At 42.7% G+C, this 113030-nt stretch overlaps 2 protein-coding genes and 3 long non-coding RNA genes across 10 annotated transcripts in view; 1 reads left to right on the top strand and 4 right to left on the bottom strand.

Moving 5' to 3' along the window:
• LOC124148367 (vang-like protein 2) overlaps nucleotides 1-2465 on the top strand; it is a 49882-nt gene extending 47417 nt beyond the window's left edge. Inside the window, exons 4-5 of one of the 2 annotated variants that reach the window (XR_007221806.1) lie at nucleotides 1-1882; nucleotides 1917-2465. The exon at nucleotides 1-1882 is cut by the window's left edge and continues 2935 nt beyond it. The gene's annotated coding sequence lies outside the window, so the exon portion shown is untranslated. Of the gene's footprint in view, nucleotides 1883-1916 lie in introns of those variants that run through there. The other variant, XM_046519427.2, reaches the window with a different exon arrangement.
• Nucleotides 2466-5235: 2770 nt separating this feature from the next.
• LOC124148368 lies at nucleotides 5236-7987 on the bottom strand. The gene is made up of 2 exons (XR_006862956.2): nucleotides 6356-7987; nucleotides 5236-6315 (listed from the first exon to the last, which is right to left on the bottom strand). It is a non-coding gene; the product is annotated as an uncharacterized LOC124148368 (long non-coding RNA).
• Nucleotides 7988-8170: 183 nt separating this feature from the next.
• On the bottom strand, nucleotides 8171-11724 carry LOC125381498. The gene is made up of 2 exons (XR_007221807.1): nucleotides 11407-11724; nucleotides 8171-11293 (listed from the first exon to the last, which is right to left on the bottom strand). It is a non-coding gene; the product is annotated as an uncharacterized LOC125381498 (long non-coding RNA).
• A 32-nt stretch (nucleotides 11725-11756) lies between these two features.
• LOC124148369 (dixin-like) lies at nucleotides 11757-105206 on the bottom strand. Of its 5 annotated transcripts, none has more exons than XM_046519428.2 (19): nucleotides 104641-105201; nucleotides 63143-63272; nucleotides 54462-54587; nucleotides 53366-53505; nucleotides 48322-48416; nucleotides 46785-46826; nucleotides 37054-37277; nucleotides 36355-36494; nucleotides 35117-35197; nucleotides 34352-34456; nucleotides 32999-33103; nucleotides 31297-31350; nucleotides 31009-31155; nucleotides 24494-24598; nucleotides 20028-20207; nucleotides 18962-19040; nucleotides 17121-17229; nucleotides 15502-15610; nucleotides 11757-14789 (listed from the first exon to the last, which is right to left on the bottom strand). In XM_046519428.2, the coding sequence occupies exons 1-19, from the start codon at nucleotides 104941-104943 to the stop codon at nucleotides 14706-14708; spliced, it is 2358 nt and encodes a 785-aa protein (XP_046375384.2). In that variant the 5' UTR covers nucleotides 104944-105201; the 3' UTR covers nucleotides 11757-14705. The 5 variants fall into 5 exon arrangements, with proteins under 5 accessions (XP_046375384.2, XP_046375386.1, XP_046375385.1 ...); XM_046519430.2 differs by lacking the exon at nucleotides 104641-105201 and adding an exon at nucleotides 66406-66917 and having other exon boundaries at nucleotides 18947-19040; XM_046519429.2 differs by lacking the exon at nucleotides 104641-105201 and adding an exon at nucleotides 65249-66917 and having other exon boundaries at nucleotides 18947-19040.
• LOC125381499 lies at nucleotides 26559-29912 on the bottom strand. Its single transcript, XR_007221808.1, has 9 exons — nucleotides 29835-29912; nucleotides 29519-29756; nucleotides 29112-29487; nucleotides 28702-28920; nucleotides 28323-28510; nucleotides 27979-28291; nucleotides 27705-27798; nucleotides 27572-27665; nucleotides 26559-27532 (listed from the first exon to the last, which is right to left on the bottom strand). It is a non-coding gene; the product is annotated as an uncharacterized LOC125381499 (long non-coding RNA).
• Nucleotides 105207-113030: the final 7824 nt, after the last annotated feature.

Raw genomic sequence — 113030 nt, forward strand, 5'->3', positions numbered from 1 at the left:
AAGGTGAACTTGTCTTCTTTAAAAAAATCAAAACTTTTTTCTTTTCTGATTTTTCTATTCAGTATATGGGAGGAAATCAATTGTCTGTACAGCAATCAAATAATTCGACCACCTGTGTATGATTGTATTGGCTGATTGTCTCGGATGTTTCAACCAATCAGAACTCAACAGGGATGTTTCAACCAATCGGAAATCAGCAGTATGCACACTTGAAATAGTGCTGTTTTATTTACATTATTTTGTAATGATTGAAACATTGAATCGTACAGCTTCTGATTGGCTGAGTTTGTAAATGCCATGAATATGCGAATATGCTGTTGTACAGTGTAGTAGCAAGACTGTTTATATACTTAGTAGAGTAGTTGTTCAGACATTAGTACCGTGTTCGACCAATGAGTGCCTGTCCCAGGTGACGAGGAAACGGTTGGCTTCTTGTACTGGCAGGGATGCATGTTCAGTTGTAGGCAGGGTGTTTATTTACACCTGTTTTTTATTTCTTTTGCGGATCCTCTGACCTAAATATTGACAAAATTGGGGGGGGGGGGGGGGATTTTTTCATTCAAAAATAATTAATTTATCACTGCTGGGCTAAATGAATTTTATATAGGAATTATGAAAATGTATTCCTCGAATTTTGCATTGCAGTAATGAGATGTCTTTGTCACCAAAACTTGGTACGCTGCAGAAGGAATAATTTATGTTACAATGCAGTGTTGATAGTTATGAGTATTAACTCCAGCCTTGTCCACGTCCCTTATGTCAGAATTCTTTTTTTTCCTTCCCCCCTTCCGAAATGAATTATTTGGGGGAAAATTTGTAAACCCAAAAATAAAAAAAGGCCTAACTTTCAAAATGGTAGTTTTACAACTAGTAATGCTTCGTGTTTCTCAATCAGAAGTTCACACAAATGTGTACTGATTATTTGGCAAATACCTTCAGCAGGAATCTTGCCTTCATCACTGTATGGGGGCGGTGGGGTAGCCTAGTGGTTAAAGCTTTCGCTCGTCACGCCGAAGACCCGGGTTCGAATCCCGACATGGGTACAATGCGTGAAGCCCATTTCTGGTGTCCCCCGCCGTGATATTGCTGTAATATTGCTAAAAGCGGCTTAAGACCAAAACTCACTCACTCACTCATCACTGTATGTTCCATGTAAAGATTGACTGGACCTGTTGGCATAAAGTGATGCTGCTGAATGGGACAAGGGTCAGGCACTTATTAGGTTGAATACGGTATCAGGAGCATAGTCATATCAACTTTTATTTATATTTTGTACAATTTTGCAACTATTTTCTACACTGATAATTTATTTTGCCTTTACAGCTTCAACACTACTGTTGCCCTGAATGTTGATTATCTGTAAATAAGCCCATATGCTTACAGAATAATTTGCCTTGCAGGAAGGGTTGAAATACGAAGGGAAATATGAAAATGAAAGATCTGTGTCGAAAACTTTAGAACGATGTATAGGTAGTCTAGACCTAGAAACTTGTTTCAGTATTTTCACATTTTGAGATGAACTTCATAAAATTTGTTGGAAGAATCTCTGTTTACAAGATGTAACTTAATTTACAAGATTTTGGAGACCCTCGTTGTTTGGTTGCTGTTATTTCTCCTTCAGTTCAGCTGTATTTCATGACAAGCCCTGCTGGAGCGAGGCCGAGTGCATCATCTCAAACACCCTCAGGAATCTAGGGAATGAGAAATTCAAAATGGTAAATGGGAAGAATTCCCAAAACAATATTATCATTGCCAATGTTTTCAATTTAGAACTCTGAAACATTGGATCCAGTAAATTTGGATCTGCAAAAAAAAAAAGTTTTAAAAGAACAAAACCCGCCATCTTTGAATGTCCTTCCCAAGGCTTGTCTGGCCCCAGCAGGTGCTTGTCCTGGAACCTTGTCAGGCTCCAGCAGGTGCTTGTCCTGGAACCTTGTCAGGCTCCAGCAGGTGCTTGTCCTGGAACCTTGTCAGGCTCCAGCAGGTGCTTGTCCTGGAACCTTGTCAGACTCCAGCAGGTGCTTGTCCTGGAACCTTGTCGGGCTCCAGCAGGTGCTTGTCCTGGAACCTTGTCGGGCTCCAGCAGGTGCTTGTCCTGGAACCTTGTCAGACTCCAGCAGGTGCTTGTCCTGGAACCTTGTCAGACTCCAGCAGGTGCTTGTCCTGGAACCTTGTCAGACTCCAGCAGGTGCTTGTCCTGGAACCTTGTCGGGCTCCAGCAGGTGCTTGTCCTGGAACCTTGTCGGACTCCAGCAGGTGCTTGTCCTGGAACCTTGTCAGACTCCAACAGGTGCTTGTCCTGGAACCTTGTCAGGCTCCAACAGGTGCTTGTCGGATGTGATGCTCCTCCTCCAGTATTTTGTATTGCCCATCGCCATCATTTGTACAAGCTTCATCCTCAGTTCATCTTTTATAGTCAAAGTTTTGTACATAAGTTTATGGCCAATAAATACTTCACAAACATACATCTTTGTCATCTCCTCTTTGGAGTGAGTTTGAATGCAGCAATCCGCTATATTCCATCTGTATCAAGGAGGCGTAGGTAATGAGTTGTGGACATGCAACTCGTAATATGCCCAGGATGTGGCGTTTGACGTCTACACCTCTGAACAGTTTTTTGACCCAGTCGTCAGAGTTCGCTGTGTAGAGCTGTGCTCCTGAATATACCGCAATCCAGATCATGGGTTCAAATCCCGGATGTCCCAGATTATTGTTCTGGGTTTGACAGCACCATTTGAAAGGCTGATTCCTGAACATATGGTAAAATGGTAGTGAAATGTTTCAGGCTGTGGACTCCCGGTATGAGACAAGACTAATTTCTTATGAGGTGAGGTGAAATTGGGTTTAACGCTGTGTCCAAGATTACTGCACTTATATAGCGACGTGCATGCACGTGTGTGTGTGTGTGTGTGTGTGTGTGAGGCTGTGTGTGGCTGCTTGTACTAGTCCGGACTGATGCCGATTTATAGTGCTAGCCCACTGAGATACCATGCCACAGTTTAACATGAATCCCCCACTCAGACACAGTATACTGACTCCGAGCCGACCAGTCCTTCTTTTAGCCCCTTAATGCTGAGCCCCAGACAGGGTAACAACAAGTACCATCTTTTAACGTCTTTTGGTATGACGCGGCCGGGGATTGAACCCCGGACCTTCCGCTCTCCGGGCGGACACTCTACCACTAGACCACGGAGGCGGTCAAAATTTCTTATGACAAATGGACAAAAATGCACATTGCAATATTTCCACAGATCAAGGATTTGAAAAACAGGCTTAGAAAATACTTTTTTGACCATCTTGTTCTCACTAATTTTGAAGCCTTTTGCAACCTGCGGCATGGTAACACAGTGGGATAGCACCACAAAACTGGCATTACACTTACTGAAAAAAGTAACTGCTTCATATAAAGTTCAATAAAATAATATTCAGAAAGTAAAAAATGCATCTTTCAAAACATTCATGAACACATCTCAACTCTAATTAAGGTCGTGATTCAAAATTTACACTGTGGACAGTTTGTTGGTGCTGTGGGTATGCTGCAAACAGGAATGGGACAAAACAGTTGTCAGATATCATCATGGTCATCGAAAAACACTATCCAGCAGGGACTCATGACTCGGCCCTGACTTGTAATCCACAAGCGACATCAGGTCAACAAGACAACCATATTCGATTGGTGCTTCTACGAAATCGATACCAAACTGCCACATTAACAGCTTGGACAATTCCTGGGTAGCAATTAAAGGTGAGGTGAGGTGAAATTGGGTTTAACGTCGGATCCAAGAATATTGCACTTACATAGCGACGTGTGTGTGTGTGTGTGTGTGTGGCTGCTTGTACTAGTCCGGACTGATGCCGATTTATAGTGCTAGCTCACTGAGATACCATGCCGCAGTTTAACATGAATACCCCATTCAGACACAGTATACTGACTCCGAGCCGACCAGTCCTTGTTTTAGCCCCTTAATGCCGAGCGCTAGACAGGGTAACAACAAGTACCATCTTTTAACATCTTTTGGTATGACGCGGCCGGGGATCAAACCCTGGACCTTCCGCTGTCCGGGCGGATGCTCTATCACTAGACCACGGAGGCAGTCAGCAATTAAAGGCAAAACCATATGAAACCGATTGAGGGAGCACAACATCTGGCCCCAACATCCAGCGATATGCCCAGTCTCATCAGATAACCTGACAGGGACAGGTTTCATCTGGACAGTTCTGATGTTGTGCAAAGGTCTACAGGCATCCAGAACATTTTGGTGACACTTGCATTACTCAACATTGTCAGTTTGGGGCTGGAAGTGAATTGTTATAGGGATATGATTATTATTAGCAATTTGAATGGTGTACACAACCGGGACAACATTCAAGATCATGTTACCCTCTGTGTAAATGCAGTGCGTTGATGCGGGAAAATGCCCCCCACACATTCCACACTATGAGGCAGCATTACATTGTTGTATGACATGCCCTCTCCTATAGAACATGTCTGGGATTAGATGGAACAACTCCTACGACAGGACCAGAACCAGTTGGTAAAGCTAGCTCCATGGGTGAAGAACATCCTCCAGGCTGATTTCAATCTCTAACAAGAGGGGTGGTCGGGTAGCCTAGTGGTTAAAGCGTTCGCTCGTCACGCCAAAGACCCGGGTTCGATTCCCGACATGGGTACAATGTGCGAAGCTGATTTCTGGTGTCCCCTGCCGTGATATTGCTGGAATATTGCTAAAAGCAGCGTAAAGCCATACTCACTCATTCACTTAATCATCGTCTTCAATGCACTGCCGCCACTGCCTCACAAAACTGATACTGATATTGTTGCTCGTTTTGTCAATGAATTTATGATAAAACATTGATCAGACGAATGACCAAATATTATGTTGTTATTTTCAATAGCACAACACTTACACCATTTCATATGAAGCACGGTTACACTCTTCTGCTAGTATATGAAAGTATCTTGAAAGTGATGTTAAACCCAATTTCACCTCAACCAACAGAGTGTGTGAGGTTTTACGCCACATTTATCAATATTCCAGCAATATCACAGAGGGGGACACCAGAAATGTACACATTGTACCCATGTCGGGAATCAAACCCGGGTCTTCGGCGTGACGGGCGAACGCATTAACCACTAGGCTACCCGACCGCCCCCCCCTCAACCAAGAGACCCCGACAAGAGTCGTCCATTCACACAAGCAGCCTCGACCGCAAAAAAGACCAAAACACATGGCATACTTTGCAATTTGTATTTATTTTGACATTTTGCCACGGCCGACTGAAGCGGCAGATAATCACATAATGCTTCATGCGTAGTGAAGACTGTAGACACACAGACATGGGATATATGGACATAAATAGGCAGTTTGTACACGAGTGAACAGCTAATTGCATTACAGCGCACATTGAGAGGGTCATACACAGTGGTGGACACACAGGCAGTGACTCGGACACTTGAAACGGGTGGGCTGATCTCGGCAGTGACCGCTAGCATCAAAACATGGGCGTTAAGGGCAAAATATTCTTGAGTCAACCTTGCAGAATGAACATATATTTGTATGAAAACTGAAAAAAATATGACAATATCTGAATGAAAATTGAAACAATTTTTGCATGAAATTGATTGTCCAATAATTGCGTTTAAAAAACATGAAATGTTCTTTCAAAAAACAAGACTCCAATAACATTTCAGAAAAAACATGAAATTTGAATTCAATTAACAAGAACTTTGAGAAAAACATGATCTTTGCAACAATACAAATCAAATCAATTTGTCATATTTTTCTTCCAAATAAGTACAGGAAGCAGGTAGGGCCCAGTGATTGAGCAGACATTGGGAACACTGCCAGCAACACCGGGGAGAGCGGTACAAACATAATGCTGAATGTTCTCATGACAATACACAACACTTTACACTTAGATATACTCCTTGTATCTCTTACTTGGAGGCAGTTTTAGCCATTACTTGAGCTCTATATTCCCCACCATAAGCCTTTATTCTCTACCTATGCTTCATATTCCCCACCATAAGCCTTTATTCTCTACCTATGCTTCATATTCCCCACCATAAGCCTTTATTTTCTACCATAAGCTTCATATTCCCCACCATAAGCCTTTATTCTCTACCATAAGCTTCATATTCCCCACCGATACCTCATATTCCCCACCATAAGCCTTTATTCTCTACCAAAAGCTTCATATTCCCCACCGATACCTCGTATTCCCCACCGATACCTCATATTCCCCACCGATACCTCATATTCCCCACCATAAGCCTTTATTCTCTACCAAAAGCTTCATATTCCCCACCGATACCTCGTATTCCCCACCGATACCTCATATTCCCCACCGATACCTCATATTCCCAACCATAAGCCTTTATTCTCTACCATAAGCTTCATATTCCCCACCGATACCTCATATTCCCCACCGATACCTCATATTCCCCACTATAAGCTTTATTCTCTACCATAAGCTTCATATTTCCCACCGATACCTCATATTCCCCACAAGCCTTTATTCTCTACCAAAAGCTTCATATTCCCCACTGATACCTCGTATTCCCCACTATAAGCCTTTATTCTCTACCTATGCCTCATATTCCCCACCGATAAGCCCTATTCCCCACTATAAGCCTTTATTCTCTACCTATGCTTCATATTCCCCACGATAAGCCCTATTCCCCGCTATAAGCCTTTATTCTCTACCTATGCCTCATATTCCCCACGATAAGCCCTATTCCCCACTGTAAGCCTTTATTCTCTACCAAAAGCTTCATGTTCCCCACTATAAGCCTTAATCTCTACCTGTGATCAGCCTCTTTTCTCTATTTACGCTTCAATTCTTCACCACAATATGCCATTATTCCACACAATAAGCCACTCTTATCAAGGACGTCTCCAAATTTTCAGATCTCCACAGATTCACAGAAAGTTATCGTAAATATATCACCTTGACTAGATGTATACGTTTGAAGAGGACACTTTCTGCCAACAGTTTCTACTAAAACATCGTCAGAACTCTCATCTCGGAAAGAATCTACAAATAAATTATGAAGTCTATAAAACTAGAAAAAAAGTAAAAGATAAAAAAATCTACTCATCTGTATACACACATCTTGACCGTGGGTGGTAACCATGGCAACGAACAAAATCCTAGTGACTAAGACGTACAACAAAATATGCTGAGTCTGCAACTTGATGTAAATTAAATGAAGCATGTACGAAATGATACACATGGCCGATATAGACCAGCTCGGGACGGAGACACAATAAACAGAAGTCAAACCTATGACCTCGCAATGTGACAAAATAGTCATGTACATGATACGACTCTATAACAAAATGATAAGGTAACAAATCCTCATGGCGGAATGTGTGATGCGAAAAGATTCTTTAAATCCTTGTCTCAGTGTCTGTAATACTAATGGACGACCTTAACTGCTGAAATATTGGGGAAATTCGACTAGATTCATTTAGAAATTTGTCTGACAGCAAAAATATGGAATCGTAGAAATATTGCAGTAAATTTCCTATGTGACGTTGTCAATCTCTAAGATGAACATATAGAGGACTGAGATCTGCTGAGATACCCGTTTAACAAGTACCTTCTTGGAATGGTCTAAGACTACTGGGAGAGAATCGGTGCGACACAGGAATTAATACAGATTCAAAATAGCTGGCTCATTTCATATATATATATAGATATGATGAAGATTGTATATAAGCGGTATTCCATAACTAGAAAAACAGGTTGTTACACTAATAGAAAACAGCTGGCTCATTGCTCATTGTATATATATCATGAAGATTGTATATAAGTGTTATTCCATTCCTAGGACAAATCTGGTACATGTTTGTAGTAGTTAGTGAGTTGGGTTTAACACCGCTTTTAACAGTATTCCAGTTATATCAGCTTAAAATGGGAGGAAAGCCCGAAGTGATGCAGGTCTCAGACGTTTATCACTTTGGTGAAACCCACGAGCACGGGTACGGTGCTGATAAACCTAGAAACATAATCTGGGCGAACCGGGATCTGAACCCACAATCATAGGTTTCTGGCGTGCCCAAGGGAAGCTACTGTGCAGAGAGAATCGCTGCGCCTTAGACGACTGGGCCACCCGTGACTGTAGGATCAAGATCAGACATGCTATGTTCTTTTTTTTGGGGTGGGGGGGGTGGGGAGAGGAAATAGTTTGAACATTTTTTTTTTCATTTTTTTTTTTAAGATCCTGAAATGACATGATGCCACATCCACCCACCCTCATCTCTTGCTCTCTGCTTCATGTGATGTGCAGTCAGTCTCCCCCCGCTTCCCGAGGCAAGAGAGTTAACTGACTTAAAAAAATGAGTCTCCCCATGCTCTCAGCAAGGCTACCATCTTGCCTGAACGAAAATGTGGTGATTGTCGTGCTGCAATGATGCTATACCCAATAGCCGGTCACTGTCGATGCACTTCGAAAGTCTGATCTTCATCTCTCAACCACCACAGCTGAATCTATTTTTAGCCGATAGCCCTGCTGAGATGTTAACAGTGTCATAACTGTAAAATGGTAGTATTTGTTTTACCAATTTGAAAAAACAAGTCATCTAATCTTGTTCCCTCTGTAGTAAAAGGAAAGTTACTGAACACACAAAACTTCAGATGTTTAATCCTCAGATATCAGCCCGACAAGCATGAATTCCTCAGGGAGTACTGAGCTTGAACCAGCCGTGAGGATGTGGGGAGGACTCAGTGAGTGAGTGAGTTTGGTTTAACGCCGCTTTTAGCAATATTCCAGCAATATCACGGCGGGGGATCTAGAAATGGGCTTCACACATTGTACCCATGTCGGGATTCGAACCCGGGTCGTCGGTGTGGCGAGCGAACGCTTTAACCACTAGGCTACCCGACCGCCCCTGGGGGGGACTCAGACACGTACACGTTGCTCAACGACTAGTGGATGCTATTTTTGTACATTATTAGCATAAACCCAGGAATACCTCTTTACAATGATGAATGTGGGGTTAGTGGATATTCAGATGATTTAAATGATAACTCCTCAGTTATAGGTAACACAGTCCTAAAAACAAGTCAAAATTAGATCAAATTTCCGATTGTCGCCCCGTTGACTTTGGTTTAATCAGTTTGTGGAGCAGTTGCTTCAAGCTTAGTTCTAAAAGTGAGGGTGGACAGGAAGAAGGTGGTTGGGTTGACTTGGGGGTTGGGTTGACTTCTGCCGAAGCTAGGCGACAAAACTGTGGCAAAAGCATCACTATCGACATCGCTGCATTTGAAAGACACGCAACACCGCATTTCAAAACCAAAGTACAAATGTCAAGTGAAAAAGCTACCAATTACTGCTATAGACTATTACAATCACTGAGCATATATTCAAAATTGCCAGCAGCCCAAGGGAGGTAACTCCTCACAGACTTGCACGATCGACATCCTAATACTGATACTCTACCACTGAGACAACACTTAGTGTAACTCAACCCTTTCAAAGCCAGAGGTGTGTGTGGGTTCGAGTCTCGGCACAGACACACCACTGCAGTGAGAGGTTGAGAGCATGTCAAGGACTATGAAGGCACAAACACATGGTATAATGGTGTCAGATACCGGTACGAGTGAAGGAATATTGAGAAATAGTTTTTTTTTAAATACACATTAATCGTACTTAGCTCCATTCAACAATGCAACCCTAGCACAGGGACAAATCGGACACACCATAAAGATAATGTTTCTTCCCTTGTGAGGATTAATTAGTTGTCATGTGAGTGTTGAATAAATAGACGTAAGAGCCCAGAGTGTGATGAATTGACTGTACGGGATAGAGTTCAGGCAGTTGTTGCTCTGGGATATCTTTGTGAAATGGATACTTTGTGATGATTGTGGCTTAGATAAGAAGCTATCAGTTGCACAAAGTTAGGAGTTGCACAATGTTAACAGCTGCACAAAAGTTAACAGTTGCACAAAAGTTAACAGTTGCATAATGTTAACAGTTGCACAAAGTTAACAGTTGCACAAAAGTTAACAGTTGCACAAAGTTAACAGTTGCACAAAGTTAACAGTGGCACAAAGTTGAGTTGCACAAAAGTTAACAGTTGCACAAAGTTAACAGTTGCATAATGTTAACAGTTGCAAAAGTTAACAGTTTCACAAAAGTTAACAGTTGCATAATGTTAACAGTTGCACAAAGTTGAGTTGCACAAAGTTAACAGTTGCACAAAAGTTAACAGTTGCACAAAGTTAACAGTTGCACAAAAGTTAACAGATGCACAAAAGTTAACAGTTGCACAATGTTAACAGTTGCTAATGTTAACAATTGCACAATTTTAACAGTTGCACAAAGTTAACAGTTGCACAATTTTAACAGTTGCACAAAGTTAACAGTTGCACAATTTTAACAGTTGCACAAAGTTAACTGTTGCACAGTCCAGATCCACATCCACTTCTCAGCACATGAGTTGTGGTAGAATGTTTCTCTTGTATCATCAGAGAAAAAATATTCAGCATTTGTTATAGAAATAGAATAAAGGAATGATCAGCACAGATGCAAGACAAGAAACCTGGAATGAGAATGATTGCAAGGGTTATCTCCCTTTCATGAATTAACATGAACAGTGTCTTCCATTTTGATCACGGAGGAAACTGACGAAAATACAAAATGAAATGTTCACAAGGGTTATCTCCCTTCTCAAATATTTGAATTCAAATGAGCTGTATCCTCCACACTTATCATGGAGCAAACAGACGACAATACCCCCTAAAAAGATGAATATTTTGACAAAAGTCAGTTTGATTTCAATAAGCCTTCAAATTAAACAAAATATCAGTCAACTTCTTCAATTATTGCACATATAGTGTTGGGTCTCAGCACTGACATGACACAAACACTCGACCACTCAGAGCCCAGGTCCCGTTCTACAGACTCATCTTAGCGCTAAGGTGAACGTAACTCCCATATTTGAACCTAGTGCTGGGTTTCAGCACTGACATGACACAAACACTCGACCACTCAGAGCCCGGGTACCGTTCTACAGACCCATCTTAGCGCTAAGGTGAACGTAACTCCAATATTTGAACCTAGTGTTGGGTCTCAGCACTGACATGACACAAACACTCGACCACTCAGACCCCGGGTACCGTTCTACAGACCCATCTTAGCGCTAAGGTGAACGTAACTCCAATATTTGAACCTAGCGCTGGGTCTCAGCACTGACATGACACAAACACTCGACCACTCAGAGCCCGGGTCCCGTTCTACAGACCCATCTTAGCGCTAAGGTGATCGTAACTCCAATATTTGAACCTAGTGCTGGGTCTCAGCACTGACATGACACAAACACTCGACCACTCAGAGCCCAGGTCCCGTTCTACAGACCCATCTTAGCGCTAAGGTGATCGTAACTCCCATATTTGAACCTAGGCCTACGGTAGTCGCAGCATTAAGATCGCATGGTGGAACAGAACCCTGGACTAGGGGACAGGGGAACACCATCACTTTCACATCCTAGAACGTCACAATCTTATGGTTTATACTTAACATGAACTGAAAATAATGAAAATCATAACAGGACATAATGACATATTCATCTTTGTGTGGCTTAATGTTTCCACCATGTGAGTGAGTGAGTTGGGTTTATGCCGCTTTTAACAGTATTACAGTTATGTCGCGGCGAGTCAGCTTGATGTGGGAGGAAAGCCCCAAGTGATGCAGGTCTCAGATGTTTACCACTTCGGTGAAACCCACGAGCACGGGTATGGTGCTGACAAACCTAGAAACAGAATCAGAGCGAACCGGGATTCGAACCCACAATCATGGGTTTCTGGCGTTCCCAAGGGACGCAACTCTGCACAGCGAATCACGGCGCCTTAGACGACTGGGCCACCCGTGCTCCGTCCACCATGTAATGTTTCTACTTGCTCACATTTGGCAGAAAACTGATAATACCTGAAAACACCTGTAAATATGAAAAATGGCCTACGTGTCAGGTAAGGATATCATAAAAGGCCAGAACAATTTCATATCTTGTTTTAAAGATCTTCTTTGTCAATTCAAAATAAAGGTTTAACAATTATACAAACAAAAATCAAACATCATTTTTTTTTTCAATCTCATAAAATTAAAGTTCAGTTTCTGTGAAACATAAATAAACCGGCCTCAAAGCCTTTAAGAAATCACTTGAAACAGTGTCAAACAGGATTAGTTCATATCTGGACAAAATTGGTCCGCCAGGTTATGAGACCCACGTATATATTGTAAATAGGGCTGTCACTGGGTGTAGCAGGTGCCCCTTGGTTCCCATGACAACTGATGGCTGCGTACAGGATACAGGGAAACCAGCGCAGCTGGGGTGATGGTGACAACAGCAACGTGGGCATTCTTAAAACAATGGATATTTGGCATTTGAGGCAGTGGGAGGTTCGATCTCAGGCAATGATGACACAGTCGGGCCCGAGTGATGGTGAGGATCTGAGAAATGTCCACAAGTTAGCATAGGATAACTTCAGTAGACGTGGTCCAAACTCACTGGATATTTGTAATGAAACATTGTCATAGAGATTGTGAATAGTCTTGAAAGGTAGTACTGGTAAAACAGGTTCAGAAAATCATTACTTGTTGAAGGTGTCTTGAGTGAGTGAGTTGGGTTTTACTGCCGCTTTTAACAGTATTCCAGTTATATCATGGCGTGTCAGCTTAATGTGGGAGGAAAACCCCAAGTGATGCAGGTCTCAGATGTTTACCACTTCGGTGAAACCCATGAGCACAGGTATGGTGCTGACAAACCTAGAAACATAATCGGGGCGAACCGGGATTGGAACCCACAATCATGGGGATGCAACTCTGCACAGCGAATCGCGGCACCTTAGACGACTGGGCCACCCGTGCCCCCTGAAGGTGTTTTTAGAAATTGGTATGAAAGGTTGCCGAGATGGTGTTTGGTAAACATCTCTAGTTCTCACTGGAGAGAGTGAGTGATTATTGTACTGTTTTACGCAGCATCAGCAGTTCACAATGGAAGCAGTTCTGTAACATACAACTGTTATTGGTTGGTTGGTTTGTTGTTTAACGCCGCACTCAGCAATATTCCAGCTATATGACAGCTTGACACAATGTTTGACACATCGTGTGACACCAAGGCTTTCATGACAGCCAGCTTGACACAATGTGTTACACCCAGCCTTTCAAGACAGTTGGCTTGACACAATATTTGACACAATGTGTTACACCCGGTCTTTCCTGACAGCTGGTTTGACACAATATTTGACACAATGTGTTACACCCGGCCTTTCATGACAGCTGGCTTGACACATTGTGTGACACCCGGCCTTTCATGACAGCTGGCTTCACAATATTTGACACAAAGGCTTTCAACACAGCTGGCATGACACAATGTGTTACACCCGGCCTTTCAACACAGCTGGCATGACACAATGTGTTACACCCGGCCTTTCTACACAGCTGGCATGACACAATGTGTTACACCCGGCCTTTCAACACAGCTGGCATGACACAATGTGTTACACTGGCCTTTCAACACAGCTGGCATAACACGCCCAGTGCTGTCTAACACCTATCACCAACCCCCACCAGAGACCTCAACCCAAACAATTTTCTGAAGCCGTATCACCAGTTGGTTCCCGACCTAAGTACGCCACTCAGATACGTTGTCAACCATCAAACATTTGAAACATCATGCAGAAAACATTTTGAAAACTACTCCATAAAGTTTTCCATGTCATCTTATACAATCATAATCATTTAAAAAAATGTCATATCGTTAAAAGAAACATTCCTGTAGTGGCCACACCTCGGAAACACATGGAAGAAAAGAAAGCATTATTGAAGCACCTTCCTACAAACACATCAACATTAGCCTGTTTACTTCGAAATCAGCGTCAGCTCGTCTTCATGACAATTTAACCTACGGCTAACCCTGTCAGAAAACTTGTTTTAATAAAATGATGCAGGTCGTTCTACTGTACCATGCAGTCATACTTTCAGCTTGCACTATCATTAAGCGAGGATTACCAAAGTAGCTCACACACACAGCGGCCATCAGAAACTACAGGTTTTGGTATCTGAGATTGGTCGGAGACCATGTCGGTATATGGTCTCTGCTTTGGTAAAAGGAGGCGTTCAATCTTAGGAGTAGGAATGTTGTGTGCTGTAGCCCTGAAATATCCAACCTATCCGGTCAGAATGTGTCAAAGGAATGTTGGGTAATTTGTTGGTTTGAATCTGCCAAGACTGCTTTCCTAACAACTTCTAACTGGAATATTCTCAATGTTCAGTGTCTTCTCATTAGGACGAACATTTCAGCCTCATTATTTCCTGTTCTAAAAACAATCACATTGTTTCCTATGAGCAGTTTTATCACTTGTAAATAAGTCACACAGATAAAACAATGTCCTCCCAGTTCCTTCGTTAAAATCCTCAGCAATGTCCAGACTTCAGCCATCTGTTTACACATACTATTATCTCAACAACATATGAGACAGTCTTCCAATATCACTTCTGTGTTAAGTTGTAGCGTTGTCCATTCCATTCCTTAAATTAGTCACAAGGAAAATCCAACCGAATGAGTAAATACTATCTCCTTGACAACTCATCTCCTGAGGCGACACAGCACATAGCACTACTTGCCAGAGTTACTTCCTGCGATCAGTCTCCAGGAAACTCCAATATGAAATAAATACTATTTTCCTGAAGACTGTGTTCAGCAGGCTGTACTCTGCTCCTCTTCAATCCAGGCTACAATCTTCCCCTCCCAGCCAGGGATGATAGTATCATCATTGGAGATCTGAAGGAGACACGCAAATCAATCCCTTATTAAATGAATCTTATCAATCATGGACTAAGTGAGTGAGTGAGTGAGTATGGTTTTACGCCGCTTTTGGCAATATTCCAGCGATATCACGGCGGGGGACACCAGAAATGGGCTTCACACATTGTACCCATGTCGGGAATTGAACCCGGGTCTTCGGTGAAAGAGGCACAAAAATCAATCGCTTATTAAATGAGTGAGTGAGTGAGTGAGTGAGTGAGTGAGTGAGTGAGTGAGTGAGTGAGTGAGTGAGTGAGTGAGTGAGTGAGTGAGTGAGTGAGTGAGTTGGGTTTAACGCCACTTTTAACAGTATTCTAGTTATATCACAGCGTGTCAGCTTCATGTGGGAGGAAAGCCCCAAGTGATGCAGGTCTTAGACGTTTACCACTTCGGTGAAACCCATGAGCACGGGTATGGTGCTGACAAACCTAGAAACATAATCAGGGCGAACCGGGATTTGAACCCACAATCATAGGTTTCTGGGGTGCCCTAGGGACGCAACTCTGCACAGCGAATCGCGGCACCCTAGAGGACTGGGCCACCCGGTCCCCCCTGCTTATTAAATGAATCTTATCAATCATGGACTAAGACTTTTGTCTTTAATTATTTCAAAACCAGCAAATGCTGCAATGATAGACTTAAAAGATGACTTCACAACTTTCCAACTATGAGTAATAACATGAGTTACCTCTTCTTTGACAGTGCCATATTCTGGATCCAGCGCCTTGAAGTGATACCGGAACTGGTTCGGCTTCTCAAACAGCTCCTTGAAGTCCTTTAGAGTTATCTCCCCTAGTCTGAAAGTTGCATTTGAATATGAGCACAACTGACAACACCTATCTCTTTATTATCAAACAGCTCCTTGAAGTCCTTTAGAGTTATCTCCCCTAGTCTGAAAGTTGCATTTGAATATGAGCACAACTGACAACACCTATCTCTTTATTATCAAACAGCTCCTTGAAGTCCTTTAGAGTTATCTCCCCTAGTCTGAAAGTTGCATTTGAATATGAGCACAACTGACAACACCTATCTCTTTATTATCAAACAGCTCCTTGAAGTCCTTTAGAGTTATCTCCCCTAGTCTGAAAGTTGCATTTGAATATGAGCACAACTGACAACACCTATCTCTTTATTATCAAACAGCTCCTTGAAGTCCTTTAGAGTTATCTCCCCTAGTCTGAAAGTTGCATTTGAATATGAGCACAACTGACAACACCTATCTCTTTATTATCAAACAGCTCCTTGAAGTCCTTTAGAGTTATCTTCCCTAGTCTGAAAGTTGCATTTGAATATGAGCACAACTGACAACACCTATCTCTTTATTATCAAACAGCTCCTTGAAGTCCCTTAGAGTTATCTCCCCTAGTGTGAAAGTTGCATTTGAATATGAGCACAACTGACAACACCTATCTCTTTATTATCAAACAGCTCCTTGAAGTCCTTTAGAGTTATCCCCTAGTGTGAAAGTTCCTAACTGACAGCACCCTGGTTTATGATGTTTCCTTCTTTTTTTACTTGATGCATCAGGGTTAGAGTGAGTGAGTGAGTATGGTTTTACGCTGCTTTTAGCAATATTTCAGCTAATCACGGCGGGGGACACCAGAAATTGGCTTCACACATTGTACCCATGTCGGGAATCGAACCCGGGTTTTCGGCATGACGCTTTAACCACTAGGCTACCCGACCGCCCCGCATCAGGGTTAGAACTAAAACTCAAAAGCTTTACTGGCCCAGGTAAAGATCAAATTCCCCTGTAATGTTCAAACAATGGGGAAAATTGGAAGTTTGTACCGGTGTCAAGTTCTGACCCTGTGTACACCGTCCAACCAAACATTTGTTTACATTTCATGTTCACAGATTCCTTCAACACTTTGTTCAAAATGAATAAAATATAATAAATATTAGGCTAAAAAAAGAAAAGAATTGGTTCTCAGGCAATGGTTTTTGCAAATAAAGTGTGGGCGGGCGGTGTCTTTTTTTTTTTTTTTGATAGTTCAAACTAGTATGTAACCAAATATACAGTTGTTTACAATCAACCTGGGAAAGGGCCTCCCTACATAAATGTATTCCTTGATGAGTAAAATACTGGAATACAGTATTTGACTACCGCTGAACTTGGAATATTTAAGGATTTAAAAACAAATTAAAACTAAAATAGAAATAAAAACAAAACATGCGGCAAACTTATGGTGATGCGGGCGGTGCCTGAGAACCAAGAATATTATTTTTTTGTTGCCCAATATTTAATTCCACAGTTGTCCCGACACTGCATCTACAGCCAACTGTTTTCAGTAGGACCACACCCACCTCTTGTATATGGTGCACATGAAGGGCGTGACCATCTTGTCCGTGAAGTACAGCACTTTAGTACACACCTGTCCCCCGAGCAGGCCGTCCAGCTGGTTCACTGTGATCCCTGCAACACACACACCTGAGATTGTACCAAAGTGGGGGGTCGAACCCGATTTTTCGGTGTGACTAGCGAACGCTTAAACCACTAGACTACCCACCGCCCCCCCATATAACAATGACACATTTCCAAGATGAATCATTATGGATCAATAGCTATTCAATTGTTTGTTTGTTGTTTAACGCCGCACTCAGCAATATTCCAGCAATATGACGGTGGTCTGTAAAATAATTGAGTCTGGACCAGACAATCCAGTGATTGACATCATGAGCATCAATCCACGCAACTGGGATCGATGACATGTATCAACCAAGTCGGCGAGCCTGACCACCCGATCCCGTTAGTTGCCTCTTACGACAAGCATAGTGGCCTTTTATGGCAAGTAAGGGTTGCTGAAGACCTATTCTACCCCGGAATCTTCACGGGTCCTATTCAAAAGAAATCAGGGACCTAATCTATTGCAGGGCTACATGACGAGGAAGTAGATAAGTGCCACATTAATAGTGTTCATGTGTAAGGCGTAAGAGTGAGACGAACCTTACATATAACACCGCAGTCAGCAATATTTCACTTATGTGGGGGTGGAATGTAAACAATCAAGTCTGGATCAGACAATCCAGTGATTGATATCATAATGAACATGCCATCAGAGTACGATGACACTCAATCAACCGTATCTCCGAGTCTGACCGCTGATTCAATAATCGCCTCACAGGACAAGCCCAATGAGGGGATCAATTCCAGCCTGGAGTCACCATGGGTTGTGCCATGTAGTAAGCATCTTCCCGAGGCAAGCGAGTTAACTGACTATAAAAGTCAAGTTTCCACCCTTGCCGAACTAGGCTGGTATTATGGAGTTACATTTTGACTGGACTAACGAGTTTATGCACAGTCCAATCAAAATCGCGCAATGAAATCGAAATCTGGTTCGTAAACTGTCGCGCAGATTTCGATCAACTGCAGTATTTGCAAAGCATGTGCACCGCCGACTCGTTGTCAACAGATATTTTCCAAACCTTTTCATGTTTTTCATCAAGGTGCTCACGTGATTTGATGCACTTCGCTATGTAAGACCCGTTTTATCACAATTTTTATCACCGTTTTGTTTGAAAAAAAGGCTGGAGTCCCCTCGTGTATTGCCATGTGCTAAGATGACAAGCACAGGTTGCTGGGGATCGATTCTAACCTGGAGTCCCCTCGTGTATTGCCATGTGCTAAGATGACAAGCACAGGTTGCTGGGGATCGATTCTAACCTGGAGTCCCCTCGTGTATTGCCATGTGCTAAGATGACAAGCACAGGTTGCTGGGGATCGATTCTAACCTGGAGTCCCCTCGTGTATTGCCATGTGCTAAGATGACAAGCACAGGTTGCTGGGGATCGATTCTAACCTGGAGTCCCCTCGTGTATTGCCATGTGCTAAGATGACAAGCACAGGTTTCTGGGGATCGATTCTAACCTGGAGTCCCCTCGTGTATTGCCATGTGCTAAGATGACAAGCACAGGTTTCTGGGGATCGATTCTAACCTGGAGTCACCTCGTGTATTGCCATGTGCTAAGATGACAAGCACAGGTTGCTGGGGATCGATTCTAACCTGGAGTCCCCTCGTGTATTGCCATGTGCTAAGATGACAAGCACAGGTTGCTGGGGATCGATTCTAACCTGGAGTCCCCTCGTGTATTGCCATGTGCTAAGATGACTGAGAAAGGGACCGGTACTGCACCTGAGGACTTGTTACCTGTGGCGGAACTGTTTGACGATCTCCTCACGTCACTGGCCTTGTCGTAGTTCATTCTCTTTGGTGAAGACTCCACGGACTGGAAAACACAACACGCATGACTGAACCTCCGAGTTAGACTGCCTCCAGCATAAACTCACACTGACTCCGGGCCAACTGATGGGCGTTGGAAGGGTTGGGTGTGGGTGGTAGGGGTAGGGGCAGGGGTAGGGTGGGGGTGGTTGTATCCAGCATATACACTGACACTGTACCTGTTGACGGGCGTGGGAAGGGGTGGGGGTGGGAGTTGGGTGGGTTGTGCCGACTGCCTCCAACACACTCAAAATGACACTGGACCTGTTGACGGACGTGGGAGGGGTTGGGGTCGGTAGGGGTCGGGGTTGTACCGACTGCCTCTAACACACTCACATTGACACTGGACCTGTGGACGGGCATAGGAAGGGGTTTGGGTCGGAGTAGGGGTTGGGGTCGGCAGGGGTCAGGGTTGTACCGACTGCCTCCAACACACTCACATTGACACTGGACCTGTTGACGGACGTGGGAAGGGGTGGGGGTCAGAGTAGGGTGGGGGTTGTACCGACTACCTCCAACACACTCACATTGACACTGGACCTGTTGACAGACATGGGAGGGGTTGGGGTCAGGGTCGGGAGGGGTTGGGGTCGGTAGGGGTTGGGGTCGGTAGGGGTCGGGGTTGTACCGACTACCTCCAACACACTCACATTGACACTGGACCTGTTGACGGACGTGGGAAGGGGTGGGGGTCAGAGTAGGGTGGGGGTTGTACCGACTACCTCCAACACACTCACATTGACACTGGACCTGTTGACGGACATGGGAAGGGGTGGGGGTCAGAGTAGGGTGGGGGTTGTACCGACTACCTCCAACACACTCACATTGACACTGGACCTGTTGACGGACGTGGGAGGGGTTGGGGTCGGCAGGGGTCGGGGTTGTTCCGACTGCCTCTAACACACTCACATTGACACTGGACCTGTTGACGGACATGGGAGGGGTTGGGGTCGGCAGGGGTCGGGGTTGTTCCGACTGCCTCTAACACACTCACATTGACACTGGACCTGTTAACAGGCGTAGCACAGTTGCTGAAGGAGTACAGGTGTTCCAGGAGGGAGGCGATGCTGTGCTCCAGACTGTCCACGGACTTGTACTGGGGGTCGGTGGGCTGGTACTGCAGCCTCAGGTTCTGCAGCGACTCCCTCACAGCCTGCAGCTCGTCCGGGCCACTCTGCAAGGAGAACACATCTTCCAATCCTTGTGATCAGAACCACCACGCTGCACCGATCTTACCTCAAGACATAAGCAATGTTATACTGAATTGTATCCTTTTATAATTCTTTATAACAATTACAGAAAAACAACATTATGCTTGGACTAACACCTAACAATCATGCAACACTGTCTTAGTTTATTAATAACAAATCTAACTTGTTAGTACTTGTTAATACATTTGTACTTTGTCATATTTAAAACTGTGATGTCAAGCAGGATCTGATACTGAATCTGGTCAGAGCGTGAGTGAGTCAAAGTTGCTTTAAACTACACTCAGCATATTCCGGAAAGACGAGAGACAATCAGATGATGATTCTTAAGTTTTTTGTTTGTTTGTTATTTAACGCAGCACTCAGCAATATTCCAGCTATCTGACAGCTGTCCATACATATTCAAGTCTGGACCAGACAATCCAGTGATTGACATCACGAGCATCAGTCTATGCAATTGGGATATGATGACATGCATCAACCAAGTCAGTAAGCCTGACGTCAGTCGTCTCATGCGACAACCATGAGACCAATTCTAACCCCGAACTTCAGGGAACATATTCTCTACAGGATTTAAAGGTCAAGGACATAACCACACCTCACATTCTGTCCATAACAGTTACAGTGAGTGAGTGAGTGAGATGGGTCTAACGCCGCTTTTAACAGTATTACAGTTATATCACAGCATGTCAGCTTAATGTGGGAGGAAAGCCCGAAGTGATGCAGGTCTCAGACGTTTACCACTTCGGTGAAACCCACGAGCACGGGTATAGTGCTGACAAACCTTACAAACCCTGAAACATATTCGGGTTGAACTGTGATTCGAGCCCACAATCATAGGTTTGTGGCTTGCCCAAGGGACACAACTCTGCACAGCGAATGCGGCGCCTTAGACGACTGGGCCACCCATGCAATATATTGATTGGTTGGTTTGTTGTCTTACGCCGCTCTCAGCAATATTCCAGCTATATGACGGCGGTCTGTAAATAATGGAGCCTGGACCAGACAATCCAGTGATTGACAACATGTGCATCGATCCACGCAATTGGGATACGATGACATGCATCAACCAAGTCAGCGAGCCTGACCACCCGATCCCTTTAGTCGCCTCTTACGACAAGCATAGTACCTTTTACAAGCATAGTCACCAAGCATGGGTTGCTGAAGAACTATTCTACCCCGGATCTTCACGGGTCATTTTCTATCTGTACACTGAGAAACGTACATTCCACAGACGTCATCTCCAGGTACATTAGCTGCTACAGTGTTAGTACTAGTGACATGCATGCAAGTTACACCTGACGACACTTCAAAGGATCACTGATAACGGGTCCGTCCGACATCAAACGTGTGACATCAGCTAAATGAGGAATGCATCTTCAAACCTTCATCCTCCCTTGTCATACATAAATATTCAAACAACATAACGTCTATTTTTTAATGACCTTGACCTTATACCTGTCAACCTTTTCCGATCTGGCCCCACCGTAAAGATGTACCAAGTTTCATAAACCTACAGTAAATAATCTTGAGACAAAATTTATTCAAGCAATGACAATGACAATGACAATGACCTTGACCTTGACCTTTGACACGACTGACCTTTGTCTTTAAATAAGGATGGATGAGTATGGTTTTACGCCGCTTTTAGCAATATTCCAGCAATATCACGGCGGGGGACACCAGAAATGGGCTTCACACATTGTACCCATGTCGGGAATCGAACCCGGGTCTTCGGCATGTCGATCAAACACTTAAACCACTAGGCTACCCGACCGCCCCTCTCTAAATAAGAGCCAAGCACCTCGCTCTGGCAGTGGTAGCTGTGGTGGTCAAATTCTGACAAAATCTCAAAAGCATCCCAATCTACATAGGGCTGCTCATCTACTATTGGACATCCAGAAATCTCCATACAGAATCCTGTGAATACACTCAGTGTCCAGAAAGCTGAAGCATAGTTTGTTTCTCAGGAGAGGTGAGGCGAGGTGAAATGGGGTTTAACGTCGCGTCCGAGACTTTTGCACTTATATAGCGACGTGCATGTACGTGTGTGTGTGTGTGTGGCTGCTTGTACTAGTCCGGACTGATGCCGATTTATAGTGCTAGCACACTGAGATACCATGCCGCAGTTTAACATAAATACCCCACTCAGACACAGTATACTGACTCCGAGCTGACCAGACCTTGTTTTAGCCCCTTAATGCCGAGCGCCAGACAGGGTAACAACAAGTACTATCTTTTAACGTCTTTTGGTATGACGCAGCCGGGGATCGAACCCCGGACCTTCCGCTCTCCAGGCGGACGCTCTACCACTAGACCACGGAGGCCGTCTTCTCTGGAGAGAGAACCTTGGGAATAGTGAGCCAAGAAAGACGGAAGAACTGAGTGACAGGACAGCAAGAGCGCAATACATGTACTATAAACAATGAGTATGGTTTTACGCCGCTTTTAGCAACATTCCAGCAATATCACGGCGGGGGACACCAGAAATGGGCTTCACACGTTGTACCCATGTCGGGAATCGAACCCGGGTCTTCTGCGTGACGAGCGAACGCTTTAACCACTAGGCTACCCGACCGCCCCACTGTACTATAAACAACATGACATTACAAGACCTGACACTTGTGCTTATTTCCATCATCAGTGGTAATGTAGACTTCACCTACACAAACTAAGTAATCTTGATCTGTTTCAGTAAGTGAGTGAGTGTGGTTTTATGCCACTTTTATCAACATTCCAAGATGGCAACTCTGTGTATAGAAGATCATTTCTGTCAATCGGTGAACATAAATTATTTCCGACCCATACTGATATTTAGATATTACGGTAAATTACTTTCATAACCTTTTAATAGAAAATACAAGATTATCTATCAGAAATGCTTACATGCAGAGACTTCTTGCCCAAAGGTTTTACGATTTACAGAGATGAGTGCCCAATGTCTTTAGAGTTCTCTGCCCTTGGGTAACAGTGAAAGGCTCAATCTCATTTAAATCAGATCTTAGTTCTCCCTACCGCTAAACAAAGATCTGAGGACATCCAATTAGGGGTCACGTCAGAACGTGAATTTTGACCGACCAATGAAATGACTGACAGGATCGACATTAGCCAATCAGAAGGCAGCTTTCTCGAGCTTTACGACACTAGCTTCAAACTGGCGACTATGCTTCGAAACAAATTTTGACGTATTATCGATTAAAAAAATTAAAACTGATAAGAACATTCTGGAATGGCTTATAGATGGCTTAGATTGTATGGATATAATCATAAAACCTGTAACTGTCGTTCGGAATACCCCGTGTTAAATATTGCGTGGTTGCATGATTAGAAAATACATTCGGACTGTCACATTCATGATCTGGTAAGCGAGGCTCTGATTGGTTGGATGAAAGGTCGTTCTGACATGACCCTTAATGGGATGTCCTCAGATCTTTGTTTCACGATAGCGAGAACTAAGATCTGATTTTAATGAGATTGTGAAAGACTTGACATTGACAGAGTAACGGAATAAGGAATCAAAGATGTGTTTACCTTTGACAACCTCACTATACTTCCTCCATTGTATGAATGCATAATCAGTGTCAATCAGTCAATCAGTTTTTTTGGTTTTGGTTTGTTGTTTAACGCCGCACTCAGCAATATTCCAGCTATATGACGGCGGTCTGTAAATAATCGAGTCTGGACCAGACAATCCAGTGATTGATATCATGAGAATCGATCCACGCAATTGGGATCGATGACATGCATCAACTAAGTCAGCGAGCCTGACCACCCGATCCCGTTGGTCGCCTTTTACGACAAGCATAGTCACCTTTTACGGCAAGCATGGGTTGCTGAAGACCTATTCTACCCCGGAATATTCACGGGTCCAGTCAATCAGTGATACTTATACACAATATCTGCACCCCCGGAGAGGCACGCAGTGGCAACCTCGATCTGACACAGGAACCTGTTGTGTCAAAACTATTGTTTGTGCATTTCTAAATAGTGACATAGCAAAGGCTAGAATGTGACAAAATAATAATACCAGATAAATAAACACATTAAACACACAAACACATGAAAAATATCCCAAACTTATGAAAACTTTCGTTTTAAGTCAAGATCCCGTATAGTGATGAAATTTCGGTGATGATATTTCAGGAAGAGGTTGAACAGACAGATACTATTCCCCTGTGAAATGTCTACAGTTTAGTAAGACAGATGTTATCGGTTAGTGACATCTAGGATGGATATAGTTAGTTACTCTTACACTGCGAGCGGTGGGACTTCCGTTTTCTGGGTGTGGATGGAATATTTTACCCTCTAACTTGGCCATTCTCTTATCTTGAGTGGCAACTCGCGCGGACAGTGTGGCCTGACAAGACACAAGAATGAAAAGGTTACGTTAAGCCTTTTCCTTGCTGAACTTCTAGCTTCTGTTATTTAAACATTCCCAGGAACTATCTTGTGAACCCCTTTCTTCTCTTTTAAATAAATGGTAAAAGAATGTTATATTCTTATCATTATTTTTCCCCCCTATATTCCAAACATGATTCGTGAATGACATTTTTTTTTTCTCTTTTAAATGAATAGCTACTCTAGGAAACAACAAAATACATCAAAGAATTTAAAATATAATCAGAGCTCCAGATAACTTTTTGAGCAATTGAGTTTTTACTCTAGGGTGTCTATTTTAATTGGGTAATTACATTTTTATTGGGTAAGCAATATTTTTTCACTCACCCATTCATCACTCTATTGGGTTTTTCCCAAAATTAGTGAACTTTTTAAGATTTAAAAAAATGAAATAATATGTATATATTTAGATGGATATAACCGTTCTAAATATATAGGCTTGACTCGGAAAGTAAATTAGCTCATAATTTTGTTTCGGAAATTAGCTCCTTTGTACTCGTGCTGAAAAAGCTTCATTGAGTATTTACGAGAGCTGTTTTTATACATTTGAGTTTTTCATGTAACACATGCATTTCTGTATGCAAGTTAATTGAAAGTAATTGGGTTTCTGAATATTTTTTGGGGGGTGGGGGGTGGTGTTTGGGGGTAATTTACGCAAATCCGCTGCTTATCTGTAGCTCTGTATAATTGATCGAAAAACCCTTCTAACTTCTTGACTTTTCACATTATCACACTGCAGTGGAAATGTCCTCTAGAAAACTACACTAAAAAGAACTTTTCTGCAGAAAGAAAAAAATCACTCCTAAACCTGAAACGACAAAACAGTGCTGAAGCCTGGGTCTAACAGTGCCGTCCTCGCTAACGTCATACACAAACCCGTCATCGTCATACACATGATGACACCTGAAACAGGTACCACTTCTCTAGAAGTTCAGCAAAGATGGAGAGAAGGTGGTATATATTGGCCAGTTCTAGAGTCAGTAGAACATGTCCGCATTAATTTCCAGATATAGCTTTCAATATCTTCCTCTTGTGATAATGAGCTGTTTGTGTCATGGCGTACAGTCACTTAACTGAAGCATATTGACCTGGTTGGGAGGTCGATGATGACATGGGACACCCTAGTCGGAGTTACTACGGAAACAGTTGCATCGTATTGACATCTATGCATGAATCACGGACTGAGTAGAGGTTGAATTATAAAAAACAACAAACAATCCACAAAACATCACTCTGTAGGACATCAGTGAAATTTACTATTTTTGTGCTTGGGAGAGTTTGTCAATTTTCTGTTGTCTTTTTTTAAAGACAATTTATTTTGGGGTATATGGTTGAAAGCAAAATAACCCTGCTGCTTTGGATTAAAACTTTATTTTTAAACACCTGTTAATCATGTTTTGATTACAGATTTTCTTTTTGAAATTTAACCTCAAACAAGTGCTGACAAGACGTTTGTCACTGACCGAGGAACTCCCTATAACAGGAAATAATGCTGGTTGCCCTAGATGGCCTTCTACATCCACGATAACACACTGGTTTGAACATATACTCAGAGCTCCAGATAAGCCTTTGGTGTTGTGGGTATTTTACCCATGCATTTTAAAATCATTGGGTATCAGTAATTCTATCTGGGTATTCAAATTTCTGTTACTCACTAGTTTTTACACATGTGGGTATTTAAGTCAAATATTTAAAAACACTATTCATCTAGTCCCTGCAAACTGTTGTCGTGTGGGTTTGAGAGCTTTATAGGACGATACCACGATACTTCCACAAGAAAGTGTGATGGCAAATGATCATGATGTAACTGTCATCGTGGAGTTTGGCAAGGTTGACGGAATGCCCGTTTATAATTTCAAAATAAGTTGCTGATTTGCGTATCGAATACGCAGGGTTACTTCACAATATTTTGATGATACATATCAGTTTTATTTTTGTAGCGTATCTATAATGTTCATTGCGTAATTGATACGCTTGGATTTTATTTCACTGCGTATTTCTGCATTTCTGATGTGTATTTTACGCAGATACGCAGCTTATCTGAGGCTCTGTATACACTGTTTCTCTGGTTGTGATGATGTTATTTTGTCTTCTAACAGCATAATTACAGACATGGTCATAAGGACTAGACACTTTCATAGCCAAACAAAAGTCATTACCACAAGAGGACGACTGGCGCCAATGTAGGAAAATAATGTATATACCACCTTTGAAAATCATAATACACACAATAAATAATAACAGAATACAATCCCATCTTCCCTCACTCACATAGTTCCCAGGCCTGATCTGACATGGCACAGACATACATCGGGCAGAAACAGCACCCTTCTCATAATAGATAGGTCACTATAGCCCAGAACAAATATCACTATATCCCACACTAAATATCTCATACAATAAAGCATGCAACCCTGAGCTCATGAAATAAAGCAAAAAGACACATAATCAGCATGCATTAACCATTGACCCATCTCCCCGACCACCTTCAGCTTGTTGTCCTGTCTCCCTGACCACCTTCAGCTTGTTGTCCTGTATCTACAACACCCTGTCTCCCCGACCACCTTCAGCTTGTTGTCCTGTATCTACAACACCCTGTCTCCCCGACCACCTTCAGCTTGTTGTCCTGTATCTACAACACCCTGTCTCCCCGACCACCTTCAGCTTGTTGTCCTGTATCTACATCACCCTGTCTCCCTGACCACCTTCAGCTTGTTGTCCTGTATCTACATCACCCTGTCTCCCTGACCACCTTCAGCTTGTTGTCCTGTATCTACAACACCCTGTCTCCCCGACCACCTTCAGCTTGTTGTCCTGTATCTACATCACCCTGTCTCCCTGACCACCTTCAGCTTGTTGTCCTGTATCTACAACACCCTGTCTCCCCGACCACCTTCAGCCTGTATCAACTTCACCCTGTCTACCTGACCACCTTCAGCTTGTTGTCCTGTATCTACATCACCCTGTCTCCCTGACCACCTTCAGCTTGTTGTCCTGTATCTACAACACCCTGTCTCCCCGACCACCTTCAGCCTGTATCAACTTCACCCTGTCTACCTGACCACCTTCAGCTTGTTGTCCTGTATCTACATCACCCTGTCTCCCTGACCACCTTCAGCTTGTTGTCCTGTATCTACAACACCCTGTCTCCCCGACCACCTTCAGCCTGTATCAACAACACCCTGTCTCCCCGACCACCTTCAGCTTGTTGTCCTGTATCTACATCACCCTGTCTCCCCGACCACCTTCAGCTTGTTGTCCTGTATCTACATCCCCCTGTCTCCCCGACCACCTCCAGCTTGTTGTCCTGTATCTACATCCCCCTGTCTCCCCGACCACCTTCAGCTTGTTGTCCTGTATCTACAACACCCTGTCTCCCTGACCACCTCCAGCTTGTTGTCCTGTATCTACAACACCCTGTCTCCCCGACCACCTTCAGCTTGTTGTCCTGTCTCCCTGACCACCTCCAGCTTTTTGTCCTGTATCTACAACACCCTGTCTCCCCGACCACCTCCAGCTTGTTGTCCTGTATCTACAACACCCTGTCTCCCTGACCACCTCCAGCTTGTTGTCCTGTATCTACATCACCCTGTCTCCCTGACCACCTTCAGCTTGTTGTCCTGTATCTACAACACCCTGTCTCCCCGACCACCTTCAGTTTGTTGTCCTGTCTCCCCGACCACCTTCAGCTTGTTGTCCTGTATCTACATCACCCTGTCTCCCTGACCACCTTCAGCTTGTTGTCCTGTATCTACAACACCCTGTCTCCCCGACCACCTTCAGCTTGTTGTCCTGTATCTACATCACCCTGTCTCCCTGACCACCTTCAGCTTGTTGTCCTGTATCTACATCACCCTGTCTCCCTGACCACCTTCAGCTTGTTGTCCTGTATCTACATCACCCTGTCTCCCAGACCACCTTCAGCTTGTTGTCCTGTATCTACATCACCCTGTCTCCCCGACCACCTTCAGCTTGTTGTCCTGTATCTACAACACCCTGTCTTGCCCCTGTCTCCCCGACCGCCTTCAGCTTGTTGTCCTGTATCTACAACACCCTGTCCACCTTCAGCTTGTTGTCCTGTATCTACATCACCCTGTCTCCCTGACCACCTTCAGCTTGTTGTCCTGTCTCCCCGACCACCTTCAGCTTGTTGTCCTGTATCTACATCACCCTGTCTCCCTGACCACCTTCAGCTTGTTGTCCTGTATCTACATCACCCTGTCTCCCTGACCACCTTCAGCTTGTTGTCCTGTATCTACATCACCCTGTCTCCCTGACCACCTTCAGCTTGTTGTCCTGTATCTACATCACCCTGTCTCCCAGACCACCTTCAGCTTGTTGTCCTGTATCTACATCACCCTGTCTCCCCGACCACCTTCAGCTTGTTGTCCTGTATCTACAACACCCTGTCTTGCCCCTGTCTCCCCGACCGCCTTCAGCTTGTTGTCCTGTATCTACAACACCCTGTCCACCTTCAGCTTGTTGTCCTGTATCTACATCACCCTGTCTCCCTGACCACCTTCAGCTTGTTGTCCTGTATCTACATCACCCTGTCTCCCCGACCACCTTCAGCTTGTTGTCCTGTATCTACATCACCCTGTCTCCCCGACAACCTTCAGCTTGTTGTCCTGTATCTACATCACCCTGTCTCCCTGACCACCTTCAGCTTGTTGTCCTGTATCTACATCACCCTGTCTCCCAGACCACCTTCAGCTTGTTGTCCTGTATCTACAACACCCTGTCTCCCCGACCACCTTCAGCTTGTTGTCCTGTATCTACAACACCCTGTCTCCCCGACCACCTTCAGCTTGTTGTCCTGTATCTACAACACCCTGTCTCCCCGACCACCTTCAGCTTGTTGTCCTGTCTCCCTGACCACCTTCAGCTTGTTGTCCTGTATCTACATCACCCTGTCTCCCCGACCACCTTCAGCTTGTTGTCCTGTATCTACAACACCCTGTCTTGCCCCTGTCTCCCCGACCGCCTTCAGCTTGTTGTCCTGTATCTACAACACCCTGTCCACCTTCAGCTTGTTGTCCTGTATCTACATCACCCTGTCTCCCTGACCACCTTCAGCTTGTTGTCCTGTATCTACATCACCCTGTCTCCCCGACCACCTTCAGTTTGTTGCCCTGTATCTACAACACCCTGTCTCCCCGACCACCTTCAGCTTGTTGTCCTGTCTCCCCGACCACCTTCAGCTTGTTGTCCTGTATCTACAACACCCTGTCTCCCCGACCACCTCCAGCTTGTTGTCCTGTATCTACATCACCCTGTCTTGCCCCTGTCTCCCCGACCACCTTCAGCTTGGCGTCCTGTATCTACAACACCCTGTCTCCCTGACCACCTTCAGGTTGTTGTCCTGTATCTACAACACCCTGTCTCCCTGACCACCTTCAGCTCGTTGTCCTGTATCTACAACACCCTGTCTCCCAGACCACCTCCAGCTTGTTGTCCTGTCTCCCCGACCACCTTCAGCTTGTTGTCCTGTATCTACATCACCCTGTCTCCCTGACCACCTTCAGCTTGTTGTCCTGTATCTACAACACCCTGTCTCCCTGACCACCTTCAGTTTGTTGTCCTGTATCTACAACACCCTGTCTCCCTGACCACCTTCAGTTTGTTGTCCTGTATCTACAACACCCTGTCTCCCCGACCACCTTCAGCTTGTTGTCCTGTATCTACAACACCCTGTCTCCCCGACCACCTTCAGGTTGTTGTCCTGTATCTACAACACCCTGTCTCCCTGACCACCTTCAGCTTGTTGTCCTGTATCTACAACACCCTGTCTCCCTGACCACCTTCAGTTTGTTGTCCTGTATCTACAACACCCTGTCTCCCCGACCACCTTCAGCTTGTTGTCCTGTATCTACAACACCCTGTCTCCCCGACCACCTTCAGCTTGTTGTCCTGTATCTACAACACCCTGTCTCCCTGACCACCTTCAGCTTGTTGTCCTGTATCTACAACACCCTGTCTCCCTGACCACCTTCAGCTTGTTGTCCTGTATCTACAACACCCTGTCTCCCCGACCACCTCCAGCTTGTTGTCCTGTATCTACAACACCCCGTCTCCCTGACCACCTTCAGCTTGTTGTCCTGTATCTACAACACCCTGTCTCCCTGACCACCTTCAGCTTGTTGTCCTGTATCTACAACACCCTGTCTTGCCCCTGTCTCCCCGAGCACCTTCAGCTTGTTGTCCTGTATCTACAACACCCTGTCTCCCCGACCACCTTCAGCTTGTTGTCCTGTATCTACATCACCCTGTCTCCCTGACCACCTTCAGCTTGTTGTCTTGTATCTACAACGCCCTGTCTCCCTGACCACCTTCAGCTTGTTGTCCTGTAGCTACAACACCCTGTCTTACCCCTGTCTCCCCGACCACCTTCAGCTTGTTGTGCAGGTCCTGGATCTGGGACTTGAGACAGCGAGTGGTGGATTCCTTCTCCTGTATCTGTAGCAGCAGGTCATGCTGGAGAGTGTCGATCTTGTTATCGCGCTTCTGAATGTCTTTCTGCAAGCAACACAGACAACAACTGGTATTGGTAGACAGTAGGTTTGATGTACAAATCAATCACAATACCCAGTGAATAAAAGTATGAGTGAGTGGGTAGTTACGACATATATCAACCGGCAGGATGCCGTATCTACCCACCTTGATATCGGAGATCAGTTTATCCCTCTCCTGGAGCTGTTTCAACAGGCTGGCCTGTAACACACAATTTTCATGACTGTACAGGGTTCGAATAAGCTTTATACAACATGCACAAGTGCTACGTATTATTGATAAATGCAACCTAATATTAACCAAATTTACCAAGTGCAAGTAAAAACAATTCAAATTTGTGTCTGGCTAACCCTTATTTATCCACACCAACAATAACTCTAAAGTTTATTGACCATACTACATCACTAATCCCTGTGTTGCATGTAAATTGTCATTCTTTCTTAGGCATGACGCCATACAACTGTGGGTACTTTAAGATAATATGCCTGTGTTCCTCTTACATTTTACAGCAATGCATCATTAATTTATGTGACCAGGGTTAGAAACTAACAGTTTTCATCCACTTGTCCTTATAATGATAACATATAGCAAAACAGCGTTAGAAATTGGCACTAGTCCTGTAGTCCTTACCAAACTGCCCAATAGTAAAGGTATCCTAAGGACTAGTAGAAATTGGCCCATTTTAAGGGTTTTGCTATATGTTATCATTATAAGGACTAGTGGACGAAAACTGTTTGTTTCTAACCCTGCAAAACCCTTAAAAAGAGCAAATTTTAAGTCCTTATGATACAGTTTGGCAAAGACTATAGACCTAGTGCCAATTTCTAACGCTGGTGACACTGGCAGCACACTGGCCTATGATAAATTGATGGGACCAGGGGATGGCTGGGGATAGCCGGGTCTTGTTTGCGACTGTCGTAAGTCAATGTTAAAGTATGGGAGTTACGATCACCTTAGCGCTAAGATCGCTTTGTGAAATGGGGCCCTGGTACCTAAGGCTGCTCCACATTCATTTGTCTGAGGACCAATGTGATTAACATCAAGCTTATATTCCGATTTGATATGTATCCTCCTGAAGACTGGACAATTACTCCATAGGAGGTCATACAAGGTGAACTTTCCAATCAGCCAATCATTATAAAGGCTTCTTGGTACGAGGGTCACTGTTAATTGAATATTCCATCCAGGCCGTTCCACAAAGCGATCGTAGCACAAAGACAATCGTAACTCACATACTTTAACATAGACTTACGAAGGTCGTAGAGGTACGATCACTTTGTGGAACAGGTCCCAGTTCATTATCAAGTTCCCTTTTATGAGTTGAATGCCTAACTAAACGGCTGAATGGGTTTGTACAGCTCATAACGTCCTGTACACCCGCTAGTGAGTGAGTGAGTGAGTGAGTGAGTGAGTGAGTGAGTGAGTGAGTGAGTATAGTTTTACGATGCTTTTAGCAATATTCCAGCAATATCACGGCGGGGGACACCATAAATGGGCTTCACACATTGTACCCATGTCTGGATTCGAACCCGGGTCTTCAGGTTGACGAGCGAACGCTTTAACCGATCGCCCCATCAACTAGTGACACATGTAACAAAGCTATCATTACGAGTACACATTTTCAGTGAACTATTTGTGTGCAACAATGAGATCTATCTTGTGATGCCATCTAACTTTCAGTTTTGTAAATCAAAGTGTGAAAATGGTCAACTGTGACGTTACAAGCAAGTGACGACACATCAAACATCATGCCATCAACCAACGTGTATAAGACGATGACTAGCCAATCAGATAGCTAGATTCCTTCACAAGTAAACGGAGCCCCAGGTTCTGTATCGGGCCTACTGACCTTCTCCGCTTCCATGTTCTGTTTCTGGAAGTCCTTCTGCAGCAGTTCTGACTTGAGGGCGGACAGCGAGATGTTCTGTTCACAGAGCCGGTGTTGGAGGCCGGACTGAAACACAAACACACACTTTACCTCGGTGTCTATTATACATGCAGCATTCCTGTTTACCGGTAATTACCAGTTTTTTACCAGTAAATTAGGCTTGACTGCCAGTTCCTGTGGACCAGCAAATAAACTACCTTTTAAATCTTAAATCAAAACATCGGCGATATTCATATAAGTACATTTTTCGAGTGAGTGAGTGTGTGAGTGAGGTTTCACGCCGCTGTCAGCAATATTCCAGCAATATCACGGCGGGGGACACCAGAAATGGGCTTCACACATTGTACCCATGTTGGGAATCGAACCCGGGTCTTCGGCTTGACGAGCTAATGCTTTAACCACTAGGCTACCCGACCGCCCCAGTACATTTTTCGAACAAAGTCAGCTTGTCTGTTACCACCATTTGTAGCGACTTGTTGAGACTGGCAAAAATTAGGGGGGACTGGTAATTTTTAGAGTTGCCAGTCCACAAAAGCCACTGTAAGTAGGACATCAGTTGGGCTGCTACAAATGTCATATCTGGGATTACACTTTCTGAGAAAAGGTACAAATTCTCGCACTTTTGGAGGTTGAGTCGCATCCAGGATTCGAACCCACACACTCAGAGTCAGGCACCATTCGCAAGCACACAAAGTCAGCGATCTGACCAACAACTCAGCCGCCAGGCTTCCACAAAGTGGAAGTCGGACAACCGGTAGTCTAGATCACTTACTTTGTGTACCCCTTTGATTAGTGTCAAATGGTACGGCCGAAAGCTTTGTATGCACAATAAGAAGAAAGTGGTCAAATGTAACAAATGTTACATTTGGGATAACACTTTCTTAGTAAAGTACAAATGCTGGTACTTTTTAACTTGAATTCACAGGATCTCCTGCGGACAGTAAGATGATTGTACATCCTGGACAAGCCATTTGGCTGTTTTCAAATATAATTCCATGTAAAAAGCAGTTATTCTGAAGAGAAATGTCAATTTCAAAGAAAAAGTGTAATTATGCAATTTGTCAACATAGAAACCACACTCCATGAACAGGGAAAACTTCTGCAAATTCTGCAAACCAGGAATTTCAAGATGCTAGATGACAAGATTCACTACAACTTCTTCACAATTTGCCATCACCAATCGATTGAACTAACAAAAAAAGTACATAAATGTATTCCGAGGTAGATCATCTTCTTGAAATTTAACAAAACCAATAAAAAAGCAAATGTCCCAAAAAGGTTTCCGTAACTAACGCCAAATGTCACATGACCTACCCGAGTTCCCTGGAGCTGCATACACTCGTTCTTCGACTTGGACAGCTCCGCCCTCATGTCCTCACACAGCTCACTCTGCTGCAGCAGCCGACTTCGCAACACCGCCTGCAACATCACATCATGTAAGTGCCCTCTTCAATATTTTCTAGACCCCCAGGGCACTTATATAGTCTGTCTCCAGTGTTTGAAATCAAGCATTAGGTGGGGTGAAATGGGGTTTAACGTCGCGTCCAAGATTATTGCACTTATATAGCGACGTGTGTGTGTGTGTGAGTGTGTGGGTGCTTGTACTCGTCCGGACTGATGCCGATTTATAGTGCTAGCACACTGAGATACCATGCCGCAGTCTAACATGAATACCCCACTCAGACACAGTATACTGACTTCCAGCCGACCAGTCCTTGTTTTAACCCCTTGCCGAGCGCCAGACAGGGTAACAACAAGTACCATCTTTTAACGTCTTTTGGCATGACGCGGCCGGGGATCAAACCCAGGACCTTCCGCTCTCTGGGCGGACGCTCTACCTCTAGACCATGGAGGCAGTCAAATCAAGCATGAAAGTCAAGGGGTCTGTCATAACTGTTAAAAAAGATGTTAGAAAAGAATATAGGAGGTCCCTATAATTGTTTGTTTATTGTATAACGTTGCACTCAGCAGTATCCCAGCCTTATGACAAAAACCTATAAATAATCGAGTCTGGACTTGACCAGACAATCCAGTGATTCCTATTGCAAACAAGGACTGACTGAAATTGTTTATACATACTATTTTTTCGTGAGGTGTCGAGCCTTCGAACATGTCGTCGTGTTTCTCATTGTCCCCTTCAGGAGCCTTGCCACTCAGGAGCTGGGGGACACAAGACAACCGGTCAAACACAAGCAACAGTCTTACATATATCTTTGTTGCACTCAGCAATATTCCACCTATTCCCGCTATATGACGTGGACCAGACAATCCAGTGATTGACATGAGTATCGATTTATGCATTGACATGCATCAACAAGTCAGCAAGCCTGACCACCTGATCCTGTTATGATTGACATCATGAGTATCGATCCACGTAATTGGATAGGATGACATACATCAACCAAGTCAGCGAGCCTGACCACCTGATCCTGTTATGATTGATGATATGAGCATCGATCCACGTAATTGGATATGATGACATACATCAACCAAGTCAGCGAGCCTGACCACCTGATCCTGTTAGTCGCCTCTTACGACAAGCATGGGTTGCAGAAGACCTATTCTACCCCTTCGTGAGGGTCACTCCAGCATTTGACAACAACAATGGGCAGTAGTTCTAAAATATTGAAGTAGCAGCATGTAACTAATCGAGACCAACTTATAGGTGACAGCATGCATCAGGAATACAAGCTCTCATTCCACAAGGCCATCGTAGTGGCACGACTATCGTAGATCTATGCGAAAGTACTTCCGACAATCGTAGTGTACACTAGGACTCATGCAACCCATAGGAGCAGCAGATTGGTTGGTTGGTTGGTTGGTTGGTTGGTTGGTTGGTTGGTTTGTTATTTAACGCCGCACTCAGCAATATTCCAGCTATATGACGGCGGTCTGTAAATAATCGAGTCTGGACCAGACAATCCGGTGACTAATATCATGAGCATCGATCCACGCAATTGGGATACAATGACATGCATCAACCAAGTCAGCGAGCCTGACCACTGATCCCGTTAGTCGCCTTTTACGACAAGCATAGTCACCTTTTACGGCAAGCATGGGTTGCTGAAGACCTATTCTCGCAGCAGATGGGTCATCCGTGTCTTTAGTTTGGACCAGACAAATTAGTTATTGATATTACGAGCACTATCATCGTGTACGATGATGAACAATCAACCAAGACTTCAAATCTGACAAAGCGATCCACTAACTCTCCACTTCCAATACAGGAAGCTGTGACCTCTTTGACCCGGAACCCCCGGTGTCATCTACATGAGAACTATGCAAGTTCCCGGTGCGAGTAGGGCGGCGTGTCTTACCAGATCCTGCAGCTTGGACAGCTCCTGCCTCGTCTCCTTCATGGCCGCTGCCAGCTCCGAGTACTCGTTCAGCAGCTCCTCGTACTGCGTCTTGTCGATCATCGTCATCGTGTCCTCAAACTCTGCACCACTGTCCTTAGCTGTCATGATGAAAACACCTCATAGTGATGATGTCATGATGAAAACCCCTCACAATGATGTCATAATGAAAAACTCTCAATGATGTCAGAATGAAAACCCCTCACACTGATGATGTCATAATGAAAACACCTCACAATGATGTCATAATGAAAACACCTCACAATGATGATGTCATAATGAAAACACCTCACTATGATGTCATAATGAAAACACCTCACCGTGATGATGTCATGATGAAAACCCCTCACAATGATGATGTCATAATGAAAACCCCTCACAGTGATGATGTCATAATGAAAACCCCTCAGTGATGATGTCCTAATGAAAACCTCTCACAATGATTTCACCGTCATGATGTCATTATGAAATGATGTCATTATTAACATGTTATAATAATAATGTCTGCTATCTGACCCTGCTAATTTAGAAAAGCCTGCTATCAAAACCTTTCAAGAGGCCAAATCAATACATTATGATTATGATTATGATTATCAAACCTACATCAGTGACATATTGAAACTATGATAGATGATTCCCGAAGTTAACAGGTTCACCTACCTGTGACATAGTCCGTGGACTTGCTGCGAGATATGAGACTATCCCGTGACGACGCCTTCAGCTTGTCGAGGTTGACGCTGGTGCGAGGGCTGCCGTAGATGCTGGTGGTGGGGCTGCTGCTGCTGCCCTCCACGTCACGCCGCGCATGGCGGGCCCGACTTCGACTTGTGGGGCGGTAACATTCGTCAGACTCACTGAACTGGTCGGAACTACTCTCCTGGTACCTGGAGTGCAGAAACGCGTCCTCAATATACTCACACAATAAAATAAGGGAAAGCATAGAACTATGGCTGACAGACGTCTTCAGTTATATACTTCTTATCAACATACGAAGACACGGTTATATGTGTTAGTATTCAGGTAACTGGATTACGTATTTATTTAGTGAAATACTGACAGAGAATAATAAGGGAACATACAGAAACATGGGAGACAGTTTCCTGTGACACATTGACACAAAGTGAAAAGTTAGTATCCCATGCGCCCCTATTTTGAGTGAGTGAGTGAGTTAAGTTGGGTTTAACGCCGCTTTTAACAGTATTCCAGTCATATCGCGGCGTGTCAGCTTAATGTGGGAGGAAAGCCCGAAGTGATGCAGGTCTCAGACGTTTACCACTTCGGTGAAATCCACAAGCACGGGTATGGTGCTGACAAACCTAGAAACATAATCAGAGCAAACTGGGATTTGAACCCACAATCATAGGTTTCTGGAGTGCCTAAGGTACGCAACTCTGCACAGCGAATCGTGGCACCTTAGACTCTACCCCCCCCCACACACACTATTTTGACCTCAGGGTTTTACGCGATGCACAAATGTAGAGAATGGAAGCAGATAAAAAATATACTATCTCCCAAGGGACACACAATAATATTCATTGTACCTACAGCGCTTAAAGAGCAGTTACGGGTGTGTGTCATTTCATCCATCAATCATGGGGTGAGTGAGTGAGTGAGTATGGTTTTACGCTGCTTTTAGCAATATTCCAGCGATATCACGGCGGGGGACACCAGAAATGGACTTCACACATTGCACCCATGTCGGGAATCGAACCCAGGTCTTCGGCGTGACAAGCTCCATCAATCATGACCACTGATCATTGATTCATTCCAGGCTCCAAAGTAATTTCAAATGTACAGCAAACTTCGCCATTTTATTACTTTACAGGACCCTCGTATTGCCTGCAAGGACCCTTAAAATAGGTAAAACTCTGGCCTAGAACTGATCATCTGCAGGTACCCGCAGATTGTGTCATCAAACAGATGACTCCCTTCATTATGTTCCCTTTTTTCTTCCCATCAGTATACAACAGCCATTCCGTTATAGCCTATAACACCTATAAACATATACCGCAATAAAGTGTTGTGATAGAGAGCTTAACCATATAGCACACTAAATGGTCATTTTAACATTGTTACATCATTGCAAAGCCAGGAGTGAGTGAGTGAGTGAGTGAGTGAGTGAGTATGTGAGTACGCTTTAACCACGAGGCTACCTGACCGCCCCAGCAAAGCAAGGGACACGACACAGATGCTAATATTGTATTATATTGCAGCCGTCATGTAGCTGGAATGTTGCTGAGAGCAGCGTTAAACATCAAACAGACAAACTACATTACAAGTGTACGAAAGCATTCATGGCATCCACAGCAGGGAGCAACAGCACATTCGTCAATCTACTGTAAAGATTTAAAGACTGAAGAAATTCTAATTAAATAAAAACTTTCTGCCACAGCAAGTTGGACACAAGTTGTCATTGTGATCTGTAATGTGTGGACCAGGTTTGTTGGTTGGTTAGTTTGTTGTTTAACGCCGCACTCAGCAATATTCCAGCTATATGACGGCGGTCTGTAAATACTCGAGTCTGGACCAGACAATCCAGTGATTAATATGAGCATCGATCAAGGCAATTGGGATCGATGGCATGCATCAACCAAGTCAGCGAGCCTGACCACCCGATCCCGTTAGTCACCTTTTACGACAAGCATAGTCAGGTGACTAGACCCATCTTACATCATAACCAACATAACAACCCATGTGAACTACATGATATGGAAATAGTCAGGGCATTTACAAGAATTGAGAGCTCCTCTCCCTACATATTTACCAAGCTTCTGGTGAAAAATGACTTTCTTACTTATTTGCAATAAGTTGTTATAATTAATGGATGTGTTTGATGTGTAGGTAGCTCTCTCAACGACTCGGCAAAGATCAAACTTGTTTTCACTGTACTATTTGTATTAGTTGACATTTTTATTTGTTTCAATTTCGTTTATCGCCACTGTTGCTTATTTACCTTCTTTATTTACAGGTATTTGTTTACATTATTTACACTGTTGTCTGTTTATACTTGTTTACTTACATGTGTTTATTCACACTTGTTTCTTTACATTATTTTTTACACTTGTTTATTTACACTTTTTAATTTACATTTGTTTATTTACACTTGTTTGTTTACAGTTTATTTACACTTGTTTGTTAACATTATTTTAGTACGCTTGTTTATTTACACTTGTTAATTTACATTATTTTTACACTGGTTTATTTACACTTATTTGTTTACATTATTTATTTACAGTTTATTTACACCGTTATCTATTTACACTTGTTTATTTACACTTGTTTGTTTACATTATTTATTTACAATGTTGTTTACTTACATTGCTTAGTTACCCAGTGTTTAACATGTTTAACTTACAAATATTAATATTAATTCTTATATCATTATTGCTCAAAAATTACAAATTTAAAATCCTACCTCAAGAAAATGGAATCTGCCATACACATGATTGTAGCTGTATCTTGACCCACTTGACACAGGTGCTCCCAGGTGGTAGATAACAGAGATATGGCCAACACCGTATACCACGCTCAGCGAATAACTCATGAATAACAGTATAGGGTTTCACTAAGCACTAACACCAACATGACGACCTCTCAAATTTGTTTTTCTATTCTAATCAAGAATTGTTTAACACTGGTGTATTAATTAGGGATAATTTTACAGTTTACTCAAGGGTCAAATCAACTGTGCCAGCCTGACTCCATCTTGGGTCATAACATCAATATCTGTGACTGACCCGTGTCTGACCTGCAACACTGAATTGTTATCATCCAATTGAACTAATAAAATCATTAAAATTTTATAGAATTGTTTTCCTTATTTATGGGTCCTGTGTAGAGGGAAAGTTTTACATGAAACAAGTTTTTTAGATTTTTGGTCTAAGGTTTGGTTATCTGAGAATGAGTGAGTATTGTTTTACACCCCTTTTAGCAATATTCCAGCAATATCACGGGGGACACCAGAAATGGGCTTCACACATTGTACCATGGGAATCAAACCCGGGTCTTCGGCGTGACGAGCGAACGCTTTAACCACTAGGCTACCCCAACGCCCCTAATCTGAGGATGAACGAAGGGATTTGTGACACTCAACCTGTCTGAGCTGAATCCTGCATGTTGTATGGTAAATTCTGCATCATACATATACTATTCCTCTTTATGTAATGTGTCTGGGGCTGACTTACTTATTTCCATTTTAAAACGTTACATTTATTTTTCCAAAATTCTTCAAACAAATTGCAATTATACGAGTACCAAGTTTGTAATACCTGTGACAGCTTTGGTTGAAATAAAATACTACAGGTATTTTTACAGAGAAAATAATCTCACTCTAACAATCATAGAAACTAAATTTTTAAAAAACCCATATAGTCATAATACATGAGACGGGCTTCAAAACAGACATTGAAAACAAGCAATGGATCATTCTAAAACAGACCTTCTAGCCTTGTTATGCAGGGATGAGACAGGATATTTTCCTTTTCAGCTGAAACTTCTTTTCAATGGAGCGTGATCCATAACTTTACAGTGTTTATGGGGGGAGCTTGGCCCCCCCTGAAGCCATCAGATTTTTACAAATTTGTGGTCACTAAAATTCACAGATCCGCGAAAAGATTCACATCCTTGTTATGAATACTGACTTAACTGTTAGAAGCACAGAATCTCATATCTCAGGCAAATATCCCAATACGTCAAAGTCAGACAAATACCACCATACCTCAAGGTCAATGGCTATGTTAACACAAGAGTTGAACGAAAGGTTTACTGTTAGAGGTAACTATGTCTCACATCAAACTGTTAATTAAAACTGAATCAGATATTCAGAGCTACAGATAAGCAATGTATCTAAAACTTTATCTCATTTTTTTTTTAATCTTAAAATGTTCACTAATTTTGGGAAAAACCCAATAGAGTGATGAATAAAATATTGGTTACTCAATGAAAAATGTAATAACCAATCAAAATAGAAACCCTAGAGTAAAAATTGCTCAAAAAGTTACCAGGAGCTTTGGATATTAGACATTAAAATCAAATTAATAAAAATCAAAATTAAAATAAACATTAAAATACAGTAACGGTAGTTAACAGACCCGAATACTGGTTCCCAAGTATCAGAAACTATATTCTAAACATCTACAAATGATCACCACAACAAGTAACAAACTGTACGTTTCACATGGGTCGTGCGTTAACTGGTTCACGCCGTGTCCAGACAGACTTTTTCCCCAACATCACGAACTAGGAGCATTGTCCTTCCTTCCATCCCACCTCGGGTTGTGATACGTGTGAGAGGCTGAGCAAACAGCCAACATTCTGGGAGACTGGCGTGAATCTGGGGGTTCAACACCTCTCCACACTCACACTCACACACACACACACACTCAGGCTCTCTGTATGATCTGGGCCCTGTTCTTCATGGCGATCTCAGTCATACGAGTGCTGTATTGCCCATACTATACGGGTTTCGTAGCGATCAGATCGGCTTGCAGAACACGGCCCTTGTCCCATGCTGAGAGAGGGAGTATCACATCAGGTATATTTCAGCTACTCAGTCACACAGCATGAGTGAGTGGTTTGAATCCGGGGAGTCTGGCGGATTAACGCTAATACAGTCACAGCGGTAGAAACTAACAGTTTGGTCCACTAGTCCTTATAATGATAACATATAGCAAAACCCTTAAAAATGGCAAATATTTACTAGTCCTTATGATACCTTAACTATTGGGCAGTTTGGCAAAGACTACAGGACTATTGCCAATTTCTAACCCTGAGTCACGTCAATTGCCTTTGGAATATACATTTAGCTTTATCGATGTTTGAGTAAGTGAGTTTTAGCAATATCACGGCAGAGGACACCAGAAATGGGCTTCACACATTGTACCCACGTTGGGAACTGAACCCGGAGTTTCAGTGAGACGTGCAAACGCTTTAACCACTAGGCTACCCCAGCGCCCCTAAGTTTGTTTGCAGATATTTCATTGTTCCATGGTTTGTACACAGAGGCAACGGATACAACTCGACATACTTTCTGCTACCTCAGCAGTTTTAGTGAGTGAGTGAGTGAGTTTGGTTTAACGCTGCTTTTAACAGTTTTCCAGTTATATCACGGCGTGTCAGCTTAATGTGGAAGGAAAGCCCGAAGTGATGCAGGTCTCAGACGTTTACCACTTTGGTGAAACACACGAGCACTGGTATGGTGCTGACAAACCTAGAAACATAATCGGGGCAAACCGGGATTCGAACCCACAATCATAGGTTTCTAACTCTGCACAGCGAATCGCGGCGCCTTAGACGACTGGGCTACCTGTGCCCCCTCAGCAGTTTTGGTCTCACTGTGTTACGGGGATCCAACTCTAAACTAAATGCTCCTGGCAAGCAGATTAGGAAAAATAATTATTTTATGCAAACTACTGATTTTGCTAGAAGATATTTATTTCATAATTATACAAGTATTTTGACACAGCATTTAATACATTAATGACTCTACCACCTATTGTTCCTGTATAAGTGGAATATTTAAATCAAACATATTCACATGTTGTTTATTTAATGTTAATGTTATTTATTTCCTATTTGGGTAAGTTTACTGATGTTTGATGCCGACTTGGGGCCAGCCTAATATCAGCCTGTGTATATAGGACATGGGACTGCCTTACGATTACTCATGAACATTTATTGTTACACTACATATCTGGAGAAAGAACATCTTTTTTCTAAAGTTTTAAAAGTCATTTAGAACTATGATTAAAGTAATTTATCAGGTTTTTTTGGTTTTTTTGTCGTTAACTTCTTTTGAACCAATATTCATGAAGAGTATTGTTGTATTGTTTGCATTTGTCAAGAGACGTAACATATCAGTATCTGTTAAAACAACCTACGTGTATCCAAACGCTGAGAGTAAACTTAACAAATGTTTCACAAATGTTTTCACAACTAATGCAGAACATCTTTGAATTGCGAAGAGAAACAATTTAATGGGTTTATGCCACGTCCCTGATTTGATAAACATTTATAACACACAATGTTAATTTCTCTCCAAGCTGATATGGGAAGAATGAGTGAGTGAGTGAGTTGGGTTTAACACAGCTTTTAACAGTTTTCTAGTTATATCGCGGCGTGTCAGCTTAATGTGGGAGGAAAGCCCTAAGTGATGCAGGTCTCTGATGTTTACCACATGGGTCAAACCCACAAGCACGGGTATGGTGCTGACAAACCTAGAAACATAATCGGAGCAAACCGGGATTCAAACCCACAATCATAGGTTTCTGGCGTGCCCAAGGGACGCAACTCTGCACAGCGAATCGCGGCGCCTCAGACGACTGGGCCACCTGTGCCCCTGATATGGGAAGAAAGCCCAAGGTGATGCAGGTCCTAGGTTGAGTCTTTGTTTATGCCTGACTCAGCAATATTCCAGCTAATTAACGGCAGTCTGTAAATAATCAAGTCTGGCCTAGACAATCACGGCCCTTTAGACGACTGGGCCCCCCGTCCCCCCCCCTCCGAGAGTGTGGCAGAGTACCAAGGGATGTAGATATGTCCCACTTCACTGCGTCCTTCACACAGAGTTATTCTTCACATGCATGGGTGGAACCAAACACCGGGTGCAACTGTTACAGACACAAACAATAAACAACAAAACCTCCGCATGCATAGGGTGTCATTGATTGAAAATATTAGTATCCATAAATACTGACTCAAAAGTATCATGACATCTCGATATATCTACTAAAGAGAAGTTAATTATTCTGAGTACACAGATACCTATGCATCTTCCCGAGGCAGGTGAGTTAACTGACTATAAAAGACCAGTTTCCATCCTTGCCGAACTAGGTTGGTATTATGGAGTTACATTTTGGCTGGACTAACGAGTCTATGCATAGTTCAATCAAAATCGCGCACTGAAATCGAAATCCGGTTCGTAAAGTGTCATGCAGATTTCGGTCGACTGCAGGATTTGCAAAGCATGTGCATCGCTAACACGTTGTTAACAGATATTGTCTAAATCTTTTCATGCTTTTAATCAAGGTGCTCACGTGATTTGATGCACTTCGCGATGTAAGACTCGTTTTATCACAATATAGATCTTGATTATCAATCAGATCGTCTTGACTGGGCGCCACCCTTTTGTTTCAATCAAATGCAAGTGATACGAGAGGTTGAATCTGATTGGTCAATAGGAGAGGCATAGAAAGGACATTACTCGCAATAGCCACTGGTGGCGCTACGACCGAGCCCAGGAATTCCAGCCTAGTTCAGCAAGGGTGGAAACTGGACTTTTAAAGTAAGTTAACTCTCTTGCCTCGGGAAGATGATACCTATGTAGACCTATACAGAACTGCAATTAATCAAAATAATGCTAAATATGAACTTGGCTGCATCAGTTAGATATTCAAAAAAGAATGTTCAGCATTCTCATTGTCCATCCTTACAAGGTAATCTTATAAATGTAAACAGTGTATGGATATTTTAGTGTCAATATTCATAAATTTAAAAAAATACAGTATTGCTATTAAAAATGTATGGATACATCACGATGGTGATATACAATGACAACCCTAGAAGGACTGAAACTGTTTCTGGCATGCAATTAATGTATATACTAGTGCAGTTGTTTCATGTGGGGTTTCATAATAGCTCTTTGAATTATCTCCCCTGAATTGCAAGTTATCTCCCTTCAGTTGAGTTACCTCCTCTGAAATTTGTTTTGTCGAGTAGAGACAAAATGTTGAACATCATTATAATTATAATTATGATTATAATTATATTCAATAGTTCTTTGGAGCATTACAAATCCTTAAACACGAGGAGACAAGGACACTTGGACACAGCCCATGGATTGTACAGTGGTACAGTGATACAACTCACAGCAAACCCAACACTATTCAGTTCTCAGATGGTGCTGTGAACACCCAGGGTTCAAAACTAACATATGTCTGCTTGTTCAAGACACAAAAAATTCAAGAAGGACTTGTGACATTTACTGATGTGTGCAGAGCTTCTTAGTGAACCAATTAAAATAAATATTAATTTCAAGTTGGTTGGTTGGTTTTTTGTTTAACGCCGCACTCAGCAATATTCCAGCTTTATGAGGGCGGTCTGTAAATAATCGAGTCTGGACCAGACAATCCAGTGATTGATATCATGAGCATCGATCCACACAACTGGGATCGATGACAGGCATCAACCAAGTCAGCGAGCCTGACCACCCGATCCCATTAGTCGCCTTTTACGACAAGCATAGTCGCCTTTTATGGCAAGCATAGTCGCCTTTTATGGCAAGCATGGGTTGCTTAAGACCCCAGATCTTCACTGGTCAGTGAGTGAGTTGTGTTTAATGCGCTCTGGACAGTATTTCTGTTATATCACTACATGTCAGCTCAGGAATTGCAGCACCTAAGACGACCAGGCTTCCCGTGAACCCTACAGAGCAAGGAGATGACTGGACTGAAACTAGGAGGACATTCAATGAATGAAATGACGAGGAAAAGTTAATCTAGACAGAAAGACTTTACCAGGATGGATACAGACGATACTAATGATGGATAAGGGATGAGTACTGTGAAGGTTTATCTTATACCGAATAATCAACACACATTAACACACTGCCTGGTCCCCATCAGCATACCTTAATAATAATAATAATAATAATAATAATGATGATGATGATGATGATGATAATAATAATAATAATAATAATAATAATAATAATGACACTTGTATAGCATCTAGTTGTGTCATAGCATTAAAGCCTAGCGGGTATTCCATCAAACTTTATGGGCAAAACAATTACCAAAATTGATTTTGAGGGTGACAATTTCACAAATAAGTTTTTAATCATTAGGAAAAAACCTGATTACGGAGCCTTGTTATTTGCAAGAAAATCACCAAATGAAAATTAGCCTTCACCAGGTTTAACCAAATGTTTGTGATCAACGTACGCTTCATTTTATTTCGCCTCTAAATATTGACAAAAAATTGTTTGATGTTTTCCAAAGTTAGCGGAGAGACGACAATCATCTCAAATTTCCTGTATAAAATTGATATTGATAAATTATTAATATTAATAAAATTGATATTGCTCATAGATACACCATCATAATAAAAAACAAACAAACTGGAAATATATAAATCAAGTGGGAAAAGTAAGTAATAGGTCACAAAAGAGGTATGAAATTATAATAACAGTCAAATGAAGCCTGTGCCATGTTTCTATGCTTTAGGTTTGCTGATGGGGAGCACCACGTACCCATACCTACCACTGGGCTATATTTAGTAACAGGGGAATCCCCAAACCAAAACCGCTGCCAGGATTAAAATTAAGGCTTATGTCAATGGTGAGAAAAGCAGATAACTAGAAAAGCAATTTTGATAAGTGGGTCACCGTGACCTACATTTTGCTTGTTATTTCTGAGTACTCTGGACTTAGGCGTTTCCTAAAAAAAAGAAACATGAAAAAAATGACAATTTCTGGAAAGGAAATGCTTGACCTGTTAGTAAGAGATGAGAATGAGATGTAGAATGAGCTGTTATCGGAGGCAAGTGCTAGTGCTGGCACTGTGGGGGGAACTGCTCAGTCAGCAATAATGGCTGGAATCTGCTACAATGTTGTAATTTGGCCACCTTCACAAGTGATCAAACTTTTGGACGCATGTACATACGTGCCTTGCCATTGAATACTTGATCTTAAAATGTAGGAATTCAGGTTACAATAAATTGGTCCACAACTTATCCAGTTTTCCCCAAATCAAATTTTCTCAGAAATGGTTTGATTAACATCTGACAGCTGAGAGGCAAGTCTCAAACAGTTCAATGTTTTACCAATAAGCATTTCCAAACTTTCATACTTTACAAATAGAAAATAACCCCTTTTCCATAACCTTACACATCCATTAAAGTTATTCTCCGTTCCAAAATTTTGTATTTTGCAAATATGAGATTCCCCTTTTCAAAACCCTTTATGCCAATAAGAGTTACCTCCCTTCCCAATATCCATTATTTTGCATTTTCAAACATAGGAGTCTTTGCCATAACCCTTTAACACTGACTTGAGTTATCTCCCTTGATTGAACCAAATGACCTTGAAGGAGATGTTTCAGCTCTCATGAACACCCACGTCATCGTTCATGCAGTATATTCAGTCACAGCAAGTTTACATGCAGACATGCAGGGGTTATATATAACCTTTCCCCAGAACACATTGACAAGGACAATAACTCTGATAATGCACTCAGGGTTGCAAATCAAAGTGGCACACTGTAGCAGAGGCAGAGAAACGAGGTCCCAGGAATTAACACTCCAGGATGCAGATTGAGCATAAGCACTACACTGAAGGATATATTCATATTAACACAACAGCACATCTTACCATCTTCTGATCCAAATTACAAAAGATGTGATATATGCTTTATAATCACAGTTGGGATATATCATAGTTATAGCAAGCACATGGTATATCATATATAATATATCATACATATTAATGGTCTAGCATAAGGTATATCATACATCATAAGTAATGGTCTCGCATAAGGTATATCATATATCATACATATTAATGGTATAGCATAAGGTATATCACATATACATATTAATGGTCTCGCATAAGGTATATCATATATCATATATGAGTTATATAAAAAAGTGATACAAATTAACAATCTTACAGTGATATTTAACATATGCAAAACTCGAACAGTGCCAAGTTGTTTATTAATGAATATAATATTTACATTAAACAACATTTATGGAAAGGAAATTCCTCCCTTTAATAACTTGATCTACCGAGTCAGGTTTTTGAGTCGCTTTTTGCATTTCTCCAGCCACGACTTCCCACACTGTACTACCCCCCCCAACATAACCTAGACAAGCGAGGATGGTATCACCTTACTATACATGGACTTAAACACAGGGCCCCGGAAGAATACTCACCGTCGCTCATTGAAAGCTGCGTCCCTACTGCGGCGATACCGGTGTCCGGCACGTGCTGCATGGCGTCGCGCATCCGCTAACGCTGCTGATGCACCCTGCAACAACAGACACAGAGTTACACAGATCTCAGCTGGCTTGACCCAGATCATTTTTAGTATCCATTGGGCAACACATATTTTATTTTTCGTTTCACGGGCCAGCCGCCTCTACTAAAAAGCAGCTGGAAAAGAAATATATATTAAACATAAAAATATATTTTTATTATGTCTCCCACCAGTATAGACCCTCTTTAAAATATAAAATGTTATACATAAATTCCATGTCTACATCACTATCAGTGATTCAAGAAGGAGAATGTGAGAATCTTCACTTTAATCCATCATTACATTAATCCAATCACACACCAAATATCACCGCTTATTAGCACTGATTAGAGTACCGCTAAAACCATACATGCGCACTGGCTCGTGTCGGCTTTTGACGCAGTCGCAAAGAACAAAGACACCGTGTTGCGTGGGTGGCGTCTGTCTGGACTTGCAGGTGTGATCAGTGATGACATAAGTGACTAGAACTCTTGTCTTGACCCCAGGAGTGACGATGCTTGTCGTAAGAGGCGACTAACAGGATCGGGTGGTCAGACTCGCTGACTTGGTTGATGCATGTCATCGTATCCCAAATGCTAATGACGTCCATCACTGGATTGTCTTGTCTAAACTCGATTATTTACAGACAGCCGTCATACAGCTGGAATATTGCTGAGTGCGGCGTTAAACAACAAACAAAGTAAACCTCGCCATGAATACTAAGTCATTGTTCTAAGACAGTCAAAGAACAGAAGTAAATACAGTGTTTACATTAAACATCATTGTGTTGTGTCCCATGGACACAAGCATCACAGAAATCTGTCACAATAACATTTTCTCTTCTTGTGTGGCAAGGGAGACTACTCTTAACCTACATCACAAGCAACAAGTGTCCAGCTCATTTGGGGAAGACAAAGAATTTTCTCAACCCTAACAAACAACAAATATTGACCATTACAAATTTTCCGTTGCCTGTGTTTTGACATCATACACAGTTATTCCTCTTCAAAAACAAATCTGATAATTTGATCAAACCGGCAATATGTTTACGAAGTGACAACTTCCACAGTTCACCCAAGACCATCATTCTCAACAGTGGGGAACTAGAGTTGACTCGGGTGACACGACAGTTTTGTTTGTTTGTTTATTGTTTAACGCAATATTCCAGCTATATGACAGCAGTCTGTAAATAATCAACACTGGACCAGACAATCCAGTGATGGACATCATGAGCATTGATCTATGCAATTGGGATACGATGACATGCATCAACCAAGTCAGCGAGCCTGACCACCCAATCCCGTTAGTTGACTCTTACAACAAGCATAGTCGCCTTTTACGGCTAGCATGGGTTGCTAAAGACCTATTCTACCCCGGGTCTTCACCGGTCACTTATATTAGGTATTATTTCCAACCAGTATTAATGTTAATATACCACAGCTGGTCATTCTAGTCACGTCAAAAGAAGTCAACATAGTTTGAAGACAACTTTGGAGAACAAAGATGTATATGCATCAAAAACCTGAACCTTGACATCACAAACCTATGTTGAACCAACAGTACATGACAAAATTTCTACTAGTCCCTATGACACCTTAACTATTGGGCAGTTTGACAAGGACAACAAGACTAGTGCCAATTTCTAAAGCTGTATGCATTGAAAAACCTGAACCTTGACATCAAAAACCTATTCTGTAACCAACAGTATATAACAACATTTCTACTAGTCCCTATGATACCTTAACTATTGATCAGTTTGGCAATTTCAACAGGACAAGCTGTATGCATTAAAATACCCTGAATCTTGACATCAAACACCTATTCTGTAACCAACAGTATATGACAAAATACTACCATCTTGATCATAGTGAGCGTATTCTCCTCAGCATCGTGACCGACATTCCGACAGTGAAGTGTTCAACTAGTGTATACGTTTATTATAAACCCTACAATACACAGCCAATACAGGCATAGCACAGAAAGTAATACACACAGTTACCGTATTTAGTATAACAAGTGTCACTGCATTCAAAGTTAGGAATGGGAATTGGTAGCATTGTCGTGCCCAGAAGTCCACAATGAAGCATGTCACAGATGTTACCACTTCTGTGTAATCCATGATCACGGAATCGTCCTGACAGATCACATGAATTCACCTGGGACTCCAAAGATATTGTCAGGCAAGTTAAAAAAATCTTACTGTTGTAATTTAACTTTGTAGCAGTGTACTAGACATGTAGTCAGTGATATGCCAGTGTTCCAAATTCCTTGTATTAAAGTGCCTCAGTTAAATTCATAATGACACAGTTAAGCAAATATCCCAGTGTCTTAGGACACACTTATAGAAATAACATTTTGTTTACTACAAATACTTATTGCAATATTTATAATGTGAAGCCAGTGATAGACGTACTTTCTCACAAAAACATGAACAAAGCTGTAATAAAGAGCTTTCTTTTTCCATTGACAATTATTCTTCTGTTTGGCCCACTCAAACATCAAAGGGTACACCTGAACACTTTTATGAATGACCTGTGTCACACTTGAAACAAAATAGATTCCTATTCCTGTATGTGAGACGACTGTATTTGTATTTTCACCTCCGTGTGTGTCATGCATTAAATACGATGAATATGGTATTACAGAGAATCAATACCACGGCATATGGTCTCCGTTAAGAAAAAAAAATGGAATTTGACGCATAATGCGTAGTCGTTCAACCGTAACTGTTGCCTCCTGACAGTCAACACACTTCGGTCAACAAAACGAAGAATACAAACAGCTTGTAGCAGAACAGTTGCAGTATCTCATCAATGCAGTTTCCATCCTGCCAAAACGCCATTGTTATCCTCGTCATAGGTCCGCCCACTGCATTGATGCATGAAAATTCAAACGGCAAATATTGGAATATTTGCACTAACATCTAAACTGAGTTTCAGCCCTGCCATTTCAATGTTGCCAATGAGAAAGTATTGTTACAAGGATAATGGCCATACTGGCTTTGATACAACCCCTAATTGAATTCCCGGTCTGTGTTCAATGAAGGTCTAGTTGACCTCAGCAAACAGGTGCTCTGCACGGGGCTTGAATGAATTCAGATAGACGATCAATGAAACTGATTGTGAATATCACTTAATATCTTTACTTTTTTTCATCAACAGTATTTATGAAACTTGAATTACAATAGTCTTGATCCTCAATCATCAGGTCTAACAGTAACACCGTAACATTTTTCCTTACAATAAAAAACAAAATATTGAGGCACCTGTGTAACATATTAAAATATTTTTTTGAAATCAACAGTATTTATGAAACTTGAATTACAATAGTCTTGATTCTCAAACATCAGGTTTAACAGTAACACCGCAACATTTTTCCTTAACAATAAAAACCAAAATATTGAAATATTAAAATATTTTTTTTAAATCAACAGTATTTATGAAATTTGAATTACAATAGTCTTGATTCACAATCATCAGGTTTAACAGTAACACCGCAACATTTTTCCTTAATAATAACCAAAATATTGAGGCACCTGCGTAACACATTAAAATATTTTTTTTAAATTATCAGATACACTGAAAGACAAGTTTGGTGATACTATATTGCCTAAAGGATGCAAGTTATCATGCTTTAGGGGATGGTATCGCTTTCCGGGCCAATAACTGTTTCCGGTTAAGTTGCCTGGAGCTAGTAGTTGGTGTGGATGGAGAATGTATGCAACAGGTGGTAAAAACATAATAACATGGCCGAACAGCACCATCAGTGTGAATGTAGGGACTCCATTAAGGATATGACTCGTTAGTCACGCTTCAAGGCACTATTCACTGCAGGTAGTTTATGAATTGAACAGCCGGAAATGTCTGGGCAAGTTTTGTGTCCAGCTGTCTGCTCTTGTCCTAGTGGTGTATGCACTTCCAGTTCCTGATATGGACACTTGCACAAGTGAACAAAGTATTTAGTGAATAGGTCATAGAATTGTTGTTGTAATAATGGCTGTAAAAGCACTCACCCTGCTGATCGGGTGGGTGTGTGTGTGAGTGAGTGAGTGAGTGAGTGAGTGAGTGAGTGAGTGAGTGAGTGAGTGAGTGAGTGAGTGAGTGAGTGAGTGAGTGAGTGAGTGAGTGAGTGAGTACTTTGACTGATTCTGTATGTATGTCACTGCTTTTACCAATTTGGAATTTGCCAGTATTATAGCGCAACACTGAGACAACACAGATACCCCACTCAGACACAGTGTACTGACTCTGGGCCGACCAGTCCTTGTTTTAGCCCCTTAATGCTGAGCACCAGGCAGGGGATTGAACCACAGACCTTCTGCTGTCCAGGCTGACGCTGCATCCACTAGACCACGGAGGTGAGGTGAAATTGGGTTTAACGTCGCATCCAAGATTATTGCACTTATAGAGCGATGTGCATGCACATGTATGTGGGTGTGTGGCTGCTTGTACTAGACCGGACTGATGTCGATTTATAGTGCTAGCTCACTGAGATACCATGCCGCAATTTAACATGAATACCCCACTCAGACACAGTATACTGACTCCGAGCCGACCAGTCCTTGTTTTAGCCCCTTAATGCCGAGCGCCAGACAGGGTAACAATAAGTACCATCTTTTAACGTCTTTTGGTATGATGCGGCCGGGGATCGAACTCCGGACCTTCCGCTCTCCGGGCGGACGCTCTACCACTAGACCACGGAGGCGGTCTACTAGACCACAGAGGCATCACACTGGTGTAACATAGGGACAATATCAACACTATATATATCAACACTCTAATTAGAACCTTGTGTGAAAGTCAGTCTAATCAGACAATTGTGCTCGCTGCTCCTACATCAAAGATCTGAGGGCATCCCATTACAGGTGACGTCAGATCGACCTTTCATCCAACCAATCAGAGCATCGCTTACAAGATCGTGAAAGTGAAAATGTGAATGTGTTTTAATCATGCAGAACCTACCTGTGCTATCCCGGCCAGGTTTCCCTTGCTAGGAGAGCGGTAGTGCTGGTATGCCGAGTGTTTGACACTGTTGGGTTTATAGTGAGCTGCCAGAGCCAGGATGAGACGCATGATGGCCTTCAGGTTGCCATCTACAATATCTGAAATACACACACACACACACATATTACATCATTTCATGTCTCACACACACATGGCTGGTGTGTATTCCTAATACTTCAACACATGACTGTAAAGTGAGTGAGTGAGTGAGTATGATTTTACGCCGCATCAAACAAATGACTCCCTTCATTATGTTCCCTTTTTTCTTTCCATCAGTATACAACAGCCATTCCGTTATAGCCTATAACACCTATAAACATATACCGCAATAAAGTGTTGTGATAGAGAGCTTAACCATATAGGACACTAAATGGTCATTTTAACATTGTTACATCATTGCAAACCCAGGAGTGAGTGAGTGAGTGAGTGAGTATGGTTTAACACCGCTTTTAGCAATATTCCAGCAATATCACAGCGGGGGACACCAGAAATTGGCTTCACACATTGTACCCATGTTGGGAATTGAACCCGGGTCTTCGTCGTGACGCTTCAACCACTAGGCTACCCGACCGCCCCCATGACTGTAAAGGATTTGCCTTCCAATAGTAGCCAATGAGTGATAAAACACTACAGTTCTTTGGTGCCTGGCAACAGGAACCCCTGTTCTTGGTTGCCTGGCAACAGTATTTTTATTTGTTTGTTTGTTATTTAACGCCACACACAGCAATATTTCAGCTATATGACGGTGGTCTGTAAATAATCGAGTCTGGACCAGACAATTCAGTGATCGACATCATGAGCATCGATCCACGCATTTGGAATCGATGACATGCATCAACTAATTCAGCATGCCTGACCACCCGATCCCGTTAGTCGCCTCTTACGACAACATAGTCGCTTTTTACAGAAAGCATGGGTTGCTGAAGACCTATTCTACCCCGGATCCTCACGGGTCCCAGGCAACACTGTACTTGGGTGCCTAGGGTGCCTGTTCCCAGTGCCATGGACCAGTCACCCTACTGTACTGAGGTGGAAGTGAATTTCGTGCACCTACCTGCTGCGTTGGTGTGATGCATCCTTATTCTGCTTTTACACATAAACTGTAGCACCTTCTCCACGTTCTCTTTCATCTCCCCATACCCAGACGGATCCGGGTGGGTCCCCGTCAGCTTCTCTCCGCCTGAAACACAACCATCCCCATGAAACTACGCCCTCACATTCCTCCCTTAGTCATGTACCTCCTGAAAAATAGAGACAGAGATGCACAACAGACAGTAGTGGGCACCGAATGACAACTCATCTCACAATCACAAGATGTTTTGACATCTGATCAACAAGAGAGAGACAACAAGAGTCAGCAGAAAATGACAAATCCCAACGGCACCCACAAATTCAAAAGAACAAATCATCTGACTGGTGAGTGAGTACCGAATGACAACTCATCTCACAATCACAAGATGTTTTGACATCTGATCAACAAGAGAGAGACAACAAGAGTCAGCAGAAAATGACAAATCCCAACGGCACCCACAAATTCAAAAGAACAAATCATCTGACTGGTGAGTGAGTGAGTGAGTGAGTGAGTGAGTGAGTGAGTGAGTGAGTGAGTGAGTGAGTGAGTGAGTGAGTGAGTGAGTGAGTGAGTGAGTGAGTGAGTGAGTACGGTTTTACGCGGCCTTTAGCAATATTCCAGCAATATCATGGTGGGGGACACCAGAAATGGGCTTCACACATTGTACCCATGTCGGGAATCGAACCCGGGTCTTTGGCGTGACGAGCGAACGCTTTAACCACTAGGCTACCCGACCGCCCCTCATCTGACTGGTACTTCAAGTCCAACTTGATGAGAGAAGATCTATCTAATCTGTCAGTCCGTATACAAGATTTGTAATTGAGATATCAAAACAATAGCATGGAATTGGGATTCGGAACTTTCGGATTTCAGACAGAGACAAACTCGTTGCCATGGAAACAGAAAAAATATAAATTCTAAAAAATCCTAAATAGCAAAAGGTACCTGTTGACATACATCCTGGTCTTTGTGTGTGTAGTTTTAATAAAGAATACATTTAGTTTTAGAGAAATGGTCCTGACAAGCAAACCACTATGAACAGAGTCAAAGACAAACTTGTTTCCATGGATGCCGGGAAAAATTAAATTTGAAAATTTCCTAAATAGGAAATCACTTCAACCCTTGGTTAATACATGTACCAGATTTGGGTGAAAAGTCTTTCACGGTTTTCAAGTTGTGCTCTGGAAAATAAAAATGCAAAAAACCTGCAAATAGCCAAAGGCACCACTTCAGGATCCATTTGACATTTCTGCCAAATTCTGTTGAAAAATATTGAATGTTTTTGAGTTGTGCTCCAGAAACGAAATTCTCCACCCATGAGACTAAGAACAAATTGTTTCTATGGAAACTTCAGGATCCATCTTATATATCTGCCAATTTCTGTTGAAAAACATTGAAGGGTTTCAAGTTGTGCCATGGAAATAAAATGATTACAGACGGACGGGCGGGCAGACAGAAAAGGTGTTGACTATATCCCCCTGCATTATATGCCCAGAGATAAAAGGTACAGACATTAAACCCTCTCTTATGAGGGTTTACAACATGAGCAACACAAATCACCAACCTCTAGAAATTGTATGCAGTAACGGACTAAATCATGTCAATGTCTAGTCCTGAGTGTCAAGTTGCCGACATCAAAGTGCAGGTAATACTTCCTCCTCATACAACATGCACAAAGTGGCGCAGTTTTCCCCAGGTGTAGGCCATTGTGCACTATGTAGTGCAGCACTGAATAAACATCCTGTCACACTGCACCTTACACACACGACAGACACACCAGGCCAGACACTGACAGAGACCAACCACTGCATTTGATATGGTTGGTCGTTTGGTTTGTTGTTTAACGCCGCACTCAGCAATATTCCAGCTATATGCAGAGCTCCAGATAAGCTTTTGGTGTTGTGGGTATTTTACCCATGCATTTTAAAATCATTGGGTATCAGTAATTCTATCTGCGTATTCAAATTTCTGTTACCCACTAGTTTTTACACGTGGGTATTTAAGTCAAATATTTAAAAACACTATTCATCTAGTCCCTGCAAACTGGTGTCGTGTGGGTTCGAGAGCTTTATAGGACTAAAAAATACCACGATACTTCCCCAAGAAAGTGTGATGGAAAATGATCATGATGAAACTGTCATCGTGGAGTTTGGCAAGGTTGACAGAATGCCCGTTTATATTTTCAAAATAAGTTGCTGATTTGCTAATCGAATACGCAGGGTTACTTCACAATATTTTGATGATACGCACAAGTTTTATTTTTGTAGCGTATCTGTAATGTTCGTTGCGTATTTGATACGCTTGGATTATATTTTACTGCGTATTTCTGCATTTCTGACGCGTATTTCACGCAGATACACAGCTTATCTGGAGCTCTGTATATGACGGTCTGTAAATAATCAAGTCTGGACCAGACAATCCAGTGATTGACATCGCGAGCATCGATCCACGCAATTGGGATGTGGGTAATAATTTCCTTATCATATAATGTCATGGTTAAAACAACTGAAGTTGAGACATATTTCTATTCACCATAGCCATTTTAGAAACCGTGTAGGAATACAAAGCCTGAGTGAATCGTCCTATTTGTGATATAGTGCCAAATGATTTGCAGCCCTGGCTGTTGACATATGCACTCACACATCAGGAAAACACTTTCCAGTTATTGACAAGTAAACACTACATCGACGTACAAAGCCAACTAAATGTAGTTCCTGCTGTGACCTCATTTGCATATTTTTCATATCGTCATACCAAGTTTTAACGCATTGGTTTATCACATCGATGAAACAGTCCATCATATGATTAAATGAAGCAATTATGAACTGGGTGGCCATCATGAATCTTTATGAATCCACATTTTATTTCAATTATCCATCTTTGACAGTGTCCGAAATAATTGCCTGCCTGCCTGCCTGCCCATGGCAAGTAACTTTTCTGTCGGACTGCAGGAAAATTTCTAGACTAACATCTAGTCTCTGAAATGAACATATCGCACATAAAAAAACAGTTGTTCAGTTATCTTAATAAAAATATAATAAAAAGGAGCCCAGTGACTCTCTTCATTTTCAGATACTGCAGTGATCTAGACTTGCCAAACATTATAGACTTGCATGGGCTGTATTTGATATATATTTGTATCAGGGTCTGTAAGACAGACTAAAACATTTCCTCTAACTGCCCAAATGTCTGGCAAATATTTTTAACCTACTTACACAATCAGTCTTATCATATAATCCTTGTAGATTCTCAAGTACTTGTTTGCAATATTTCAACTTAATCAAAATGCAATTTGTTTCTTATTTTTCTGCGATTTTTCAATATTTAGAATGTATGGATGCGGGCAGGTAACTTGGAGGATGGGCAGGCAACATTTATGGGCCCGACTGTCTTGTTGGGTTTTATAATTATTTCAAACACTGATCTTTGAATGAATCAAAACGAATGGCTGCCATTAAATTCAAGTAATATTTATACAATTGTCCTATGGTAAACAATAATTAATGAACGAACATTAACCACACAGGTAGAAATAGGCCGGGAAAACTGTGAATCACTTTGTCGTCAGGCGAAGTGGCGTATGCTACAAATGCTGTCTGCAATGATGGCTGCCATTAAATTCAAGTAATATTTATACAATTGTCCTGGTAAACAATCAAATAATGAACCGACATCTGGTAGAAATAACGTCACGCAAAGTGGCATATGCTATGAATGCTGTCTACTCATGAAATAATAAAATACCAATTACATCTGAACAACACGATGGCACGTGCATGCTGATAGCCTCCAAGACTTCCATACAAGTAGTGTTGTGATTGGAGTTCATTAATTAGTGATATCAGTTGTGATCAGGACTTGGTAATTAGTGATATCAGGCGTGATTTGGGTATGTTAATCACTGGTATGACTGCTGGTTATCCCACAGTGTTCTGTGCACCTTGTCCACAGCCTTTGGAAGAGTCAATTTCTAATTGTTTGGCACCAGATCAACCTTTTTTAAGACTGTTCAGTGGTGAGTGAGTGTTTCAACCAGCGGCATGGGTTGGAGACCACAGTAATAATAATTGGAACAAAACTAGGATTTCCAAACAACTAACAACACATCTGAGATTCAAACCCACAACCAGCAACAGATCCTGGCAAGACTAAGGGCCACAACTCTGCAATCAACTGCATCACCTTCACCACTAGGCAAACCTACCCACAGCTGAGTGAGTGAGTGAGTGTGTGAGATTCAGAGCTCCAGATAACTTTTTAAGCAATTGAGTTTTTACTCTAGGGTTTCTATTTTAATTGGGTTATTACATTTTTCATTGGGTAACCAATATTTTTTCACTCATCTATTCATCACTCTCAGGTTTTTCCCAAAATTAGTGAACATTTCAAGATTTAAAAAATGAAATAATGTTTTAGATGGATATAACTGTTCTAAATATATAGGCTTGACTTGGAAAGTAAATTAGCTTGTAACTGTGTTTCGGAAATAAGTTCTGAATATTTTGGGGGGGTACTTTACACAAATCATAATCATAACCGCTGTCCATGTGATCATTGATTCATTCCAGGCTCTAAAAGTCTTAAGTAATTATCAAAAAAGCACAGTACACTACAGCATTTCGTTACCTTACAGACCCCCCCATACTGCCTGCAAGACCACTTTTCCTAAGTGAAGGTAAAACTCTGGGACGAACCCAGGACCCCCGCCCGAAAACTGATGCTACACCTCTTGGGTTAACAGAGAGAATCACCACAACAAAATAATGTCATGTCAGTCCCCCAACTCTTACCACAGTCCCGGGTAGCCATTTAACTGTTCTGCACCACTGTTGACAGACAGACAGACAGCAGCACCTAGGAGCTCCCAGCTCTGCTTATCCATGAACTTACTACTGCCTCTCTCCCACACACTGACTGACAGTGGGGTACAACACCACATGCCTGTAGCACAGAGATGGTCTGACTCATAAACATTCCCCTAAAGGAACTCTCCAAGGAGGAGGAAGGAAAGTGATTAACCGGCCAGTCTAGTCCCACGCTACCAACAGTGTATAAAACAGCCCACAAACTACAATACACGGAAGATACATTCACTGAAGAGGAATATGGAATCTTATACTGCATAGTTAATACTAATAGTTATGTTTATGCATTCTCAACACAACTGCTTTTCCTCCAGAGTGAGTGAGTGAGTGAGTGAGTGAGTGAGTGAGTGAGTGAGTGAGTGAGTGAGTGAGTGAGTTGGGTTTAACGCCGCTTTTAACAGTATTCCAGCTATATCACGGGGTGTCAGCTTAATGTGGGAGGAAAGCCCGAAGTGATGCAGGTCTCAGACGTTTACTATTTCGGTGAAACCCACGAGCACGGGTATGGTGCTGACAAACCTAGAAACATAATCGGGGTGAACTGGGATTCGAACCCACAATCATGGGTTTCTGGCATGCTCAAGGGACGCAACTCTGCACAGCGAATCGCGGCCCCTTAGACGACTGGGCCACCTGTGCCCGAGGAAATCCACAAGAGGAACCAGCAGTGCGACGGCACAACCCTTCCCCTGTCAGGAAACAATAGGACGACTCTGTCAATGACATTATCACAGCAGGATGTCTGCTGGTCCTCTGCACTTAGAGTAACTGACTTTTGTAGGATACATGTCAAATCGTAAATGTCACTGTCAAATAACAGTGAGTGAGTGAGTGAGTGAGTGAGTGAGTGAGTGAGTGAGTGAGTCAGTGAGTGAGTCAGTCAGTCAGTCAGTGACAGAAATAATGTGAACACATGCATTTTGTTCAGCTGATATAGACAAGACTTCTACCTTAAAACATTAAAAGAATTTCTGCACATCCTTAACCCAAGGAAACTATGCTTGTCGTAAGAGGCGACGAATGGGATTGGGTGGATGTTGGTAGCATATCATCGATCCCAATTGCATGGATCGATGCTCATGATGTCAATCACAGGACTGTCTATTATTTGCCGACCACCATCATATAGCTTGAATATTGCTAAGTGCAGTGTTAAACAACAAACTTTTGCACATGACATTGCACACACACAAATGCAAAGAACCTGAGAATGAAATATCTGCCTAATACTCCACCTTTACAGACAACCAAGGAAAGTCATCTCAGTGTCTGACATTAGTTTTTATCGCACTGAGGTAAGCAAATAGATAACATGGGGGACTTCTGTGAAATTACTTTTCAAGAAATATAAACTTCTCAACTGAAACAAGTTTGATGGCCATGCAAGAGTTATCTCCCTTCATTCAGAACTATTGCCATCAACCTGCATAAATTTAATCCAGAAGTGCCGTCTGATCCAAACATATTTTGTTTAAATGTGGGATTCTTAAGTTCCCATTTTCTTAAATACAGAAGTTTCTTAACATTGTATATTAACATAATATTTAATGCAATAATGTAAAACTTGGCATCAGAGATTCTTTCTTCCTTGTTTTTTGCAGGGATAATTCTAGGGAGGGGTCTTATGCTTTAAATCCCCTAAATTTGAAAAAAGGCCCACATTTCCACATACAATGGGGCATATTAACATTGTGCTTTATGGGTGTACCTCTGGAATATTTAAAATTTTCACATAAAGGCCCAATTAAGAAAATTCCTAGAGAGAACCCTGTTTTTGTTTTTTGTTTATTTGTTGTTGTCCCACTCATCAATATCCCAGCTATATGACAGCAGTCTGTAAATAATCAAGTCTGGACCAGACAATCCAGCAATTGACATCATGAGCATTGATCACACAATTGGGATACGATGTCATGCATCAACCAAGTTAGCGAGCCTGACCTCCCGATCCCGTTAGTCGCCTCTTACGACAAGCGTGGGTAGCTGAAGACCTATTCTACCCCGGATCTTCACGGGTCCTTCCTTATATGTACTAAAATCAGTGAAATACAAGTGGATCCGACCAAGCAAGGTTGTTACATCAGATATATACTAAAAAACTTTAACTGGAATGTTTTAATTCCAATTAGGGAATTACTGACAGTAGCCGCAGATTTGGGTTGGTTGGTTTGTTGTTTAACGCTAGGGCTGCAACGATACTGGAAGGTCACGATACGATACGCATCTCGATATTCTGGTCACGATACGATATGTATCTCGATACGCAATGATACAAAAACAAGACTTAAAGCATGTCAAGATTGAACCTTTCATGATTTTGGAACAGTCAAGATTATTTGATAATAACAAGACTACTGAAGTTGTTAAGCTACAAAGTGGAACTTTCTTTAACTTTCCTTCAAAACAATTCAAAGTTCAAACACCAGAAAATAATTAATGTACTTCACCAGTGATACAACTTCAAGGAATTTATATGCAATGATCGAAGAAATTGTATGTGAAATTATTGTTTTATCAGGAATAATATATTCCAATATTGTGTTACTTTAGTTGCAGCTTTTACTCTATCATTTGCTCTATATGTATTCGGGGCGGTGGGGTAGCCTAGTGGTTAAAGCGTTCGCTCGTCACGCCGAAGACCCGGGTTCGATTCCCGACATGGGTACAATGTGTGAAGCCCATTTCTGGTGTCCCCCGCCGTGATATTGCTGGAATATTGCTAAAAGCGGCGTAAAACCAAACTCACTCACTCACTCTATTTGTATTTAAAATTATAAAAACCACAAGCGTAGCATTTTGGTACTGGTGATTGCTGTTGCAGGATATTTTTACGTATGGAACAATCTGACCAGTCACCGTTGGGACTTCCGCGCGACAGGTATTTCGATTGAGAAAATGTAATGTTAAAATATTTTAGCTAAATTGCCACAAATATGACTTTTAACGAGATAGAATATGTCATTTTTAATATATGTATCCATTCTTTAGCAACTAAAGTTCGTTTCAATGCGTCAAAAGCGGTAATCTGATCGTGGTTGCTGTATCTCTTCACACACGATTTCACCTAACTTAATGAAAACAATATTAAATGAAATTTTGAATAAAATTGAAAATATATTACAAACACATGTCCAGATATACAATGAACACGTTTTAATAACAAGATAGTATAAACATGATAATGATGGTATTGAATTGCGTCCTTCAGTTCGTGTTGCTGACTGGTATTTCCGGTGTTATGTGCTTGCGGTGATCAGCTGATTATGTTTTTTGAGATGGGGAAAAACATTTGTCAGTGTAAAACCTGAGCTTATTAAAAATGTAAGTATGTTTTGTACTTGAGATTTGCATTCCATTTTGTGGCGTATCGATAAATGGGCCCACATTAATGGTATATTTTACTGTGGGTCCAGTATCGCGATGCATCGGAATATCAGTGAATCGTTTCACCCTTATTTAACGCCACACTCAGCAATATTCCAGCTATATGACGGCGGTCTGTAATAATCAAGTCTGGACCAGACAATCCAGTGATTAATATCATGAGCATCGGTCCACGCAATTGGGATCAATGACATGCATCAACCAAGTCAGCGAGTCTTATCCCATTAGTTGCCTCTTACGACACAAGCATAGTCACCTATAACGGCAAGCATGGGTTGCTGAAGACCTATTCTACCCCGGATCTTCACGGGTCTCCTCCCCATGGAAGATGTAGGCATGTGGCCAGATGACAACATCAGGCTACATAGAAAAGGACCCAGATTTTAATTTGAAAACGTGACTACAGTTACTCACCAACAATGTCTATAAGATGAAGCAGGGCCACGCCATCTCGCATGTCAACACGCAGGTCCTCGATCAGCCGGATCCCCTGCCGCTTCTTCAGCTGGGAGTTAACCCACGCAACGTACGCATTTAACTGCGCCTGAAACAACAGACAAATACACCATGAACATACTTTAATAAAAAACTGTCTTCACTGACAGTCCACTACTTTGTTACCTCAGGCATGGAGCAAACTATTCCTCAAGGGAGGGAAGGATGAGGTGAAATGGGGGGGGGGTCCAGAGTGAGTGAGTGAGTGAGTTGGGTTTAACGCCGCTTTTAACAGTATTCCAGTTATATCACGGCGTGTCAGCTTAATGTGGGAGGAAAGCCCCAAGTGATGCAGGTCTCAGACGTTTACCACTTCGGTGAAACCCACGAGCACGGGTATGGTGCTGACAAACCTAGAAACATAATCGGGGCGAACCGGGATTCGAACCCACAATCATAGGTTTCTGGCGTGCCAAAGGGACGAAACTCTGCACAGCAAATCACGGCGCCTATAGAAGGTAATACTGAAGTGAAGCAAATGCTTAGATGTTTTCCGCTTTGAACCAAGAATCACAATCTGGGATATGGACTAGCAATCATAGGATTCTGGCATGCCTAAGGGACACAACTCTGCATTGGGAACTGATGCACATTAGATGACTGGGACACCTATGCACCTAAGTGATGCCCAGTTGGTTGAGAGTTTGATCAAACCCACATGAAAATAATTCGGTTTGATCCATGCCTGATATCTGTAGTTCTAAAAGAACGCAATCTCATATTTAAGTTTGCAAAGTACATTCCCTGTAACTGAGTTTCTATGAACAGCCTATCCTTGTTTAAAGTTCCAGTTTATCTGGTCCCGATAAATACTCTACAAGAACAGATAATTTTGTAACCATGGTAACTGTTGAGGTTCCACAGATCTTAAAACACCTTACTATGTTTTCAACAAATAGTTGTTATGTTTATCAGTAGAATTCTGATTAAAAATTTTGGTTAATATTTTTAAATAATTTGTTAAAAGTTCAAAAACATAATTTCATTTTGACGAAATATGTCCAGAAATGCATTCAAGAAAAGACATCATTCAGCATGCTTGAAATCCTAATCCAGGACATAAAATGTGCATTATTAATATGAATATATTTAACAAATACCAAGAGTCCATTATGCAAAATAACTATATACTTATATCGAAAAGATATTAATTTCGGGCAATTCCTTGTGAAATGTGGTAAGCAAAAAGAACAGAATAAAATCAAAAGAAAACATAACATAAAAACAAAATTAAAGCAAATCTATACACAATGTCCTAACTCTGATTGTATTTAGCTAATGGGTACCGAGTATCACTGACAACAAAAGCAACAATATTTACAGCATATTTGCCTCGACAACATTGCAACAAACTACAAAGGTTCCTCCATCGCTGACTTTCCTGGCCTGCATTCAGCAGAATGAAGTTAACATGACAAGTGGCCAAAAATAGGACACCTCTGGGTTTTACTGGATTCCTATGCTACACCCCGTACTGGGATAACTGAATATACAACAGCAAATACATGTACACACAAAGGAGAGGCTGTTTGAACACACATTAACCAATACAAGCTACCTTTTCCTGACATTGACCAGAGGAACTCTCAGATTGGTTAAACAACCTCCAAGTTCAAATGTTAATCCCAGTTTTGGAAACAGTTTTATAACACTACTTCCACATGATGAACTGTAAAAGTGTTAGTACTAAGTCAAAAATATTTTTTTATAAAACCATGTTTGTTCTATGATTATGGTGATTATAGGAATATCCTCAGACCTCAAAGTTTAAATTATTCTGTGCCCAAAAGGCCATTATGCAAATTTCGGCGCCAGTCAGAAGTTGAGTACTCAAAGGAGCCAACTAACGATAAAAGTTTTAAAAATAAAACATAAGAATTTCTACATCATGAAGATATATATTGTAGCAATTTGAATTATTTGGCAGCTGTTTGCTGTAGTTGCCAAATATAAAATCAAATGGCACTGGTCACCACTTTGAGGTCTGAGTATCAGACAAAGAATATTGGTTAATAAGTGCTGTACCTGCCACGCCCCCCAGGTGGCGCTGTCATCACTGTCATTACTTTTGACAGGACTTGTGAATCCAGACGACATGTTTTCCAACAGTTCTTGATACTCTTCCAAGATAACCAAATCGCTATTTCGTTTGGATGACATGCAAATGATTTGTGACTGCACCGACTTCTACGTTTGTTTCCACTATCTCAGGGCTAATACCCAAGAACAAGGTTCAACTAGCATCAGAATGTTTTCATTTCCGTTCAGAGAAACGAGGCTCCACACATGCTAGAATATTGTTAACAAGTTTCATTAATTATAATCACTGATGTCTGGACCAAAATCCTTAACGACTTTTCATTCAATGTTCACTTCAGTAATGTTTCGACTATTGTCGCTCAAGACAAACAACAATCCTAATGAATATTCATCACTGGTTTCAGCGACCACAATCACAGGTGAGCAAAACAAGGGTAGTCAGGTTGCGTCATACAAGCGACTCTGACGTGATCAATATTACGTTACGGAATACTGCCAAGTTGGTATTCGGACTGAATGCCTAACAGATACTGACGTATATCCAGACTAGAAAAGGAATAATCAGAGATAAAATAAAACAGGCCAATAAAACTTAATAATACTTGTGTAAAAGTAAAATATCACAAAGAAATCACAGAGAAATTGTTCCATATAAGAACTGTATAAATAGTGATTAGTGCAAAGTCATAAATTATTCTGTTAAATTATCAATGAAAACATAATACATTAACAGGAATATGTCAATATGTACAAGATGCCATTAACTGTGTGTGCATATTTTGTAAATATTCTACAAATATTGCGTAAAATAACGAAACAAGCCTCCTTTCTAATTTTGTCAGATTATGGTTGAGTCATTTTGAATAAATTAAGGATAATTTGGTTGGTTCCTGAATGGTTCAGTTATAACCCAGATATCTTACACTGGAAATATTCTTCAAACAATTGGGTACCAAACAATATGAACCCGTCACGTATGTTTAGAAAACGCCATATAATAAATAACTGATGGCAAGCCAAATGAATTTTCTTCTACACAATCTGGACAGGATGACCTGGGCACGTTCGACTGCCGATTCCGCACACACACAATGTACACTCTATCCAACAACACCGATCTACACGAGGCGAGAAGCATCTACCATTAGCAATATCCTTCCTTGAAATCACACATGGACCAGTTATCAAATCCCTGGCGATGCTACCAACCGGCCTGTCATATTAGCTGTCGAGCAGACGAAAACCGACATTTTTGACATAGTGTCTGGTTTAGAAAACACGAAAACGTTGAACATCCGAACAGCGGATCAGTTATATTCGCCATTGGTATTCGCACATCCTCCAATTGGTCCAGGAAAACACGATCGACGGATGTTTGTTGCGATGTCTGTCCCACTGACCACCTGTTAGGACATGAATATCTTTAGACGTAGCCTCACAAAATCGGCTGCCATGATGTAAATAAATTATCCAACATGGCGAATGAAATAATATGCGAACGAGATCTTGTTAAGTGTCAGGTGTAAGTGAACACATTTCAGCGTCCGTCACTCGTCAAATGCACAATAAGGGGTAGCGAAGCGCGAAGAATAAATTATTAATTCCGAAATTAGCAAAAACCACCTGCCGATCCGTCAAGGTTTCTCGGGTCAGGGTTTTCACTTCCGGGTTAAATATTTGTAAACATTGTCACGTGGTTCCTGACACATGTTGAAAGAGGCATATCTCGCACAAAGCCTCGGAGCAAAGAAGGCTCTTGTTGACCCTTGGGATTACAGCATCGTGTCAGAGAATTAGTGGAGAAAGTCGTCACCTGGTGAAGTCCCCTTGTTGTCAATTCATTGGTGGTCAAACTTTATTTGATAGAAGACAGAAATTAATAATTATTTAACATGTCGTTATTTTCGGCAGAAATCCCACTTCTTCATATCCAAAATATGTATTTGTATTATATTTGTTCGGTGGGGTTGGTGAAATCGGTTGTTACTGATTTTATTATTAATAATATACTACTGTATTTAGAGCTTCTTTGTCTTCATTCACCCGATGACGGGATAAGAAGTACCCCTGAAAAGTCGTCACAGAGAATAAAAGAAGTTATTATCCAACAAAAAGTGTATGCTCTGCCAACTTCTAAAAGCTTATCAAACACAACAAATTTACCATTTCTAATTCCATGAAGCTAAGTATAAAGTATATCACCACAACCCTCAGTTAAAGTACATGAAAGGATGTTTTTCCCCAACCAAAATAAATTCACGTAGTCTCAGATGTAGGCACTATCGCATTCGTCACCACTCGCCCCTTTCCGTAACCTGCTAGAAGTGGCCCGGAATAACGCGAGTTGGTCACGAATGGCACTCATTCGTCACCACTCGCCCCTTTCCGTAACCTGCGAATGGAATGGCACTATCGCCAACGAACTCCCTTAACACGATTCTCTTTTTTGGCGCCTTAATTGATTTTGGTGATGTGGACAGACCATCCCGCCCATTCTGTGTTTTCACACAGTTCGACAGAGGCGAAAGAAAGAAGATGACCAAAGGGAGATAAGGCAGCCCCTAGGAGGAGTTTTAATGACCCCCTGCGGAGTTAACCCCAGCATGCGCACCTGCTGTTACCGAGGTCAGAGGTCAAACAACCGACATTGCTCAAGGGTTCTTGGAACAATAAATTCACGATTGAAATTGATCGTTGACCCGATTTAGATCTCCAATTTGAGCACTGATCCGATCTAGATCTTGAATTTGCGCAGTCACCCGCTTTAGGTCTAAAATTTGAGCAGTCACCCGATGTGTATCTAGAATTTGAGCAGTCAACCGGTTCTTGTCGACAACTTGATCGTTAACCCGATATATATCTAGAGACGTCGCTGCCTTGTATTGAAGACTGCTGTATCGGAAGGCTATATACCCGATTTGGATTTATCAATGATGTATCGATGATGTATGAACCCAGGACTGATATTTTATCACACAAAGCGAGAAAATTCAACGCGAAATTTACAAAGTTCAAATGGACCTATTGTGTATAAAAGTTTTCCAAACGTATAAGTTAGAGAACGAATAAGACCACATTTCATCAGGACCTGGCAGGGGCGGTCGGGTAGCCTGGTGGTTAAAGCGTTCCCCGGGTTCGATTCCCGACATGGGTACAATGTGTGAAGCCCGTTTCTGGTGTCCCCCGCCGTGATATTGCTGGAATATTGCTAAAAGCATACTCACTCACTCAGGAACCGGCGACAGAGCCTTGAAACTATGTCAAGTGTTCTCTTACTTCCAGAGGCAAACACCCTACTTTGCACGGAATGCACGTGCATCACATAATCTCTAGAAACGTAAAGCACGTGCAGTATACATTTGACGCGATATAAATGTATTCGTGATCATGGGTATGAGACTTTTGTATGTGTATGAAATTTTCTGTAAACTTTGATGCATCTGGGGACTGGTAATATATTATAGATGTGTGTGTGTGGGGTGGGGGGGTGGGGTGGTGGAGGAGGAGTAGGTGTGTTTGTGTGTGTATGTGAGAGAGCAAGAGAGGAATCTTACATAAAATGGGGGGGGGGGGGGGGGGGGGGGTAGGTGTGGGGGTGAGAGAGCAAGAGAGGAATTTTACATAAAATGGGGGGGGGGGGGGGGGGGTTTGTCAATATGTTACAGTCTTAAGACCAATCCACTCCCACCCACAACCCCATAACTTATGTCCAGTCCCTTAGCTCCATGAATCTATCTGTTTCTTTAAAACTAAAAACAGATTTTTCGCAGCGACATTTCTTTAAACGATTAGGTAATAGATGGAAGTACAGATTGCCTCAAGACAGACATTTGACTGTAGCAACGTCGACTGTTGTCACAGTTTGATAGATGATGACGTATTTGTTGATCTTCGTCTCCGTGAATAGCCACATCAGGCAGTCGTCAACAAGAACATATTTTCTGAGACAACACGCACTGATTATTCATGAAACTAACTAGTACTTTCAATTAGATCTGCAGTATCTGACGCAGCTGGTTCAAATGTCAACCAGGGCGATTCAATCCCAACCAAAGTTTCATTAAAACTTTCAAAACAAACTAAGAGAAATATAAATACGACATACTATTTTGAGACGACCCCTCGTTATTCATTAACTGCAATCGACTTCTCCCAGTCCACGGTATCAACCTGTTCACAGGAGCAAACTGCCCTCCGGGTCGAACCATCAACGCCTCCACTAATGTGTTACAAATACCCCATGACGTAATAACATGTGTCGTCTCTTATTATGACGTAAGAACGTGTCACGTGATCATCTGTCGCACGTGTTATGTCATGGCGTGAAAATGTATTGATATCCAGCAATCACGTGTACCTGCCTCTCTTTGGTGTTCCGCTACCCTCACAAATGTGACGTAACGAGAGCTGTGTTTCAAAATGTGTCACGTGATCATTAACACCTCAAATGGGATTTCTCCACACAGAAACGTCAACAGAGTTTTACAATACGTGGATGCTGACTTGAAAGAGCATCAGGTATTGACTTGAACCCCATTTCACCCCACGGTCAGTCTCGTCAATGACGGAAAATGATAAAATGGTATAATAATAATAAGTACAGATTTTTAAAGCGAAGAACTTCAGTTCGAAGAACTACTCAAAAGCGCTTCATTTGAGTCTACACAAAAAAAGAGACATTACACAGCTAGGAAAACACAAAGCCTCAATACTCTAAGAAAGATTTGGTGAAAAGATAGGTTTTGAGTCTTGATCGGAACAAAGTAGGACTGTCAATGTTCCTGATATCCAATGGCAGCCTATTCCATACCTCAGGGGCAACTTTGGCGAAACTCCGACCTCCAAAAGTCGCCGTTCTAACACTAGGCGCAGAGAGTAGGGACTGGCAGCTTGATCTGAGAGATCTCCCAGGCACGTACTCTTCAAGAAGCTCGCTGATATAAGTTGGTTTTTGGCGATAAGTTTGTGGACTTGGCTGCCATGACTGAGATCCCTCTCTTTTAAAAACATGCTGGATCCGCCCTTAAAAAGGGTGTTTTCAATATCGCAACACCCGTGGGTATTCCAGGGCAGAAAAGTCCCCTGTACCCATGTTTGTAATGGGGATTGGTTGGCTGTTTATGCTGTGTGTCATCGGAACCGGTGGCGTGTATAGGTGCTCATGCTTTCAACCACTGGTTTGTCTACCCCGCGTTGGTTATCTGAAGAACGTGACAAAGCTCGACTATTGTCGGCTGCAGCGAAAATAACATTCACTCACTTGTTTATGTAAACAATCGTGCATACAGAGTGTGACTGAGAACGGGTCAGGGGTAATAATTGGACGACCATTTGGAAATAGCCCTGTACTCACGAGGATGGTAAGGAGTAAGCAGGGAGGTTAAAATCGTGGTAACTGCGTTCAGTAGACTAACATCTAGTCTCTGAAATGAACATATCGTACAGAAAAAAACAGTTGTTCAGTTATCTTAATAAAAATATAATATATATTTCATTTTCAGATACTGCAGTAATCTAGACTTGCCAAACATTTTAGACTTGCATGGGCTGTATTTGATATATATTTGTATCAGGGTCTGTAAGACAAAATATAGTGAGTGAGTGAGTATGGGTTTACGCCGCTTTTAGTAATATTTTCCAGCAATATTCCAGCAATATCATACGTGTTTCGTTTGTCTGGAGTTGTGTCCCTTAGCTGCATGGTCAGGCTAGATGGTCTTACGCCTTTGTAGCAACATTCCAGCAATATCACGGCGGGGACACCAAAAATGGGCTTCACACATTGTACCCATGACGGGAATCGAACCCGGGTCTTCGGCGTGACGAGCGAACGCTTTAACCACTAGGCTACCCGACCGCCCGTAAGACAGAATATACGTTCAGAAACAGAGAGAGAGAGAGAGAGCGAGAGAAAGAGAGAGAGATATGCATGGTTTGGGCTGTTGATCGTGTCACACCTGTCAGTAACTGAGTACTCCCGAATGCAACAACGGGTAATATCGATATCAAAGGACAGCCTTTGTAAGGTCTTCAAACGTGAACTCCATCTTGTGAGTATATTAGTGTCAGTGGTGTTTATTTTATAAAAAACTAAAGAGTTTCATTAAGTAATTTCGTTTTTTCAAGAAGTGTTCTTGTGAATGGTGTCTATTACACCGGCGTCCTGTACAGGGCTACTTGAATACTGCACTTTTCGGATCGAATTTAAATGCATATTTTAATTTAAATTGGACAATTTAACAACAGGTGTATGTGTGATTATTTAGGTGACAGCGACAGATGGACACAGATACTACTCAGACAGCGCAAATGGACATTTGTCTGGGTTATTTCTAAAACTAGTGCCAATCTAGGGCAACACGCATACAGGTTGAAAACTGTAATTACGTTTTTACGCGTCAAATTACCGCCACATATACATCTATCTCGAAAACCATCGAATAACACAATATTAATTTCAGCAATGTAGGAAAGGAAATGTTTGTCCAATCCGTTCGTCCCCCTGGCGTCTCAATGGTCCCTACCCCCGCGAGCTGTCACTCCCCGTGCAGCCCCCCACCCCCCCTCAACACACACACACACACACACACACCAATTGTCCGACATTGCGTGTTTGGGAAGTGCCCTTCTTACCCCCCCCATCATGGAGATACGGTTGGGTTGTCCAGACGACTGATTATAACAGATAGTATTGTTTTCACTGGACTAAGTTTCCTCACCCGTGCATGTGTTGAGGTGGAAAGTTTGGAAATTATTTTTCAAGTTCGACTCAATTACAACTGACAATACCCTGAGTCCGTTGCTATGGATAAGTACAATCGGACTTTCTTTTTTATGATCTTGTATTGTATACAGGTTGTCTAGGCTTACCGGGATGTGAAGTCATGGCCAAAGGTATACGCCCCTACAACCACCTCAGCTGTGGAGATTACTGAGGATTTTGGTCCATTTATGGACTGAAAATAATTACCTATCATTGGTTGACCCTTCTACAATTTTCTCATACCCTTTCCTGAAAAGACAAAACGCCAAAGCGCTTAATATTTTATTATAAAATGTCCCTTTTTTCTCGACCCTCACTAAATGAGAGTATTGTGTTTTATTACCCTCCCCCTAAAGATGTCATGTTTTTTAGGTGAGCCTCCCCTGATTCGCCCTGCCCCCATCCCTACCCCCACACAATAATTACTGACCGGTCCATAAGTTCCAGATTCGTCATAATTCGTTGTGTTTTGGAATCGGCGGATTCGTAAACAAGTTGTTGTTTTTGGGTTTTTTTTAAAATCCGGCCTAAGGGAATATATCGCTATGAAATACAAGGACATCGGCTGAAGTACAACGCTGATACAATTACCAGTATCGAACATAATGTCTCACTAGGTAATACATACACCCACAGCCGTTGTCATTCACAGCCTGTATATCAAAGTCAAATATGATTGCATCTTCCCGATGCAAGGGAGTTAACTGACGTTAAAAGTCCAGTTTCCATCCTTGCCGAACTTGGCTGGTATTAAGGAGTTACATTTTGGCTGGACTAACGAGTCTATGCATAGTCCAATCAAAATCGCGCACCGAAATCGAAATCCTGTTCGAAAACTGTCGTGCAGATTTCGATCGATTGCAGGATTTGCAAAACATGTGCCCCGCCAACTCGTTGTCAGCAGATATTTTCCAAATCTTTTCAAGTTTTTAATCAAGGTGCTCAAGTGATTTGGTCCACCCGTTTTATCACAATATAGATCTTGATTATCGATCAGATCGTCTTCTCTGGGCGACTCCATTTTATTGAGGTATAAGAGGTGGAATCTGATTGGTCAATAGGAGGGACACGGAAAGGGACATAACTTATAATAGCCACTGGTGGCGCTACGATCGAGGCCAGAAATTCCAGTCTAGTTCGGCAAGGGTGGAAACTGAACTTTTACCGTCAGTTAACTCACTTGCTCCGGGAACATGCAATGTGTGAGGAAGACCTCACCTGACGCAGAGCGTCTGACCCCACAAACCAGTAACCCTGCGTGTGGGGGAGTGACATACCAAGGGAAATAATCAGAGGGGCGGTGGAGTAGCCTTGTGGTTAAAGCGTTCGCTCGTCACGCCGAAGACCCGGGTTCGATTCCCGACATGGATAAAATGTGTGAAGCCCATTTTTGGTGTCCCCGCCGTGATATTGCTGGAATATTGCTAAAAAGGCGTAAGACCATCTAGCCTGACCATGCAGCTAAGGGACAAAACTCCAGACAAACGAAACACGTATGCAATTTTAGAAGTAATCAAATCTTATACCCTATTGATTAGAAAGTTAATTTCGTGACACTCCCTATCTTGAGTTTATCGCTGCTCTAAATCAATCAGAATCTCCCCGTCAACGGACGCATGCGTGGTTTTAGGCATTCCACGCGAAATTACACCGCTACCTTGGATACAATGACACTGCACACGACAGCAACGTATTTTGGCACGTTTGACGCAGAACAACAGCTCGTTATGGTATATCCTGCCTTTGTACAACAACCCACATGCTTGTTTGTTTGTTGTTTAACGACGCAATCAGCTATATGTCGGCGGTGTGGAACAGACAATCCAGTGATTGACATCATGAACACCGATCCGCGCAATTGGGATACGATGATATGCATCAACCAAGTCAGCGAGCCGGGGGCTAGGCAAGGTGATTTTCTGAGTGAAACTTTGACCATTATGACATATCAATCATTGGATTGTTTTCTGCGAGAAACCTTGACCATTCTGACATATTAATCATTGGATTGTTTGGTTTAGATTTGAATATTTACAGGCAGCCGTAAAAAAGCTTTAACCTTGTGCCGCGTTAAACAACAAACAAACAAACAAACATGCTTGTAATCGCCAATCAAAACCTCGCTTCTAACACTGTATTTCCCCCATTAAGGATCTGCGAGTCCTGCACCATGGCCGTGGAATATATTTATTTTATGAAAAATCAAAATCTAGAAATGCATACAAAAGCAAGTCTAGCCAGCACAAGGTTTTGAAATAGGAGTAGTCGGTCTCCAATAGTCTGTCACACAGACCCTGATACAAATATATATCAAATACAGCCTATGTAAGTCTATAATGTTTGGCAAGTCTAGATTACTGCAGTATCAGTATCTGAAAATGAAGAGTCACTGGGCTCCTTTTTATTATATTCTTATTAAGATAACTGAACTGTGTGTTTTTTCAGTACGATATGTTCATTTCAGAGACTAGATGTCAGTCTAGGTCTCCAAGGCCCTACAGAATAAACTAAAAAGGAACCCAACTCACGTCCAGAATGATTCGGCAAGTCTAGATTGCTCAGACCTGATTAGCATTGTTCCGGGCTCCTTTTGGATTTTAATTAGTATAAATACATTCTTGAATAAGAATGATTTCTGGGACTAAATGTTAAAAATAAAATAAGAGCTTTGTCTGTAATGAGGGCCGGGTTTATGACTTCTCTCCATTAAACAGGAATATTACCCTTTAACCAGTGCCTTCTAGCCAATTCCGCCATCAGAAATACCAAGGAGACTATACAAAGTCTATAGACTTCATGGGAATACCAATGGAAAAACTGCCGGACCTTGGGTCGAATAAATTGCCCGCGCTCTGACAAAGGAAATATCACTTTTCCGCCATCAGGGACCGTCATTGTCGTAGTGACCAGGTGTGAAGACCACGTGATGTTGTACCTATATAATCCTAGTTCAATAGACTCCGGTAGTGTCTTGATAGAGTTTACGTTTTAATACCAGGAGGCAATTACTGTGTGCTCATGCGTGTCCACTTAATGGTAAAAACGGAAACACCCGTCGTATCTCATTTCAACCGAGGAACGACCGTTGTTTGGCTTCTTATTTTATTAAATGATTATAAAAACAGGTGAGGTGAGGTGAAATTGGGTTTAACGTCGCGTCCAAGATTATTGCACTTATATAGCGACGTGCATGCACGTGTGTGTGTGTGGCTGCTTGTACTAGACCGGACTGATGCCGATTTATAGTGCTAGCCCACTGAGATACCATGCCGCAGTTTAACATGAATACCCCACTCAGACACAGTATACTGACTCCGAGCCGACCAGTCCTTGCTTTAACCCCTTAATGCTGAGCGCCAGACAGGGTAACAACAAGTACCATCTTTGGTATGACGCGGCCGGGGATCGAACCCCGGACCTTCCGCTTTCCGGGCGGACGCTCTACCACTAGACCACGGAGGCGGTCTTATAAAAATAGACTTTGAATATACAGATATATCTTTCAATATTGCTTCTAAAATTTATCGGGGCGGTGAGGAAGCCTAGTGGTTTAAACGTTCGCTCGTCGCGCAAAAGACCCGGGTTCGATTCCCGACATGGGTACAATGTGTGAAGCCTATTTCTGGTGTCCCCCGCCGTGATATTGCTGGAATATTGCTAAAAGCGGCGTAAAACCATACTCACTCACTAAAGTTTATCGGTTTGCAAATCTGATCGAAGATCAGCTGTTGGAGGCATCACGCATAACTGTCAGTACTTGAGTAACCTGTGGTTAATATCATGAGCATCGATCATTCACTCGGGGAACGAATGAGCTCAAATAGCCAGGTCACACAATGTAACCACCCGATGTTAATCGAGTCTAACGAAAAGCATTGGGTGCTGGGGACCTACTCGCCCTATAATACCGACAGGGAGACAAGCATGGGGTGCTGGGGACCTACTCGCCCTGTAATACCGACAGGGAGACAAGCATGGGTTACTGGGGACCTACTCGCCCTGTAATACCGACAGGGAGACAAGCATGGGGTACTGGGGACCTACTCGCCCTGTAATACCGACAGGGAGACAAGCATGGGGTACTGGGGACCTACCCTGTAATACCGACAGGGAGACAAGCATGGGGTACTGGGGACCTACCCAGCCCTGTAATACCGACAGGGAGACAAGCATGGGTTACTGGAGACCTACTCGCCCTGTAATACCGACAGGGAGACAAGCATGGGGTACTGGGGACCTACTCGCCCTATAATACCGACAGGGAGACAAGCATGGGGTACTGGGGACCTACCCTGCCCTGTAATACCAACAGGGAGACAAGCATGGGGTACTGGGGACCTACCCAGCCCTGTAATACCGACAGGGAGACAAGCATGGGTGCTGGGGACCTACTCGCCCTATAATACCGACAGGGAGACAAGCATGGGGTACTGGGGACCTACCCTGCCCTGTAATACCGACAGGGAGACAAGCATGGGTGCTGGGGACCTACTCGCCCTATAATACCGACAGGGAGACAAGCATGGGGTACTGGGGACCTACCCAGCCCTGTAATACCGACAGGGAGACAAGCATGGGTGCTGGGGACCTACTCGCCCTATAATACCGACAGGGGGACAAGCATGGGGTACTGGGGACCTACCCTGCCCTGTAATACCGACAGGGAGACAAGCATGGGGTACTGGGGACCTACTCGCCCTGTAATACCGACAGGGAGACAAGCATGGGGGCTGGGGACCTACTCGCCCTGTAATACCGACAGGGAGACAAGCATGGGGTACTGGGGACCTACTCGCCCTGTAATACCGACAGGGAGACAAGAATGGGGTACTGGGGACCTACCCAACCCTGTAATACCGACAGGGAGACAAGCATGGGTGCTGGGGACCTACTCGCCCTATAATACCGACAGGGAGACAAGCATGGGGTACTGGGGACCTAACCATCCCTATAATACCGACAGGGAGACAAGCATGGGGTACTGGGGACCTACCCTGCCCTGTTATACCGACATGGAGACAAGCATTGGGTGCTGGGGACCTACTCGCCCTGTAATACCGACAGGGAGACAAGCATGGTGCACTGGGGACCTACCCTGCCCTGTAATACCGACAGGGAGACAAGCAGGGGGTACTGGGGGCCTACTCACCCTGTAATACCGACAGGGTGACAAGCATGGGGTACTGGGGACCTACCCAGCCCTATGATACCGACAGGGTGACACGCATGGGGTACTGGGGACCAACTCTGCCCTGTAATACCGACAGGTAGACAAGCATGGGATACTGGGGACCTACTCGCCCTGTAATACCGACAGGTAGACAAGCATTGGGTAGTGGGGACCTACTCGCCCTGTAATACCGACAGGGAGACAAGCGTGGGGTACTGGGGACCTACCCAGCCCTATAATACCGACAGGGAGACAAGCATGGGGTACTGGGGACCTACCCTGCCCTGTGATACCGACATGGAGACAAGCATGGGGTACTGGGGACCTACCCAGCCCTGTAATACCGACAGGGAGACAAGCATGGGGTACTGGGGACCTACTCGCCCTATAATACCGACAGGGAGACAAGCATGGGGTACTGGGGACCTACCCTGCCTATAATACCGACAGGGAGACAAGCATGGGGTACTGGGGACCTACTCGCCCTGTAATACCGACAGAGGACAAGCATGGGATACTGGGGACCTACTCAGCCCTATAATACCGACAGGGAGACAAGCATGGGTTACTGGGGACCTACCCTGCCCTGTAATATCGACAGGGAGACAAGCATGGGGTACTGGGGACCTACCCTGCCCTGTAATATCGACAGGGAGACAAGCATGGGTTACTGGGGACCTACTCGCCCTGTAATACCGACAGGGAGACAAGCATGGGGTACTGGGGACCTACCCAGCCCTGTAATACCGACAGGGAGACAAGCATGGGGACTGGGGACCTACCCTGCCCTATTATACCGACAGGGAGACAAGGATGGGGTACTTGGGACCTACTCGCCCTATGATACCGACAGGGAGACAAGCATGAGGTACTGGGGACCTACCCTGCCCTGTAATACCGACAGGGAGACAAGGATTGGGTACTGGGGACCTACCCTGCCCTGTAATACCGACAGGGAGACAAGGATGGGGTACTTGGGACCTACTCGCCCTATGATACCGACAGGGAGACAAGCATGGGGTACTGGGGACCTACCCAGCCCTGTAATACCGACAGGGAGACAAGCATGGGGACTGGGGACCTACCCTGCCCTGTAATACCGACAGGGAGACAAGCATGGGGTACTGGGGACCTACTCGCCCTATGATACCGACAGGGAGACAAGCATGGGGTACTGGGGACCTACCCTGCCCTGAAAGCCCTACAGGGGGACAAGCATGGGGTATTGCATCTTCCCAAGGCAAGCGTGCCCACTAGCCTAGAAACAAGACTTGGGACCTATTCCATCCTATATCGTCCAAACGGGTTGCGTAATTTTAACGTGCCTTGGGATGACTTAACCTTAGTGTGATATGGTTTCCAAGTGATTAATAATAATAAAAAAACATATTTTTATATTAACATCTTCAACCATATTAATCACACATATTGATGTCCTCCGTAAAAAGTGTTTATGGAAGAAATTCATAATGGCGAATATGAAGAACAGAGGTCCTGTGTCACACGACGAGACGCCCGATGTGTTCCGATTGCAATCTCGATCTCTTTACACGAACATGAAATCGAGAATGACGCTCAAGTCACGTTACAACACGACATAAATCAAGTCAGGGCAGTACTCAGTGTCTGTACACTGTGTCTACACATGCACGTGCTGACTGCATGGCGTGGGAAAGAACAGAATAACATCTGAATTCAACCACTTCCCCCATTTCTTATCAAAACACGCTAACGCTCATCCGGCGCTCCGGGACGGCCATACATCAAGTCCGAGGAAACTCACGCGCTGGGCCGCGTGATAGACTAACATCTAGTCTCTGAAATGAACATATCTTACAGGTGAGGTGAAATGGGGTTTAACGTCGCGTCCAAGATTATTGCACTTATATAGCGACGTGCATGTACGTGTGTGTGTTTGTGTGGCTGCTTGTACTAGTCCGGACTGATGCCGATTTATAGTGCTAGCACACTGAGATACCATGCCACAGTTTAACATGAATACCCCACTCAGACACAGTATACTGACTCCGAGCCGACCAGTCCTTGTTTTAGCCCCTCAATGCCGAGCGCCAGACAGGGTAACAACAAGTACCATCTTTTAACGTCTTTTGGTATGACGCGGTCGGGGATCGAACCCCGGACCTGTATGTTTGTACTCCAAACTGAATAATGTAACCAGGACTGAATAATATACCCCTTAGGACCACCTCCGTGGTCTATAGCGTTCGCCCGGAGACCGGAAGGTCGGGGGTTCGATCCCGGGTCGCGTCATGTTAAAAGACGTTAAAAGATGGTACTTGTTGTTACCCTGTCTGGCGTTCGGCATTAGGGGGCTAAAACAAGGACTGGTCGGCTCGGAGTCAGTATACTGTGTCTGAGTGGGGCATTCATGTTAAACTGCGGAATGGTATCTCAGTGTGCTAGCACTATAAATCGGCATCAGTCCGGACTAGTACAAGCAGCCACACACACACGTGCATGCACGTCGCTATATATAGGTGCAATAATCTTGGACACGACGTTTAACCCCATTTTACCTCACCACATGTACCCCGAACTGTGCCATGTACCCTGGATTGTATCGTGTACCTCAGACAGTATCATGTTCTCTGAACTGTATCATGTACCCCGAACTGTGCCATGTACCACATGTACGCCAAACTGTATCATCTATTCAAACTTTTTCACGTACATCGTACATCTGCTTTATCAAATGACATGCACCTGTATTGTATACACTTGCTTAACGCCATACTGTGACACCTTACTGACACTGTCATTACCATGTGATTTATCGAGTTCACGGAAGTTCGAGACAAGCGTGTACATATTAGACGGTTGTGTCGATAAAGGTTTCGCCGGGCAAAAAAATTGCGTCACCTAAAAATATGAACCATAATAAAAAAAATAAAAAAATAAAAAATATATATATACCATATAACTCACCCAGCATGCATGGAATTCTAGATAAACACGTGACCATGAAGCGATGCACTCGATTATCTAGGATATTTGCTATGTTCTACGGAGTTTTCATCTCACATTGAATATCGTGGTTTGTCATTACGAATAGCACCAAGCCAACAAATCAATAGAAACAACTTACTTTTGTAAATAGAATATCGCCACATTCACCAAATTGTCTGAAGCACCAAATATACATTACTTGTCTTTTCAATAAGAACGGATGGGTGAAGCGACCCTTGCAGCTATTTTCAATACCACTATACAACATGACATACCACTGAAGCGCTGCGGTCGACATATGTCGCCACAAATAGCCTAGTTTTTGATGAGGCTGAAACACCACAAAGATGGCCGTTTATCTTTTGATGAACCCGCTTGAATGACATAAAATTGCTATGTCATATTTGCCAGAATTGTGGGCATGTTTGAAATTCTTCGTTTAAGTGCGCCGTCATTACTGAAAGAGCGATCACTTTGATGGCGTTTCCGTATCTCTGTATCAGTGTTATCACGCCGCACAGGGGCGGTATCACTCGGTATCACCTGGTTGGCAGGGCCGCGGAGTTATGTGGGTTAACACTTAGTGTTACCTCCCCTTATCGCACGTGCAATCTGGGGTGACCTGTTCGCGTCAATGAATAAAGGAAGTATTATGCTGTCGCCGAGGGTGGATGGAAAGATGGGCCATCAAAGTCAGCCTTGAGTACTTTATTTGTGGCTTTATTCGTAACGGGTTGATGGAGGGACCATGAGGCTGGATATCTTCTCTGAGTGAGTGAGTGAGTGAGTGAGTAGGCTTGACGCAGTATTTGTGACCCAACAGTGAGTGAGTTATTAGTTATATCACGGCGTGTAGGCTTAATGTGGGAGGAAAGCCCGAAGTGATGCAGGTCTCTCAGACGTGAAACCCACGAACACGGGTATGGTGCTGACAAAACCTAGAAACATAATCGGGGCGAACCGGGATTCGAACCAACAATCATAGGTTTCTCGCGTACCCAAGGGACGCAACCCTGCACAGCGAATCGCGGCGCCTTAGACGACTGGGCTACCTGTGCCCCGTGGCCCAGGAGAAAAGGGATCTTATGGTGCAGGGATGCAATTGTACTATGACGTCATAAGACGTTTGACGTTAACTTACTTCAGTGAAGATCACCATGTGTGCGGGCTGTACCAAAAAATCTTACTATTTCTTTCGTAATGTAATACAACCTGTATTTCAAAACCTTTCAGCATACATGTCTGCTTCAAATTCATCAGACATTATGTCCAAAAACTGCAAATATTACATAAACAGTTATAAGTAAGAAAATGTTTGATGTCTGATGTCGCACTCAGCAATATTCCAGCTATATGACGGCGGTCTGTAAATGATCGAGTCTGGACCAGACAATCCAGTGATTGACATCATGAGCATCGATCCACGCAATTAGGAAACGATGACATGCATCAACCAAGTCAGCAATCCTGACCATCCGATCCCGTTAGCCGCTTCTTACAAGCATAGTCGCCTTTTATTGCAAGCATGGGTTGCTGGAGACCTATTCTAACACGGATCTTCACGGGTCCGCGGCGGTCGGGTAGCCTAGTGGTTAAAGCGTCCGCTCGTCACGCCGAAGACCCGGGTTCGATTCCCGACATGGGTACAATGTGTGAAGCCCATTTCTGGTGCCCCCCGCTGTGATATTGCTGGAATATTGCTAAAAGCGGCGTTAAACCATACTCACTCACTCACTCTTTACGGGTCCGAAGGAAATTAACTTTTTCCATAAGATGTACATTTTAGTTTTGAATGTCAGTTCTTACTGTGTATTATGATAATCTAATTGAACTTTTAATGACCTTTGACATCATTTTATAATGGTATAATTACACATTGCCAACATGGAAACATTTAAGCCGCGATTAGCTGCAATATTGCTGATGCGGCGTAAATAAATATTTACTCACTGACTGTAAACAAAAGTTGAGATCAGTTCATGTGGAACGTACACAAAGAGGGATTCTCTCATTGTCTGGATGAGGTATGTGACATTGTACCAACACTTATCAAAATGATACCAATGTCAATTCTAAAAGATACAATATGGTTCGGGAATTATAAAAAGGAGGGGTCGCCCTAAACCTAAAGCTGTATAAACCCAATGTAGATATCAACAGCCGTGTTTCAAAACATTAACAATACATCAATACATGTGGAATGACCGGAGAAATCTTAATGGTAACAAACTTCGCACTTACAGGCTGTTTTAGAAGGATTGTCGACCGGAGCCCTATCTACAAACCATTATATCAAGAAATAAGCGACGAAATCTCACTAAATTACGTTGTGGTAATCTACCCCTCCACATTGAGACTGGTCGCTATAACAAACCTCCCATGCCACTAATTGAGAGACTGTGCCCTTTTTGTAATCATCTAGAATATGAAGTTCATTTTCTTTTTTATTGTAGCTTTTATGAGTGAGTGAGTGAGTTTGGTTTTTAGTATTCCAGCAATATCACAGCGGGGGACACCAGAAATGGGCTTCACACATTGTACCCATGTCGGGAATCGAACCCGGGTCTTCGGCGTGACGAGCAAACGCTTTAACCACTAGGCTACCCGACCGCCCCTGTAGCTTTTATGATGATCTTATGTTTGAACTTGTTAATCTTTTAGAGTTTAAATCATCTGATAAGACTTTTACTATGTTAACTGATAAGACTTTTTTTTTTACTGTGTTAACTGACGTCATGTCAAGCTCTGACGCCTCGTTAATCAAACTTTTAGTATCAACTATTAATGAAATGTTTAACAGGAGACAGCGTTTTACATAATATATGTCTTAGTCGATTGATATCTGTATATTTTAATACATTTTAATCTATTTTATTTTTCTATTAGGTAAGAAATTATTAGTGTATATCTGTTTTAAAATAGTGTCTCATAAGCTTAGCTTAGGTTGGATGGTATGATAAATTTAATATGATGTATTCTTATTGTTTCATACCATGTGACACTTTAATAAACTATGTCTGTCTGTCTGTCTGTCTGTCATCATTACTAAGTGACGCCATCGCGTCAGGTTGTCCGACGCTGACTTTTGAGCACGTGGTTAAGGAAATGGCGGTGATGGGTTTCCGGCAATGGCGGCCCGTCACTCAACGTAAGCTGGGGCGTTAAAATCACGTCATGACAAGTGATGAGATATTGATAGCCAGACGGTGAAACCCCGCTGTGATGTCCCAATACATCACTACGCGGAGACAAGTGACGCTGTGTTGATGTATTCCCGTATCACGACCATGGCATGACCCGACACTACATCATAATGTCATACGCAGACTGATCGAGCGGAGACCGCCTCAGTGGTCTAGTGGTAGAGCGTCCGCCCGGAGAGCGGAAGGTCCGGGGTTCGATCCCCGGCCGCGTCATAACAAAAGACGTTAAAAGATGGTACTTGTTGTTACCCTGTCTGGCGCTCGGCATTAAGGGGCTAAAACAAGGACTGGTCGGCTCGGAGTCAGTATACTGTGTCTGAGTGGGGTATTCATGTTAAACTGCGGCATGGTATCTCAGTGGGCTAGCACTATAAATCGGCATCAGTCCGGACTAGTACAAGCTACCACACACACACACACACACACACACACGTGCATGCACGTCGCTATATAAGTGCAATATTTTTGGACGCGACGTTCAACCCAATTTCACCTCACCTCACCTTTTCTAATGGTCGCTATAACGAGTGTGGGGCGGTTGACTAGCCTAGTGGTGGAAGCGTTCGCTGGTCACGGCACTGGCACGGGTTCTTGTCTCACATGGGTACAATGTGTGAAGCCGATTTATGGTTTCCCCCTGTCCCTCGTGATATTGCTGGAATATTGCTGAAATATTGCTAAAAGCGGTGTAAAATCATACTCACACTCACACTTTAACGAATGTATACAGATAAACCTTGTTTATCCGGAAGTTACTGTTTCCGATAAAATATACCAGATTGACACATTCTCGGGTCTATCAATAATTGTGACGGAGTAGCGTCCCTTGTTCACGTTCTCACAGCTAAAGTCCGTAAAGTGGGGTTTCCGAACTATGGGGGTTCTCCGTACACAGTGTTACAACCCCCTCGGACACCCCCCCCCCCAAAAAAAAACCCACCAAAACCCACATTTAATAGCAACGTCATTACAGACGAGGAGACGTCATCAATCAAGTGTGTTTTCAACGAATGGTTCACAACTGACTTGAGGCATATTTTTATTAATAAATATCAAAGTCACGAAAATTAGGATTTTGATTTTCCCATAAAAGAATACGAATTATTATTTTCTGAAAGTCATTTGAACCTGTATTCAAATTTTAAAAATACAAATTTCAAAATCACGTAAATATTTGACATAAACTGACCGGGGATATACTTGCCCTATGTATTCATACACGTTCAGTTATAACAGGACAACAGGCTGTCTACTATGTGCCTGAGGTGTAGCTATACACACAATACAGCAGCCCATGCTTGCCGTAAAAGGCGACTATGCTTGTCGCAAGAGGTGAGGTGAAATTGGGTTTAACGTCGCGTCCAAGATTATTGCACTTATATAGCGACGTGCATGTACGTGTGTGTGTTTGTGTGGCTGCTTGTACTAGTCCGGACTGATGCCGATTTATAGTGCTAGCTCACTGAGATACCATGCCGCAGTTTAACATGAATACCCCACTCAGACACAGTATACTGACTCCGAGCCGACCAGTCCTTGTTTTAGCCCCTTAATGCCGAGCGCCAGACAGGGTAACAACAAGTTCCATCTTTTAACGTCTTTTGGTATGACGCGGCCGGGGATCGAACCCCGGACCTTCCGCTCTCCGGGCGGACGCTCTACCACTAGACCACGGAGGCGGTCCTTGTCGCAAGAGGCGACTAACGGGATCGGGTGCTCAGGCTCGCTGACTTAATTGATGCATGTCATCGTATCCCAACTGTGTAGATCGATGATCATGCTGTCAATCACTGGATTGCCTGGTCCAGACTCGATTATTTACAGACCGCCGCCATATAGCTGGAATATTGCCGAATGCGGCGTTAAACAACAAACAAACAAAAACACAATGCTAAAAGTTAGTGAGAAAAATCATAATATACCCTACCGTGGTCACGTGTCTCGTATAGCAAGCGGTAATTATCCTTAATATGGGCTGCATTTTTCAGACTGGTTCTGTATGTCATGGAGAATCCAGCAGAAGACATACATATTTGAAGACAGAACCAAGTTCAGGCGCCGAACGGTTTGGCGGCAGCGGTGATCGTGTTAATGGCTTCTGTGACAGTAACGGTTGTTTGTGATTGATGCGCGCAGTAACTTCAATCGACATGTAGGTGTAAATATAGATGGATGCGTGTTTAGTGTCCAATGGTTCTCTTTTCATATTGCTCAGGCCTCGGGGTGTATATGGTGATGATGACCGATGTGTATTCCATACATCAACCTGTCACGACAAGGATGACACTTAAACACGTTTTCCCGTTAGTAATTAACGTCTGGAGAATGTGTCTGCGGATGTAAACAAAAATCCCCGCGCTGAATGGCGTCGAGCGCTCTGATTGGTCCGAGCTCCAACATTAACGAACGCGCATAGTGATATTTACCAATCAGAGCGCTCGATGCCATTCAGCGCAGAGATTTTTGTCACTTCCGGTGATCGATTGAGCCAATGTTTCGATAAAATCACCCCATATAGGTAATAAATTGCAAATGAAGGTTTGTGGCATGCAAGGCGTATGCGGAGGCTGGGGGGAGGTACTGTGAAGATGATATGCGTTCATTTCCATTTCTTTTTAAACGACATAGCCGATTTTAACGTCGGCCAGGAGGCTAGTGACGTACCTTTTCTATTTATAGATATGTGTTCGGCGTTTCTGTGTAAAAACAGTATCCTGCTTAAGGGGCCTGTGGGTGAAATGGGATTTAACGTCGTCTCCAAGGTTACTGCACTCATCTTGCACGCGCGTGCGTGCGTGTATCTCCCTCTGTGTGTGTGTGTGTGTGTGTGTGTGTGTGTGTGTTTGTGTGTGGCTGCTTGTACTAGTCCGGACTGATGCCGATTTATAGTGCTAGCTCACTGAGATACCATGCCGCAGATTAACATGAATACCCCACTCAGACACAGTATACTGACTCCGAGCCGACCAGTCCTTGTTTTAGCCCCTTAATGCCGAGCGCCAGGCAGGGTAACAACAAGTGCCATCTTTTAACGTCGTTTGTCACGACGCGATCGTTATAAGCAATATCACGTGACATTGTGACCACACCCATAACGCATTACTGATAACATAACGTCACGAAAGTCGTTTTCAATCTTTTTCTTAAAAAGACAATTGAACAAAACCCTGATGTTTTTTAACAACCCCATAAATTCGGATTAACATATAATTACCAGTTCCCCATGAAAGGATGTTATTAGTCCATCGGATAATCGTAGTTCCTCGTAGCCCCGATAATCCCATCAGTCGTATTCCCGTTCACTACGTCAAACCACTACTGTATCATTAAACGCTTCACTCACAAGTTGAGGCAAAGCAACAAGAAAATGCCTTCAAGAATTTTGAGACGCCCCTCACAGCGCCAGGTGCGTTGGTCAGACCTTCCAACCCATCCGCGCCGACCAAATAGGGACCCATTTGTAGCCTTTGTGTCAAGGTCATTCTCATCTGGACAATTACCGACGGCAAATTTGCCGGTAATTACAGGTTTTCTCAATTTTTACATAAAATAATGAGAAGAAAAATGACCGAAGCTCAAAGGAACTTGTTTATGTGAGAGCGCCTTCAGCGTCCTGCTCCCCCACTTCAAAGGGTAGAGATAGGAATACTTGTTTAAAGCCATCGTTAAATCGACATAAAGGATAAATTGAAAATGGGCTCAGTGATTATCGCGATAGCCAGAACACTTTAAAGATTTATACAGTATTTTACCAAAAACAGGTCAGCGTAATCGCCATACTGGCAGAGTTCAGGATAATTAAGACATTAAAGTCAGGGGTAATAAATTCTATTTGACATTTGGAGAATACGTGGCTTAACTTAATTATTGACACTTGAGGGGTACAGGGCGTGTATGATATTTAAAGGATGAAAGTTTATTGATTGTAAACGTGAAAATCGTAAAATCATCAATATCAATAACAGCAATGGCTATTTTTACCTATACGTTAATAAAAGACTCACAACACAAAGGCAATAACAGAAAAGTACCTCCCCTGCATGGAGATCGTATACATCATGGCGCGGAAACACAGTAGTATCTACTTTAAACAAAGGAGAATCCGAATTCAGTAAAAAACTATTTACATAATTACAGCAGTGTAAAATCCCCTAAAATTTCAGCCAGACAACCGGACTGGCAACACTGCAAAGTTACTAGACCAGATAAAATGTTGCCAGTCCAAAATGTTCTTGCCTATCGAACACAGGTACCAATAGGATAGTGAGTGAGTGAGTTGGGTTTTACGCCGCTTTCAACAGTATTCCAGTTATATCGCGGCATGTCAGCTTAATGTGAGAGGAAAGCCCGAAGTGATGCAGGTATCAGACGTTTACCACTTCGATGAAACCCACAAGCACGGGTATGGTGCTGACAAACCTAGAAACATAATCGGGGCGAACCGGGATTCGAACCCACAATCATAGGTTTCTGGCGTGCCAAGGGACGCAACTCTGCACAGCGAATCGCGTCGCCTTAGACGACTGGGCCACCCGTGCCCCCACCAATAGGATAAAGGTGGTGAGGTGAAATTGGGTTTAACGTCGCGTCCAAGACTTTTGCACTTATATAGCGGCGTGCCTGCACGTGTGTGTGGCTGCTTGTACTAGTTGGTTGGTTTGTTGTTTAACGCCGCACTCAGCAATATTCCAGCTATATGACGGCGGTCTGTAAATAATCGAATCTGGACCAGACAATCCAGTGATTAATATCATGAGCATCGATCCACGCAATTGGGATCGATGACATGTATCAACCAAGTCAGCGAGCCTGACCACCCGATCCCGTTAGTCGCCTTTTACGACAGGCATACTCACCTTTTACGGCAAGTATGGGTTGCTGAAGACCTATTCTACCCCGGCGTCTTCACGGGCCGCTTGTACTAGTCCGGACTGATGCCGATTTATAGTGATAGCCCACTGAGATACCATGCCGCAGTTTAACATGAATACCCCACTCAGACACAGTATACTGACTCCGAGCCGACCAGACAGGGTAACAACAAGTACCATCTTTTAACGTCTTTTAGTATGACGCGACAGGGCATCGAACCCCGGACCTTCCGCTCTCCGGGCGGACGCTCTACCACTAGATCACGGAGGCGGTCATAGGATAAAGGAATAGTATCAAGGCAGAATCTTGATATCAAAATAAGCGGAAGTGACTGAATAATATGTTTAACGTTTACAGTTAATTTACCACTTACATTAATTAAAAACTAGAATGCTTAGGAAATTTAAGTAATACAATAATAACCCGATTATCGGGCAACATTTCAGAACTGACCGTCCGTCAACAAAATAGGCAGTCTCGGACTATCGGGCAGGCGGGCATTTTAAACACTGATTACAGTCAACTTACATAGGGGATGAAGCAAGGACGTCCGATATAGAAGAGCAACTGTCCTGGTTTATCGCTATCCCTGGGATCGGTGCTCTCAATATTAACCGCTAGTTGGCCTGGACCAGGTTGAATTATGACGATATTACGGTAATAACACTGGCCTTAAATAAAGGCCAATATTAACCGCTAGTTGGCCTGGACCAGGTTCAGTTATGACGATATTTACGGTAATAACACTGGCCTTAAATAAAGGCCAATATTAACCGCTAGTTGGCCCGGACCAGGTTCAGTTATCACGATATTTACGGTAATAACACTGGCCTTAAATAAAGGCCAATATTAACCGCTAGTTGGCCCGGACCAGGTTCAATTATGACGATATTTACGGTAATAACACTGGCCTTAAATAAAGGCCAATATTAACCGCTAGTTGGCCCGGACCAGGTTCAGTTATGACGATATTACGGTAAAAACACTGGCCTTAAATAAAGGCCAATATTAACCATTAGTTGGCCTGGACAAGGTTCAATTATGACGATATTTAAGGTAATAACACTGGCCTAAAATAAAGGCCAATATTAACCGCTAGTTGGCCCGGACCAGGTTCAGTTATGACGATATTACGGTAAAAACACTGGCCTTAAATAAAGGCCAATATTAACCGCTAGTTGGCCCGGACCAGGTTCAGTTATGACGATATTACGGTAAAAACACTGGCCTTAAATAAAGGCCAATATTAACCGCTAGTTGGCCCGGACCAGGTTCAGTTATGACGATATTTACGGTAAAAACACTGGCCTTAAATAAAGAGATCATTGAGTCCAGGACATATCACTAAGAACGTTGCTTTTGTCAGTTGTTGCAAATGGACGCTGATTGTCCACATACATCTCAGTAAAATAATCATGTATCGCCTTCAATCTCGACAAGAAAAAAGATTATTTCTTCGAATTTATTCCCCTCTGAGCTAGCTCTGTCATCGATTAAAGACTTAGTATCAATAGAGTGTGAGTATCTGCAATGGGATTAATATATCATTAATGACTAAGTTGATCGACCTGCTAGTTGTAAGCCATTCTCTATGGACGTATTTCACGATGGTAGAGGATCAACTTCCGGTGTCATTCGGAACAATCGATGGCATGCATCGTTCACCGCACTGAAATATCAAGTCTTGTGTTCACAGCAGTGAAATATCAAGTCTTGTGTTCACCGCAGTGAAATATCAAGTCTTGTGTTCACTGCAGTGAAATATCAAGTGTTATGTTCACTGCAGTCAGTGCAGTGTAATATCAAGTGTTATGTTCACTGCAGTGTAATATCAAGTGTTATGTTCACTGCAGTGTAATATCAAGTGTCGTGTTCACTGCAGTGTAATATCAAGTGTTATGTTCACTGCAGTGTAATATCAAGTGTCGTGTTCACTGCAGTGTAATATCAAGTGTTATGTTCACTGCAGTGAAATATCAAGTGTCATGTTCACTGCAGTGTAATATCAAGTGTCGTGTTCACTGCAGTGTAATATCAAGTGTTATGTTCACTGCAGTGAAATATCAAGTGTTATGGTCACTGCAGTGTAATATCAAGTGTTATGTTCACTGCAGTGTAATATCAAGTGTTATGTTCACTGCAGTGAAATATCAAGTGTTATGGTCACTGCAATGAAATATCAAGTGTTATGTTCACTGCAGTGAAATATCAAGTGTTATGTTCACTGCAGTGTAATATCAAGTGTTATGTTCACTGCAGTGAAATATCAAGTGTAACGTTCACTGCAGTGTAATATCAAGTGTTATGTTCACTGCAGTGTAATATCAAGTGTTATGTTCACTGCAGTGTAATATCAAGTGTTATGTTCACTGCAGTGTAATATCAATTGTCATGTTCACTGCAATGAAAATATTGCTCAGTCTTTTACACTGAGCTGTATAATGAAATGATTTAGTAACAAAAGGCATTAACTGTCGTATCTGAGTACATTCAAACACGCGGGGACTCCGGGAAAGAATACCGAACTGGGATGCCGAACTGTCACGTGACCACTTTAACGGAAACACACGAACACGGGCATTCGTCACCACTCGCCCCTTTCCGTAACCTGCAAGAAGACTCGTCCCCCTATCGATGAATGTTATGTGCGAAAATACGACAAACCAATCAGAATGCGCGTATGATTTCAAGTTCTTCATCAAATAATCCCTCAGAAATAATTTTTTTTATTTTACATATGTCTTGCGTCTAAAAATATACCCAAGACACAGTTAATCAATCACACTGTATAATTCCGCACGTCCCGATGTGCTTTAAATTGCATCTGAAATATATATAATATATGGGGAAATATATGTGAACCATTACACAACGAGTTGACAATGGTTTTAGGTATGCCCGTTTGCGCTAAGACGGAACCCGGTCGCGCAAAATGGCAATGAGAGGGGCACGAGTCGCTATTCGGCTTGTCCCGGAATAACACGAGTTGGTCACGAATGGAACACGGGTACAGTGCTGACAAAATTCAACAATCACAATCAGGGCGATTATTTGATTCGAACCTATCATCATAGGTTTCGGACACATCAACAATGAAAACACCTGCATTTACTCAATGAATATCAAATTGTATACAAATGATTTACTGTATAAGTGTATTAATTCCACCAAGAAAGTTAATAGTTCTTGCTTCGGGCTACTGCTTATTTGTATAAAAAAAAGTTCAATATTTGTTCAAATATGTCTGCACACGTCTACTGCCGTATTGTGTTCATCCGCCCGTCATCAGCTTACAGTTCCTGCTAAATCGATCTCCCAATATTGACCCACGCATATACACTTGTTACTTGCATAGCAATGACGGAATTTAGTCGGGGTGATAAATTACTTGAAATTCCACCTATGCTTGAAACAACTATATCGGGGTCAAGCATTTGGAATCTACTTCAGAAGGCCCGATAATACAGGATTATCCCCCTTAATCTTACAGCACATTCAACTTGAATTTGTCACGGAGCTGAGATCAGCTTTCAAATTGCCCGTTGAGGCTAGGGGAGATAAGTGTTGCTGGGTATAGGCGTCGCATTCATCCTGAATTCACTTATCTCCCCTTCTGTGGTGCGGTAACAACGTAAAATGATAGATGGGTAATACTGTACATGTTTAGCGTGAGTCACTGGGTAGGAATTGTTGTCGGGTTTCAAAAGTTGTTAGATAACAGTTGACAATGAACCGGCTAGTGGTATTAGTTGATATCTTTAGCATTTCTCAAGTGTATTGACAGGTTTACAAGAAAAATATTTACTCCTAAGTGTGCGGTTTAAGCTGTCCGTGCTGTTGGCGTTACACGACGACCTTAGCCCCAGCAACGTGGTGGTCTATCTCTCCGCGTGAACGTCGTGGTGTTTGATTCGTGATCTAGGTTCGTTTAAGTTAAACGGTTCGTTTATTTCCGCATACATGAGGGTTCGATTCCCGAAATGAGTGAGCGAGTAGGATTTTACGCCGCATTCCCTAAAGGATGATCTCATCTACCTGTTACCTGCCTGGTAAGGATATAACGTTTGGTATTACATGAGAGCACACGTAATTCACATAATTAAACCCCACGATGACAACAACTTTCAACCAGTGACAACTTCCCATGGCCATACACATGGCGGTTACACAGTCTATGACGTCACAGCAAAGGGAGCATTTTCCCGAGGCAAGGGAGTTAACTGACTGTAAAAGTCCAGTTTCCACCCTTGCCGAACTAGGCTGGAATTACTGGGCTAGATCGTAGCGCCACCAGTGGTTATTACGAGTTATGTCCCTTATAAGCCTCTCCTATGGACCAATCAGATTCCACCTCTCGTATCACTTGCATTTGTTTCAAACAAAATGGCGGCGCCCAGTCAAGACGATCTGATCGATAATCAAGATCTATATTGTGATAAAACGGGTCTGACATCGCGAAATGCATCAAATCACGGGAGCACCTTGATTACAAACGTGACAAGACTTGGAAAATGTCTGTTGACAACGAGTCGGCGGTGCACATGCTTTGCAAATCATGCAATCGACCGAAATCTGCAAGACAGTTTACGAACCGGATTTAGATTTCGGTGCGCGATTTTGATTTGACTATGCATAGACTCGTTAGTCCAGCCAAAATGTAACTCCATAATACCAGCCTAGTTCGGCAAGGGTGGAAACTGGACTTTTATAGTCAGTTAACTCCCTTACCTCGGGAAGATGCAAACGGAGAGAATCCTTGGTGCTTTTGGTAACGAGTCCAAAATTGAAATTTGATATTGCAGCAGCATCAGTTTGTACCAGCAAATACTTTCACTTGTATAAAAAAATGTTTACTCAACAAAAACGTACAATTAGATTATTTGCATTTCATCCATGTTCGTAAACATCAAAGACAAAATAATGCAATCAAAAACATGTTGTCATACCATGTCAAAATTGCCAACATTAACAAAGTAGAATACGACATATGTAAAAAACGTGAAGGAGTAAAAACGGGAGGACCCTGTTTGTTAAGTGCGTGCCCTGGGTATAGATTTCAGGCGTCCAGACTCGCCCGGACTGGGTACACATAAACACAATCCTCGACGCCTCATAGACCCTCTGTGTAAACTCCATTGCATCACGGTATTATAATCAGATAAGCATATAATAGCACTCAGTGGGATAAGGGGGTATTTCAGTGTGCGAAGATTATGAACGTCGATTCACTCCGGAATGATCTGAATGTACATACACAGTAAAACAATAGACCCTGACGGAGACGGTCGATAAAATCTGAATGTCGCTGAAAACCTCATTCATGACCAACTCGTGTTATTCCGGGACAAGCCGAATAGCGACTCGTGCCCTTCTCATGGCCATTTTTGCGACCGAATTCCGTCTTAGCGCAAACGGGCATACCTAAAACAATTGTCAACTCGTTGCGTAATGGTTTACACATTTTCCCCATATATTATATATATATCAGATGCAATTTAAAGCACATCGGGACAATCGGAATTATACAGTATGATTGAATACATTTAAATAAGTCTTGGGTATTTTTAGATGCAAGACATATGTAAAATTAAAAATTATTTCTGAGGGATTCTTTGACGAAGAATTTGAAATCATACGCGCATTCTGATTGGTTTGTCGTATTTTCGCACATAACATTCATCGATAGGGGGACGAGTCTTCTTGCAGTTTACGGAAAGGGGCGAGTGGGGATGAATTTGAAGACCTGTGATTGCCCACCGGGCCGCCAAATACCGCCCGACAGCGCGATAACTCATCAATACCCGTCTGTGTGCGCGAGGTCAAGTATCACGTGACCATGTACACAGGTCACCATTGTCTGACCATCACTTTGTTTCGTCATGTCAACATTCCCACCCATAAATTTGGAATCACCGTCCAGATAGGGCTGTAATAGTTCAATATTAATATGATCAAAGGGACGGCTGACTTTGTTGTGTTTGAGGATCAGGGTATGTTTATGCTTTAAAGTGGGGATATTGCTGCTTCCACGTGGGGATCCATGTCATAAAATGTATATTAGAGCCTTGCTATGTACAGGGGGGGGGGGGGGGGGGGGGGGAGGAGGAGGAGTTGGTCGGTAGCGAGTTACAGAAGGGAATGTTTGTTTGTTGTTTAACGACACACCAAGCAATATTCCAGCTATATGACAGTGGTCTGTACATAATTGAGTCTGGAACAGTCAATCCAGTGATTGACATCATGAGCATCAATCCGCCCAATTGGGATTGATGACATGCATCAACCAAGTCAGCGAGCCTGACCACCCGATCCCGTTAGTCGCCTTTTACGACAAGCACAGTCTCTTTTACAGCAAGCACGGGTTGCTGAAGACCTATTCTATCCCGGATCTTCAAAGGTCATGTACATAAATGAATAGTATTATAGCCGAGGAATGCACCAATCACCGTGCAGTTCTTCCCTCGCTCCCGGGTCCGACATTGTGGACACCCAATCCCCTCCCGATGACTAACGCGATTGGTTGTCAATTTCAACACTCGTGTCCATCGCCCGAACTCGTTCTTTTTTTCCTCATCAATGCAATAAACAGAGATGATGTGAGGTGAGGTGAAATGGGGTTTAACGTCGCGTCCAAGATTATTGCACTTATATAGCGACGAGCATGCACGTGTGTGTGTGGCTGCTTGTACTAGTCCGGACTGATGCCGATTTATAGTGCTAGCTCACTGAGATACCATGCCACAGTTTAACATGAATACCCCACTCAGACACAGTATACTGACTCCGAGCCGACCAGTCCTTGTTTTAGCCCCTTAATGCCGAGCGCCAGACAGGGTAACAACAAGTACCATCTTTTAACGTCTTTTGGTTTGACGCGGTCGGGGATCGGACCTTCCGCTCTCCGGGCGGACGCTCTACCACTAGACCACGGAGGCGGTCCTGAATAGAGATTAACTATACAAGATGTGTGTCATACTGATTTTTCGAAACGACTGTCAGAATTCTTGTATTTCCTGATAGAGGGTAATACATGAATTCTTAAACGAGTTTCGTAAAATCAGTATGACACACATGTGAGTGTTATTATGTATTTATTACCGATTATTTCTTAATTCTTTTGAGCTCCCCTTAAGAAAAACGCACTGATCACCACCGCTGTCCTAGAAATACGAACTCTGTTATTTCTAACCCTATGGGTAATAAATCAATTTATCATATATCATTTATCATACTGGCAAATGAAATCCTCTGTGTGACAACTGATATACCACAATATGAACACTATAGTGATATCTTACTGGCAGTGAAGATAACAGTGACATCCCACTGCAGTGAAGAGAGAAGTCATATCTCACTGAAATTATGAGAAGAGCCATATCTTGCACAAAATCACTTAAAGCGTTTTCTGTCTTCTTTTCATCGAAAGTTTGGACATAAAGATGATATCCGTCACACGATACTGGACTGTCACAACAAAAACACATGTTGGTATTACCGTCTGTGAAAAAGATATATTCAAACACTTCAATAACCTTTAGAGTTGTTTATAGAACGACGTTATTGTACGCGTCTGTTATTTATACCAGGACGCTTACGCTATGCATACACAGATCAGTAATACACACGTAGGCAGGAGTGCGGGTTGAATACATGCCATATCAACTGTTAGCTTGATGTTTGAAACATGTACAGAACAACCCCATACCACGTGGGGCCTCTCGCCCAATAACTGTAGAGAGAAGGATTGCGATATGTGGCCACAGAGGACCGTTCGTCTAAGGCGCCGCAAGCCGCAGTGCAGAGTTGCGCCCCTTAGGTGTGTCAGGATTCCTTGATCGAGAGTCAGAACTCACTGTCATGGGGTAGACCCACGTCGCTCCGGGCTCGCAGAATTAAGATGGCAGGCCGTGACGTTGATATAATGTTCAGGGCAGCGATAAGCCCTGAGACTGGTATATTAATTATATGGTTGGTTGGTTTGTTGTTTAACGCCGCACTCAGCAATATTCCAACTATATGACGGCCGTCTGTAAATAATCGAGTCTGGACCAGACAATCCAGTGATTGATATCATGAGCATCGATCCAAGCAATTGGGATCGATGACATGCATCAACCAAGTCAGCGAGCCTGACCACCAGATCCCGTTAGTCGCACACGTTAGTCGCCTTTTACGACAAGCATGGGTTGCTGAAGACCTATTCTAACCCGGAATCTATTAATTATATACCATGACGGAAGAAGCATAACGCAACCATGACAACAAGCCCATTTCTAATGTGTGTGTGGCTGCTTGTTCTAGTCCGGACTGATGCCGATTTATAGTGCCAGCTCACTGAGATACCATGCTGCAGTTTAACATGAAAACCCCACTCAGACACAATATCCAGACTCCGAGACGACCAGTCCTTGTTTTAGCCCCTTAATGCCGAGCGCCAGACAGGGTAACAACAAGTACCATCTTTTAACGTCTTTTGGTATGACGCGGCCGCGGATGGAACCCCGATCCTTCCGCTCTCTGGGCGGACGCTCTACCACTAGACCACGGAGGCGGTCCATTGAAGTGAAGAGAGACAATGGGGTGCACTAATTATGTCGCGTATTCTATGTGCCTTTGTTAACCGCTGGTGACAGTTAACTGACGATCATTTTTGTTTGTCGACATCTCGAACGGGCTCCTGACAGGGTAATGACAGATTATATCCCGTATTGATGGATTATGTGCAGGGTAGATTATTTCTCCCCTCGTCAACAAAGAGGCCGCCACATTTAGTGTTTATTCTGTCACGCTAGGCAGTGTAAACAAAGTCGTAATGTATTAACACTCAAAGTGCCTGAAGCCATTGTTTCCCCTGACGTCACACACATTATGACGTCACTCAACAGGTCGATGTGATAAACACCGACAGCTCAGACAATATAATGACGTAGCTGATAAAAATCATTATCATCCAAAACTGGTTCCCACGAGGAATATCGTTTTGGTGAGATCAAGCAATATTTACGCTGTAAAAATCGCTTTCATAATCACTGATATCCTTTTTGGCGTATTTCGATTTAAGAATGATATTGGATGATAAATAAAATCTCATCCGAGCGTCTTTTGATATGAAATACACGTTGATATATTTGATATCAAAAGACACTCGTGGACACGGGTGGCCCAGTCGTCTAAGGCGCTGCGATTCGCTATGCAGAGTTGCGTCCCTTGGGCACACAAGGAACCTATGATTGTGGGTTCGAATCCCGGTTCACCCCGATTATGTTTCTAGGTTTGTCAGCATCATACCCGTGCTCGTGGGTTTCACCGAAGTGGTAAACGTCTAAGACCTGCATCACTTCGGGCTTCCCTCACATTAAGCTGATACGCCGCGATATAACTGTAATAATGTTAAAAGCGGCGTTAAACCCAACTCACTCACTCACTCAGCTGACACATGGGAAGTGAGACATGGGAAGAATGTTTTCGAGCACAGAATTGAAGAATGACATCATATGATAAAGAGGTTATCACGCTTGTGTGTTTGGGGATGGTAAATATCCTGTGTTAGGAATACACACTATGTATTTAGCTCGCCAAGACTCGCTAAAAACAGTGTTTATTCTTAAAACAGGATCGCCAAGACTCGCTAAAAACAGTGTTTATTCCTAAAACAGGATCGCCAAAGCTCGCTTAATACAATGTTTATTCCTAATACAGGATCGCCAAAGCTCGCTAAATACAATGTTTTTTTCAAAATACAGGATCGCCAAAGGCCGCAAAATACAATATTTATTCCTAATACAGAATAATTACCATCCCCAAACACACAAGTGTGATAACCTCTTTATCAACAGGGGGCGGTCGGGTAGCCTAGTGGTTAAAGCGTTCGCTCGTCACGCTGAAGACCCGGGTTCGATTCCCGACATGGGTACAATGTGTGAAGCCCATTTCTAGTGTCCCCCGCCGTGATATTGCTGGAATATTGCTAAAAGCGGCGTTAAACCATACCCACAACTCACTTTATCAACAGTATCATGTACACCACTTTGATCGTGTCGACTAATACCCCTTCACCCTTAAAAACAATGACAAATGTTTTAGGAAGTCTTTGGTGTGAAAACATATAACTAGTTTTGTTTTCATAATGTTGTTTTCTTCTTTTATTTTATATAAATATTAAACTGCGATGTGCCATATTTTCATTCCTGATTCTGAAGGTACCACATGCAATCTACAATGTTGTACCTTTTGGGTTACATTTGTGCGTTCTATGGCAGTATAGGTACGTGCACTAATAGATATGTATGTTACAAAAGTTCTTTGCGCCATGTTGATCCTCAGGATCAAAGATACTCATAAATTCGTCTCCTACTTGGGTCATAGAATTAAGCACAACTTAAATCCTTTAAAATCGATCGATAGCCAAAGCATGAATATATATCACAAGTAACTATGCACGTTACACAACCCCACAGTGCATATCTCCGTGTCACCGGGTGCTGAAATTGTGGAATAGTCTTGGCCAGTCAGCAAGTTACATAGCTAAATGAACGTGGACCTGTCTCTCGACACTGACAAATGTCCTGCCATGCGTCTAACCAGTGCCGTAGCCAGTCGTGTGTGTGTGTGTGTGTGTGTGTGTGTGTGAAAAAGTTCACTACGGCCTTGCTAACGTGAGAGCCGTTTCGCGTCTTGAGAAAGTCTGTGTACAGCCCTGGGACATGAATACACTGTTAGACTGACATTTAGTCCCAGAAATAAAATTATCTTAATTAAAAATATATATCTACAAAATACAAAATACAAATAATATCCTTATGGAGCCCCAGAAAAATAATTAATTTAGCTGAGGCAATCTAGACTTGCCAAATAATTTATTTTCTGGGATGTGGGAGACACAACACAGGGCCCGCTACTGATGGCAAAACACTACAAGGTCGATATCCTAAAAGGGGATGGAATGTGCGATTGCCAACCTTACAAATTCAATAACGACATTGGACAAAATGAAAAATTCAATAACGAACGCAAAATAATCCCACAGACGAAAATTTATATGATGTAAATGGTATATGTACCGCATGAAATCAGAGCATGTAATAATCACATGCGTGTGTCTCATACCATCAAAACAGACTTGTATTATAAGGGAATCGCGATTCGAGGGATGACAAATACCCTGACGAAATCTGTCCCCCGGATCGAATTAACGGGGTTGGAACATATAGCCAAACATTGGAACGAACGAATGCCGAGATATAAAAGAAATACTGTTCCAAGCGTAAAACACAGCTCAATATCCAATGAGTGAATGAGTGAGTTTGGTTTTACGCCGCTTTTAGCAATATTCCAGCAATATCACGGCGGGGGACACCAGAAATGGGCTTCACACATTGTACCCATGTTGGGAATCGAACCCGGGTCTTCGGCGTGACGAGCTAACGCTTTAACCACTAGGCTACCCGACCGCCCCCACTATCTAATGAAGAACGGTTTCAATGGATCCACAATTTTGGCGAAAAATATCTACTCATCGATTCACAGTGGCCGTAGCAAATACCCATGCACCGGTACCGCTCAATATCCAACGAAGAACGGCTTCAATGGAACAACATTTTTGGCGTAAAATATCTACTGTATCGAATCACAGGGGCTGTAACAAATACCCAAGCACCGGTACCGCACACAATAGACTACAATGTATCCATGGAAACATGATATCAAAGGGAAAGGGCATTGGTTTGGTTAAAATGTGACGAGAAGCAGGTCTAATTTGTTTTGGGTTGAGAACACCGAGGTGTGGGATAAAATGTCTACGGATTTGTCAGTGAAAGTCAATTTAGGCAGAATCAAGCTGACTTGTTTTCAGCGGGGGGTCCAAATGATACGTGAAATCTGTCCGCTCGATGGAATCACCGTGGGGGTAACACACTACCCAAACACCGGTGCCCAGCTGAAGACTTTAACAGTAAGCTTGTGCGGTGATTCCCATTAACGAAGACCAACACCACGCAAACATGGACACGAACGTTAATCATGGCGTCATCAGGGGTCAGGTAACGTTGTATAACAATGTGTAACTTCTTAACCCACGGCAGGCGGGGGATCAAATACGCGTGACTCACACAATGCACAGGTGAAAGTCCTTTGATGTCATGCAAACACCGCCACAGTTTAGTTAAGGAATAGGGAATGTGGCCAATCTGTGCAATGCTAGCATCTCCGACCAAAACAAACCTCACAGTGTGGGGCAATCATGATTTTTTTTTAAAATGTGAACAGCAAAAAAATATTTTACCTGAATGGAATTGGCAGTGATATTGTTTTTTTCAAATTCAAAACAATCAAACGAATAATTCTTGAGTTGGGTGTGACAAAGGAAGTCTTTAGGAGCCACGATTGTATTGTTTTGTTTAACGCCATACTCAGACATATTTCAGCTGTATGACGACGGTCTGTAAATATTCGAGTCTGGGCAGACAATCAAGTGATTGACATTATAAGCATCGATCTACGCAACTGAGATACGATGACATGCATCAACCGAGTCACCGTGGCCACTCGATCCACCTTTTCGCCTCTTACGATGGGATGCTGGGTTGGTTGGTTGGTTGGTTTGTTGTTTAAGGCCGCACTCAGAAATATTCCAGCTGTATGACGGCGGTCTGTAAATAATCGAGTCTTGACCAGACATTCCAGTGATTGATATCCTGAGCATCGATCCACGCAATTCAGATCGATGACATGCATTAACCAAGTCAGCGAGCCTGACCACCCGATCCCGTTAGTCGCCTTTTACAACAAGCATAGTCACTTTTACGGCATGGGATGCTGGGAGTGGGGACCAATTCTGACACGAAATCCCCACGGGTAACAGAAAGTCTAACCAGAAAGGTCAATGCATCGAGGCTAGATCTCATTGTTGATCTGCCTGTCTCGCGAGACTTCACGAGATCACAACCAGAAGCACTTTTGTTATTTCTATTTTTCTTTGTGTTCCTTCACATTGACATATTCAGTTATACCAGAAGTTCACGTGCGACTATCTGTAGACGCCCTGACCATTGACAGTGTATCTGCGTTACAGATGGACACACGCTGACTTGGTTGATGCATGTCATCGTATCCCGATTGCGTTGATAGATGCTCATGTCAATCACTGGATTGTCTGGTCCAGACTCGATTATTTACAGACCGCCTTATATATCTGGAATAGTGCTCAGTGCGGCGTTAAACAACGAACAAACCATATATCGGGTATATCGAACTCACAGACAGTTCGTGATACCCGTAGTTCGCCTTTTACGTGTATACCACAGGTCATGTTGATTCTCGAGTTGGTGACGTCATCACAGACTTTCAGTGATCCATTCATATAGTTTTCACTACTGTTTGTCTTTAGTGAGTGAGTGAGTTGGGTTTAACGCCGCTTTTAACAGTATTACAGTTATATCGCGGCGTGTCAGCTTAATGTGGGAGGAAAGCCCGAAGTGATGCAGGTCTCAGACGTTTACCACTTCGGTGAAACCCACGAGCACGGGTATGGTGCTGACAAACCTAGAAACATAATCGGGGCGAACCGGGATTCAAACCAACAATCATAGGTTTCTGACGTGCCCAAGGGACGCAACTCTGCACAGCGAATCGCGGCGCCTTAGACGACTGGGCCACCCGTGTCCCCTGTTTGTCTTTAACGCCCAATGCAATCTGTTACGACAGGTTATCGAGGCTAGTTATTTCCTTGCGTTAACGTTTTATATTTATAACCAATCATTGATGGACTGAAATGGGTTCGTCACATCAGACTATTCGCTGTATACGATTTCGGTACATCCGCAAGTGTCTGTATTCACATATGACAGATACCATGTCAGCTTGGTAATGGGGTTAACTTCTTTAGTCACGCGGACAAGGCGATCAGAAGTTCGTGGATCGAATCCCAGCACGGGACTCGGATATTGTATGGACGCTACATATGCACCGTCGGTGCAAGATAATCCAAAGACATCCATCGCTTCACACAAAAATAGATTACAGTAAAGTACGTTTATAACGAACACGCTTATAACGAACTGACCGATATAACGAACTTATTTTTTAGTCCCGACCATTTGTTGTATAAATGCTGTATATATGCCTATAACGAACTACGGTTATTAGGAACTAAAATAAGTGGTCTCTTTGAGTTCGTTATAACCGTAGTTTACTGTATTTCAAACTAAGAACACTGTACCGAACCCTCTTGTCCCAAATATCTAGAAAGATAAAAATTATGTGACCCCGACGTTCGACCTTGACCTGCAGGATAGTATCGGACAAAGGGCTAGGGTCTTTCCGAGCTTGACGTTTACCCCGTATCTCCCGTCTATCTTCCGCATTTGACAACACAGCTCTGTTTTTTACGTTTTACTCATAAATTTATTCTGATGGAACCACCCACGGTGGTACAAAAGCGTATTTTACAAACAAATATATAACTTCAACAAAAGTGATCATTCTGACAGGAAGTATTTAAGTATATTTTCTTAAGTATTTGTAGACATTGGAAATAAACTTTAACAAAAAAGTTACGAAGCAACAAGTCGACCGCCTCGAAGATGATGAGTTAGTGAGTGAGTGAGTGATATTTTACGTCGATCTATAAAGACGGAGTACCCATACATTCCTCGTCACAAACTGCCGCCATGCGGAAAATCGAACCCGGTCCTAAGCGTGACGAGCGGAAGCTGTGACCGCCGTGCCACCCTGGGAATATGTCAAGCTATCACATCAACACAACCGAACATGACAGACATGCAGACAACAGCAAGGATCGGCCAGTCTACCCGTCGCTGCTCGTCCACTTCACGACATCCTATTGCATGCTACATTAATAGGCTGCGACAAGCACAGCCAGGTTCCCTGGGTATGTTGCGCTGGGGCTGCAGTGTAGCGCCAGCGCAGCACACCCAGGGAACCAGGCTAGGTTAAGCACTGATCTTATTGGATGGAAACACGCCACCTGATTCAGACAAATGCCTCCAGCAACTGATGGCCTCCAGAACACTTTACACGTCGTTTAGCTTGATTTGTATCGTTAATGTCTTCAAATGTAAATGGAGAAATATCTGATAATTTATGCTTTAAAAAGATAATTAAGAGTCCTCTATACATAGCAACTTGAGCTGTCGTCATCAGACCCCGACTTTGTATACCATGTTTCACTCACGTCAGTGCCTGAATTTAAGGTACTGACAATTGCAAACTGTTTTAAAGTCCATATATCCTATTTTTTCACCCATCATGATGTCTCATAGAATGATATGAAACGGAATTAATGGTCTTTTTTTCAAGGCTTCTGTCATTTTTTTATGTTCATTTTACATGGCACTGCTCAAGTCATGTCTCCTAAACCTGCACATACCACGACCCGTTAAGCCAGCCAAGATGTCTTGTTGGGTCGGTTGTAAAATCGTGGCACCTAATGTGATTTTTTTTTTTTAAACAAAACGAAAAAAGCATGGCTCACATTTACCATAATACAGACACAACCTGCATGCTATCTAGAGCATTTCTTCAACGTATTACAATAAAGCCTCGTTAATCTGGACGGCATCATGTACATGTACAGGGAATAGTCTGGTTAAACGAATCGCCATGCGATAATAGCTCATGCCCAATGCATATATATGCGTATACGTGTTTACGGCATTGTACTTGGGAGAACATATCATCGAGTTATTAGCATCATCGAGAGCAGATTAAACGTCTCCTAAAATCTAACAGGGAATAATTTTAAAGGCTCGGAAACATGAATGACTATCCATGTTTGAATACGTACGTATACGTTTTACGTTTTGTTTGATTGCATGTTGTTTAACGCCGCACTCAGCAATATTCAAGCTATATGACGGCAGTCTGTTAATAATCGAGTCTAGGGTGAGTGAGTGAGTTTGGTTTTACGCCGCTTTTAGCAATATTCCAGTAATATCACGGCGGGGGACACCAGAAATGGGCTTCACACATTGTACCCATGTCGGGAATCGAACCCGGGTCTTCGGCGTGACGAGCGAACGCTTTAACCACTATGCTACCCGACCACCCCAATCGAGTCTAGACCACACAATCCTTTGATTGAAATCATGAGCATCGATCTCCGAAATTTGGATGCCATGACACGCATCGGCCTGACCACCCGATCCCGTTAGTCGCCTCTTACAAGCATAGTCGCCTCTTTTACAACATGCTAAACACCTATTCTAACACGGATCTTCACGGGTAGTGTACGTACGTATTCATACATGTACGTCAAACATACAGGGTTTGACTCTGCGTGCGTGCGTGCGTGTCCTGTATAGAGAGGTTTCCGGACATGCCGGGTCCCGACAAAATGGGGTTGCATTTACTGTCGTATATGATTTAATTACAAAAAAACACTCACCTGTTTTATTTGAATATCTTTCTTTCCCGCCCATGCCCCCTCCCCCTCTCGTGAGGTATCAGAGTCGGACAGCAGGGGGGAGGGGGTCGGGGTTCGACTCCTGAGGTAGTGGTTCACAACGGTGGCAGTATCCACGTTCTGGGGCCGGACGAACGACAGGTCGACGTCCACCATCACCCGTGGGGACAGGCGGGGGTCTGAAGGGACGGGCGTGGTGATGGGTATCGGCGTGTTTCTCCCCAGCCTCAGGAATTTCTCCGTGTGGGGTACAATAAGTGGCGACTTCCTTTGCCCTGATATCATCCTGGGTGATAAGGGATTATCACACGACTTAGAGTCCTACAGGAGCCGTGTTGTCCAATCATTAGTAAGCACCATGGTATCGGGGTGTGATATCATCATTGAGTATGGTTATTATATCCTGTTCAAACACTTCAAAAACGGGATATCAGTCGCTGATATCTCTCATATTAAAGAGTCACAGTCGTAATTCCATTCAACTGAATATCAGCCTGTGATTTTCACTCCATCACAGTGAAAACTAAACACACGTAAGTCTCAAGGACGCACCATGGAATTAATGCCTAAAACGGCGAAAATTGCACATCGATTTCACGTTTAGCAACAATAAAGGTCACTCGATATAATTAAATCGCAACATATGTCGAAAGATGGACATCACTTAACCATGGCTCAAATTATGTAGAATATGGCATATGGACAAAATTCCCCCTACTTTTCAATTCCTTGGTTTTTCTCTTCTCGGTGATCGTCTTGCGACCAATGCAGTTCACTTCCATTGGCGAGTAAAAAGGTACACAAGAACCCACCTTCTGGGAGAATTTCCTTACGGAATGTGAGTGGGTTATCTCCTAGTGTCAACTGCAAGACGTTTGGTCAGCTGTGGTTTGCCCGGCCCTGATCGAGCACACACGAGTCTTACATACATACACACTGCGTGTACAGATAATACTGTCAACATACTATCACTGGTACTATAGACATAACTTTCCGAATCTATAAAGAAGTGCCACCTTTGTAACAGTATGACACTGAATATTACAAATAAACAGATGGTTCATTTAATACATTTAATGCTTACGGTATTCAATAATATTATGAATATAGTGTCCACCCGGGACTTAGCGTTAATGTGAATGCAGCTAACGAGCTCAGTGAAGCGAGCACCTGTTTAATGACAGCGTGTTAGTCAATTCGCATCAATCACTAAGATGACAAGATTCACAAGACTATTAGTCGCTCCATCTTGATACAGCTTACCGGGTTTAACATAACTGGGTTCTCACCTGAACCCAATACCCCTGGGGTAACGCTGACCGATCTCGGGGATCCCCACACAGGTAAACACGGAACGCTGCAGGTATAATCCAATTAGGAAACACACTCTCCTTGTAAACGCCACCTTCAAGCGTCGTGACATACACATTCCTCAGTTAAAGTAACTTGATGCGCGACACACACCTGTTCCATTCCACCTCGTCCTACAGTCAAACAGTGTCGGTGTTATACCTTGATCAATTTCTGTTTAAGTACATTGTACGTTTGATCCTTAATCCATTTGGAAATGTCAAAATTTAACGATTTCTTGTCTCATATTTAATATCAGTGACTTGATATTATGTATAGCTTTCGGGCGCTTCCGTGTGGGATAAGTGAAGACACGTATACAATGCGGCCTTGCTTTTGTAAAGTGTATATATCTCTCTCGTATACACCGTTTAAGCCCACATGTATTTGGGTACCTGTCATTGTGGCGAATCGCATTCATACGCGGTGGCTACTTTCAATAGGTCTCACTTCACATTAGGCCAAGTGCGTTTTCCGCTCGAGTTGAAGCAGTGTTTACACCCTGTCATGGCACTTCGTGGGAATTCTGCTCATCCAACGCCAATAAAACGCTCGGGGTATTTCTCAAGTACCCTGTGTACAAAGTGCTTTAAGCTCTGTGTGTCCCGCCATACACGGTCGTTTGCTTCCGGGGTTAAAAACAATATAAATATAATCCTGAGTTTCAAGTTGTCCAGAACACCATATTGTCAAAGGTGACAGTCATTGAAAAAAATATATAGATTAATAACCCGTCAAAATAAAGTTTTAAATTTCCAGATACATAAAAATGTTTGGCAATAGTCACAACGTCTCCGTTACATACCGTATCATTAGAACCCTTGTATCATATTAAGAAAGTCCTTGACGATTTATGAAGGAACGTCCAAAGTTTGTCGTCATCTTTAAATGACAAATCTTCATCATTGCATATATTATATACGCGCTGGCGTTCCTGCCCTTGTAGTCCAACCAGTGTCCACTTCTCCCGACCTGGACTGTCTCTCGCGCACTCTCGTCTCGCCCGCGTGACCGCGGTGTTGTCAACTGTTGATCTGCCACACGAGCTCGCTCCCACGACTCAGCCCGAGGTTGCCGGCCGCTGTTTGTACTCCACATCCGACCTATCGATTTCTCCAGGCTCTGACCACTCAGAGCTGGTCACTTCTCCGCCTGGTCAACTGATTATTACTGTTCCAGATGGCCATCGCTGTACCTGGTCAGCACGTGTTTGTTTACAATACGCTGGTTCATGGGCCGGGCGAACAGTAGCCTAATATTTCCTGGTCTGGGATTTTCGTGTCAGTCATAAACTGGACGATTGGGTTTCAACCACGGCGGTTAATTGTTTTTAAATTGTGTTCACTTTATTCTGAAGAGAATCCAATGTGGAAACAGAAATGAATAAGTGTGGACCAAATTATTCGGTAGGGGTTGGGATGTAAACAATTCCCACGTGGTGTAGCGGACCTCTGAGAAAACAAGAATAAAACTGCGTATTGCTTCCGGGAAAATTAACACAACATTCACATGAAACATCTGGTTGAAACTTAAAAGATAAGAACGTGTTGGTCATTAATCTGTTTACCTACAGCTACAGTGTCTACAAAGTACACACAGTCTGTTTGAAAACAAATTTGAATACGATGTCAACAAATGAAAAGGTGAGCCCAGGCACGATTGACACACACGGGCTGGAAATGTATCAATATATCCGTCAAATAACTAAATTCTTTCGAAAAATGACAACAGTGACACGAATCGGTTAGTTTCTGAAGCATGATTTATTATTGTGACAATGGACAGTACTCGAACCGATATTGTTTTAGGAGCACAAGACCCGCTTTCATCAGAAAGGGGAAGGCCTTCGGGGTGTAAATATCAACAATGGGGCTGGCCTTTGGAAAGACGGTTTTCATGGGATTAAATGTGTTGCGCTTATTAACAAAAATATTTGAGCGCCAAAACAACTTCATTTCGCCATTAAAACAATTTCAAAACACTGCGTGTGGGCGTTTGAGCGATAAAATTACGGAAAAAGAGGCAAGAGCACAGAGGTCATCGTATTTGGCGGGTAATCGCTGCCATCTAATTGGTTTATTTCCCCGCCCCGATCGAGACTTACGAATGTAGTGACGGACTTAAATGTATATAACTTTATGATTAACGAATAAATGTACGTGAAAATATATTTTTTGGAAACCTGAACTAGCAGTGGATATCCAGATCGCTTCGAAATTAATGTCACAGCAGCAATATAACGTTTTATCCTCAAAAAGCGACTTCGCTGCTAGCGCACTGCGCCATATTGGCTATCTGCATACGCTACTATTTTCCTACACACTAACTGTATTCGTTTTACAGACGTCAGATGGATCTTCAATGCAAAAGTTTGAGACGGTTTTGATCATCAAATGGCTTCGCTGGTCGTTTAATCTAACCAACATGTAAATATATTTGGTTGTGTCATATTGTATGCATTAGAGCTTTTGCCGAGTCGAAACGCTTTATCAATGGAATATGAGGGAGTAGCAGAATACTCACACGTTCGGGGACTGTGCGGGACTTGCGTTGTCAATTTAAAATTATCTTATGGCCTCACAGGAATTTCTTATATTTTTTATATCCGAACCCTGAGTTTTATGCATCGTCGGGACATATTATACATCCTTTATACATCTTGAATATTTATGCGTGAGAGCCCACTCATCGCGGCATCGCAACTACCGTAAAGACATATAGTTGTATGGAAACCTTTCGCAGTCACTGAGTGGCAAAAAACATTAATACCCACCCAAATTCAGGATCGTGGGTATTTTGTACAATTTTCAGTTCCCGGTTACACATAACATCGACTCATTTAATAAGAATTGTGATCACGTTGAATGATTTGTTTAAACGTGATTTCAGAACAATTCACGTGATTCCTCGTGATGCTACGATATATTTAGGAAGTTTGTTATTGTGACTCTTCTGTTGTTGGTGTTGGTATTGTTGCAACCAAGGGACATGTTATTATTGTAATTATATCTTTACGACGCACTCCGATCTCGACAATAAACAAGCACAAACACTGTGGTTGCATTAATTTAATGTGTTAACTACTAATGTGTTCATTATATAGATAATCTCGCCCGAATGACTTTTGATATCAAAAGACACGAGGGTGAGATTTTATTTATCATCCAACATCATTCTTCCAACTTTTTCAGTTTGTAGAAAGTAATATGCAGTGTCTTAAGTGTAAAAAGTACTGCTAACAGCTTTCAGTAGACTAACATCTAGTCTCTGAAATGAACATATATCGTACAGAAAGAAACAGTTGTTCAGTTATCTTAATAAAAATATAATAAAAGGGAGCCCAGTGACTCTCTTCATTTTCAGATACTAATACTGCAGTAATCTAGACTTGCCAAACATTATAGACTTGCATGGGCTGTATTTGATATATATTTGTATCAGGGTCTGTAAGACAGACTAAGCTTTCAATAGCAGAGCCATTAGTGCTGTCAATTGATTGTGACATCATGGTAACCAATGACGTCACAATGGTCTGCAAATCATTGTGATGCAATTTCATTGCAGCGATATCTACGATGTAGATATCGCTTGATCTCACCCAAGCGATATCTCCCCTGGGAGCCAGTTTTGGATGATCAATAACACTTGCAAAGGTGAAATTAAAAAAATATATTTTCATTATGAGTTACATACATACATGTATAGCAAAAAAGGTCACCAAGAAAAACGTCATGACTCGGACTAAATGTAACCATTTCCAGACAAACAGGGTTGTCACCTTCACAATCATTGTGTATGATATCTAGCAATAGACAGAGCCAAGTCCCGCCATATCTATATAAGGGACACAATATGTCACAGATGAACGCTTGTAGCCTCCTCGTGAATGATTTGAGGTGAAATTGGGTTTAACGTCGCGTCCAAGATTATTGCACTTATATAGCGATGTGCATGTACGTGTGTGTGTTTGTGTGGCTGCTTGTACTGCCGATTTATAGTGCTAGCTCACTGAGATACCATGCCGCAGTTTAACATGAATACCCCACTCAGACACAGTATACTGACTCCGAGCCGACCAGTCCTTGTTTTAGCCCCTTAATGCCGAGCGCCAGACAGGGTAACAGCAAGTACCATCTTTTAACGTCGTATAACATATAGCAATAGACAGGACAATACACTATAGACAGAGCCAAGTCCCGACATCTTTGTATATTATGTTAAATAACGGAACAGAACGGACCCAATGGTTCGAAGCCGGGGCAAACGCGAGAAACATCCCCTAATATGCTCGTGCATGCCCGAACATGCTTGTCTTAATAACGGATTTAAGAGAGTGTCGGGTGGTTCCAATGGGGCTGCGTGGTTGTGCTGTCAGCATCACATGTACCAAGGTCGTGGGTCGTTGCTCATAATATCCAGTATTGGTTTGGGTGGACCAGACCGCGAAGATCCGGGGTAGAATAGGTCTTCAGCAACCCATTCTTGTCGTAAGAGGCGACTATGTGATCGGATGGTCAGGCTCGCTGACTTGGAATTCGCTATCGTCGTATTCCAATTTCGTAGATCGATGCTCATGATGTCATTCACTGGATTATCTGGTCCAGACTCGATTATTTACAGACCGCCGTCAAACAAACAAATACTTTAGGTAAGCCACACTCGACCTGTACATGATATATATACAGCGCCGGGCAAACGAAGGTACATGTATACGCCATGTTTTTTGGTAGCTAAATGTGAAACAAAAAAGAAATGGTTATTCGACGGCGATGTATTTGATACGGGTATCATCGTTGTTTTGGACCATATTTTTGCAGTGTGTCGGCGGTTGTTTTCAGGTTAGTAGCATTTGATAACGTTGGTAATATGTTGGTCAAATCCAATTATTAAGTGTATACTTTCTTTTGTCGGGCAATTGTAAGCTGTATATTGCCCATTAGCGCTTAAAACAACCTTCACTCACTCACTCACTACATCGAATCTTAAATCTCGTAATATTCTCTTGATCGACATACACATTTAAATATGTCTTCAAATATATGTTTGTCTTCGGATTGGCTAAACACAAACGGACTCGTTTACCCAGCCTGTCTGTGATAGGCTTTTCGCTGTGTCTATTAATTATACCCTACAACTTCTAAATAGTCTGAGCTGTTTTCAAGGGTGCCGTCGTACAGAGCGATCTTAGCGCTAAGGTGATCGTAACTCCCATACTTTAACACAGACTTACGACAGTCGTAGCGCTAAGGTTGTCTTGTACAACGCCACGAGGCCAGAAATGCGTTCTGGTTTAACCAGCTTTTAATTAAAATTATATGCATGGCCTAGGCCCTTTTCTGAAAATGATTGCAGCGTCCTACGATATGCCTTGTTTGGTTTAACGATACCACAGCACTAAGTTTTTTCGTGGAACTCTCCGAATGGAAGTTTATTCATTGTAATAGTTTTCATGATTGAAAACATATGGTGTCTGGCATTATGAAAAATGGCCGTCAACTTGTAAACTCTCAGTAAGTCAGGGGTTGCGTCACGGTGATGGGGGCGTTACCAGGCAACCTGGCTAAACAAACATGGAGGAATTATATAATTAGACACAGGTTTTCACTTCTTCACGTGGTAAAATGAATTTGGTATTATAAACTGTAACATTATAAACATCTCTCTCTCTCTCTCTCTCTCTCTCTCTCTCTCTCTCTCTCTCTCGACCGCCTCCGTGGTCTTGTGGTAGAGCGTCCGCCCGGAGAGCGGAAGGTCCGGGGTTCGATTCCCGGCCGCGTCAAACCAAAAGACGTTAAAAGATGGTACTTGTTGTTACCCTGTCTGGCGCTCGGCATTAAGGGGCTAAAACAAGGACTGGTCGGCTCGGAGTCAGTATACTGTGTCTGAGTGGGGTATTCATGTTAAACTGCGGCATGGTATCTCAGTGAGCTAGCACTATATATAAATCGGCATCAGTCCGGACTAGTACAAGCAGCCACACACACACACACACACACACACGTACATGCACGTCGCTATATAAGTGCAATAATCTTGGACGCGACGTTAAACCCCATTTCACCTCACCTCAACTCTCTGTCTCTCTACCTCTCTGTCTCTCTGTGTCTCTCTGTGTGTCTCTCTGTCTCTCTCCGCACACATTTAATATACGTTCAAGGAAACTGTTCTTCGGATAAGATTTTGTACTTCCTTTGCAAAAATTATATAACTTCCTTTGTGTTTGTCCGAGTGCCCCTTTAGCCGAGGTTAAAAATACAAATTTTGTTTTAATTAGGAAATTCTTCTTGATCGAATCTCTGTGTAGTGTTATTACGTTTTGACATTAATATGTTCGTCCTTACATTTCTATAATTACATAATTTGATACGAATTGATACTCTGCGTTTAAGAGTAGAAGTATATATATATCTAGCATTATGTTTCTGGAGTAACCGATTCGTTATGTTTACAGAATGACATGGTTCTCAGTACGTGTGTAGGGGGGCGGTCGGGTAGCCTAGTGGTTATTTCCTTGATTAAACGCCCGGTAGTATATTTCTTTCAGACACTCTTTACCCGATTTGGGGACGGTCGGGTAGCCTAGTGGTTAAAGCGTTCGCTCGTCACGCCGAACACCCGGGTTCGATTCCCAACATGGGTACAATGTGTGAAGCCCATTTCTGGTGTGCCCCGCCGTGATATTGCTGGAATATTGCTAAAAGCGGCGTAAAACCATACTCACTCACTCACACTCACTCCAACTTGGTCCAAGGACTCTGAGATTGTGACGCTGCTATTGTTTTACGAGCAATTTAGTTTTAACAAAAGAGATAATATGTCAGAAAATCTGTTCAAATTGATGATTATTGTATTTATTATGATTAAACTGAACAATGGCTCCACAGATCCAGGGCCAATGGTATAGCGTCAAAACAAGAGATAAACAATCTTAAACTTCTTCACAAGGTAAGCTACATTCGTCAAAACGTTTGACAATACAGAGTGATACAATTGTTGTATACATTAGAACTGTGTCACTGCTA

The sequence above is a fragment of the Haliotis rufescens genome, unplaced genomic scaffold (assembly GCF_023055435.1).
Source record: "Haliotis rufescens isolate VD_foot unplaced genomic scaffold, xgHalRufe1.0.p SCAF_18, whole genome shotgun sequence".
Classification (NCBI taxonomy): domain Eukaryota; kingdom Metazoa; phylum Mollusca; class Gastropoda; order Lepetellida; family Haliotidae; genus Haliotis; species Haliotis rufescens.

Coding starts and splice junctions, on each gene's coding strand:
- LOC124148369 (XM_046519428.2), bottom strand. CDS start 104,943: ATGATATCAGGGCAAAGGAAGTCGCCACTTATTGTACCCCACACGGAG. Junction 53,506..54,461: donor GCATCACACCAACGCAGCAG/GTAGGTGCACGA, acceptor TGTGTATTTCAG/ATATTGTAGATGGCAACCTG. Junction 36,495..37,053: donor GTCCACGGACTATGTCACAG/GTAGGTGAACCT, acceptor TCATCATGACAG/CTAAGGACAGTGGTGCAGAG.